The following is a 116,735-nucleotide window of genomic DNA, read 5'->3' on the forward strand; positions in this document are numbered from 1 at the left end:
CAAATCTTTAACTAGCTCTTCTTTCAGTTAGTCCTGACGAAGGGTCTCGGCCCGAAATGTCGACTGTACCTCTTTCTAGAGATGCTAACTGGCCTGCTGCGTTCACCAGCAACTTTGATGTAAGAAGGTACAAAAGCCTGAAAGCAAGTACCAGCGGGATCCAGAACTGCTTCCTCCTCACTGTTATCGGACTCTTAAATGGACCGCTTGTACGATAAAAATGGACCATTGACCTTACAATCTACTTCGTAGACAAGATGCAAGAGAATTTCAAGGGCTGTTACAGATATATTAAGAGCAAAAGGATAGCGAGAGACAGAATTGGTCCACTTGAAGACCAGCAGGGTTATCTATGGATGGAGTCGAAAGAGATGGGGGGAGATCTTAAATAGATTCTTGCATCTGTATTTCCTCAGGAGCCGGACACAGAGTCTACAGCAGTAAGGTCATGGACCCTGTACAGATTACTGAGGGGGAGGTGTTTGCTGATTTGTGACAAATAAGGATGAATAAATCCCCAGGGCCTGATAAGGAGTTCCCACTGACCTTGTGAAAGACAAGTGTAAACGTGTCCCTGACAGACATATTTAAAACGTCCTCAGCAACCAGTGTGATGCAGGAGGACTAATATTGTTCCATTGTTCGAGAAAACCTCTACAAATAAGGGAAGTTACAGGCTGGTAAGACTGACGTCAATTGTAGGTAAATTATTGGAAGGTATCCAATGGACAAGAGATATAAGTATTTGAAAAGACAGGGCTGATTAGGATAGTCAACATGGCTCTGTGCATGGTAAGTCATGTCTAATCAATCTTATAGTTTTTTTTTAAGAAGGTTATGAGGAAGATGGATGAAGAAAAGTCAGTGGACACTGTCTACATAGACTTTAGCAAGGCCTTTGACAAGGTCCCTCACGGGAGGCTGTTCCAGAAGGTTCAGCTGCTTGGGCTTCAGGATGAAGTCATAAACTGGATTCAGCATTGGCTCAGCGGGAAAAGCCAGAGAGTGACTGGTAGAAGATGACCTGGAGGCCTGTGACTTGTGTTGACTAGTAGTCCTTTGCACTGTTCTGCTACCACAAAATTAAAAAGAATCATGTCATTTACGTCAGTAATAATAACTGTGATTCTGAATGCTGATCTTTATTTGTAAGGTTGCCGTGTCCGCAGTCTGACTAGCAAGCTGGGTATGGTGTGGAGCACCTTGGTACTCCAACCCTCAGCTGCATCAGAGTCTGGATTCAGATCTGTGAATGGTGCATGAGCCCATCAACACGACCTCACTACTTTGCCCTCTATTTACTATAAACATTATTATTGTAATTTATAATTTTTCTGTATTGCACTGTATGTACTGCCATTGCAAAATGAAAATTTCAGAATATATATTAGTGATAATAAATCTGATTCTGATATTCAGTTTCCTGCATGGTAGCCACCTACCTTGAACCAATTCACTCGTCATCAATGATCTGAATTGACATGAAAGTAACTCAAAAATGCTGGAGGAACTCAACAGGTCTGGCTGCTGCAGCATTGTGTGTGTGTGTGTTACTTTAGATTTCTAGCATCTACAGAATCTCGTGTTTCTGAATTGACACCAACTTAGTTATGTTTCCACTTTATTGACAACAAAGATTAAAACATAATATTCTGATTACTACAGTTATTACAGTATTACAGTCCTGATGAAGGGTCTTGACCCAAAACATCAGCTGTTCATTCCTCTCCATAGATGCTGTCTGACCGCCTGAGTTCCTCAAGCATTGTGTGTGTGTTGTTTGGGATTTCCTGCATCTGCAGAATCTTATGATTACAATATTCCTGTCTGGGTATCAGAAGAAATGGGTAACAATAATTCCCTTCATCAGAATTTTGATGATAATCATATGCTGGTCAGTGGGTTAACGTAAGATTCCTGTCTTCGGGTGTGTGGGGGGGTTGTAATTACATAGAAACATATAAAACTTACAGCACAACACTCAGGTTCAGGAAGATAAACTTAGTAAATTATCAAGGGATCTATTCTGAGACTGTGTCCTCTGGTGACACTCCCACTATCAGAAACACCCTCTCCACATCCACTCTGTCAAGGCCTTTCACCATTTGATAGGATTCAATTAGGTCACCTCTCATTCTTCTGAATTCTAGTGAATGAAACGCTGTTTAATCCTGGAATCATTTTTGTGAACCTCCTTTGAACCCTCTCCAGTTTCAGCAGTTTCTAAGATAAAGGGCCCAAAACTGCTCACAATACTATAAGTGAGGCCTCAGCAGTGCTTTATAAAGACTCAATACAACATCCTTGCTTTTATATTCTAATCCTCTTGAAATGAATGCTAACACTGCATCTGCCTTCCTTACCACAGACTCAACCTGCAAGTTAACCTTTAGGGAATTTGCACTTCAATTTTTGTATTTCCTCTCCATTTAGAGAATAATCAACCCTTTTATTTCTTCTACCAAATTGCATGACCATACACTTCCCGACACTGTATTCCATCTGCTGCTTCTTTGCCCGTTCTCCTAATCCACCCAAGTCCTTCTGTAGGCTCTCTGTTTCCTCAACAGCACCTGCCCCTCCACATAGCTTCCAATCATGCGCAGACTTTTCAAAAAAGCCATCAATTCCATCATACAAATCACTGACATAGAAAGTAAAAAAAAAACAGTCCCAACAGACCCCTGCGGGACACCACTAGTCACAGGCAGCCAACCAGAAAAAGCTCCCCTTATTCCCACTCTTTGCCTCCTGTCAATCAGCCACTGCTTTATCCATGCTAGGATCTTTCCTGTAATACCACGGGCCCATAGCTTGTTAAGCAGCCTCATGTGTGGCATCTTGTCAAAGGCCTTCTGAAAATCCAAATACACAACTCAACCAATTCTCCTTTGTCTATCCTACTTGCTATTTCTTTAAAGAATTCCAATCTGTCAGGCAAGATTTTCCCTTGAGAAAACCAGGCTGACTACAGCCTATTTTACTGTGCACCTCCAAGTCACTTGAAACCACATCCTCAATAATTGACTCCAACATCTTCCCAACCAGGTCTGTCTAACTGGCCTATAACCTCCTTTCTTCCACCTCTCTTCCTTCTTGAAGAGTGGAGTGACATTTGCAATTTTCCAGTCTTCCGGAACTATTCCAGAATCTAGTGATTCTTGAAAGATCATTACTAATGCCTCCACAATCTCTTCAGCTACATCTTTCAGAACTCTGGGGTGTACACCATCTAGTCCAAGTGACTTATCTACCTTCAGACCTTTCAGTTTCCTAAGAGTCTTCCCCCCTAGTTATGGTAACTTCACACATTTCATGCTCCCTGACAAATGGAACTCAACAACTGGTCTCAAGGAGTCCTACTCTGGATTTTCCCCCCAGGGGGTTAATCCCACAGTCTTCCCCGTGATTGAGCAAGGCAGTGGAGGTTTGAGATCAGTTTTCTTCCTCCTGGACGAACTGCCAACCACGGCTAGGCATCATCTGTCTGAAGCCCCTTCGTCCCTTCTGTCAGTAGATGCTGTTCTGCCGGGCTTAGTAGCTGAGCCATACATGAAGGCCAGAAGCTGGATTTGGTTTCAGGGGCTATTTGAGATACCTGCCATTGGAGGCATTCATTAGGTCGTGGGAGCTTATCCTCACTACCAACCACCACCCCACTCTCCCCTTCCCCCCCACCCCCCAGCTATGACAACCTGAAGGAACCAGTCCTCCTACTAACTGCATGCTAACTGAAGAATTGGGTGGGGGAAGTTTCTAGATCCCTGAACAATCCTGAAAACTCCTCCTTTCTTAAAACCAGCAAAGGAGACTGATGAGTACACTGGACTGTTGCTAAAATGACAAACCATAAGAAATTTCCAGCTTTTAATCACACGGCTACACCAAGCTCCGATAACAGCACTGCCAAGGAAAGTAAACCAGATATAAACCAGTTCTTTACATTCAATCACCATTGCTGATATTTTTAAAATTTTAGCGATACAGTGTCAAGTAGGGCCTTTGAGCCAGGTCGCCTCAGCAACCTCTGACAAACCCGAGTAACCCTAACCTAATCACGGGACAATTTACTGTGATCAGTTAACTTACCCGGTACGTCTTTGGACTGTGGGAAGAAACTGGAGCACCTGGGGAAAACCATGTGGTTCATGGGAGTGGAATTGAAATGCAGAACACCTCCAGCTGTAATAGCGTCACTAGGCTACCGTGCCTCTCATTTTTGCAAGGCTCAATTTAAACAAATGCATACTTCTCCACTGACTGTCCCAGGCAACGTCACTGCCGAGACCTGAGGACACGAGTTATGGGCAAAGGTTGAACAGGTTAGGACTTTATTCTCTGAAGCATAGGAGAATGAGGGGAGATTTAATAGAGGTATTCACAATTATATTGGGTATAAATAGGGTAAATGCAAGCAGGCTTTTTCTAACGAGGTTGGGTGACTCGAACTAGATTGAGGGTGAAAGGTGAAACATTTAAAGGAAACTTCTTCACTCAGAGGGTGGTGAGAATATTGAATAGGCTGCCAGTAGGCGCGGAGGATACAGGTTTGATTTCAACATTGAAGTTGGATAACTACGTAAATGGGAGGGCTATGATCTGGATGCAGGTCATTGGCAGAATAACAGTTCAGTACAGAATAGATGGGCTGAAGGGCCTTATATGACTCTATGACCTCTGAGTCAATCTGAGAAAAGGTAGTTTTACCTAAACATGGTGCCTTGAGTCATGGGTAGCAGCTAATCAGTAACGATGTCACTGTACATAGTATTTATAATACTGAGATCAGATGGTTGATGAAGATTTAGCTTAGGTTCATGCGCATCAGAAGGATTAGCACCCCACTCTCCCACATCGCTGGAGCTGAAGCCTGCAAAACGTGTATTAACGCTGGTGAAATCCCGGTGCTCATGGTTAACCCAGGTCACGGGCCCGGTTGGTTGCAGCTTCTACAGCACTCATGATGGTATTAGCGCTGGTGAAATCCCAGTGCCACGGTGCTCATGGTTAAGCCAGGTCACGGGCCCGGTTGGTTGCAGCTTCTACAGCACTCATGACAGTGCTCCGCAGATTTCCCTTCTCCAGCTCATACAGGCCGTGGATGGTGGTCCCACCCGGGGTGCACACGTCGCTCTTCAACTTTGCCGGGTGTTCCCCGGTCTCCAAGATCATCTTTGCAGCTCCCTGGGAAAAACACACAGCACAAAGAGAGAGAGAAAGTTAACGGACGACAAATTCAGCCCTAATTTTAAAGATTAATTTTGTTTGTCACCTGTACAGCAACACATACAGTGAAATGCGTTGTTTGTGTCAGCGACCAACGTAGATCGAGATGTGCTAGGAGCAGCATGCAAGTGTGTCCATGCCACCAGCACCAACATAGCTTCCCCACAACTTACTAACACTAACCCGTACGGGTCTGGACTGTGGGAGGAAACCAGAGCACCTGGAGGAAACCCATGTGGTCACAGTGAGAACGTACAGACAGCGGCGGCAGTCCGATCCCGATCTGCTGATCGCCACACTATCAGACTGTTCTCGGCCCTAAACATTGATTATTTGTCTCCCTCTAAAGATGCTGCCTGATTTGCTGAGTTCCTTCAGCATTTTGTGTGAAGATTTCTAACGTCTGCAGAATCTTGTGACTTATCACCATCGGATCTGTTACATATATAATCCCACACGGGACAGTGAGTCATAGAGTAACACAAGGCAGTGCGGTAGAGTAGTAGTTAACACAACGCTTTACAGTACAGGCGACCCAGGTTCAATTTCCCACTGCCATCTGTAAGGACTTTGTACGTTCTCCCCGTGACCAAATGGGTTTTCTCCGGATGCTCCTGTTTCCTCCCACAGTCCTTAGACGTACTGGTTGGTAGGTTGTTGGCCATTGTAAATTGATTAGGCCAGGTTTAAAATCGGGGGTTGCTGGTTGGGGTGGCTTGAAGGGCCAGAAGGGCCTATTCTATGCTGTATCTCAATAAATAAATCAATAAATAAATACAGCGAATACAGCAAAGGTTATTGGGGTCTCCCTACCTTCTGTCCAAGACCTCTTTCAGAGTCGATGCCTCCAGAAGACATGGTACATCATTAAAGACCCCTCACACCCTCTCCATGAACTGTTTGTTCTTTTGCCATCAGGCAAACGTTACAGGAGCATCAAAACTAAAACCACAAGGCTACTAAACAGCTTCCTCCCACAGGCAGTCAGACTGCTAAATAACTGCTCCACCTGACTCTGCTTTGGACACTTTTAACTTGCACTGGACACTTATAACTGATTTTAACTGACATGTGGCTGTTGTGTTTTACTATTTATTGTTATGTTTATTATTTAGTGTTGTGTTTGTTACGTTATGATTGCACTGCCCCTGAGGAACGCTGTCTCATTCTGCCCTGCAGAGCTGGTATACGGTTAGAACGACAATAAAGTTTTTTGAATCTTTGAAACAGGCCCTTTGGCCATCTGGTCCATGCTGATCCATGTCCCTCTAAGCTTTCCCATCCACTTATTCATCTACTGAGATACCGCACGGGGCAGGCCCGCCGCCGCTTCAAGCCACGTCGCCCAGCAACCCCCGATTTAACCCTAGCCCAATCACGGGACGATTTACAACGACCTACTAATCATTAAAGCCCTTGGATTGTGGGAGGAAACCAGAATGCCAGGAGAAAACCCATGCATTCCACAGAGTGGACGTACAGGCTCCTCACAGATGATGTCGGAATCGAAATCCCAACGCCCCGTGTTGTGCTAACTGCTACGCCGCCATGGCACCCACCTGCCTTTCAAATCTTGTTACTGTACTTGCCTCAACCTCTTCCTCTGCAATTCTCCTTACGCAGGCCAGTGCCTGCCTCCCTTAGGGGAGAGGCTTTCAATGAGCAGGTTATTCAGGACACTTACAACAAGGGGTTAGAAAGGAAACTAAAAACTAGAGGCATAGGCTTGAGGTGAGGGGGGAATCTTGTACACCTCTATCAAGTCACTTCTCCTCCTCCTTCAGCTCCAAGAGAAAAGCCCTCGCTCATTCAACCGATCCTCATAAGACATGTCCTGAAGTCCAGGTAGTATCCCAGCAAATCTCCTCTGCACCCTCTCTAGAGCTTCCACAAAATCAAAGGGATTTGGGAGTCTTCATGCAGCCTTCCCTAAAGGTTTGCTTGGAGGTTGAGTCAGCGGTAAGGAAGGCAATTGCAACGTTAGTATTAATTTCAGGACGGCTGGAATATAAAAGCCAGGATGTGATGCTGAGGCTTTATAAGGCATTGTGCAGACTGCACGGAAAACAGTGAGCAGTTTTGGGCCTCTTATCCAGGAAAAGGTGTACAGTCACGGGAGAGAGCGGAGGTGGTTCACGGGAATGAAAGGGTTAATGTATGAGGAACGTTTGACGGCTCTGGGCCTGTGCTCACTGCAGTTTAGAAGAATGAGGGGGGTTCTCACTGAAATGTCTTGAATATTGAAAGGCCCAGGCAAAGTGGATGTGGAAAAGGTGTTTCCTATAACGAGGGAGACTAGGACCAGAGGACACAGCCTCAAAATAGAACGATGCCCATTTAGAACACAATAGATGGAGGCCCATTTGGAAAATAGGTGAGGATTTTCTTTAGCCAGAAGGTGGTGAATCTGTAGTGGACAAGCCATTGGGGATTGATAGGTTCTTGATTAGTAAGAACATCAGAGGTTGCAAGGAGAAGGCAGGAGAATGGGGTTGAGAGGGATAATAAATCAATCATGATGGAATGGTGGAGCAGACTCGATGGGTTGAATAATGACTTAATTCTGCTCCTATTTGTTATGGTCACATCCTCCCTATGAGGCAACCAGAACCAAAACAGAATTCCAGAACTGAAGAAATGGCCAAACGTCACCTACCATTAGTGTGTGCGCTACCAGCTTCTTCGACAGCTCGTACGGCATACCCATCTTCACAGCCCCATCTGCCAGAGCCTCAGCAAACATGTAAACCTATGGGAAAGACAGAGCCAGAGAAAGAATTGCATTATAAAGAGAATAATTTATTTTATTTTACTATTTATCTCAGGAACAAAAGGGTTAATGTATGAGGAGCATTAGAATAGGTCTGGGCCTGTACACGCTGGAGGTTAGAAGAATGGGGGGGGGGGGAATCGGCATCAAATTTTGAAAGGCCTAGATAGAATTGATGTGGAGAGGATGATTCCTTTAGTGGGGAGTCCAGGACCAGAGAGCACAGCCTCAGAATAGAGAGGCATCCCTTTTCAGATAGAGATGAGGAGGAATTTCTTTAGCCAGAGAGTGGCGGATTTGCCACAGACATCTGTGGAGGCCAAGTCATTGGGTATATTTAAAGTGGGTGTTGAGAGGTTCTTCATTAGTCAGGGCATCACAGATTACAGGGACAAGGCAGGAGGATGGGGTTGAGAGGGATAATAAATGAACCACGATGGGGGGGGGGCAGACAGACACAACGGGCCAAATGGCCTAATTCAACTCCAATGTCTTACGGTCCTTAATGACCAGAAACTGCAAACGCTGGACCTTTGAAGTGAAAAGAGAAACTGCAGGAAACACGACACGAGCCCCTCTCCGTACGTACATATGCCACGCCGCTCCCGCTGACGCCCGTGTGGATATCGATGTAGGGTTCTGGCGTCTCCTCACACACACCAAGGGGAGATAAGAGGCTCTTCAGGAGAACGGCGTCCTGCTCCCTGGCGCGTGTTCCGCGACAGAACACTATCGTGCCCTGCTGCACCACGCATGGCAAGTTTGGCATCATCCGCACTACCCTGCTGTCCGAAGGCAGGCACTGAGGAGAAAATTACCGCACTGTCACCAAGAAGTCTCTGCAACGCAAGTCCGAAAGGTGACCACCACACCAATGCTTCGTTAATCGCTCCATGTTTACAGCAAACTGAAATGCCGGGATAGAGGGGACGTGGAAAGGACGTCCTCATTAGTAAGGGGAGGCTACGACCCAAGGCAGACAGCTATTGAGGACACCTTAAAAAGGCAGTGCCTGAAATGCACAGCATGTTTCCAATGGTGGGAGAGTCTAGGACCAGAGGATGCACCCTCAGAATAGAAGGATGTTCATTTAGAATAAAGATGAGGAGGAATTTCTTCAGCCAGAGGGTGATGAATCAGTGGAATTCATTGTTGCGGGTGGCTGTGGGGGCCAAGTCATTGGGTATGTTTAAAGTAGAGATTGATAGGTTTGCAATTCACAAGGGTGTCAAAGGTTATGGGGAGAAGGCAGGAGAAACGGGTTGGGGGGAAAATAAATCAGCCATGATGGAATGGCAGAGTAGACTCAATGGGGCAAATGACCTAATTCTGTTCCTGTGTCTCATGGTCTTAAAAGCACGTGTCCACTTATTACAAATCTCCCCCCAGCCCACTCGGCAAAATACTGGGCTAAGTGACAGGAAAACCATTCTTCAGCACACACAGTGATCTACTCACATTTTCCAGTGTTTTGACGGTAATCCCAGCTGCCACGGAGATAACGAGGTGCTCGGGTGTGACGAAATGGGAAACGGTCTCCAGGACACAGGGCAGGATGGCTGGCTTGACGGCCAGGAAAAGGACAGTACAATTTTTCACCACACTGATGTTGTCGTGTGTGGTCTGCATCCCAGCTTCCTACGGGAGCAAGGCACAAAGAGGAAAAGAAGGAAGTCAGGAGAGAGGAAAGGTAGGCCAGCCCACTCATCGAGCCACACAGCTTGGAAACAGGCCATTCAGCCCACCACATCCATGCCAACCATGGCGAAGAGCTTTAATGGACATCGTCATGTTGCTGGCTGTGACGGGAGACAGACAGTGGCTGCAGAGCTCGCTTTGTTTTTGTTTGTTGTGTTCTGTGTCGACCTGCTAAGCATTGTGGAAATACTACGCTGGTGCTGGAAGGTGTGTTTCCAGCACATCCTTAAGTCGTGCTTCACTGTCTGTTTCCATGTACATGCAGTGGCCACTTTATTAGGTAAACCTGTACGTGGTCACCTCACTACAGGAAGGATGTGGAAACCGTAGAAAGAGTGCAGAGGAGATTTACAAGGTTGTTGCCTGGATTGGGGAGCATGCCTTATGAGAATAGGTTGAGTGAACTTTTCTCCTTGGAGCGATGAAGGATGAGAGGTGACATGATAGAGGTGTATAAGACAATGAGAGGCACTGATCGTGTAGATAGTCAGAGGCCTTTTCCCCAGGGCCGAAATGGCCAGCACGAGAGGGCACCGTTGTAAAGTGCTCGAGCGAAGGTACAGAGGAGATGTCAGGGGCAAGTTTTTTATGCAGAGGGTGGTGAATGTGTGGAATGGGTTGCCAGCGACAGTGGTGGAGGCTGATACGATAGGGTCTATTAAGAGACTCCTGGACAGGTACATGGAGCTTAGAAAAATAGAGGGCTATGGGTAACCCTAGGTAATTTCTAAAATGAGTACATGTTCGGCACAGCATCGTGGCTGAAGGGCCTGTATTGTGCTGTAGGTTTTCTATATTTCTATTAATGCAAATATCTAATCAGCCAATCATGTGGCAGGAACTCAATGCATAACAGCATGTAGACAAGGTCAAGAGGTTCAGTTGTTTAAATCAAGCATCAGAATGGGGAAGAAATGTGATCTAAGTGACTTTGACCATGGAATGATTGTTGGTGCCAGATGGGGTGGTTTGAGTATCTCAGAAACCGCTGATCTCTTGGGATTTTCACGCACAACAGTCTCTAGAGTTTATAAAGCATGGTGTGAGGAACCAGAGAGGGTTGTTCTATGGGCAAAAATGCCTTGTCAATGAGTGAAGGAGAATGGCCCAACTGGTTCAAGCTGACAGGAAGTTCAAAGTTAATGTATTATCGAAGTACATATATGGTACCGTGTACAACCCTAAGATTCATTTTCTTGCAGGCAGTCTCAATAGATCCAATAACCATAACGGAATCAATGAAAGACCTCAACAATTGGGTGGACAAACAGTGTACAAAAGACAGTAAACTGCAAATACAAAAATAATTATATACTAATAAAAATAAATAAATGTGCAACAAATATCAAGAACATGAGATGAAGAGTCCTTGAAAATGAGTTCCTAGGTTGTGGAACTTTTCAGGGATGGGTCCAGTGAAGTTAAGTGAAGTTATCCGCTCTGGTTCAAGAGTCTGATGGTTGCAGGGTCAGAACTCTTCCTGAACCTTGTATTTCCATACCAGGCTCTGATGCAGCTGGTCAATATATTCTCCACCAGACGTCTATAAAAGTTTGTCAAAGTTTTCGATGTCATACTGAATCTTCGTAAACTCCCAAGAAAGCAGGCGCGCTGCCAGGCTTTCTTCATAATTGCGCTATGTGCTGGCCCTAGTACAGGTTCTGTGAAATAATAACACCAAGGAACTTAAAGTTGCTGACCCTCTCCACCTCTGATTCACCGATGAGGCCTGGCTCATGGTCTTCTGGTTTCCTCCTCCTGAAGTGAATGGGCTACAGTAACAGAAGGCCACAAACATACACTTAATTAGGTACAGGAGGTGCCTAATAAAGTGACCATTTGAGTATCTGCCAGTGATTCTGATCTGCAAAATCTCTAATGTCGATCACCTCCCAGCCTCTGTTGCTATTCCCACTCACCCCTCCTCTACCTGCCTGTCACCTCTCCTTACCTGGATCCATCACAGTAATGTACCTCTATCAAATCTCCCCTCATTCTCCTACACTCCAGAGAATAAAGCCCTCACCTATTCAGTCTTTCCTGATAACTCAGGTCCCCAAGCCCCAGCAAAATCCTCGTAAACATCCTCTGTACTCAGTATTGTACCTGCCAATCTCCCCAACTTAACTGGCACTTTGGGTTGAGAGCTACAACCCAGAGGCCGCTCACTGAATCTCACCTTGAATTTTTGCAAGTTCTTGTCCGAGGGAGCAGAAGCTATCACTTGTTCAGGCTTCACATTTCCTAAGAAAGAAAAGGACTTTGGTTTTAAATTCTGATCTCTGGACTCCGGACCCTTGGAGCCTGTGGTCACACAGCTCACCCCCCACCTCCCCCCCTCAAAGTTCAAAGTAAATTTATTACCAAAGTACATACATGTAATTTCCTTGCAGGCATTCATTGCAGATACAAAGAAACACAATAGAAACAACAAAAGAACTACACACAAGCGGGGTGCAAAAGGCAAACTTATACAAATACCAGAAAAGTAATATAATTGAGACCATGAGTTGTAGAAGCCTTGAAAGTGGGCTCATAGGCTGTGGATACAAGAGATTCTGCAGATGCTGGAGATCCAGAGCAACTCACACAGAATGCTGGAGGAACTCAACAGGTCAGGCAGCATCTATGGAGGGGAAGAGAGTCGATATTTTGCGCCGACAAGACCCTTCATCAGATGTTAGTTCAGTGTTGAGGTGAGTGAAGTTATCCATGCTGGTACAGGAGCTGGATTACAGATTACAACTGTTCCTGAACCTGGTGGTGGTGGTGGGTGGGGAGTCTTCTTCTCAATGGCAGCAGCAAGGAGAGGGCATGGCCAGCAGGGTGGGGGTACTTGATGATGGATGCTGCTTTCTTGCGACTGCGCTCTTTGGAGGTGTGTTCAATGACAAAACCTCCTTGCATCGCTGGGCACCACACACACAGTGTGGTAGAGGGCACAGACTAATTCAACTCTAAAATACAGGATGGGGGAGGGGGGTGGGATTCAAAGGCTCCCAACGCACTGAGGAAAGGATGAAGTTTAAGATATAATTAGGGGTAAAAGCCACTCTCACTTGGGGTCACGAGTGATTTTGCGACACTGTACCGGAAATATTTATGCAGATTAAACGGTTGGAAAGCAATAAGAAACATTCACAAGGGGTTCCGGAGGCTCCAGGGAGACTGTTTTGCAATAAAGAGTATGGGACTGATAGGATGTGGAGACTCCGACAATCACGGAAAGATGACAAATGTAACATTGCAGACATCAGAAAGATGTCCGAAAGACAGGGCAATGTAGAGGGTTGGCAACCTCCCACTCATCGCCAACACCACTCTCCCCCTGCACCCCCCCAAGTTATCCCTCCCCAACCCGGAGACCATACCTCCGCTATCACCTTCATACCCTGCCATCACCCACTCCCACACCGCACCGTTACCTCCAACTACAGAGAATCATAGAATCATCCTAACCCTCTACCCCTGTACCCCCTGAGTAATCCCTCCCCAACCTGGAGACCATACCTCCGCTATCACCTTCATACCCTGCCATCACCCACTCCCACACCGCATCTTTACCTCCAACTACAGAGAATCATAGAATCATCCTAACCCTAACCCTCTACCCCTGTACCCCCTGAGTTATCCCTCCCCAACCCGGGGACCATACCTCCGCTATCGCCTTCATACCCCGACATCACCCACCAACCCTCACCCACTCCCACACCGCACCTTTACCTCCACCTACATAGAATCATCCTAACCCTCTACCCCTGTACCCTCTGAGTTATCCCTCCCCAACCCGGAGACCATACCTCCGCTATCACCTTCATACCCTGCCATCACCCACTCCCACACCGCACCTTTACCTCCACCTACAGAGAATCATCCTAACCCTCTACCCCTGTGTTATCCCTCCCCAACCCGGAGACCATACCTCCGCTATCGCCTTCATACCCCGACCTCACCCACTCGCACACCGCACCGTTACCTCCACCTATACAGAATCATGGTGCTGGTTGAGTTCCTCCTCAGGGGGCTGTTCCGCCTACCCCCTCACCACAACGACCGGTTACCCTTTACTCCTGCCCAGGCCATCTACCCGAGGCCCGGATCCCATCCACTTCATTTACCCGAAGCCGGGGTCCCGTTTCACCCCATTTACCCGAGGCCGGGATCTCGTTTCACCCCGTCCACTTCATTTACCTGAGGCCGGGGTCCCGTCTGCCCCATTTACCTGAGGCCAGGAGTCCGCCCGCGATGGCCAGCGCCATCTTCCCCGCGCCGATGAAGCCCACTCGCCGCTCTCCCTCCATGACAGCTGCCGCTGGCCCACCAGTCGCTCACCCGGCGGTGCGCAGCCACTGCGGCCAACCGTGACACTCCCGGGGTGAAAGCTGGCTGTCCGACACCAACCCGGGGTGCGGGCAAACTCCAGCTCAGTGCGGGGGCGTTTGCGACCTGGGATGTCCGGGTGCCTCAGCTGTCACCGGATCTCGGGGTTACAAAGGCAAGGAATTCCGCAGAAGCTGCAAATCCAGAGGAACTTGCGCAGGATCAGGGAGGAACTCAGCAGGTCGGGCAGCGTGAAGAGGAATAATCAGTAGCTCCCCGCACCGTGCCCGGGTCGGTGTATCTGTAGACAACCCCCAGCCTGCCCGGGTCGGTGTATCTGTAGACAACCCCCAGCCTGCCCGGGTCGGTGTATCTGTAGAACCCCCAGCCTGCCCGGGTCGGTGTATCTGTACATAACCCCCAGCCTGCCCGGGTCGGTGTATTTGTAGACAACCCCCAGCCTGCCCGGGTCGGTGTATTTGTAGACAACCCCCAGCCTGCCCGGGTCGGTGTATCTGTAGAACCCCCAGCCTGCCCGGGTCGGTGTATTTGTACATAACCCCCAGCCTGCCCGGGTCGGTGTATCTGTAGAACCCCCAGCCTGCCCGGGTCGGTGTATCTGTAGAACCCGCAGCCTGCCCGGGTCGGTGTATCTGTACATAACCCCCAGCCTGCCCGGGTCGGTGTATCTGTAGACAACCCCCAGCCTGCCCGGGTCGGTGTATCTGTATGCAACCCCCAGCCTGCCCGGGTCGGTGTATCTGTACGCAACCCCCAGCCTGCCCGGGTCGGTGTATCTGTAGACAACCCCCAGCCTGCCCGGGTCGGTGTATTTGTACGCAACCCCCAGCCTGCCCGGGTCGGTGTATCTGTACATAACCCCCAGCCTGCCCGGGTCAGTGTATCTGTACGCAACCCCCAGCCTGCCCGGGTCGGTATATCTGTACATAACCCCCAGCCTGCCCGGGTCGGTATATCTGTAGAACCCCCAGCCAGCCCGGGTCGGTGTATCTGTACATAACCCCCAGCCTGCCCGGGTCGGTGTATCTGTACGCAACCCCCAGCCTGCCCGGGTCGGTGTATTTGTACATAAACCCCAGCCTGCCCGGGTCGGTGTATCTGTACATAACCCCCAGCCTGCCCGGGTCGGTGTATCTGTAGAACCCCCAGCCTGCCCGGGTCGGTGTATCTGTACATAACCCCCAGCCTGCCCGGGTCGGTGTATCTGTACATAACCCCCAGCCTGCCCGGGTCGGTATATCTGTAGAACCCCCAGCCAGCCCGGGTCGGTGTATCTGTACATAACCCCCAGCCTGCCCGGGTCGGTGTATCTGTACGCAACCCCCAGCCTGCCCGGGTCAGTGTATTTGTACATAAACCCCAGCCTGCCCGGGTCGGTGTATCTGTACATAACCCCCAGCCTGCCCGGGTCGGTGTATCTGTAGACAACCCCCAGCCTGCCCGGGTCGGTGTATTTGTACATAAACCCCAGCCTGCCCGGGTCGGCGTATCTGTAGACAACCCCCAGCCTGCCTGGGTCGGTGTATCTGTAGACAACCCCCAGCCTGCCCGGGTCGGTGTATTTGTACATAAACCCCAGCCTGCCCGGGTCGGCGTATCTGTAGACAACCCCCAGCCTGCCTGGGTCGGTGTATCTGTAGACAACCCCCAGCCTGCCCGGGTCGGTGTATCTGTACATAAACCCCAGCCTGCCCGGGTCGGTGTATCTGTACATAACCCCCAGCCTGCCCGGGTCGGTATATCTGTAGAACCCCCAGCCTGCCCGGGTCGGTGTATCTGTACGCAACCCCCAGCCTGCCCGGGTCAGTGTATTTGTACATAAACCCCAGCCTGCCCGGGTCGGTGTATCTGTACATAACCCCCAGCCTGCCCGGGTCGGTGTATCTGTAGACAACCCCCAGCCTGCCCGGGTCGGTGTATTTGTACATAAACCCCAGCCTGCCCGGGTCGGCGTATCTGTAGACAACCCCCAGCCTGCCTGGGTCGGTGTATCTGTAGACAACCCCCAGCCTGCCCGGGTCGGTGTATCTGTACATAAACCCCAGCCTGCCCGGGTCTGTGTATCTGTACGCAACCCCAGCCTGCCCGGATCGGCGTATCTATACGCAACCCCCAGCCTGCCCGGGTCGGTGTATTTGTACGCAACCCCCAGCCTGCCCGGGTCGGTGTATTTGTACGCAACCCCCAGCCTGCCCGGGTCGGTGTATCTGTACGCAACCCCCAGCCTGCCCGGGTCTGTGTATCTGTACGCAACCCCCAGCCTGCCCGGGTCGGTGTATCTCTACGCAACCCCCAGCCTGCCCGGGTCGGTGTATTTGTACATAAACCCCAGCCTGCCCGGGTCGGTGTATCTGTAGACAACCCCCAGCCTGCCCGGGTCGGTGTATCTGTACGCAACCCCCAGCCTGCCTGGGTCGGTGTATCTGTAGACAACCCCCAGCCTGCCCGGGTCGGTGTATCTGTACATAAACCCCAGCCTGCCCGGGTCTGTGTATCTGTACGCAACCCCAGCCTGCCCGGATCGGCGTATCTATACGCAACCCCCAGCCTGCCCGGGTCGGTGTATTTGTACGCAACCCCCAGCCTGCCCGGGTCGGTGTATTTGTACGCAACCCCCAGCCTGCCCGGGTCGGTGTATCTGTACGCAACCCCCAGCCTGCCCGGGTCTGTGTATCTGTACGCAACCCCCAGCCTGCCCGGGTCGGTGTATCTGTACGCAACCCCCAGCCTGCCCGGGTCGGTGTATTTGTACATAAACCCCAGCCTGCCCGGGTCGGTGTATCTGTAGACAACCCCCAGCCTGCCCGGGTCGGTGTATCTGTACGCAACCCCCAGCCTGCCTGGGTCGGTGTATTTGTACATAAACCCCCAGCCTGCCCGGGTCGGTGTATCTGTAGACAACCCCCAGCCTGCCCGGGTCGGTGTATCTGTAGACAACCCCCAGCCTGCCCGGGTCGGTGTATTTGTACGCAACCCCCAGCCTGCCCGGGTCGGTGTATTTGTACATAAATCCCAGCCTGCCCGGGTCGGTGTATCTGTAGACAACCCCCAGCCTGCCTGGGTCGGTGTATTTGTACATAAACCCCAGCCTGCCCGGGTCGGTGTATCTGTAGACAACCCCCAGCCTGCTCGGGTCGGTGTATCTGTACGCAACCCCCAGCCTGCCCGGGTCGGTGTATTTGTACATAAACCCCAGCCTGCCCGGGTCGGTGTATCTGTAGACAACCCCCAGCCTGCCCGGGTCGGTGTATCTGTAGACAACCCCCAGCCTGCCCGGGTCGGTGTATTTGTACGCAACCCCCAGCCTGCCCGGGTCGGTGTATCTGTAGACAACCCCAGCCTGCTCGGGTCGGTGTATTTGTACGCAACCCCCAGCCTGCCCGGGTCGGTGTATTTGTACGCAACCCCCAGCCTGCCCGGGTCGGTGTATTTGTACGCAACCCCCAGCCTGCCCGGGTCGGTGTATCTGTAGACAACCCCAGCCTGCCCGGGTCGGTGTATTTGTACGCAACCCCCAGCCTGCCCGGGTCGGTGTATCTGTACGCAACCCCCAGCCTGCCCGGGTCGGTGTATCTGTAGACAACCCCCAGCCTGCCCGGGTCGGTGTATTTGTACGCAACCCCCAGCCTGCCCGGGTCGGTGTATCTGTACGCAACCCCCAGCCTGCCCGGGTCGGTGTATCTGTACGCAACCCCCAGCCTGCCCGGGTCCGTGTATTTGTAGTCAACCCCCAGCCTGCCCGGGTCGGTGTATCTGTAGACAACCCCCAGCCTGCCCGGGTCGGTGTATCTGTAGTCAACCCCCAGCCTGCCCGGGTCGGTGTATCTGTAGACAACCCCCAGCCTGCCCGGGTCGGTGTATTTGTACATAACCCCCAGCCTGCCCGGGTCGGTGTATCTGTAGACAACCCCCAGCCTGCCCGGGTCGGTGTATTTGTACGCAACCCCCAGCCTGCCCGGGTCCGTGTATTTGTAGACAACCCCCAGCCTGCCCGGGTCGGTGTATCTGTAGACAACCCCCAGCCTGCCAGGGTCGGTGTATCTGTAGACAACCCCCAGCCTGCCCGGGTCGGTGTATCTGTAGACAACCCACAGCCTGCCCGGGTCGGTGTATTTGTACGCAACCCCCAGCCTGCCCGGGTCGGTGTATTTGTACGCAACCCCCAGCCTGCCCGGGTCGGTGTATTTGTACGCAACCCCCAGCCTGCCCGGGTCGGTGTATTTGTACGCAACCCCCAGCCTGCCCGGGTCGGTGTATTTGTACGCAACCCCCAGCCTGCCCGGGTCGGTGTATTTGTACGCAACCCCCAGCCTGCCCGGGTCGGTGTATTTGTACGCAACCCCCAGCCTGCCCGGGTCAGTGTATTTGTACATAACCCCCAGCCTGCCCGGGTCGGTATATCTGTAGACAACCCCCAGCCTGCCCGGGTCGGTGTATTTGTACGCAACCCCCAGCCTGCCCGGGTCGGTGTATTTGTACATAACCCCCAGCCTGCCCGGGTCGGTGTATTTGTACATAACCCCCAGCCTGCCCGGGTCGGTGTATTTGTAGACAACCCCCAGCCTGCCCGGGTCGGTGTATCTGTAGACAACCCCCAGCCTGCCCGGGTCGGTGTATTTGTACGCAACCCCCAGCCTGCCCGGGTCGGTATATCTGTAGACAACCCCCAGCCTGCCCGGGTCGGTGTATTTGTACGCAACCCCCAGCCTGCCCGGGTCGGTGTATTTGTAGACAACCCCCAGCCTGCCCGGGTCGGTGTATCTGTAGACAACCCCCAGCCTGCCCGGGTCGGTGTATTTGTACGCAACCCCCAGCCTGCCCGGGTCGGTGTATTTGTACATAACCCCCAGCCTGCCCGGGTCGGTGTATTTGTACATAACCCCCAGCCTGCCCGGGTCGGTATATCTGTAGACAACCCCCAGCCTGCCCGGGTCGGTGTATTTGTACGCAACCCCCAGCCTGCCCGGGTCGGTGTATCTGTACGCAACCCCCAGCCTGCCCGGGTCGGTGTATTTGTACGCAACCCCCAGCCTGCCCGGGTCGGTGTATTTGTACATAAATCCCAGCCTGCCCGGGTCGGTGTATCTGTAGACAACCCCCAGCCTGCCCGGGTCGGTGTATTTGTACGCAACCCCCAGCCTGCCCGGGTCGGTGTATCTGTACATAACCCCCAGCCTGCCCGGGTCGGTGTATCTGTACGCAACCCCCAGCCTGCCCGGGTCCGTGTATTTGTAGACAACCCCCAGCCTGCCCGGGTCGGTGTATCTGTAGACAACCCCCAGCCTGCCCGGGTCGGTGTATCTGTAGACAACCCCCAGCCTGCCCGGGTCGGTGTATCTGTAGACAACCCCCAGCCTGCCCGGGTCGGTGTATTTGTACATAACCCCCAGCCTGCCCGGGTCGGTGTATCTGTAGACAACCCCCAGCCTGCCCGGGTCGGTGTATTTGTACGCAACCCCCAGCCTGCCCGGGTCCGTGTATTTGTAGACAACCCCCAGCCTGCCCGGGTCGGTGTATCTGTACGCAACCCCCAGCCTGCCCGGGTCGGTGTATCTGTAGACAACCCCCAGCCTGCCCGGGTCGGTGTATCTGTAGACAACCCCCAGCCTGCCCGGGTCGGTGTATTTGTACGCAACCCCCAGCCTGCCCGGGTCGGTGTATTTGTACGCAACCCCCAGCCTGCCCGGGTCGGTGTATTTGTACGCAACCCCCAGCCTGCCCGGGTCGGTGTATTTGTACGCAACCCCCAGCCTGCCCGGGTCGGTGTATTTGTACGCAACCCCCAGCCTGCCCGGGTCGGTGTATTTGTACGCAACCCCCAGCCTGCCCGGGTCGGTGTATTTGTACGCAACCCCCAGCCTGCCCGGGTCGGTGTATTTGTACGCAACCCCCAGCCTGCCCGGGTCGGTGTATTTGTACGCAACCCCCAGCCTGCCCGGGTCGGTGTATCTGTAGACAACCCCCAGCCTGCCCGGGTCGGTGTATTTGTACGCAACCCCCAGCCTGCCCGGGTCGGTGTATTTGTAGACAACCCCCAGCCTGCCCGGGTCGGTGTATCTGTAGACAACCCCCAGCCTGCCCGGGTCGGTGTATTTGTACGCAACCCCCAGCCTGCCCGGGTCGGTGTATTTGTACATAACCCCCAGCCTGCCCGGGTCGGTGTATTTGTACATAACCCCCAGCCTGCCCGGGTCGGTATATCTGTAGACAACCCCCAGCCTGCCCGGGTCGGTGTATTTGTACGCAACCCCCAGCCTGCCCGGGTCGGTGTATCTGTACGCAACCCCCAGCCTGCCCGGGTCGGTGTATTTGTACTCAACCCCCAGCCTGCCCGGGTCGGTATATCTGTAGACAACCCCCAGCCTGCCCGGGTCGGTGTATTTGTACGCAACCCCCAGCCTGCCCGGGTCGGTGTATTTGTAGACAACCCCCAGCCTGCCCGGGTCGGTGTATCTGTAGACAACCCCCAGCCTGCCCGGGTCGGTGTATTTGTACGCAACCCCCAGCCTGCCCGGGTCGGTGTATTTGTACATAACCCCCAGCCTGCCCGGGTCGGTGTATTTGTACATAAACCCCAGCCTGCCCGGGTCGGTGTATCTGTAGACAACCCCCAGCCTGCCCGGGTCGGTGTATCTGTACGCAACCCCCAGCCTGCCTGGGTCGGTGTATCTGTAGACAACCCCCAGCCTGCCCGGGTCGGTGTATCTGTACATAAACCCCAGCCTGCCCGGGTCTGTGTATCTGTACGCAACCCCAGCCTGCCCGGATCGGCGTATCTATACGCAACCCCCAGCCTGCCCGGGTCGGTGTATTTGTACGCAACCCCCAGCCTGCCCGGGTCGGTGTATTTGTACGCAACCCCCAGCCTGCCCGGGTCGGTGTATCTGTACGCAACCCCCAGCCTGCCCGGGTCTGTGTATCTGTACGCAACCCCCAGCCTGCCCGGGTCGGTGTATCTGTACGCAACCCCCAGCCTGCCCGGGTCGGTGTATTTGTACATAAACCCCAGCCTGCCCGGGTCGGTGTATCTGTAGACAACCCCCAGCCTGCCCGGGTCGGTGTATCTGTACGCAACCCCCAGCCTGCCTGGGTCGGTGTATTTGTACATAAACCCCCAGCCTGCCCGGGTCGGTGTATCTGTAGACAACCCCCAGCCTGCCCGGGTCGGTGTATCTGTAGACAACCCCCAGCCTGCCCGGGTCGGTGTATTTGTACGCAACCCCCAGCCTGCCCGGGTCGGTGTATTTGTACATAAATCCCAGCCTGCCCGGGTCGGTGTATCTGTAGACAACCCCCAGCCTGCCTGGGTCGGTGTATTTGTACATAAACCCCAGCCTGCCCGGGTCGGTGTATCTGTAGACAACCCCCAGCCTGCTCGGGTCGGTGTATCTGTACGCAACCCCCAGCCTGCCCGGGTCGGTGTATTTGTACATAAACCCCAGCCTGCCCGGGTCGGTGTATCTGTAGACAACCCCCAGCCTGCCCGGGTCGGTGTATCTGTAGACAACCCCCAGCCTGCCCGGGTCGGTGTATTTGTACGCAACCCCCAGCCTGCCCGGGTCGGTGTATCTGTAGACAACCCCAGCCTGCTCGGGTCGGTGTATTTGTACGCAACCCCCAGCCTGCCCGGGTCGGTGTATTTGTACGCAACCCCCAGCCTGCCCGGGTCGGTGTATTTGTACGCAACCCCCAGCCTGCCCGGGTCGGTGTATCTGTAGACAACCCCAGCCTGCCCGGGTCGGTGTATTTGTACGCAACCCCCAGCCTGCCCGGGTCGGTGTATCTGTACGCAACCCCCAGCCTGCCCGGGTCGGTGTATCTGTAGACAACCCCCAGCCTGCCCGGGTCGGTGTATTTGTACGCAACCCCCAGCCTGCCCGGGTCGGTGTATCTGTACGCAACCCCCAGCCTGCCCGGGTCGGTGTATCTGTACGCAACCCCCAGCCTGCCCGGGTCCGTGTATTTGTAGACAACCCCCAGCCTGCCCGGGTCGGTGTATCTGTAGACAACCCCCAGCCTGCCCGGGTCGGTGTATCTGTAGACAACCCCCAGCCTGCCCGGGTCGGTGTATCTGTAGACAACCCCCAGCCTGCCCGGGTCGGTGTATTTGTACATAACCCCCAGCCTGCCCGGGTCGGTGTATCTGTAGACAACCCCCAGCCTGCCCGGGTCGGTGTATTTGTACGCAACCCCCAGCCTGCCCGGGTCCGTGTATTTGTAGACAACCCCCAGCCTGCCCGGGTCGGTGTATCTGTAGACAACCCCCAGCCTGCCCGGGTCGGTGTATCTGTAGACAACCCCCAGCCTGCCCGGGTCGGTGTATCTGTAGACAACCCACAGCCTGCCCGGGTCGGTGTATTTGTACGCAACCCCCAGCCTGCCCGGGTCGGTGTATTTGTACGCAACCCCCAGCCTGCCCGGGTCGGTGTATTTGTACGCAACCCCCAGCCTGCCCGGGTCGGTGTATTTGTACGCAACCCCCAGCCTGCCCGGGTCGGTGTATTTGTACGCAACCCCCAGCCTGCCCGGGTCGGTGTATTTGTACGCAACCCCCAGCCTGCCCGGGTCGGTGTATTTGTACGCAACCCCCAGCCTGCCCGGGTCAGTGTATTTGTACATAACCCCCAGCCTGCCCGGGTCGGTATATCTGTAGACAACCCCCAGCCTGCCCGGGTCGGTGTATTTGTACGCAACCCCCAGCCTGCCCGGGTCGGTGTATTTGTACATAACCCCCAGCCTGCCCGGGTCGGTGTATTTGTACATAACCCCCAGCCTGCCCGGGTCGGTGTATTTGTAGACAACCCCCAGCCTGCCCGGGTCGGTGTATCTGTAGACAACCCCCAGCCTGCCCGGGTCGGTGTATTTGTACGCAACCCCCAGCCTGCCCGGGTCGGTATATCTGTAGACAACCCCCAGCCTGCCCGGGTCGGTGTATTTGTACGCAACCCCCAGCCTGCCCGGGTCGGTGTATTTGTAGACAACCCCCAGCCTGCCCGGGTCGGTGTATCTGTAGACAACCCCCAGCCTGCCCGGGTCGGTGTATTTGTACGCAACCCCCAGCCTGCCCGGGTCGGTGTATTTGTACATAACCCCCAGCCTGCCCGGGTCGGTGTATTTGTACATAACCCCCAGCCTGCCCGGGTCGGTATATCTGTAGACAACCCCCAGCCTGCCCGGGTCGGTGTATTTGTACGCAACCCCCAGCCTGCCCGGGTCGGTGTATCTGTACGCAACCCCCAGCCTGCCCGGGTCGGTGTATTTGTACGCAACCCCCAGCCTGCCCGGGTCGGTGTATTTGTACATAAATCCCAGCCTGCCCGGGTCGGTGTATCTGTAGACAACCCCCAGCCTGCCCGGGTCGGTGTATTTGTACGCAACCCCCAGCCTGCCCGGGTCGGTGTATCTGTACATAACCCCCAGCCTGCCCGGGTCGGTGTATCTGTACGCAACCCCCAGCCTGCCCGGGTCCGTGTATTTGTAGACAACCCCCAGCCTGCCCGGGTCGGTGTATCTGTAGACAACCCCCAGCCTGCCCGGGTCGGTGTATCTGTAGACAACCCCCAGCCTGCCCGGGTCGGTGTATCTGTAGACAACCCCCAGCCTGCCCGGGTCGGTGTATTTGTACATAACCCCCAGCCTGCCCGGGTCGGTGTATCTGTAGACAACCCCCAGCCTGCCCGGGTCGGTGTATTTGTACGCAACCCCCAGCCTGCCCGGGTCCGTGTATTTGTAGACAACCCCCAGCCTGCCCGGGTCGGTGTATCTGTACGCAACCCCCAGCCTGCCCGGGTCGGTGTATCTGTAGACAACCCCCAGCCTGCCCGGGTCGGTGTATCTGTAGACAACCCCCAGCCTGCCCGGGTCGGTGTATTTGTACGCAACCCCCAGCCTGCCCGGGTCGGTGTATTTGTACGCAACCCCCAGCCTGCCCGGGTCGGTGTATTTGTACGCAACCCCCAGCCTGCCCGGGTCGGTGTATTTGTACGCAACCCCCAGCCTGCCCGGGTCGGTGTATTTGTACGCAACCCCCAGCCTGCCCGGGTCGGTGTATTTGTACGCAACCCCCAGCCTGCCCGGGTCGGTGTATTTGTACGCAACCCCCAGCCTGCCCGGGTCGGTGTATTTGTACGCAACCCCCAGCCTGCCCGGGTCGGTGTATTTGTACATAACCCCCAGCCTGCCCGGGTCGGTGTATTTGTACATAACCCCCAGCCTGCCCGGGTCGGTGTATTTGTAGACAACCCCCAGCCTGCCCGGGTCGGTGTATCTGTAGACAACCCCCAGCCTGCCCGGGTCGGTGTATTTGTACGCAACCCCCAGCCTGCCCGGGTCGGTATATCTGTAGACAACCCCCAGCCTGCCCGGGTCGGTGTATTTGTACGCAACCCCCAGCCTGCCCGGGTCGGTGTATTTGTAGACAACCCCCAGCCTGCCCGGGTCGGTGTATCTGTAGACAACCCCCAGCCTGCCCGGGTCGGTGTATTTGTACGCAACCCCCAGCCTGCCCGGGTCGGTGTATTTGTACATAACCCCCAGCCTGCCCGGGTCGGTGTATTTGTACATAACCCCCAGCCTGCCCGGGTCGGTATATCTGTAGACAACCCCCAGCCTGCCCGGGTCGGTGTATTTGTACGCAACCCCCAGCCTGCCCGGGTCGGTGTATCTGTACGCAACCCCCAGCCTGCCCGGGTCGGTGTATTTGTACTCAACCCCCAGCCTGCCCGGGTCGGTATATCTGTAGACAACCCCCAGCCTGCCCGGGTCGGTGTATTTGTACGCAACCCCCAGCCTGCCCGGGTCGGTGTATTTGTAGACAACCCCCAGCCTGCCCGGGTCGGTGTATCTGTAGACAACCCCCAGCCTGCCCGGGTCGGTGTATTTGTACGCAACCCCCAGCCTGCCCGGGTCGGTGTATTTGTACATAACCCCCAGCCTGCCCGGGTCGGTGTATTTGTACATAACCCCCAGCCTGCCCGGGTCGGTATATCTGTAGACAACCCCCAGCCTGCCCGGGTCGGTGTATTTGTACGCAACCCCCAGCCTGCCCGGGTCGGTGTATCTGTACGCAACCCCCAGCCTGCCCGGGTCGGTGTATTTGTACGCAACCCCCAGCCTGCCCGGGTCGGCGTATCGGTCGTGCATTTCCCACGTCACTGTCCGCTGGGATTCCGCGCGGCAGAGCAGAGGGGCGGGTCTCTGGAGAAACTCGCAAATGATTGGCTGTATCCTGGCACGTGAGCACCGGGGTCGCCGCGCGGCCGATTTAAGTGGACGGGGCCCTGAGGCGTCGCCCGGCGCGACCCTCGTCCTTTCGGCTGTCCGCCATGGCGTCCGGCTTTCTGATCCTCGGGCTCTCCTACTTCATCGCCGTCCGTGGCTCCGCTGCCTTCGGCTGGTTCCTGCGCCCGGCCGAGCCCGCCTGTCCCTGTCCCAGCCCCCGGCCGCTCCCTCCCTTCGAGATGAGCGTAACTGACCCAGGGTTCGTGGCCGAGTCGCTCCGGCCGCAGTTGGACAGCTGCCAACAGGCGGTGAGTCGGCGTGGTGACGGAGGGGAGCCCAACCGGGACAGTGGGTATCGACCTAATGGGCTGAATGGCCTCTACCAATAATTTAGAAGGGATGAGATAGTTGGTGGGTAATGTGGCCAGGCGAATGACAAAAGAATAGGGCATTATAGATTTAAATAAGCTTATTGTCACATGTGCTGGAACGTAATCAGTCCCTTACTACCATAGATTGAAAGGCTGGAGAGGTGTCCATAGCTCACTGCAGCTGGCTGTACAAGGAGATGGCATAGCAAGGAAGATGCGCTTGCCTTCAGAGGACACAATCTCACCAGGAGGAATTCCCTTATCCATGTTTTCTGTGGGACTCATTGACATGGATGGCTGTGGAAGCCCAGTCATCCAAAATCAAAGACCCTCACGATCTAGGATATGTCCTCTTCTGTGATTAGGTTCCACAACACCTATCAGTTTCTACAGCCATCTGGCTCCTGAACGGGTGTGGATAACTTCATTCATCATCAATTCTACCATCTAGTGACTCACTTTCAAGGACTCTGTAGCTTGTGTTTGCAGTATTCATTTTATTTGCACAGTTTGTCTTTTGCACGTTGGATCTTGGTTGTCTATTTGTGTAGTTTTTGTAAATTCTGTTGTAAATACCAGACAAAGCTGAATCTCAGGGTAGTATATGGTAACATATTGCTTGTTTGTATGACATGGGCAATCATGATCTTTCCATGGAACAACTTTCCATGTTTGTTCTTGGCAAATTTTTCTACAGTAATGGATTGCCATTACTGCCTTCTGGGCAGTGTCTTTACAATATGGTGGCCCCAGCCGTTATCAATACTCTTCAGGGATTGTCTGCCTGGCATCAGTGGTTGCCTAACCAGGACTTGTGATATGCACCAGTTGCTCACATGACATTCCAGCACCTGCTCTCATGGCTTCACACGACCCTGATCGGGGAACTAGGCAAGTGCTACACCTTGCCCAAGGGTGACCAGCAGGCTAGTGGAGGGAGATGTATCTCCACCCTGCCACCCATATATACCATGATAATAAATCTACTTTGAACTTCCTCTGGCAGCTTGTTCTATGTACTCAGCACCCCCTGTAGGAGGGAAGATGATTTTTTTTCCCCCTGTTCTGTAATGTTATAATATTCCAGATGGTCACCTGTCAGTCTGCTAGATTCCAGTGAGAATAAGCCGTTTATATCCGGTTCCCTGTCATAGCTGCTGTGTTTGCTCCACAAAACATTCTGGGAAAGACTTCTGAAATCTATATTGCTATCACATTGAGGTGGTGTTGTGACCAGAAATGCGCACGATATGTGAACTGTAGTCTAACCAATGTTTGTACAACTACAACCTGAACTTATTCTTGTACTCAGTGCCTTGTCTATGAAGATTATAATACTGCTTTTCACTCCATTCTTTAACTGTATCGTTGCTTTCTGGGAGCTATCCCCCCCTGGGTTTCATTTGTACCTCAGCATTGATGAGGTCCCTGCCAATTACTCTGTTTTGCCAGAATTTGACCTCCAAAGAGCATAAGCTCACATCTGAATTAAATTTTCTGCCACTATTCCACCCGGCTTTCTAGCTGATGTAGTCGCATCATTACTTGAGTTGAGGACGATGTTCTCCTAATGGAGAATGCCTGTGCGTGACTTTGTTTAATGTGAGGAGGCTGATGCATGGGGGGGGCCACCACATGGTCCTTGACAGGTCAGGGTCTCATGCATGGAATGCAAGATGATGCAAGACCCTTTACTGCTGCAGCTTTCCTCTGCCTTCACTGTGGTTGTGATGTGTCATTACCCGCTGCCGAGGTCGTGGGTGGGTCACTGTGTCTGGAACCTCCCCCTTGACCTTGCCACCATGGGTGACCCTACCAGGAGCTCAGCTCCAGACAACATTGCTTTTGGGATCTCAGGAGCTCACAAACCTCTCCACCAGGGCAAGGTGATGATACTTGGTGAAGAAAGCTAATGTATGTCCTGCTTAATCCTGAGACAACGTTCTTTACTATGGATCCAATTTTTGTCTCAGTTGAAACTTACTAATCCTATTCCCTACGTTCCTGTCCAAGTCATGTTGGAAACAAGGTCCCGGCACTAATGCCTGAGGTTCACCATTGCAGATTCCACTCCTGATTTTCGGTTTTATCTGCTCTTGTTCTGGATTCATGCCACGTGGATTTCTTGGTGTGCAGTGGTAACCTCTTGTTTCTCTGGTATTTTATGCCTCCTGAATTTTCATGCAACCATCAAAAATTTTCTGAGAATATTAAGCAACTTAATTATTTTCTTCTTGTCCTGATGAAAGATCTCGGCCCAAAATGTCAATGGTTCCCATTTCCGTAGAATGTCAAAAAAACTTGAACTTGTGCTGTATTGTTGCTGCAAAACAACACATTTCATGAGATATGTCAGTGATTTAAAAAAAAAAACTACTTTCTAATTCTGGGGTATCTGCTCTGTGTAGGTCTAGGCTTGACACACTGAATAACCACTCAGTGGGTGTTCAGGCTCAGTGTTGCTGAGGGGCAGTGCTGCAAACGGATGAATTGTGTCGTCAAATTATTTGGTCCTGATGAAGGGTCTTGGCCAAATCCCCTCCACAGATGCTGCCTGGCCTGCTGAGTTCCTCCAGCATTTTGTGTGTGTGTGTGGCTGGAAATCCAGAGCATCTATAGAATCCCTTGAGTTTGTAAATTAGAATTATTAGTTTGTTTATGTTTCTAGTATTTTAGGACAGTGTGATTGTATGCTGATCAACAGCTGTTTTTTTCTCTAAAGGTTTGGCACCATGTCATGGTGAGCATGATAATTTGATTTAGTATTGCTGTATTTTGCATGATTAAGGTTGGTGTGTAGAATGCTGTTACCTGAGATACAGCAATGTGAAGGCAATTCTCATACTGCATTTGGCAGCTTATATTCCCCATGGATGCCAGATGGCTAAGACAATACTGCATCTACTGAATTTAGTTATTTAAAAAGCTTTGATTAAATCGCATAACATTCTTCCAAGTAATGTTTGAAACTGAGGCTTACTTAGTCCCTCAGAGGAAAAGTTTGCTTAAAATCTCTGGTAGTTTTCAAATTGTCGGTAACCGATCTTCCATAAAGGAAGGAGGAATACTTTCGTGAGGCTTTGTTCTTCCTAATCGCGTTGGCTTTGATCTGTGACACCCCAGAGTGGCGCTGAAGGCAAATGTTCCCCTCTTGTTACAGTACTGCATGCCCACAGAGAGAGTCTGGGTTGTATGTGGGGCATGTGTGTAATCTGATGATAAATTTTACTTTGAACGTTGTTGCTAAATTGTACAAAATTCATAGAACAGTACAGCACATTACAGGCCCTTCGGCCCACAATGTTGTGCCGACCCTCAAACCCTGCTTCCCATATAACACCCCCCCCCACCTTAAATTCCTCCATATACCTGTCTAGTAGTGCCTTAAACTTCATGAGTGTATCTGCCTCTACCACTAACTCAGGCAGTTTGCATGCACCAACCACTCTCTGAGTAAAAAACCTTCCTCTAATATCCCCCTTGAACTTCCCACCCCTTACCTTAAAGCCATGTCCTCTTGTATTGAGCAGTGGTGCCCTGGGGAAGAGGTGCTGGCTATCCACTCTATCTATTCCTCTTATTATCTTGTACACCTCTATCATGTCTCCTCTCATCCTCCTTCTCTCCAAGGAGTAAAGCCCTAGCTCCCTTAATCTCTGATCATAATTCATATTCTCTAAACCAGGCAGCATCCTGGTAAATCTCCTCTGTACCATTTCCAGTGCTTCCACATCCTTCCTATAGTGAGGCGACCAGAACTGGACACAGTACTCCAAGTGTGGCCTAACCAGAGTTTTATAGAGCTGCATCATTACATCGTGACTCTTAAACTCTATCCCTCGACTTATGAAAGCTAACACCCCATAAACTTTAACTACCCTATCTACCTGTGAGGCAACTTTCAGGGATCTGTGGACATGTGTCCCTAGATCCCTCTGCTCCTCCACATTACCAAGTATCCTGCCATTTACTTTGTACTCTGCCTTGGAGTTTATCCTTCCAAAGTGTACCACCTCACACTTCTCCGGGTTGAACTCCATCTGCCACTTCTCAGCTCACTTCTGCATCCTACCAATGTCTCTCTGTAATCTTTGACAATCTTCTACACTATCTACAACACCACCAACCTTTGTGTCACCTGCAGACTTGCCAACCCACCCTTCTACCCCCACATCCAGGTCGTTAATAAACGGACTATCCCTACTACCTTTTTTGAACAATGGGACAACATTCGCCTCCCTCCAATCCTCCGGTACCATTCCCGTGGACAACGAGGACATAAAGATCCTAGCCAGAGGCTCAGTAATCTCTTCCCTCGTCTCATGGAGCAGCCTGGGAAATATTCTGTCAGGCCCCGGGGACTTATCCGTCCTAATGTATTTTAACAACTCCAACACCTCCTCTCCCTTAATATTCAGTCTGAGATCTGTACCTTAGTACAAGGTGTTTGTCACGAGAGAACCACAAAACGTCAAGGAGACTATACAAACCTACTGCATCTCTCACAAAATGCTGGAGGAACTCAGCAGGTCAGGCAGCATCAACAATCGATGCCTTGGACTGATACCCTTCATGAGGCAGCAGTACAGTGTAAAGACAAACAATGATTATAAATTACCAAATGCACAGTGCAAAAGAAAGGAATGATGAGGTGGTGCACGTGGGCCATTCAGAGATCTGATGGTGGAAGGGAAGAAGCTGTTTCTGAATCACTCAGTGTATGTCTTCAGACTCCTGCACCTCCTCCCTGATGGTACTCAAAGTAAATTTATTATCAAAGTACATGTATGTCGCCAGACACTACCTTGAGATCATTTTCTTGCAGATACCTACATAAAAATGAAGAAATACAACAGAATTTATTTAAAAAAAACACTATAATAAAAACTGACAAACAACCAATGTTAAAAAGAAAACAAACTGGAAATAAAGGGTGGGAAGGGGAGAAACTGAGAGCACAAGTTGTACGCAGTCCTTGAAAGTGGGTCCATAGGTTGTGGAGTCAGTTCTGAGTTGTGAATGAAGTTATTCATGCTGGTTCAGGAGCCTGATGATTGTAGGGTGGTAACTAAATCTGTTAGCTTAGAGACTTAAAGCTCCTGGACCTCCTACCCATTACTAGTTGCCAGCAGGCATGCCCAAGATGGTGTGGCTCTTTGATGGATGCTGCTTTCTTGTGGCAGCGCTCCACGTAAATTGTCGATTTATTGAGATACAATGCAAAATATTGTATCCTGGCCCTTTGAGCTTGCCACCCCACAGCCTGTGATTTAACCCTGGCCTGATCATGTGACAATTTACAATGACCAATTAACTTGCTTCTTTGGACTGTAGGAGGAAACTGGAGCACCCAGAGGAAACCTACACAGTCATGGGGAGAATGTACAACCTCCTTACAGTTAGTGCTGGTGAGGGCTTTGCCTGTGACGGGAAGGATTGGTGCTGGAACCCTGTAATGTTTGTGATAATATATTAACAACCTGGATATAAATTTTGTAACTGTGATTAGGAAGTCTGCAGATGTAAAAAAAAATTGGTGACATAAATTATGAGGAGGATTATCTTGGGCTACATTGTGATGCAAATCAGCTGGAGAATTGAATTTATGCTCCTTGTCACCTCTCCAAGGGATTTGTTGTACTCCTTATTTTCCCTGTGCCTACGCTCCTCATTTAGAAAGCAGAGGCCCAGAGGAGATGTAACAAGAGTAAACAGGCAGGGCCTGATTGTTTTCTCTTCATAACTATAATTCTTCAGCCTGGGAGTGTTGCCAATGGAAGCAAATTAAATGTAGCACGTGACAAACCACATCACCACAATTACTTTGCCAATTACCTATATCTCTTGCTCACGGTCAGCTCAAACTCAGAGTCACTGTATAGTACTAAAACTCCATTAACTCTGGTCCAGGTGTATTTCATTGGGACGATTCAGAAAAGGCTTGGTATGGACTAGAAACCATAGAAAAACCACAGCACAGAAACAGGCCTTTTGGCCCTTCTTGGCTGTGCCGAACCATTTTCTGCCTAGTCCCACTGACCTGCACACGGACCATATCCCTCCATACACCTCCCATCCATGTATCTGTCCAATTTATTCTTAAATGTTAAAAAAAAGAACCCGCATTTACCACCTCATCTGGCAGCTCATTCCACACTCCCACCACTCTCTGTGTGAAGAACCCCCCCCCCAATGTTCCCTTTAAACTTTTTCCCCCTCAACCTTAACCCATGTCCTCTGGCTTTTTTCTCCCCTTGCCTCAGTGGAAAAAGCCTGCTTGCATTCACTCTATCTATACCCATCATAATTTTATATACCTCTATCAAATCTCCCCTCATTCTTCTACGCTCCAGGGAATAAAGTCCTAACCTATTCAACCTTTCTCTGTAACTGAGTTTCTCAAGTCCCAGCAACATCCTTGTAAACCTTCTCTGTACTCTTTCAACCTTATTTATATCCTTCCTGTAATTTGATGACCAAAATGGAACACAATACTCCAGAAACAACAGGAATTCTGCAGATGCTGGAAATTCAAGCAACACACATCAAAGTTGCTGGTGAACGCAGCAGGCCAGGCAGCATCTCTAGGAAGAGGTACAGTCGATGTTAGTCCTGACGAAGGGTCTTGGCCCGAAACGTCGACTGTACCTCTTCCTAGAGATGCTGCCTGGCCTGCTGCGTTCACCAGCAACTTTGATGTGTGTTGCTTGAAATTCCAGCATCTGCAGATTTCCTCGTGTTTACATACATAGTAACCTGTCTGTCCATGGCCGCCTCTACTGCTGCAATGAGGCCACACTCAGGTTAGAGGAGCAGCACCTTATATTCTGTCTGGGTAGCCTCCAATCTGACGGCCTGAACATCGATTTCTCGAACTTCCCATAATTGCCCTCCCTCTTGCCCCGCCCCCACCCCCTTCAACATTTCCCATTCCTGTTTCCCTCTCACCTTATCTACTCACCTACCCATCACCTCTCTCTGGTATTCCTCCTCCTTCCCTTTCTTCCATGGTTTACTCTACTACCAGACTCCCCCCTTCTCCAGCCCTTCATTTCTTTTACGAATCAACTTTGCAGCTCTTTACTTCACCCCTTCCCCTCTCCCGGTTTCACCTATCACCCACCACCTTGTACTCCTTCCGCCCGTCCTCCCGCCTACTCTGACTTCTCTTCTTCTCCAGTAGTCCCTATGAAGGGTCTCGGCCAAAACATCAACTGTTTCATCTTTTCCATAGATGCTGCCTGGCCTGCTGAGTTGCTCCAGCATTTGTGTGTGTTGCATTGAAAGGCCTGGATTGAGTGGATGTGGAGAGGATGTTTCTAATAGTGGGAGAGTCTAGGACTAGAGGGCATAGCCTCAGAATATAAGGACATCCTGTTAAAACAGAGATGGAGGAATTTTTTTAGCCAGAGGGAAGTGAACCTGTGGACTTTTTTGCTCCAGGTGGCTGTGGAGGCCAAGTCATTGGGTATATTTAAAGTGGAGGTTGGTAGGTTCTTGATCAGTAATGATGTTAAAAGTTACAGGAGAATATTGTTGAGAGGGAAAGTAAATCAGCCATGGTAGAATGGTGGAGAAGACTCGATGGTTCATAGCTGGTCTGTTCCCATGACTTGTGGACCTGTATGGTGGTACACAGTATGTTAAGATTGCCTGCGTCTTTTGGTATCAGGAATGGTGGGTGGGGAGGGGAGTGGTCGAAGAGAGTGAAACATGTATTATAAAATAGTGCAGGTGGTCTGCAGCTATGTTTCCCATGCTGAAATGAACTCAAATTTCAGTGTGACCCCACTTCAGATCTGCCTTCAGAGTCCCACTGACCAAGATCGTTTTCATTTCTTCCATTTCACTTCCTTCTCTCCTTGACTGTCTACAGACAGTCCTTGTAAGCCGTCAGCACCTTCCCTGTAGTTTGGTGATTAGAACTGTGAACAGTCATCGTAAGTGAGGTCTAGCTAGTGCTTTGTACAGTTCTAGCTTGAACCTTGCTGAATCCTACTGCCAGAAACCTCCAGTCACTTAAAACCCAATCAACCATTGCCTCTCACCCAGTCCATTTATTGTTTCTCTTGGACCCCATGGGTTTTTAACTTTCTTGAGTAACCTGCTGCGTATGTGCTTTACTACATTCCTGAGTAACATACACTTAGGCAATGTAATTCACCACCCTAATCCTGTTATCTCATTGGTTTCATGCAGCTCCTTTGGGTAGCCTTGTTTAGCCAATTGAATTACTGTAACTGCTTGGAGCAAATGATTAGCACTTGCTGGGGGATCCTGGGAATTGTGGTGAATGTTAATAACATAGTTTCATGTATAAATGAACAGTCATTTTGCTTTGTTAGCTTGCATCTTTTTTTTAAAAGGGACCGTGACCAGACGAGTGGGGGAGAAAGATGGGGCACTTAAAGTAAAATCAATTTCGGGTCAGCATCGGGTTTAATACCACTGGCATATGTTGTGAAATTTGTTGACTTTGCGGTGGCAGTATTGTGCAATACATCATAAAAAATCTGTAAATTATGGTAAGAATGTGTGTGTGTATATGTATAAAAAATTGATTAAATTTTGAATTAAATAGGTAGTGCAAAAAGAGTAAAGTGGTTGTGTTCATGGGCTCAATGTCCATTCAGAAATCCGATGGCAGGGGGTGAAGAAACTGTTCCTGAATCATTGACTGTGTGTCTTCAAGCTCCTGTACCTAATCCCTGATGGTAGCAATGAGGAGAAGAGATGTCCAGGGTGATGGGGGTCCCTTAATGTTGGGTGTCGCCTCTTTGAGGCATTGCTCCTTGAAGATGTCCTGGATGCTGTGGAGACTGGCGCCCGTGATGGAGCTGACTGAGTTTACAACTTTCCGCAGCATTTTCTAATTGCATAGTGCCCCTCCCCTTCAGCCAGTTAGAATGCTGTCCGCGATACGCCTGTAGAAATTTGTGAGTGTCTTTGACATACCAAATTTCCTCAACTTCTAATGAAATATAGCCACTGTCATGCCTTCTTTGTTACTGCATCAATACTGACACACTAACATTAGCCCCTACAGCAACACAATCTGGCTTGGCACATTAGTGTGTAAGGTATTTGTACATTATCCCCATGATAACGTGACTTTCCTCTGGGTGCTCCAGTTTCCTCCCACATTCCTAAGATGTATGGGTCAGTAAGTTAGTTGTTCACGTGGGTGTAATTGGATGCTGTGGGCTGATGGGCCAGAAGGGCTTGTTACTGCACTGTATAGAAACCATAGAAAAACTACAGCAGAGAAGCAGGCCTTTTGGCCCTTCTTGGCTGTGCCGAACCATTTTCTGCCTAGTCCCACTGACCTGCACACGGACCATATCCCTCCATACACCTCCCATCCATGTATCTGTCCAATTTATTCTTAAATGTTAAAAAAGAACCCGCATTTACCACCTCATCTGGCAGCTCATTCCATACTCCCACCACTCTCTGTGTGAAGAAGCCCCCCCAATGTTCCCCTTAAACTTTCCCCCCTCACCCTTAACCCATGTCCTCTGGTTTTTTTTCTCCCCTTGCCTCAGTGGAAAAAGCCTGCTTGTATTCACTCTATCTATACCCATCATAATTTTATATACCTCTATCAAATCTCCCCTCATTCTTCCACGCTCCAGGGAATGAAGTTCTAACCTATTCAACCTTTCTCTGTAACTGAGTTTCTCAAGTCCCGGCAACATCCTTGTAAATCTTCTCTGCACTCTTTTAACCTTATTAATATCTTTCCTAAATAAATAATCCTTTATTTATCTCTAAATAAAAATGATATCTGCTGGAGCAGCTCTGGTTGAGCTGAAGATGGTGGGTGGGAAGGAACTGTTGACATAAGACATCAACAATCGCTCTGTTTTCCACCCCTCCTCCCCACTAGCACGACCACGACAGATGCTGTTTGACCCACCGAGTTTCTCCAGCATGTAGTTTGTTGCTTTGGATTCCAGCATTTTCAGTCCCTTGTCTCCATGTGAAGCACCAAACACTTTGGAAGATAGACCTCCTATGGTTTGATCCGAGTCTGTGCTCTTGTAGGGTCTGCTGAGCCAGCCAACATCTGCTTGGGCTCCCTTTGCTGCCCAAGGGCTTGAGCCCGTCTGCTGATGGCATTTCTTTGTCCCTTTCGCTGCAAGTGAGCTGTCAGGGGGAGTTCAGTGAAGTCGGACTGTTTGCAGGGGTCAAATTGCACGTTGTGATGAATCAGAGCTGCAGGTGCAGCTGATCTGTTTGCTTACGATGCCTCCTCGGGAGAAAACCCTGTTGTCCCTGGACCCCTATGGGGCACAGACCAAAGAGTGAATGATTTTACCTGTGTCGGAACTATTTATAAACATTGTGTGGGACTATTCCTGGATGACGCACAAAATGCTGGAGGAACTCAGCAGGTCTGGCAGCCTCTATAAAGGGGAATGAACAGTTGACGTTGAAGGGTCTTTGCCTGAACCATCAACTATTTATCCCTCTCTACAGTTGCTGGCTGACTTGCTGAGTTCTCCAGCATTTCTTGTACTGCTTTGGATTTGCAAAGCTTCTGCAGAATCTCTTGTTTTGACTTGGTATGGGCATATTCCCCTCAGGAAATACTGGATATGCCAGGCTTGTATATGATAGTTTAGAAGGATGAGAGAGAACACAGATCTTTTTTTGGTCAGGGTAAATGCAGAGTGTTCTCTCCTGTGGGAGAAACCAGAACTAGGAGTTGCCTGTTTAAAATCCTGATGAAATAAACTATTTATAAAGAGTTGAGTCTTTGGAGCTCTCTTCGTCAAACGGTGGTGGAAATATTCTTTGAATATTTTAAGGCAAAAGTAATTTTGATAAAGCAACAGGTGCAAAGTTACTGATGTCAGGCAGAAATGTAGGTTAGAGGTTACAATCAGTTTATTTGGTAAGGCAGTTTTAGGGGCTAAATAGCCAATTCCTGCTCCCAATTAATATGTTCCAGAACATTGGTCCCTACACAGGAAGAAAGCTGTCATAGAGATCCTTCAAAGTTGCCCAGCAAACATTGATCAAATTGATTCAAATTTAGGGTTGTGAAGTGTACCACCTTTAGAATTGCGAAGGGCACCATGGTTAAGTGAAAACTCCCAAAAATCTCCTAAAGTTGAGACCTCCCCTTTTGTCTTGGTAACCTGTAATGGTTGTCCTGAATCCTGCCAGATGATTCTGAAAAGAATAACTCCCACTGGCATGTATTTAATTGAGAAATGTGTTGTTTGGTGCCTTGAAGCATGTACCTCTCCAGAGGTATGGTCAACTGTTGCCTGATGAAAACCACTCTCCTTTTGAGAAACAACATCTGTTGTTGGGAACTGAAGTTTTTTACCTTTGCCATATTCTGCTCGATTGTTCAGTGGAGAGAAATACAGCAAGGAACATTTTCATCCAAAATCATTTTACAGTACCATTAAGTAAATAGGACTAGCATATTGAATTTGTTTTCCCCATTAAACATCGGCTTTGAACTTGTTATTGAGAATTAACATCAAAGCAGTATTGAATTTGCCATCTGTATCTGTAGTGGTCAATCTTGGCTCCGGTTTTTTGGAAAATCTTGAGCTGAAATTTGATTTCCAAATTCTCTAACTTTTTAAAGTCATGAACCGCCCCTGCAGTTGGTCAACTTTCTGCAAAAGTTGTCTTGTAATTCTCAAGTTTAATGAGTGATATCTTGTGACATTCTTGTGAATAGCAGGGTTTGCAAATGGCATAAGAGTCACAAGGCTCTGAGACCTGCGGGCTGACTGAATCTCACTGACTCTGCCTTCTTCTTCAGCCCATCAGCCCTGCCGAGGCATAGACCGCTGACAGCAGCTCACTAGAGTCCTCCGTCCTGGGCAGAAGGTTGATCAGCAACTGTAGCTTCTGCTTTCACTGCATGTGTCTTCTAGGCGAAGGTCCTTCCTTTCCCAGGGATGAGGTCTTTGGAGCTTCTGTTGGTGTTTCTGTAGCTCTGGAGTTTTCTGGGATAGGATTGCTGGCCTCGTGTCCTATGCGCCTCCTTTCGCCGGTGGGCTTGGGTCTGTGCATAATGGAGTTCAGACTGATTATTGGTACTGCAATAGATCCCTAGGCAAGTAACATAGGCTGGAGTTCCTGATCCTGATAGAATAAACGGTTGAGTTTTTATTTTATAAATTCATCACAGTAACAGGTCTTTCCAGCCCATGAGCCTGTATTGCTCTTTTACACCCATGTGATCAATTAACCTGCTAACTGGTGTGCCTTTGGACTGTGGGAGGAAAGCAGGGCACCCAGAGGAAACCCACACAGTAATGAGGAGAATGTACAAACTCCACAGAGTAGTGGAAATTGAACTAACCAAACACTACTCACTTTTTCAGGTTAGACTGATGCTGTTTATTTTGGGCCTCCTTCCCTTCCTCTCCCCTGAATACTTAACATCTTCAGGAAGTGTTCAGCTAAATTACTGCTTCTATGCAGCAGACTACTTCCCATGAGTTCTTTATTAATTAATGACCAGATTCTTCACAACTTTATAGATCCACCCCCAACTATGGATGTAGCTTTTCCTCCCCCCCCCCCACCCCCCTCCTTTTTTTTGGGATAAAATCTCGCTCTTGTAAATCTTCCGACTTTAGTAGGTTTTCAGCCTGTGGTGCAAAAGACTACCAGGCTTCAGGAAGGATGCATTTACGCTTGAGCAGGGGTCCCCAATCTTTTTTGCACCGCGGACCAGTTTAATATTGACAATATTCTTGCGGACTGGCCCCCCTCCCCGGTGTTCAAGTGGGGTTAAACTCACCTCAACATGTCTTTTACAGTTGGGGTTGCCAACTTTCTCACTCCCAAATAAGAGACAAAAGTAGCAGTCAAATCCCGGGACACTTGTGTTTAGCCCAGGAAAGACTACTATGACCATGAAGCCTTGCGCAGGCTCCTGTGTGCTCATGCGTGACGTGCGCATGTGTGTACTTGCCGATTTCCCCCCCCCCTTACAAATCGGTTTTTCCTTAATCATCCCGACTGCGCTGCACATACATTATTTCTACTTAATATAGGTTGTGTATTTATCTTATCATTCCTGCTTTCACTATATGTTAATGTTATTTTAGGTTTTTGTGTTATTTGGTGTGATTTGTTAGGTTATTTTTTGGGTCTGGAAACACTGAAAAATGTTTCCCATATAAATTAATGGTAATTGCTTCTTCGCTTCACGCCATTTCGGCACGAAAGGTTTCATAGGAACGCTCTACTTTAGCGGGGGAAATATGGGACAAACCAATTTAGCCCGATATATGGGATGTCCCGGCAAATACGGGACAGTTGGCAACCCTATGTTCAAGTTCAACAGTGCGTGACAGGGAATGAGGAAAGGTGCAGCTGACTCATATCGTTTCCTCACGGCCCGGTGGTTGGGGACCGCTGCACTAGAGAAGATGCAGAGAAGATTTACAAGGATATTGTAAATTGGAGGGCTCGAGTTGTCAGGAGAGATTGGACAAGATGGCCCTGTTTTCCCTGGTGTGAAGGAGGCTTATTGTCGTTATGTGCTGTGTGAGCAGGCAATTATGGAGACCATGATGTTCCTGGCAAATTGTTCTACAGAAGTGATTGAACATTATCTTCTGGGCAGTGTCTTTACAAGTCAGGTGAGCCTAGCCATTATCAATATCCTTCAAAGATTGTCTGCCTGATGTCAGTGGTCGCATAGCCAGGACTTATGATCTGCATCGGCTGCTCAGACGACCATCCACCACCTTCTCCCATGGCCTCACGTGACCCTGATTAAGCAGCTAAGCAGGTGCTATACCTTGCCCAAAAGTGACCTGCAGGCTAGCGGAGGGAAGGAGTGCCTTACACCACCTTTGGTAGAGACGTATCTCCACCTCGCCACCCGCAGAGCTGGCTGAAAGGTGATACAATAGGGGTGTATAATTGAGAGGTAGAGGAGATGGCCAATGTCTGTTTCCTATGTAAGGGTGTCTAAAACTGAAGGACATGGGTTTCAGGCAACAGAGGAGGTTTAAAGCAGATCTGAAGGTCAAGTGGTTTGTATTTGGAGTGAGTTGCCAGGGGAGGAGATGGAGGCAGGAACAGTAACAACATTTAGGGGGATCAGGATAGGTACATGAATGAGCAGAGCATGTGTGGACATGGAGTTCATACATGCAACTAGGGTTAGTATTAAATAGGCATGATGATTGGCGTGGTCACTGTGGGCTAAAGGGCCTGTTTCAACATTGTACAACCCTGATTCTATAAGAGTGTCAAAGTAGAACTGCTGATGTCGAATGGCGGTGGATGGCTCAGGACTGCATCTCCCACTTATTATAGGAAAGCCTGATATTCATAATGCTGAAAGGATAACAACTTGACTGCATGGCATTGCAAATGTTCTGTGCTCATGCTGCTTTACTGGGGTGCTATGAAGATGATAATTGCCTGTAATCCCCTCTAATGAGTCAAATGAATTGACTTTGTTTTTTACATCCTTCACATACATGGGGAGTAAAAATCTTTACGTTACGTCTCTGTCTAAATGTGCAATCATAGTAACTTATAATATATAGAACAGTCAATGTAACGTAGAAATACAGTTGTATCAGTGTGAATTAATCAGTCTGATGGCCTGGTGGAAGAAACTGTCCTGGAGCCTGTTGGTCCTGGCTTTTATGCTGTGGTACTGTTTCCTGGATGGTAGGAGCTGGAATAGATTGTTGGGGTGACTTGGATCCCCAATGATCCTTCGGGCCCTTTTTACACACCTGTCTTGTAAATGTCCTGAATCATGGGAATTTCACAACGACAGATGTGCTGGGCTGTCCGCACCACTCTCTGCAGAATCCTGCGATTAAGGGAGGCATAGTTCCCATACCAGGCAGTGATGCAGCCAGTCAGGATGCTCTCAATTGTGTCCCTGTAGAAAGTCCTTAAGATTTGGGGGTCCATATCAAACTTCCTCAACCATCAGAAGTGAGGGGTGCTGTTGTACCTTTCTCACCACACAGCTGGTGTGTATAGACCACGTTGTGAAATTCTCGGGGATGTGGATGCTGAGGAACTTAAAGCTGTTCACCCTCTCAACCCCAGATCCATTGATGTCAATAACGGTTAGTCTGTCTCCATTCCTCCTGTAGTCCACAACCAGCTCCTTCGTTTTTGTTGCAATGCTGTCGTAACTGCTGTCTGTGTACTCTCCTTGATCAGCACCAATCTCAGACTATATTTGACAAAAGAGAACTGTGCACATTTTTGTTTCCTGCCCATTCCAGCGTTGTGATTATCGGTGGTTCCACACGATGGGTTTGAGCACAGATAAACATTTATTCCATCGTCTCAGTTGCTTGTTTCCAAATTCTTCAGCGTTTTAACTCTTCCACCTAACTCCTCCCAGCTGCTCACTTCATCCCCTCTCCTCCAACACCCACCTTATTCCAGCTTCTTTGTTTCCAGTCCCAATGAAGAGTCTTGGCCCAAAGCATCAATTGGTTATTCGTCAACCTACACACTGCCTGACCTGCTGAGTTCCTCTGACATTGTGCATGTTGCTCACTTGGAGTTAATGTTTTCTTTTAATGTAGGTGATAGCTGAATTAACATCGTCCTGCAGTGATCTCTCAGAAGAGGAGCTTTCCAAACTTGGGGTGTCCTTGTTCAACTGCCAAGCAGCTGCCGAGCATCGTCAAACCTACCTCTGCACAGCAGACATGGTAAAAGTGGCTTCTTTTGATACTGGGGAGAGAGATAATGAGGAAAACCACAGACCATGGAGCTGAGAGTGAGGATGGAAATGGCGCATAAAACACCAAAGCAACACACACAAAATGCTGGAGGAATTCGGCAAGTCCTGCAGCATCTATCGAATGAAGCAGTCGATGTTTTATTCTGGCATCTTCCCCCTTCCTTTCCAGTCCTGAAGCAGAGTCTCTGCCTGAAACGTTGACTGTTTATTCATTTCCATCGGTGTTGGATTCCTCCAGCATTTTGTGTGTGTTACTCTGGATTTCCAGCATCTGCAGACTTTCTCGTGTTTATATTAAAACACCAACCTTTTTGTTACTCAGTTAAACCAAGTAACTTTCAAACTCGCCTTTGTTCTAAATCTAATAGATCATGAGCTGATGGCAACTATTTTACAAATCACAGTAAAGTATGCTTAAAGTTTCAGTTAAATATTTTTGTGTACCTGCTGTTTGCTTATCTGATTATGTATTCACATTGAGATGTGTGTTATCTTTTGTTTTGCTGATCCCTTTTACTTGCACAATTTTTTGTCTTCTGCACAGTGGCTGTTGGTTCGTCTTTATTTGTGTGTAGCTTTTCATAAATTTAATTGGGGTAGCACATAGCATAGTGGCCATGCTAGCACAACACTTTACAGCAATCATCTCCAAGATGCTGTTTGATTCCTGCTGCTATCTGTAAGGAGCCTGTACGCTCTCCCTGTGACTGTGTGGGTTCAAAGGTTCATTTATTATCAAATGATACAACTCTGAAATTCTTTTTCTCCAGATAACCGTGAAACCAAGAAAGAAAAGAACAGCAGCACGATCATTAACCCTCCCTGCACAAAAAACCGAACAGGCACATCAACCCCTAAATCTCCCGCGCACAAAGTAAGGAGAAAGATCGGGCAAAAAGCAGAATATTTAAAAAAAAAAAAAAAACTCTGGGTGAGGGGTGTGGAGGTGTGGATGGAAACCTATAGGCTGAGTCCACGTCCAAAACGCAGGAAACCTGGGCAACATTCTCTGGGCCCAGTGGCAACCTTTCCTTCTCCAGCAGCAGAGCGATCCCACCAGTGAGCAAGAGGTTTCCTTGCATCCCACATTCCAAAACATATGGATAGTCAGTGAGTTGTGGACATGCTGTGTTGGTGCCAGAATCATTACAACACTCGTGGGCTGCCCAGTGTAATCATCACAAATAATGCATTTCACTGTGTTTCAATGTACATGTGACAAATAAAATGCCTCTGCCCAAAACATTTCCTGATTAAAGGTACATTAATGATCAAAGAATGAATAAATTATACAGCCTTGAGATTCATCTGCTTCCAGGCAGCAACAAAGCGAGAAACCCGAAATAACCCAATTTTTAAAAAAGACCAACACCCAATATGCAGAGAAAGACAAATCATGCAACCAATAAAAGCAAGCAACAGCATTCCAAACCAAACTGAGTCCATAGGCCCGGAGTAGGCCCAGAGCCTCATTCTCAGCTCATCACACAGTGGGGCAGATCGCTGTGAAGCTCACAGACACAAAATGCATTGCTTCAATCCTCTCTCTAGATGCTGCCTGACCTGCTGAGTACCTCCAGCACAGGGTGCGTGTGTGAGTCTGCACTGCACTGTAAATCTTCTAGGTTCAAAGACCCAGGCCTTGAAACTGTATGTCTGTATTATTCTTTCTCCCTTTGGTGTCCCCAAGACATTAGCAGAATGCACAAAGGAAATGGACCCCGACACATGGAATGCCTACCACATTGTCAGCAACCGGGCCCTCTCTCTGTGCTATACTGCCCGGCAGCAGGAGTTCAGGAGGAGGACCGAGATGACAGTGAACTCTTTAGTGGCCACAGCTTCCAGTCAGTTGGACGTCATGACAATTCTGAAGGTAAATGTTCTTTTTCTAAATCTTGAACTATAGTTCTCCGGGTCTGAAGCATACAGAATCAATAGCTAATTTTAACTTTCTTCATGGCATGATTATTGGAATTTGATGATTTGAGTTGGACCAGATACATTTGCTTGAAGTTGCAAGGCTCACTTGGTGCTGGAAGAATTGATTAGGTCAGGCAGCACCTATGGAGGGAAATAAACAGTTAACGCTTTGGGCAGAGACCCTTCGTCAGGACTGGAGAGCAAGGACCAACTTTACTCACCATATACATTTTGCATGTACGAAGGGTGATTGATAAGTTCGTGGCCTAAGGTAGAAGGAGTCAATTTTAGAAAACCTAGCACATTTATTTTTCCTACGTTTACACACTTAGTCCAGCAGTCGTGGAGCATACGGATCCCTTCTTTGTAGAAGTCAGCGTCTTGGACCTCCAGAAAGTGGTCCACAGCAGGGGTGATTGATATGTTCGTGGCCTAAGATAGAAGGAGATAAGTTATTAACTTCAAACTTTCTGCATTTTCACTGAGTTAAACTGCACGTGCATGTAACGAGAGCTGTATAACTCATCTCCTTCTACCTTAGAAGGCCACAAACTTATCAATCACCCCTGTTGTGGACCACCTGGAGGTCCAAGACGCTCCTGTTACATGCACGTGCAGTTCAACTCTTTGAGTGAAAATGCAGAAAGTTTGAAGTTAATAGCTCACCTCCTTCTACCTTAGGTCACAAACTTATCAATCACTCCTGCTGTGGACCACTTCTACAAAGAAGGGATCCGTATGCTTCACGACCGCTGGGCTAAGTGTGTGCATGCAGGCGGGGACTATGTTGAAAAATAAATGTGCCAGGTTTTTAAAAATTTATGCCTTCTACCTTAGGCCATGAACTTATCAATCACCCCTCATATTTGAATTTGCTGTTCCGTGTTGGAATGACGTGAAAGAAAAACCAACAACATTCAAAAATAATAAAGAATTGTATGAAAATAAAGACAGAGGTTAAAGTGCAGATATGGAGTAAAATGTGCATTATAAATACAAGCACGTATTAACAATGTAAACAATGAAATCGTTTAAAGTGTTTACAGTGCAGTGATGGAGGTAATAGAGGAGGTAGGGGAGGGCTAACTAGAATGGTTGATCAGATTAAATGCTTGGTGGGGGGGATAAGCTTTTAAGATAGCATGATGGTTTTGTTTAAATAGACCTATAGTGTTTTCTAGAAGGGTGCTTTTGGAAAAGGCAGTGAGCAGGGTGGTGACATCCACAATGATTTTCCTGCCTGCTTTATCCTGGACACGTCCATGTCTGGCAGTGATGGTAGCCAATTACCTTTAGTCTGACTGGACAGTTTGCTCTGGGTTTTGTATATTGTGTGAGGATGCTGCACCAAAGCAGACATCGTGGCAGGAAGGGGATGGGGGAGGGTGGGGAGAAGTCAGGATAAGGTGCATGGCTTATTTGGTTGAACATTTGTACTCTGGGTGAGCAGCGCACTTTGGATTGCTAGAATGTTATTCTTTGGCCTTGCTTCTGTTCCATGGGACTGACTCCAAGTACCAGATCCTCCAAATGACTGGATTCCATCTCTATCTTAAACTGTCCTTCCATGTCTGGAGTGTGTCGTTGGTCTTGCATGCCAAGTGCCTCAAATCTATTACAGGATGGACAAAAGGAGCTGCGAGAGCTGACTGCCTCTTCATTAGAGAAGATTGTTCATGGCCAAAGCACGCTGCTGCTGCAGCAAGAGCAGCTACAAGGCGGACAGCAAGACCTGGAGTCCTCCATTAATGGAAATCTGGAGAGGCTGACCAAAGAAAAGGAGCTGATTGCTAGCGGCCACCAGCAAGTCACAAAGCTGATTGATGGCATCATACTAACCATGGGTAAGTTGAATCATAAGACATGGAAACAGAATTACGACATTCAGCCCATTGAATCTGCTTGCCATTTGATCACAACCAGTTGGTTTTCTCTCCCAACTTCATTGGCCCGTGTTGGTCTCCCAGTGGCCAGGTGAGGAGCTAAATCCCACCACATTCATGCCCACAGGGCTTATAAGAACAGGAGCAAGAGTCTGCCATCTGGCTCATCGAGCCTGTTCTGCCATTCAATAAATCATGGCTGGTCTGGCTGTGGACTTAAACCCTACCTCCACCCCCATAACTCCCCTGCTATGCAAAAATCTGTCTAACTGTGTCAGGAATGTATTTCATAAGGTAGCCTCTACTGCTTCGCCGGGTGAAAAATTCCACTGATTCTCTACACCCTGGGTAAAAGCAGTTCCTTCTCACCTCCATCCTAAATCTATTCTCCCAAATCTTGAGGCTGTCCCATAGTTCAGCGGTCCCCAACCACTGGGGCGCGGACCGGTACTGGGCCGCAAAGCATGTGTTACCAGGCCGTGAGGAAACGATATGAGTCAGCTGCACCTTTCCTCATTCCCTGTCATGCACTGTTGAACTTGAACATAGGGTTGCCAACTGTCCTGTATTTGCTGGGACATCCCATATATTGGGCTAAATTGGTTTGTCCCGTATTTCCCCCGCTAGGGTAGAGCGATTCCATCAAACCTTTCGTGTTGAAATGGCGTGAAGCGAAGAAGCAATTACCATTAATTTATATGGGAAAAATTTTTGAGTGTTCCCAGTCCCAAAAATAACCTAACAAATCATACCAAATAACACATGAAACCGAAAATAAATAACACTAACCTATAGTAAAAGCAGGAATGATATGATAAATACACAGCCTATATAAAGTAGAAATATTGTATGTACTGTATAGTCGGGAAGATGAAGGCAAAATCGATTTGTGGGGGGAAAATAATCACGTACGCGCATGTGTGCATCACACGTGCACCTCACGCATGCCCGCACAGGTGCCTGAACAAGGCTTCATGGTCATGGTAGTCTTTCCTCAGGAAAAGTGTCCCGGGATTTGACTGCTACTTCTGTCCCTTATTTGGGAGTGAGAAAATTGGCAACCCTAACCGTAAAAGACATGTTGAGGTGAGTTTAACCCTACTTGAACACCACCCCACCTTCCTGGTCGGCCGGTCCGCAAGAATATTGTTAATATTAAACCAGTCCGCGGTGCAAAAAAGGTTGGGGACTCCTGCCATAGTTCTAGTCTCGCCTAGCAATGGAAGCAACTTTCCTACCCCTGTTTCATAATTTTGTTTCTTTAAGATCCCCACTCATTCTCCCGAACCCATCCCAGCAGCGCTACTGAGTGGCACCTACTAGATAACCTACTCCTTCAAGCCTGGTTTGGATTTCAACAGGACCACTTGGTTCCAGACCTCATCACAGCCAGGGTTTGCGCACAGGATACAAAAGGTCATTCTTGTACAATCTTCCACCATTGCAGGCGACTTGGGTCAAAGGATTGAGGGAGACCAGGCTAGAGCAATCGGATTCAGAAAATCATGTGAAGATGGGGTTGTGTGTGAGGTAAAGTGTAGAGTCCATAGGCCAAGGACGTTGATGGGAAGGGATTAGATCAAAACTTGTAATGATGCCTCTGGAAAATGATGGAATCTTAAACACTTTGGTAGCAGCCCAGAAAGGGTAAAGATCTTTAAAAGATCTCAACCTCCAACCTCAGGGTTCAGGTGTCATGTCACCCATAGGCCTACTGCAAAGTCAAAAGAGTGTTGTACACTGTTGTAACCCACTAGACGGGAGCAGCAGCCTCTGTGCACTGATGACAACATGCTGTTCCAACCTAAAAATAGCACAATCCCAAAAGTAAGGGTGTCTCTATCCCAAACAGATCCCCGTTAGTGGTTCAAGTCTATATTAAGTCATCAGAGTTGTTTGTTGTTGTTGTTGTTTTTTTTTTTTTGCAGTCTTGACAAACACCTAATATTAACTTCATGGGTAAGGAATGAAAGGGTTAACGTGTGAGGAGCATTTAGACCATAAGACATGGGAGCAGAATTAGGCCATTCAGCCCATCAAATCTGCTCTGCCATTCCATCATGGCTGATCCAAAATCCCACTCAACCCCATACCCCTGCCATCTCATCATATCCTTTCATGTCCTCACAAATCAAGAAGCTATCAACTTCTGCTTTACATATACTTACAGACTTGGCCTCCACTGCAGCCTGTGGCAGAGCATTCCACAGATTCACTACTCTCTGGCTAAAAAATATTCCTCCCTAACACTGTTCTAAAAGATCGCCCCTCAATTTTGAGGCTGTGCCCTCTTGTTCTGGATACCCCCCACCATAGAAACATCCTTTCCGCATCCACCTTATCATTCGGTAGGTGTCAATGAGATCCCCTTGCATTCTTCTAAATTCCAGTGAGTACAGGTCCAAAGCTGCCAAATGATCCTCATATGTTAACCCCTTCATTCCTGGAATCATCCTCTTGAACCTCATCTGGACTCTACAATGACAACACATTCTTTCAGAGACATGGGGCCCAAAAGTGATGACAATACTACAAGTGTGGCCTGACTAGAGTCTGATAAAGGCTCAGCATTATCTCGTTGCTCTATTCCCTTAAATGACAATATTGCATTTGTCGCCTTCACCACAGACTCCACCTGTAAATTAACCTTCAAGGAGTCTTACATGAGTCCATCTGCACCTCTGATGTTTGAACCTTCTCCCCATAGTCTGCACCATTGTTCCTTAACCAAAATGCATTATCATACATTTCACAACACTGTATTCCATCTGCCACATTCTTTCCCTATTTTTCCAATTTGTCTGGGTCCTGCTGCAATCATTGCTTCTTTGGCACTACCTACCCTCCACCTATCTTTGTAACATCTGCAAACTTTGCCACAAAGCCATCAATTCCATTATCTAAATCAATGACAAACAATGTGAAAGGTAGCGGTCCCAATACTGACCCCTGAAGAACACCACTAGTTACTGGCAGCTTTTTTCCTGTTATGTGCCACAGACTTAGTTTTTAATGTTAAACAGCTATTATTTTCAGTATCTACCCAAATACAGACAATTAAACAAATTACTCCCCCCAAACAAAAATTAGTAGTGCTGTGCATTTTAGCTCTCAAACTGCAGAGGTCTAGGAACAGTTCTTCCCAAGTCTTACTCAGAGTCCTAGAATAGCAATCCAGAAGATTCCAGAAATCCACGAGAACAGGTACAGGTGTCTGTGAGGGAGAGCTCATCAATCCACCTTAAGATGACACAAGGTGACAGTCACAGAAGATTCCAGAAGTCGAGTAGTCGTCACTGAAATACTAGAGTCCATGTAGGGGTAACAAAGTGACGCCTAAGTTCCAAAATCCCTGTAGGGATTTCACAAGGGGACAGTCACGGAATATTCCTTAACACAAGTGGTCGCCAAGTAACACACTCTAATCCACGTACAAGTTAACAAAAAAAATGGTCGCCACAGGATACCCCAGAAATCCAAGTATGGATCCTACAAAGTGACAGTCACGTATCCAATATGCACGTGTGCCGTTAATTATCACAATCTTCTGGACATGAAGAAGTATTAGACGCGCCCGTTGCTGTGGCGAACTCTTCAACTAACTCCACCCAGCTCGCTATCCGGCTGGTAGCTTGCAGTCCGCTGTCCCTTGACTGCGGAATGTTCCACTAACCTCTCCGCATTTTGTTAATGACATCATCCACCCACCTCGTCCAGGTGCCTAAAATGACACTTATGGGGTTTAAAAAAAAAGTTGACATCGAACATTCCCCACTCGCTGCTTCCTGCCTGTCAGCCATTCCTTTATCCACGCCAGTATCTTTCCTGTAATGCCATAGGATTTTATCTTGTTAAGCAGCCTCGTGTGTGGCACCTTATCAAATGCCTTATTAAAATTCAAGTAAATGACATTCACTGCCTCTCCTTTGTCCACTCTGCTTGTTACTTCGTTGAAGAACGCTAACAAATTTGTCAGGCAAGATTTCCCTTGAAAGAAACCATGCTGACTTTGACTTATCATTAGTCTGCAAGTACCTCATCCTTAATAACAGACTACAACATTTTCCCAATGACTGAGGAAGGAACACTTTCCTTAACTGACCTATAATTTCCTTTCTTTCGCCTTCCTCCCTTGTTAAAGAGTGGAGTGACATTTCCAGTCCTCAGGGACCATGCTAGAATCAAGTGATTCCTGAAAGATCATGACCAATGCATTTGTTATCTCTTCAGCAACCTCTCTCAGAACTCTGGGATGTAGTCCATCTGGTCCAGGTGACTTATCCACCTTAAGACCTTTGAGTTCGCCTAGCACTATTTCCTTTGTAATAGCAATGGCACTCACTCCTGCTCCCTGACACTCACAGACCTCTGGTACACTGCTAGTGTCTTCCACAGTGAAGACTGATGCAAAATACCCATTTTCATCTGCCATTTCTTTGTCCCCCATTACTACTTCACCAGTATCATTTTCCAGTGGTCCAATATCAACCCTCACCTCCCTTTTATTTTTTTAACTGAAAGATCTTTTAGTGTCTGCTTTATATTATTAGCCAATTTGCCCTTGATTTCCTCTTTTCCCTTCTTATAGCTTTTTTAGTTGCCTTTTGCTGGATTTTAGAAGCTTCCCAATCATCCAACTTCCCACTCACTTTTGCTATATTATATGCCCTTTCCTGGGCTTTTATGCTCTATAACTCAGTCTCCTGACTAATGAAGGCCAACACACCATATGACTTCTTAATCAACATGCCAACTTGCATGGCAGCTCTAGGGATCAATGGATGTGGACCCCAAGATCATTCTGTTCCCCCACACTGGGGAATCCTGTCATTCACCCTGTATGCTGCCACTCACCTGCCTTTGTGTATTTATGCACAAGCTATAAATACACTCGTCATTTATTGAAGGGTTGGTGTTCTCCACAGAAGTTTTCTAATGAACTGTCCCACTTTTTTCTGGTTTTCTTCAGGAAATCTTTGGATAAGAATGGGAAGTGGAAGCAGGGGTAGATTATCTGGCCCTCCTGTTGTGCTAATCTGCAAGCCTAGAGCTCATATTGTACCTCAATTCCACTTTCCTTGTATGGTGCCTGCAATATTTTGATTCTATGTTGCCAAAATTTTCTCACCCATAAACTAAACCTCTGGTTTAAAAAAAATGACACCGGCATTTGCAAAGCAGACTTGATGGGCCAAGTGGCCTAATTCTGCTCCTATGGCTTATGAAAATAACCAAATGATCTGACATGGTAAACCCCCATTCTACTCATCAGCCCTCTACTTTCTCTGCTACCCCAACTTACTTACGCTTTTCCAGTTCCGATGGAGGGTTTCAGATCCCAAACTATAGGATGTATCTTTCCACAGATGCCCCCAACCTCCCCAGTTGATTTTATTTAAACTAACTTTACAAGAATAATCCCACGAGTGGAAGGGGTAACGGATGTGGAGTGTTTGATAGTTCTGAGCCTGTATCAGCTGAAGTTGAGAAGAGTAAGATCTTAAGATGTAGGAGCAGAATTGGGCAATTCCACCCATTGAGTCTGTTCCACCATTCCATCATGGCTGATTTATTATCCCTCCTAAGCCCATTCTCCTGCCTTAACCTTTCACATCACTACTAATCAGATGCTCCTGGTTTAGAGTCCTGTGGTTGTCAAGCTATTGAACTGCCAGTTTGCCTTGATTATTGATCTCAAAATTGGCCTTGTATCCATTACCTTCTTGACCGTGTGACACTATTCTGATAGCAGATTTCTTTCTACTGGTTGTGTGGCTCTGCACCATAAAGCTTCTTCATTCTGTGAGCTATAAATAATTTCCGTAATGGGAGTGATCTTAGTTTTAGGTACAATAATGATCCCACTCCTTTTCTTAGTTTCAAGTATGATTCCAGATCTGAACTATTGGAATTATCAGGAAATATTAAAAAGTTCAAGTGCTGGCATCAGTGACCTGGTGTCCAAATTAGGAAATCTTCAGATCAGGTGTGTTCCAGGTCACAAGTGAGAATCAGCATCCAGTTTATTAACACTGATGTGTATCGTGAAATCTTGTTTTGTGCAATACATGTACAAAAAAAGGCTGAGTTACAATAAGCAATATATTTAAAAATAAGTAGTACAAAAAATGCAGAAAGTGAGGTAGCGTTTATTATCTATTCAGAAATCTGATGGTGAAGGAGAAGAGACTGCTCTAAAAATGTTGAGTGTCTCCTATACCACTGAGAAGAGGCCATGCCCTGGGTGGTGCAGGTTCTTAATGATGGATGCCGCCTTGTTGAGTCATTGCCTGTTGTAGGTGTTTTCAATTGTAGGGGGGGGTTGTGCCTGTGATGGACCTGGCTAGGTCTACAACCCACTGCAGCTTTGTCAAACTCCACGCATCGGAGCCCCCATACCAGATGGTGAGACAGCCAGTCAGAATGCTCTCCACAGTACATCTGCAGACATTTGCTAGAGTCTTTGACATCCTTGGGAAAGGAAGAGATCATAAATACCTGTGGTGGGGCGAAGACTAGGAGAGACCGACTAACCCAATTGGTGCTGCTGTTTCAGAGGGGATGGTGAAAGCAGTCTGTGGAGATTGACCAAGGTCAGCTCTGCCTGAAAGATGATTGCGAGCTTCTGTGGGGCCAGGTGTGGATGGCAAAGCAATGCTGAAAACAAGTCACAAAACATTGTTAGAGAAATTTGAAGAAAGATGAGATAAAGCAAAATACTCAACAGGTCAGGCAGCAACTGCAGAGAGAGATTAAGCAGTGATTCACTTTTGCTTCTGTTTTGGTGTACTGTAGTGCAGGAGAATCATGAATGGCATTTATTGTGCAGAATCTATATGTATCTTATTTTTATTTTTTCCTTAGAAAATGTCAGTAAACAGTTGACTCACCAGGACTTGCAGCTCCAAGGAAGTCACCAAGCAATTCTAACTGACCTCCTGGAGGTCGGAGCACGTGCTCATCAGATCTACACCAAACTGGGTAAGTTTCCTGCATTCTCAGAACTGTCTTCACTGTGATGGGTCTTCTGCCTCTCTGTTCACAAAGTCTCCTGGTTTCAGTCACCTGAGATCAATTCTGATCATCGGTGGAGTTCATGCGTTCTCCCTGAGAACTTGTGTGGTTCCCCAGATGCTCACATTTCCTCTCGTGTGCCTTGGGAGGGCTACTACTGTAAAATATCCCGTTGGGATAAAGTTGATGGACAAGTGAGAGAAAATGTCACAAGGAAATGTGGAAGAATGCTATTGATAGACCAGGTAGCAAAGCTGGCATAGACTCAATGGGTAGAATGGCCTCCTATATTGTAAGGAAATAGTGAATGTCAAAGAAAAATTTATTATCGAAGTACGTGCTGTATATATTTGCATATAGTACCTTGAGATTTATTTTCTTGCAAGCATTTACAGGAGAATAAAGAAATGCAATAGAATTTTACCAAAAAAATTTACGTGCGTAAAATCTGGCAAACAAATAATATGTAAAAGAAGGCAAGTTGTGCAAAAAAAATCCTGAGAAGGAGAGTTATAAAGAGTCTTTGAAAGTGAGTCGAGGTTGTGGAATCAATTTGTGTCTGGGTGAGGGAAGTTATCCACTTTGGTTCGCGAGCCTGATGGTTGATGGGTAAGAATGGTTCAAAAAGCTGATGATATGGGACCCAAGGCTTCTGTGCCTCCTACCTGATGGGGGTAGTGAAGAGACATGGCCTGATGATGCTGCTGTCATGCAGCAGAGCTCCACGTAAGTGTGTCCCTCAGACACCAGTATGTTTATTGTTTCTGCAGCAGAGCTTTATTAGTGGGAGGCACAAGAGATTCTGCAGACGCTGGAAATCTTGAGCAGTAAACAAAATGCCAGAAAAACTTAACAAGTCAGTCAGCATCTCTGGAGAGGAATCAACAGTCAGCAATTCAGTTCAGTTGAGGAAGGTTCTCAACCTGAAACATCAACTATTTATTCCGCTCTATAGATGGGAAATCAGGTTTTTTTTTCACAGGATGTGGAAAATGGCACCTGGTGAGTTTGCAGGAATACAAAAAAGCAAACCTGTTAAGTCAAATGCCAAACCATCAGCATTTCTGAATAATTTATCTGTCTTGTTTAGAGCTAAGCATGGTAACGGGCAAGCACACACCGTTCAATTACACCCTTGCAACCGATTAACTTACTAACCCATATGTCTTTGGAATGTGGGTGGAACCCAGAAGAAAGCCACGCAGTCACAGGAAGAATGTACAAACTCCCAACAGACAGCTGAAGGAATTCAACCCGGGCTGCTGGAAACTCACTGCCTGGATAGTGCACTTTCAGTTTTCCTGTACTTGAAAGGAGTTTAACAGTGCTCCTGGGGCAAGGGGAACGAAAGAGACCAGTACAGCTTGATGAATCCTCCAAGATGCAACAAAACACAAGACAAAAAACTGCCGATAATAGCAACAGATATCCCCACAGAAATGTGAGACCAAAGGAGAACCTCTCACAACCCCCACCTCCCCAGGCTTTTTATTGTTACCACCAGGACAATGTATTCCAAATCCTGATCATAAACATGAGATTCTGCGGATGCTGGAAATCCAGAGCAGCATACACAAAATGCTGGGGGATCTCAGTAGTTCCAGCAGCATCGATGGAGTGGAATAAACTGATTTATTGAGCAGGATAGGTTTTGAAGAGTCACAGCCCAGTACATCAACTGTTTATTCCTCTCCTTAGCTGCTGCCCGACTTGCTGAGTTCCTTCAGCATTTTGTGATGCTCCAAATCCTAATCAGTATTGCTTTAAAAAAAAATCTTGACGGCCTCTTTAAATCTGTACAATCTGGTTATCATTCAAAAGTAAAAATCGTGTTAACTCATCTCTACAACTCAGGTCTTCTTGGTTGTCTTTCTCCATAAGAGATGGACCCATGGATTCTTCAGTTTGTTCACTGAACTCAACCCCTTTATCCCTGAAACCATTCAGTAAATCTCTTCTGCGTCCTTGGGTGTTTTCATACTTTGGTACCCTTTGTTTCATGTGGGCCTGGTAAAGCTTTGCCTCATGCAGGATCCATGTGTTCTATTTATTAAATGTTGCACCAATTTATAAAGGTAACTACTTGGTAATCAGTTGCTGGGAAAAAAAGGGGTGTGCAGGGTAAGAGGCATAGGTGGCAAACAGCCAGCGACTTTTCCCCAGGGCAGCAACGGCTAATACAAGAGGACATATTTTTAGGGTGATCGGAGGAAAGTATGGGGGGGGGATGTCAGAGGAAATTTTTTTCTTAAGCACAGTGCCAGGGGTGTGGAATGTGGTGGTAGAGACAGATACATTAGGGACATTGAAACGATTCTTAGCCACATGGATGATAGAAAAATGGAGGGCTGGGAAGAGTTGGATTGATCTCGGAGTAGGTTAAAACATCGGCACAACATTGTGTGTTGAAGTGCCTGTAATGTGCCATGTTCTAAAGCATTTTTGCACACCATAATTGCAAACAAATCCAATAGCTTAGTGGCCTATTTCTGTTCCTGTCTTATGGTCTTGTAATAAAAGAAATTCAGGGATTCCATGACTCAGACATTTTGGTTCTATGCTCTTGACTCTTGAGTTTTGAACAATTATTGACGTTGAACACATTTGCCTAGAGTCGAACCTGGTCCAGTTTGCTGCCCAGCAGTCCCAGACGGCCGTCTACTATGACCAGTTGATGGATAAGCTGCAGAAGATGAACCAGACAGTTACTGTGGTGATGCACATGCTCACCCACCTGGAGAAAGGAGTGAACCAGAGACTGAACAGCATTCAAAGCTTCTTCAACTGGACAGGTATGCAGCCAAGTGCATTTGTACTAGGGTGCTATCTCTCTCCTTGGATGCAGTTAAATTTTAACATTACAGAGTTAAAACAAAACTGTTGGAAATTTGAAAGACAAGCATAATAACTAAAGTGTGTAGTGGTCCCTGTGGTTGGGGGGGGGGGAGGTGGGAGGGGGGAGAAAGTGAGAAAATGGGTTGCAAAGAACAAAGAAACTGTCTGGGGATAGGGATGGAAGGAAGTGTAGCTTGACGATGTCATAGAGATGGTAATGAAGGCTTGTTAAATATGACTCAGCAAATCAGGCAATATCTATGGAGGGGAATAAACAGTTGATATTTGGAGCTGAAACTCTTCATGTCCTGATACTGCCTCCATAGAAGCTCCTGACTTGCTGAGTTCCTCCAGCATTTCGTGCATGTTGCTAATGATTTCCAGCATCTGAGAAATCTCTTGTTTTTGGTAAACATGACCTTTTTTTTTGGCAAGGTAAAGTAGAGGGAGCTGAGTGAGAATAGGTGAAACTAAGATTTATTTTATTTACTCAAGCTACCGCATGGAACAGGCCCTTCCAGCTGCACCGCCCAGCAATTCCCCAATTTAACCCTTGCCTAAACACAGGTCAGTTTATAATGACCAATTAACCTACCAACTGGCATGTCTTTGGACTGTGGGAGGAAACCAGAGCACCCTGAGGAAATCCGTGTGGCCACAGGGAGGGCGTATAAACTCCTTGCAGACAGCAGAAGCTTAACACAACATGCAAAATCTATATTAAAAAGAAAAATGTGCTTTAAACCACTGGGAAGGGAGGAAGGAGTTGAGGGAACACAAGAACTGTAATGGATTGGAGACCAAAAGAGTCGAGCTGTTCATGGAATTTAATATGGTCTTCAAATTACCCAATTTGTATTGTCTGCTGGATTGGTAGTTGTTGTGAATTGATTAGAATATAGAAGCAAGGATGTAATGTTGGAGCTTTACAAAGCACTGGTGAGACCTCACTTGGAGTACTGTGAGCAGTTTTTGGTCCTTTACCTTTTTTTTAAAAAAAAAAAAAAAAAGACAATGATTCCAGGAATGACAAGGTTTGATCTGAAGAGCGTTTGATGGCTCTGGGCCTGTAGTTGCTGAAATTCAGAAGAATGGTGCTGGGGTGGGGGAGCAGGGGGGAAATCTTATTAAATGCTGAAAGACCTTGAGAGTGGATGCGGAGAAAATGTTTCCTATGGTGGAGGAGTCTATGACCAGAGGGCTCAGCCTCAGAATAGAGGGGTGTCTATGTAAAACAAAGATAAGGAATTTCTTTAGTCAGAGGGTAGTGAATCTCTGGAATCTGTTGCCAAAGGTGGTTGTGTTGGCAAAGTCATGGGGTATATTTAAGGCGGAAGTTGAGAAATTATTGATCAGTCAGGGCATGAAAGCATACAGGGAGAAGGCAGGAGATCAGGGTTGAGAGGAAAATGGATTAACCATGACAAAGTGGTGGAGCAGACTCAATGGGCCAAATGGCCTAATTCTGCTCCTATATCTTATGGTCTATGGAATTATCTGTACTGGGGTAACTCATAACTTGATGTTCACAGGGGGAAACCAGCATGTGATCTACACCTCCATTGTACACGTCAGTTACTTCCTGATCTCTGCCCTCATCATGGCATTTCTGCAAACTCCAGGCTTCTCCAGAGCAGTCTTATTGGTCTTGGTTCTGCTGAATGCCTTGTCCGAGTTCAACTGCTGCATCTCCTTCGACTTCAAGTGTCTCAGTCTGTTCCTGACCTTGACGGTGGTTGGTAAGTGAAGGTTAACGGCCTATTGACAGATGGTGTGAGGACTGAAAATTGACTTGTTTGCTTTTTTTTGTTTGAATTGTTAACTGATCCTGACCTGTTTACTGTGCTCAACTTTTGAAAAAAAAAATCTTTTCTCCCAAATTCATTTCCAAATGTTTCTGACTGTCAAATCAAGGGTGCCACAGCAGTATAGCAGTTAGTATGATGCTATTACAGCTCAGGGCGTTAGAGTTCAGTTCCGGTGTCCTTTAAGAAAGTTTCTACGTCCTTCCTGAGTGCACATGAGTTTCCTCCGGGTGCTCTGGTTTCCTCCCACAGTCCAAAGATGTACTGGTTAGTAGGTTAATTGTAAATTGTCCTGCGATTAGACGGGTTAAATTGGTGGGCTGGAAGGGTGATGTTTCTCTAAATAAGATTTTTTGACTTGTTTAACAGGTGAACTTTGTCAAACTATTTTGTCTAGGTAACTGGCTGCTAGTTAATTGCTTTGGTGCCCAGAAGAGGACGTTTTTACCAGATCGCCCATCTACTCCAGTTATGTCATCTGAGGGGCCAGGGTTTCTCACCTCCACTCCTGAGCAGTATGGATTGCACATTTATACCTTTTTGTAATCTAGTCTGAATAACACAGATGCAAGGCTGAATGAGATCCCTATGGCACTGACCATTGACTTCTGTACTGCGACTTGTCAATGTGACCTTAATCGATCAGGGATTATTATCACTGCCATATCATGAAATCTGATCTGAGGTGAGGTGCTCAATGTTCTGACCACTGGATCTGGGAGAGCAGGCAAGGACTAGTGCTCTTGTTTTCTGTCCAGTACATGTGTATATAGACTGAAGGACAGTGTTTCTTGTTACAAACAAGAGGAAGTCTGCAGATGCTGGAAATCTGAGCAACACAGACAAAATGCTGGAGGAACTCAGCAGGCCAGGCAGCATCAATGGGGGGAAAAGTACAATTGACATTTCGGGCCGAAACCCTTCGGCAGGACTGGAGAAAAAAAGCTGAGGAGTGGATTTGAAAAGTGGGGGAGGGGAGAGAGAAACACCAGGTGACAGGTGAAACTTGGAAGGGGAGGAATGAAGCAAAGTGCTAGGAAGTTGATCAGTGAAAGAGACAAGGCCATGGAAGAAAGAAGGGGAGGGGAGAAATGAGCATTAGAGGGAGGCGATGGGCAGACAAGGAGATAACATGAGAGAAGGACAAAGGGGTGGGAAATGATGAAGGTGGGCAGGTGGAGGCATTACTGGAAGTTTGAGAAATCGTTATCAGGTTGGAGGCTACCCAAACAGAGTACAAGGTGTTACCCCTCCTACCCAAGTGTGGCCTTATTCTGACAGTGGAGGAGGTCATGGATAGAAATATCAGAATGGGTAGTGGAATTAAAATGGGTGGCCACTGGGAGATCCTGCTTGTTCTGGCGGATGGAAACATAGAACCATAGAAAGATAGAAAACCTACAGCACAATACAGGCCCTTTGTGCCGAACATGTCCCTACCTTAGAAATTACTAGGGTTAATCATAGCCCTCTATTTTTCTAAGCTCCATGTACCTATCCAAAAGTCTCTTAAAAGACCCTATCATATCCACCTCCACCACCGTTGCTGGCAGCCCATTCCATGCACTCACCACTCTCTGAGTAAAAAAACTTACCTCTGACATCTCCTCTGTACCTACTCCTAAGCACCTTAAACCTGTGCCCTCTTGTGGCAGCCATTTCAGCCCTGGGAAAAAGCCTCTGACTCCGAACGGTCGGTGCCTCTCATCATCTTATACACCTCTATCAGGTCACCTCTCACCTTCTGTCACTCCAAGGAGAAAAGGCCGAGTTCACTCAACCTGTCTTCATAAGGCATGCTCCCCAATCCAGGCAACATCCTTGTAAATCTCCTTTGCACGCTTTCTATGGGTTCCACATCCTTCCTGTAGTGAGGTGACCAGAACTGAGCACAGTACTCCGAGTGGGGTCTGACCAGGGTCCTATATAGCTGCAACATTACCTCTCAGCTCCTAAATTCAAAACCATGATTGGTGAAGGCCAATACACCGTATGCCTTCTTAACCACAGAGTTAACCTGCGCAGCTGCTTTGAGCGTCCTATGGGCTCAGACCCCAAGATCCCTCTGATCCTCCACACTGCCAAGAGTCTTACCTTTAATACTATATTCTGCCATCATATTTGACCTACCAAAATGAACCACTTCACACTTGGAGCATAGGTGTTTGGCGAGCCCAATCTATGTTGGGTCTCACCGATGTACAAGAGGCCACACTGTGAGAAGCAAGTGCTTCACCTGCCCCTACACCACCTCCCTCACTACCATTCAGGGCCCCAAACAGTCCTTCCAAGTGAGTCTGTTGGGATCATTTGCTGTGTTTAGTGCTCCCGAAATGTCGACTGTACGTTTTTCCATAGGTTTGGCCTGGCCTGCTGAGTTCCTCCAGCATTTTGCGTGTGTGTTGCTAGTCTTTGTAGCTAACTATTCCTGCTGTAGGTGGCAGGATGCATGTTTCTGAAAGTTCCTAAATATGGTAGCATTGTGATTAGCGTAATGCTTTACAGGCCCAGTGAGTCCATGCTGCCTAGTTACACCCATGTAACTAATGAACCTACTAACCTGTACGTCTTCGGAATGTGGGAGGAAACCAGAGCATCTGGAGGAAACGCACGTGGTCACAGGAAGAACATGCAGAGCCCTTATAGACGCTGGTAGGAATCGAACCTGGTTCGCTGGCACTGTACAAGTGCTACACCAACCACTGTGCTACAGTTTAGCGGCCAGCTCACCGTTGTCTGTATGTGACTGCGTGGATTTGAGGTGCCCTGGTTTACTCCCACGTTCCAAACACATGGGCTAGTAAGTTGTGGGATTTCTGTGTTGGTGCTGGAAGTGTGGTGACACTTGTGGGCTGCCCCCAACACATCCTCAGATTATGTTGGTTTCGAAGTACCTGCCACCACTGAAGTCTCATCACTAGTACAGGTAGCTGTTTTCTGTTTACCATTCACCTGTGCTGTGCACGCCAAATGCATTTTGCATTGCATTTTATTAACTTGCCTCTGGTAATATTTTGCTTTATGTGCTGTGTGTGATGTATTTTGTGGGTGCACCATGGTCCAGAGGGTTGTTTTCTTGTTCGGTTGTATATATGTACAGTCAGATAACAATAAACTTGAACTCGACAAAGCTAATCTCTCTATAATAAAGCTAATCTTGATGGTTTTGTGTTTTTCTTTCCCCCCAGCAAGTGTTCATTTTCCAGACTGGGAGAAGAACTGGATAAACTAGATCATGGTGGCTTGCAAGGTAAAAAGTTTGTTGCAAGTAACCCGAGGCAGAAAATTGCAGTACCTGGCAAATGTAATTTTACTTCATGTTCCTAAGCTCCGGAACCTGGGCCTTAGCACTCAGATCTGCAGCTGGATCTTCAACTTCCTCACAGACAGGACCCAGGCTGTAAAAATAGGGGACAAGCTCTCCTCTACAGTCACCCTCCGGGAGAAGGTTCAGGAGCTTGAAGACTCGTATGGCCAGATTTTTGGAACAGCTTCTTTCCAACTGTGATAAGACTGCTGAACGGATCCCGACCCGGATCTGGGCCATACCCTCCAAATATCGGGACCTGCCTCTCGGTTTTTTGCACTACCTTACTTCCCATTTTTCTATTTTTGATTTATGATTTATAATTTAAATTTTTAATATTTGCTAATTTTAACCTTATTAATATTTTTAATATTTGTAATCCAGGGAGTGTGAAGCGCAGAATCAAATATTGCTGTGATGATTGTACGTTCTAGTACCAATTGTTTGGCGACTATAAAGTATAAAAGTATGTTGCTGTAGAGGAATCACTTGGCCGTGGAAATCTGTGGTCTTGCAGCGATTGTCCTATACTCTTGTTGTATTGAGGAGGGAGAAACTCCCAACTGAGGGAGTTCTAGCCAGTGGGCTGGTTCCATTGATGGGTGGTGACGTTACGTTTTCTGCTGCTGAAGGATGAGGGATGCTGGTGACCTTGGCGTGGGTAAGGTGGCTTGTCAGTATGTGGGCATCATGGCGGCAGCCACTGTAACAGTTTACCACACTGCCTGTAGGATCGGGGTTTGTTTCCTGCTGTCTGTCTGTGGACTGTAGGGAGTTGGTACCGCACTGCCTGTAGGATCGGGGTTTGTTTCCTGCTGTCTGTAGAGTGTAGGGAGTTGGTACATTCTTCTGGTTCTGTGGCTTTCCTTTGGATTCTCGAGTTTTCTCCCACAATCCATACAGGTTTGTAAGAGTAAAAAGACTCTGAATGGAGTTGTGCACAGGCCTCTGAACAGTAGCCAGGATGTGGGCTGTAAATTACAATGGAAAATAGAAACATTATATCAAAAGGGCAATTTTTTGGTCATGGAGGATTTCAATATGCGGGTAGAAAGCTACATATTGGTGCTGGATCAGGTGGAAGAAGGCAGCATGCATGAGGTTTAGGAAGCAAGGATCAGATGGGTTGACTGAGGAATATAGGGTAGCAAGAAAGGAGCTTAAGAAGAGGCTGAGGAGAGCAAGAAGGGGGCATGAGAAGGCCTTGGCCAGTAGGGTAAAGGAAAACCCCAAGGCATTCTTCAATTATGTGAAGAACAAAAGGATGACAGGAGTGAAGGTAGGACTGATTAGAGATAAAGGTGGGAAGATGTGCCTGGAGGCTGTGGAAGTGAGTGAGGTCCTCAATGAATACTTCTCTTCAATATTCACCAATGAGAAGGAACTTGATGACAGTGAGGACAATATGAGTGAGGTTGATGTCCTGGAGCATGTTGATATTAAAGGAGAGGAGGTGTTGGAGTTGTTTGTTGGAGTTGTTAAAATACATTAGGATGGATAAGACCCCGGGGCCTGATGGAATATTCCCCAGGCTGCTCCATGAGGCGAGGGAAGAGATTGCTGAGCCTCTGGCTAGGATCTTTATGTCCTCGTTGTCTATGGGAATGGTACCGGAGGATTGGAGGGAGGCGAATGTTGTCCCCTTGTTCAAAAAAGGTAGTAGGGGTAGTCCAGGTAATTATAGACCAGTGAGCCTTGCGTCTGTGGCGGGAAAGCTGTTGGAAAAGGTTCTTAGAGATAGGATCTATGGGCATTCAGAGAATCATGGTCTGATCAGAGACAGTCAGCATGGCTTTGTGAAGGGCAGATCGTGTCTGACAAGCCTGATAGAGTTCTTTGAGGAGGTGACCAGGCATATAGATGAGGGTAGTGCAGATGGTTTTTTTTGAGCAGCTTGTGGTTGAAGCCACTAGGGGATCAGCTATTCTGGGTTAAGTGTTGTGTAATGAACTTCATTTTATTCGGGCGCTTAAGGTAAAGGAACCCTTGAGAGTCAGTGATCATAATATGATAGAACTCGCCTTACAATTTGAGAGGGGAGAAGCAAGTCAGACGTATCAGTGTTACAGTGGAGTAAAGAGAATTACAGAGGCATGAGAGAGGAGCTGGTCAAAGTTAATTGAAAGGGAACACTAGCAAGGATGACAGCAGAACAGCAATGGCTGGAGTTTCTGGGAGCTATTTGTAAGGTGCAGGATAGATGCATCCCAAGGCAGGATAACGAAACAGTGGCTGACAAGGAAAGTCAAAGCCAACATAAAAGCTAAAAAGGGCATATAATAGAGCAAAAATTAGTGGAAAGAGGGAGGACTGGGAAACTTTTAAAAACTAACAAAAGGCAACTTGGGACATAAGGAGAGAAAAGATGAGATATGAAGGTAAGCTAGTGAACAAGATGATACCAAAAGTTTTTCCAATATGTAAAGAATAAGAAGCGAGTAGATATTGGACTACTGGAAAATGACAAGGAAATGGCGGACAAACTGAATAAGTATTTTGTATCAGTCTTCACTGTGAAGACATGAGCAGAATGCCAGAAGTTCGAGAATGTCAGGAGGCAAAAGTGCAGTTGCTGTTACTAGGGAGAAGGTGCTTGGCAAATTGAAAGGTCTGAAGGTAGATGAGTTACCCGGACTAGATGGACAATACCACAAGTTTTTGATAGAGGTAGCTGAAGAAATTGTGCAGGCATTAGTCATTCTCTTTCAAGAATCAAAAGATTCTGGCATTGTTCTAGAAACATAGAAACATAGAAAATAGGTGCAGGAGTAGGCCATTCGGCCCTTCGAGCCTGCACCGCCATTTATTATGATCATGGCTGATCATCCAACTCAGAACCCCGCCCCAGCCTTCCCTCCATACCCCCTGATCCCCGTAGCCACAAGGGCCATATCTAACTCCCTCTTAAATATAGCCAATGAACTGGCCTCAACTGCTTCCTGTGTCAGAGAATTCCACAGATTCACCACTCTCTGAGTGAAGAAGTTTTTCCTAATCTCGGTCCTAAAAGGCTTCCCCTTTATCCTCAAACTGTGACCCCTTGTTCTGGACTTCCCCAACATCGGGAACAATCTCCCTGCATCTAGCCTGTCCAATCCCTTTAGGATTTTATACGTTTCAATCAGATCCCCCCTCAATCTTCTAAATTCCAACGAGTACAAGCCCAATTCATCTTTCTTCATATGAAAGTCCTGCCATCCCAGGAATCAATCTGGTGAACCTTCTTTGTACTCCCTCTATGGCAAGGATGTCTTTCCTCAGATTAGGGGACCAAAACTGCACACAATACTCCAGGTGTGGTCTCACCAAGGCCTTGTACAACTGCAGTAGTACCTCCCTGCTCCTGTACTCAAATCCTCTCGCTATAAATGCCAGCATACCATTCGCCTTTTTCACCGCCTGCTGTACCTGCATGCCCACTTTCAATGACTGGTGTATAATGACACCCAGGTCTCGTTGCACCTCCCCTTTTCCTAATCGGCCACCATTCAGATAATAATCTGTTTTCCTATTTTTGCCACCAAAGTGGATAACTTCACATTTATCCACATTAAATTGCATCTGCCATGAATTTGTCTACTCACCCAACCTATCCAAGTCACTCTGCATCCTCCTAGCATCCTCCTCACAGCTAACACTGCCACCCAGCTTCGTGTCATCCGCAAACTTGGAGATGCTGCATTTAATTCCCTCATCCAAGTCATTAATATGTATTGTAAACAACTGGGGTCCCAGCACTGAGCCTTGTGGTACCCCACTAGTCACTGCCTGCCATTCTGAAAAGGTCCTGTTTATTCCCACTCTTTGCTTCCTGTCTGCTAACCAATTCTCCATCCACATCAATACCTTACCCCCAGTACCATGTGCTTTAAGTTTGCACACTAATCTCCTGTGTGGGACCTTGTCAAAAGCCTTTTGAAAATCCAAATATACCACATCCACTGGTTCTCCCCTATCCACTCTACTAGTTACATCCTCAAAAAATTCTATGAGATTCGTCAGACATGATCTTCCCTTCACAAATCCATGCTGACTTTGTCCGATGATTTCACCACTTTCCAAATGTGCTGTTATCACATCTTTGATAACTGACTCCAGCAGTTTCCCCACCACCGACGTTAGGCTAACCGGTCTATAATTCCCCGGTTTCTGTCTCCCTCCTTTTTTAAAAAGTGGGATTACATTAGCCACCCTCCAATCCTCAGGAACTAGTCGAGAATCTAACGAGTTTTGAAAAATTATCACTAATGCATCCACTATTTCTTGGGCTACTTCCTTAAGCACTCTGGGATGCAGACCATCTGGCCCTGGGGATTTATCTGCCTTCAATTCCTTCAATTTACCTAACACCACTTCCCTACTAACAAGTATTTCGCTCAGTTCCTCCATCTCACTGGACCTCTGTCCCCTACTATTTCTGGAAGATTATTTATGTCCTCCTTAGTGAAGACAGAACCAAAGTAATTATTCAATTGGTCTGCCATGTCCTTGCTCCCCATATCAATTCACCTGTTTCTGTCTGTAGGGGACCTACATTTGTCTTTACCAGTCTTTTCCTTTTTACATACCTATAAAAGCTTTTACAGTCAGTTTTTATGTTCCCTGCCAGTATTCTCTCATAATCTTTTCTCCCTTTCCTAATTAAGCCCTTTGTCCTCCTCTGCTGAACTCTGAATTTCTCTCAGTCCTCAGGTGAGCCACTTTCTCTGGCTAATTTGTATGCTGCTTCTTTGGAATTGATACTATCCCTAATTTCTCTTGTCAGCCACGGGTGCACTACCTTCCTTGATTTATTCTTTTGCCAAACTGGGATGAACAATTGTTGTAGTTCATCCATGCGACCTTTAAATGCTTGCCATTGCATATCCACCGTCAATCCTTTAAGTGTCATTTGCCAGTCTATCTTAGCTAATTCACGTCTCATACCTTCAAAGTTACCCCTCTTTAAGTTCAGAACCTTTGTTTCTGAATTAACTATGTCACTCTCCATCTTAATGAAGAATTCCACCATATTATGGTCACTCTTACCCAAAGGGCCTCTCACGACAAGATTGCTAATTAACCCTTCCTCATTGCTCAAAACCCAGTCCAGAATAGCCTGCTCTCTAGTTGGTTCCTCGACATGTTGGTTCAAAAAACCATCTCGCATACATTCCAAGAAATCCTCTTCCTCAGCACCTTTACCAATTTGGTTCACCCAATCTACATGTAGATTGAAGTCACCCATTATAACTGCTGTTCCTTTATTGCACACATTTCTAATTTCCTGTTTAATACCATCTCCGACCTCACTACTACTGTTAGGTGGCCTGTACACAACTCCCACCAGCGTCTTCTGCCCCTTAGTGTTACGCAGCCCTACCCATATCGATTCCACATCTTCCCGGCTTATGTCCTTCCTTTCTATTGTGTTAGTCTCTTCTTTAACCTTCATGTTTCTGGAGAACTGAAAAATTGCAAATGTCACTTGACTCTTCAAGAAGGGAGAGAGGCAGAAGAAAGGAGATTATAGGCCAGTAGTCGACCTTAGTGGTTGGGGAAAATGTTGGAGTTGATTAAGGATGTGGTTTTCGGATACTTATCCTTTGATGCCCTGACCGATCAGGAAACTATCAACTTCCACCTTAAATATACGCATGGACTTGGCCTCCATCGCAGTCTGTGGTAGAGCACTCTACAGATTCACTACTCTCTGGCTCAAAAAAAATTCCTCCTTCCCTCTGTTCTGAAGGGTTGCCTTTCAACATTCGGTAGGTCTCAATGAGATCTCCCCCACCACATTCTTCTAAATTCCAGTGAGTACAGGCCCAAAGCTGCCAAACACTTCTATTCCCACTTGCTGCCTCCTACCTGCCAGCCATTCTTCTATCCATGCCAGTATCTTTCTGGTAACACTATGGGATTTTATCTTGTTAAGCAGCCTCATGTGTGGCACTTTATCACATGCCTTCTGAAAATCCAAGTAAATGACATCCACTGTCTCTCCTTTGTCCACCCTGCTTGTTACTTCCTTGAAGTACTCTAACAGATTTGTCAGGCAAGATTTCCCTTGACAGAAACCATGCTGACTTTGATTTATTTTATCATTAGTCTCCAAGTACCCCCAAACCACCTCCTTAATAATGGACTCCAACACTTTCCCAAACACTGAGATTAGGCTAACTGGCCTATAATTTCCTTTCTTTTGCCTTCCTCCTTTCTAAAAGAGTTGAGTGACATTTGCAATCTTCCAGGACCATGCCAGAATCAAGTGATTCTTGAAAGATCATGACCAATGCATCCATTATCTCTTCAGCAACCTCTCTCAGGACTCTGGGATGTAGTCCATCTGGTCCAGGTGACTTATCCACCTTAAGAACTTTGAGTTTGCCTAGCACTTTTTCCTTTGTAATAGCAATGGCACTCACTCCTGCTCCCTGACACTCACAGACCTCTGGCACACTGCTAGTGTCTTCCACATGAAGACAGATGCAAAGTACCCATTAAGTTCATCTGCCATTTCTTTGTCCCCCATTACAACCTCACCAGCATTGTTTTCCAGTGGTCCAATAACAGCTTTAACTTTGCGGGGGGGAGGGGGCTTTAGGTATCATACTTTATATTATTGGCTAGTCTGTTCTTGTATTTCATCTTTTCCTTTCTTATAGCTTTTTAGTTGCCTTTTGTTGGATTTTAAAAGCTTCCCACTCACTTTTTCTACTTTATATGTCCTTTCCTTGGCTTTTATGCAGTCTTTAACTTCCCTTGTCAGCCATGGTTGCCCACCCCTGCCACTTGAGAACTTCCTCTGTGGGACATATCTACCCTGTGCCTTGTGAACTATTCCCAGAAACTTCAGCCATTTCTGCCCTGTTGAAAACCTTGCCAGTATCCCCCTCCAATCCACCTGGGCAAGCTCCTCTCTCATGCCTGTGTAACTTCCTTTATTCTACTGCGATACTGATACATCTGACATGCTGCTTCTTAAATTGCAGCATGAATTCAATCATATCATGATCATTTTCTCCTAAAGGGTCCTTTACATTAAGCTGACTAATAAGATCTGGGTTATTACTCAACACCTAATCTAAGAGAGCCTTTCCCCAAGTCGGCTCAAGCACAAGCTGCTCTAAAAAGCCATCTCGTAGGGATTCAACAAATTCCCTCTCTTGTGATCTGACACCAACCTGATTTTTCCAATCCCCTTGCAAATTTAAATCCTCCATTATAAATGCGACACTACCCTTTTCCAGCTCTCTTTGTAATCTCAACCCCACATCTTGGCCACTATTTGGAGGCCTATACAGTATAAGATTCCCATAACTTCACCCACAAAGATTGAACATTCTCTGACCCTATGTCAGCTCTTTCTAAAGGTGTAATTCCATCTCTTGTTAACAGAGCCACACCAGCACCTATGCCTTCCTGCCTGTCCTTTAGATACAAAGTATATCCTTTGATGTTGAGCTCCCAGTTACGGTCTCCTTTCAGCCACGTCCCAGTGATGCCCACAACGTCATGCAGACCAATTTCAAATTGCGCTTCAGTTTCGTCCACCTTATTCCAAATACTACGTGCATTTAAATAGAGCACCTTCAGTCCTGCATTCTTCACCCTTTTGAATTTTGCCTCTGTGATACAATTTAACTCTGCTCTGTCTGCATTTGTATCCAGTCATTGGCTTGTCCTTCCTTACATTCATGTTAAATCCATCATCTCCTTGTAAACCTGCTGGTGCATCGTCAGCTGTATCATCCTGGTTCCCATCCCCCTGCCATATTAATTTAAACCATCCCCAATAGTTCTGGTAAACCTGCCTGCAAGGATATTGGTCCCCCTCAGATTGAAGTGCAACCTGTCCCTTTTGTACTGGACTCACCTGTCCCAGAAGATGTTCCAATTATCCAGAAATCTGCATCACTGCCCCCTGCTCCAATTCTTCAGCCGCGCATTTATCTGCATCTCATTCTATTCTTATCCTCACTGTTGCGGAGCACAGGCAGCCATCTCGAGACTACTACCCTTGAGGTCCTTCTCAACTTCCTTCCTAACTCCCTGTACTGTTTTCAGGACCTCCTTCCTTTTCTTCATATGTTGTTGGTACCAATATGTACCATGACTTCTGGCTCATCACCCTCCCTTTTCAGGGTATTGTGGTCATATTCAGAAACATCTCAGACCCTGGCACTTGGGAGGCAAACTACCATTCATGTTTCCTTTTCGCTTTAACAGAATCACCTATCTGTCCCCTGACTAGAGTCCCCTATAACTGCTGCCATCATCTTCAGTTTCCCACCCTTCTGAGCCACAGGGCTAGACTCAGTGCCAGAGGCACAGCCACTGTTGCTTCCCCCCAGGTAGGCCATTCACCCCCACCCCGAACAGAGGGGGACGGCCACAGGGGTGCTCTCCACTGTCTGAAGTTCCCCCTTCTCTCTCCTGACAGTCACTCATTTATCAGTCTCTTGTGGCCTTGGGGTGGCCAGCTCCCCATAGCTCCTATCACTGCCTCATTCTCCCAAACGAGCTGAAGGTCATTGGGCTGCAGCTCCAGTTCCCTAACTCGGTCTCTAAGGAGCTGCGTTTCGGTGCACCTGGTGCAGATGTGACCATCAGGGAGGCTGAAAGTCTCCTGGAAATCTGACACCTAGAACAGAACACTGGCTCTGTAGACATATCACTATTCTTTCAAGATTTAAATCAGGACTGAACTAACTTTGCCACCGCCTGTTCTCACTGAAGCCCTGTTGAGCCAAAGCCTTGCTACTCTACATCAGACTACTCCGCCAACGACTGGTCTTTTTTATAGACACTGGGTTTCAAAGCTCTTTGTTGGACCTGTGTGGGTTCGCTCTTGTTGCTTCTGCGCAATACTCCAATCGACGACTTGCGTGCTGACATTGAGGGTTTAGAGGAGGTTCATGAGAATGATTCTGGAAAGGAAAGGTTTATCGTATGAGCTGTGATTCATGGCTCTGCATTTTTACTTAGAAGAATGAAGGGGATGTCACTGAATTTTGAAAGGCCGAGATAGAATGAATGTGGAGAGGATGTTTCCTATGGTGGGGGAATCTAGGATCAGAGGGCCCAGCCTCGAACAGAGATGCATCCATTTGGAATGGAGATGAGGAGGGAGTTTCTTTAACCGGGGCTGGTGAATCTGTGGAATTTGTTCCTACAGGTGGCTGTGGAGGGCAGTTCATTGGGTGTATTTAAGGTGGAGGTTGGTAGGTTCTTGATTAGTCAGGGTGTGAAAGGTTACGGGGAGTGAATGGGGTTGAGAGGCAAATGGATCAGCCATGATGAAATGGCATTGACTTGATAGGCCAAATGGTGTAATTCTGGTCCTATGTCTAATGGTCTTATGGGTTAGGGTTAGTAAGTTATGTTGACGGCAGAAACTTAGTGACACTTGTGGGTTGCCCCCAGCTTATCCTTTCAGATTTGATGCAAATAACATATTTTGCTGTCTGTTTCGATATACATGTGACAAACAAACCTTTTGTTCCTCTTATATTAATTGTTGAGTAGGGATTTGGTGTAGGAGGGATTGATGGCTGATTTGAAAGATGGAACAGATTGCTTGATAAGAATAACTGGTGGCTGAGGTGGAAACCAGGGAAAGATGTCCAAAACAGCTGTAAAAGTTTGGTTTATTGAGTCATGTGTACCGAGGTACACTGGGAAACACTTGTCCTGTAGACAGTTTATGCAAATCAATTCATCACAGCAGTGCATTGAGGTGGTACAGTCCAGGTAAATCAATAACAGAATGAAGTGTCACTTACAAAGGAAGTGCAGTGCAGTAGGCAATGAGGTGCAAGGCCATAGTGACGTACGTAGATCGCAAGGTCACGAGGCCATAGTGACGTACGTATGTTGCAAGGTCACGAGGCCATAGTGACGTACGTATGTTGCAAGGTCACGAGGCCATAGTGACGTACGTATGTTGCAAGGTCACGAGGCCATAGTGACGTACGTATGTTGCAAGGTCACGAGGCCATAGTGACGTATGTATGTTGCAAGGTCACGAGGCCATAGTGACGTATGTATGTTGCAAGGTCACGAGGCCATAGTGATATACGTATGTTGCAAGGTCACAAGGCCATAGTGACGTACATAGATTGCAAGGTCATGAGGCCATCCCATTGTATTGGGGAACTATTCAATAGTCTTAGGACAGTGTGGTAGAAGCTGTCCTTGAGCCTGGTGGTAGTGCTTTCAGGTTTTTGTGTCCGATGGGAGGGGGAAGTAGAGAGAATGTCCAGGGTGGGAGGGGTCTTTGATTATGTTGGCTGCTTTACCAAGGCAGCGGGAAGGAGAGGGGGCTGGCTCTGTGACTTGCTGAGTTGTGTCCAAACTCTGCGGTTTCCTATAGTGACGGGCAGAGCAGTTGCTGTACCAAGCTGTGATACATCCAGATAGGACGCTTTCTATGGTGCACCAATTAAAAGTTGGTCGGGATCAAAGGGGGCAGGCTAAATTTCTTTAGCCTCCTGAGGAAGTAGAGGTACTGGTACACTTACTTAGTCATTGCACTTGTCTTATGAATTGAATTACAATGCTCGTAATCAGAGAAGAAAACTAAGATCACTACTCAGATTTCTTGAGGATGCCAGTGAGAATTATTCCCATTCAAGGAAGGAATAGGCTTAGACTGAAGCTTGCAACACTGGGAATGCAGGAATTATTTATTATTTTTATTTGGGGACAAGTGTTGAACAGGCCCTTCGAGCTGCACCACCTGACAACCCATCTATTTAACCCTAGCCTAATCATGGAACAATTTACAATGACCAACTAACCAGTACGTTCTTTGGATCGTGGCAGGAAACCAGAGTGCCCAGAGGAAACCCCACGCTCGTGGGAAGGACGTACAAACTTCTTGCAGTGTCAGAGTTCTGAACTGAACTCTGAGCTCCGCCCTGAGCTGTAATAGCGCATGCTTACTGCTACACTACCAACACACCCCTAGTTAGAGTAATACAGTGCCAAAACAAATCCTCAAACCACCTTAACTCTGCTGACCAAAATGGCCATCCAAGCAAGTCGCACTTGCCTGTGTTTGGTCTATCTATTTGTTTTTGTTATACTGGCGAAGGATAGAGCCTTACTTTCTCCTAGCGACTTGGGAGGAGGAACTCCAAACCAAGGAAAGTCTAGCTACAGGGCTGGAGCCCTGTGAGTTATGAAGGGTGGAGGAGTTATTACAAAGCAATTAAACAGTGACTCCCTCTGGCTGAGGTGTAGCTGATACTGACTTGTCAGCTGTAGTTCACTTAACCCTTTCAATCACCTGGATGAAACGAGGCAACTTGAGTCAATTCAATGTGCTTCCTTAGTCTTGTATCTTTAAAGAAAGTGGAGAGAGTGAAGTTAGTTATTTGATGGGTCCCCTCTGGTTGCATATAGCTGTAGTTCCAGTTCTTTTGGTTTAAAACAGGGATTTCTAACCTGGGGTCTACAGACCCCTTGGTTAATGGTAGGGGTTCACAGCATTTAAAAATAAAAAAAAGTTTGGGAATCCATGGTTTAAATGTTCTTCATTCTAAGACCACAAGCAGAATTAGACTTTTCGTCCCACTGAATCTGCTTTGCCATTCCATCATGGCTGATCCCTCTTAATTCCATTCTCCTACCCTCCCTGTAATCTTTGACATTCTTAGTAGTCAAGAACCTATCAACCTCTGCTTTAAATGTACCCAGTGACTTGGCCTCCACCACTGTGCAGCAATGAATTCCACAGGTTCACTATCCACTCTCTAAAGAAATTAGTCTGCTTCACATGAGTTGTTTTAAACCAGGTTGCGTTTATACAGGCAACACACATCAAAGTTGCTGGTGAATGCAGCATCTCTAGGAGAAGGTACAGTCGTTGTTTCGGGCCGAGACCCTTCGTCAGGACTGACTGAAGGAAGAGTTGGTAAGAGATTTGAAAGTGGGAGGGGGAGATCCAAGATGATAGGAGAAGACAGGAGGGGAAGGGATGGAGCCAAGAGCTGGACAGGTGATTGGCAAAGGGGATATGAGAGGATCATGGGACAGGAGGCCCAGGGAGAAAGACGAGGGGGGTGGGAACCCAGAGGATGGGCAAAGGGTATAGTCAGAGGGAGGAAAAAGGGAGAGAGAGAGAGAGAAAGAAAGTGTGTATATAAATAACGGATGGGGTACGTGGGGGGGGCATTTCTCCCTCCTGTCTTCTCCCTCCTGTCTTCTCCTATCATTTTGGATCTCTTTTCTCCCCCCCCCCCACCACTTTCAAATCTGTTACTAGCTCTTCCTTCAGTTAGTCCTGACAAAGGGTCTCGGCCCGAAACGTTGACTGTACCTCTTCCTAGAGATGCTGCCTGGCCTGCTGCGTTCACCAGCAACTTGGTGTGTTGGTTGAATTTCCAGCATCTGCAGAATTCCTGTTGTTTGCTCTTCACTATCAGGACGAACAGGCAGGAGTTGCTTAATCTATTTCTTCTGTTGCAGGAAACTACGCTTTGGAAAATGGTGACTTTATCAGAAGCAGGACAGTAATAACTGCTCCTAGCAAGGCAGTGCTCCAGCCCACAGGTCAAGTGCAGTACTCCTTCAAAACCCCCGCAAGTTCAGTGCCCACTCTGAGAAAAAGACTGGGGTTGACCAACTCTGCTCGTTGGGAGGCTGCTGAGAGAAACGTATGTTCTTGCTGTTTCATACTTAAACATTAATAAATCTAGACGATAATTGAGAGGAATGATACATAGCTACTACTCACCCCTTCTAGAAACTAGGTTTAAGATCTAATTTAAATTGATGGTAGGGAAACCTGTGATGTTCTCATGAAGGGCCTTGGCCCAAAATGTTGACTATTTATTCCTCTCCATATTGCCTGACTTGCTGGGTTCCTCCGGATTTCCGGCATACGCAGAATCTCTCATATTTCGGGAAACTTCTAACTCTTGTGTTGTTTAGAGCGTAATTGATTTTTGGTTAGTTCATGGACTTGGAGATTATCAGGGGATAAAACGCAATTGGTAACTTTACAGATGACATGAAGGTTGGTGGTATTTTGGATAGTGTCATAGATTACAGCAGACATTAACAGAATGAAGAGCTGGGTTTGGAAATAGATGAAGTTCAATCTGGAAAATCCTTCACTCTGGAAGGTAAACTTGAAGGCAGAATACAAGGTTAATGGCTGGATTCTTAGCAGTGTGGAGGAACAGAGGGATTTTGGTCTCCTGCTCCTTAGATCACTCAAAGGTGCTGCACAATAGGGTAGTGAAGAAAGCATATGGTGCGCTGGCCTTCGTTTGTTTGAGGGATTGTGTTCAAGAGCAATGAGGTAATGTTGCAGCTCTATAAAACTCTGGTTTGATGACACTTGGAATATCGCGTTCACTTCTGGTTGCCCCATTATAGGAAGGATGCAGAAGCTTTAGATAGGGTGCAGAGGAGATTTACTAAGGTTTTGCTTGGATTAGAAAGTGTGCCTTCTGAGGAAAGACTGGACAAACTAGGGTTTTTTTTCTCTTGGGAGTAAGGGAGGATGACTGGCAATTTTACAGAGGGGTATACGATGATAAAAGGTGGCAGTGGCTAGTAGCAGAGGACTCTGTTGGAGGTGAATGGAGAAATGTTTGAGGTGCTAGTAGTGATGGCCTTTTGTGTGGGTGCCGGGTATGCATTGCTGAGGGTGGTGATGGAGGCACCAGCTTAGAGATATTTAACAGACACATGGACGATAGAGAAGTCGGAGGGAAGGATCAGGTGGATCTTGGAGTAGGTTTAAGAGTCAGCACATCATGAGCCGAAGGGTCTGCAATCTAATGTTTGTTCTGTTCTAAACCAGAGCACATGGAGAAAACCCACATTGTCACGGGAGAACGTGCAAACTCCTTGTAAGCACTAGCGGGTTTGAACTTTGATCGGAAATCAATGGCTCTGTAAAGCATGGTGCTAACCGCTATGGTAGTCTAACTGAAATAGGCCAGATTGCAAATCCACCAGACGTAATGGTGAAAAAGTTTAATGTTGAATTTCAAACATCAGGCCATGGGACTTCAGTGTTCATTGTGTGCCTCTGATTCACTACCACTCCGACAGGACCAGCCTCAGGCTGCAGGGGTTGGCTGTGAGCCTAACTGCTCTGAATTATGCCTCTGCATGCGCTTTGATCTTTGGTTTTAGGTTGCAGTTGAAGACCATCGCCTCAGACATCGTGCCCGTATACTTGTAGCTGAAACTTTTAATCACGATGATTCTGCTGCCAGCACAAGGTGAGTACCCGGTGATTACCTGCATATGGCATGGTGCAGGTCAAATCTAGGAATGCCATAAGGGTGACATTTTAATTGCAGTGAATAAATCCTCTCCAATAGTTTGCCCACCACTAATGTAGGATTCATTGGTCTATAATTCTCAGATCATCACTATTTCTTGAACAAATAACATCAGCACATCCTCATTCGTAAAGTCAACATGTTCCAGCATGTCAGTTGCTTTAAGTTGTCCTCACTTTTGTTAAGGTTCCTTTCACTGGTGAACACTGAAGCAAAGTATTCGTTCAGGACCTCCCTCCCACTTCCAACTCCAGACACATTTCTCATTTCCTCCTACCCTCACTTCGAACATCCTCCATTCTTCATGTATGTGTAGAGTGTCTTGGGGTTTTCCTTCATTCAACTCACCAAAACCTTCTCATGCCCACTTCAAGCTCTCCTAAGTACATTCTTAATGGAAGGAGGGAGGATAGGCAGGTGATAGAGAAGAGACGCACTCAGACCTATGGTTTGTGATGTGTCTATTTTAATGCAAGGAGTAATATGAACAAAGCGGATGAGCTTAGAGCATGGATCAGCACTTGGAGCTATGATGTTGTCGCCATGACAGAGACTAGGATGGGTCAGGGACAGGAATGGTTATTTCGAGTGCCAGGCTTTAGATGTTTCAGAAAGGACAGGGAGGGAGGCAAAAGAGGTGGGGGCGTGGCACTGTTGATCAGAATCAGGCATGTGATGTGAAATTTGTTAACCTAGCAGCAGCAGCAGCAGTTCAATGCAATATGTAATCTAGCAGAGAGAGGAAAAAAAAATAAAGTAAAACATAAACAAGTAAATCAATTACGTACGTTGAATAGATTTTTTTAAAATGTGCAAAAACAAATACTGTATATTTAAAAAAAAAAGTGAGGTAGTGTCCAAAGCTTCAATGTCCATTTAGGAATCGGATGGCAGAGGGGAAGAAGCTGTTCCTGAATCGCTGAGTGTGTGCCTTCAGGCTTCTGTAAGTCCTTCCTGTTGGGAACAGTGAGAAAAGGGCATGCTCTGGGTGCTGGAGGTCCTTAATAATGGATGCTGCCTTTCAGAGATAGTGTCACAGCTGCAGAAAAGGAGGAAGACATGGAGGGATTGTCTACGGAGTCTCTGTAGGTATAAGTTAGGAACAGGAAGGGGTCAATAACTCCACTGGGTGTTTTTTGTAGACCACCCAATAGTAACAGGGATATCGAGGAGCAGATAGGGAGACAGATTCTGGAAAAGTGTAATAATAACAGAGTTGTCGTGGTGGGAGATTTTAATTTTCCAAATACTGATTGGCATGTCCCTAGAGTGAGGGGTTTCGATGGGGTGGAGTTTGTTAGGTGTGTTCAAGAAGGTTTCTTGACACAGTATGTAGATATGCCTACAAGAGGAGAGGCTGTACTTGATCTGGTATTGGGAAATGAACCTGGTTAGGTGTCAGATCTCTCTGTGTTCGAGCATTTTGGAGATAGTGATCACAATTCTATTTCCTTTACCATAGTATCGGAGAGGGATAGGAACAGACAAGTTAGGAAAGTGTTTAATTGGAGTAAGGGGAAATATGAGGCTATCAGGCAGGAACTTCGAAGCATAAATTGGGAACAGATGTTCTTGGGGAGATGTACGGAAGAAATGTGGCAAATGTTCAGGGGATATTTGTGTGGGGTTCTGAGTAGGTATGTTCCAATGAGACAGGGAAAGGATGGTAGGGTACAGGAACTGTGGTATACAAAGGCTGTTGTAAATCTAGTCAAGAAGAAAAGAAGAGCTTACGAAAGGTTCAAAAAACTAGGTAATGGTAGAGATCTAGAAAACTATAAGGCTAGCAGAAAGGAGCATAAGAATGAAATTAGGAGAGCAGAAGGGGCCTTGGCAGACAGGATTAAGGAAAACCCAAGGCATTCTACATGTATGTGAAGAACAAGAGGATAAGACGTGAAAGAATAGGACCTATCAAGTGTGACAGTGGAAAAGTGTGTATGGAACCGGAGGCGATAGCAGAGGTATTTAATGAGTACTTTGCTTCATTATTCACTAAGGAAAAGGACTTTGGCGATTATAGGGATGACTTACAGCAGACTGAAAAGCTTGAGCATGTAAATATTAAGAAAGAGGATGTGCTGGAGCTTTTGGAAAGCAGCAAGTTGGATAAGTCACCGGGAACGGACGGGATGTACCCCAGGCTACTGTGGGAGGCGAGGGAGGAGATTGCTGAGCCTCTGGCGATGATCTTTGTATCATCGATAGAGACGGGAGAGGTTCCGGAGGATTGGAGGGTTGCAGATGTTGTTCCCTTATTCAAGAAAGGGAGTAGAGATAGCCCAGGAAATTATAGACCAGTGAGTCTTACTTCAGTGGTTGGTAAGTTGATGGAGAAGATCCTGAGAGGCAGGATTTATGAACATTTGGAGAGTCATAATACGATTAGGAATAGTCAGCATGGCTTTGTCAAGGGCAGGTCGTGCCTTACGAGCCTGATTGAACTTTTTGAGGATGTGACTAAACACATTAAAGGTAGAGCAGTAGATGTAGTGTATATGGATTTCAGCAAAGCATTTGACAAGGTACCCCATGCAAGGCTTATTGAGAAAGTGAGGAGGCATGGGATCCAAGGGATCCAGAACTGGCTTGCCCACAGAAGGCAAAGAGTGGTTGTAGATGGGTCATATTCTGCACGGAGGTCGGTTACCAGTGGTGTGCCTGAGGGATCTGTTCTGAGACCCCTACTCTTTGTGATTTTTATTAATGACTTGGATGAGGAAGTGGATGGATGGGTTAGTAAATTTGCTGATGACACAAAGGTTGGGGGTGTTGTGGATAGCGAGGAGGGCTGTCAGAGGTTACAACGGGACATTGATAGGATACAAAATTGGGCTGAGAAGTGGCAGATGGAGTTCAACCCAGATAAGTGTGAGGTGGTTCATTTTGGTAGGTCAAATATGATGGCAGAATATAGTATTAATGGTAAGACTCTCGGCAATGTGGAGGATCAGAGGATCTTGTGGTCCGAGTCCATAGGACACTCAAAGCTGCGCAGGTTGACTCTGTAGTTAAGAAGGCATACGGTGCATTGGCCTTCATCAATTGTGGGATTGAGTTTAGGAGCCGAGAGGTAATGTTGCAGCTCTATAGGACCCTGGTCAGACCCCACTTGAAGTACTGTGCTCAGTTCTGGTCACCTCACTACAGGAAGGATGTAGGGACCATAGAAAGGGTGAAGGGGAGATTTACAAGGATGTTGCCTAGATTGGAAGCATGCCTTATGAGAATAAGTTGAGTGAACTCCATCTTTTTTCCTTGGAGCAATGGAGGATGAGAGGTGACCTGATAGAGGTGTATAAGATGATGAGAGGCATTGATTGTGTGGATAGTCGGAGGCTTTCTCCTAGGGTTGAAAGGGCTAACATGAGAGGGCACAGTTTTAGGTGCTTGGAAGTAGGTACAGGGGAGATGTCAGGGGTAAGTTTTTTACGCAGAGAGTGGTGAGTGCGTGGAATGGGATGCCGGTGACAGTGGTGGAGGTGGAAACGATAGGGTCTTTTAAGAGACTCCTGGACGGGTACATGGAGCTCAGAAAAAGAGTGCTATGGGTAACTCCAGGTAATTTCTAAGGTAAGGACATGTTCGGCACAACTTTGTGGGCTGAAGGGCCTGTATTGTGCTGTAGGTTTTCTATGTTTAATCTCCTTCCTGGTGACCTTGTAACTCCAGTAGTCGTGCTCAGTTGTAACTGACACTTCTACTCCATGTGAAACACTATCTACTCTATGCCTCTCAGTTTTATTAATTTTTATCAAGTCTCTCCTCAGCACCTGATGCTCCAGAGAAAATAATTCAAGTCTGTCCAACCTCATCTTGTAGCTAGCACATTCCATTACTGGCAGCATCTAATTCTTATTGTGGGCGCTGTCTGTGTGGAGTTTGCCTGCTCCCCCTTCGACCACATGTGTTTCCTCCCATATCTCTGAAATGCATCAGTTGGCCTTGGTGTAAGTGAGGTACAGAATCTAGGAAGGGCTTAACAGGGTGAATAAAATGGATTAGCACAGGATTTAGTGCAAAATTGATCTGGCTGGACTGATTGGACCAAGGTCCCATTTCTATGCTGTATATCTTGTCATCAACTGTGACACTTGAATCTTCAAAGGCACGGAAGGCTGAAGGTCATGTCCTGTAAATGAGATCTGTATAAATGGGCACTAAAAGTTGACAGACATGGGGAGCAAAAGGCTGATTCAGCAGTATCCCACTTAATTCGTATTCTGTGCCAGGAAGGAGCTGGAGGATGGAAAGTATAGGGGGGAATGTCAGAGGTAGTTTTTTTTTCTTTTTGAAGTGGTGGGTGTGTGGAACATGCTGCCAGGGTTGGTGGTAGAGGCAGATACGTTGAGGATATCGGCCAAGCGATGTGGATGAAAGAAAAATGCAGGGCTATGTGGGAGGGAAGGGTTAGATTGATATGGAGCAGGTTAAAAGGTTGTCACAACATTGTGGGCTGAAGACCCTGTACCTTAATGTACTATGTTTAAGGAAAAAACAATTAACCTTTCCTTCCTAATGCCAGATCTATCTCTTGGAGACAACCGTGCAGTGGTGTTACCAGGAATGGGCAACCTTGCCGGAATAAAGCAGCCACAGGTCAGGAATTCTGCAGAGTCCACAATTCGGGACAGACTTCGTACGGTTAAGTACGTCTCCACCTGCATCACGTGGTCATTGAGGTAAAACTGATAAATCCCCATTTCGTGGTTTAAAACTGACCAATTACTCCAGCAGTCCAGGTTCATGAAGTTCATCGATTTACAAAGGTGTATATTGTTCAGACGTCCCTGAATAAACCCACCAGCAGGTTGGGTCTGAACATGACAGCAGAATCGTGGTTACGTGAAACCCAGGCACTGGGGAGACAGTCAACCTCCACTGGAACAAGATAGCTGAGAGTGGACCTCGTCTCAACGCTGTCAAACCTGCAGTACAGGCATTTTATCACTAATTTTTATCCTTGAGTATCAAATTAAAACACGGCTGTTACTGCCCTCAGGTAATCTGCACAGGGCAATGTTTTGTACTTGGGGAAGGTGGAGATTGGGCAGTAGGAACATGTTGGTTGGCTTGTTGCAAAATTACATTTCTCTCCCAGTGAATTAAGAATGTGGCTGTCATCTGTAGAAAATGCTAAATGTACTGGTTTAACCCCATACAGACCAGGACCAGTTGTGTCTTCGACACAGCCAATCGCGTTTGGTCTGTAGAAACATCTTTACCTGTGTGCTCCATCCTTTTTTAATCTTTGAAGACTTGAATCACATATTTGGACTCTCTTCCAATTTAAACTGGTATGTTTCCCTGCTACTTGGCAATTTATCTTTCTATCCAGAATTGTTCTGTTGCTTGGTGAGCTGAAACAGCACTAAGTGCAGGAAATAGGCTGCTGGCATAGTTCCCTACCTGTCTGTCTGAACTTGCTGAGCTGTCACTATCCTGCTGTTCCCCTCTGACACTGCCGTTGGCTGGGTGCTTTGCTGCATTGGAAGAGGCGGGTAACCCCATGGGGTACCCAGGTTTCGATCCAAGGCTCTGTGTTCATCTGTGTAACAGATCACCTCAGGAGAAAATCAGCAAAAACTGTCCTAATAACATCCAGAGCCAAGCTGGTTTCCAACTGATAAATATTTTCCTCTAACGAGGATCAGAAAACCCAAATGTTGGTGTCCAGGCACATGAGCAGGTTGGCCTCGATCGGATTGTGTTTCCTGTGGATGGACATTAAATATTCGGCATTGCCAATCTAACACCAAATTTCAAGACTCAATTTAACAGAGGTTTTTAATCTATCCCCATGAGGTTTTTTAGTCTGGCATCTTGGAAGATCTGTATTTCAAGATTTCTAATCAAAGTATTGCAGCATTCTCACTGTGGATTCATAGAGCAATTAGGTGCAGTTTCTTTGAATAAATATGGGATTGAACACCTACCTGCTGATAGTGTCTGGAATGAGCTGGTGCTTGGGCATAATCTACAGCCAAACCTGTTTGGGTTCTGTGGTCATTAAAGAATATTTAGACAAGTACCACGAATGCTTTGATGCACCTTGTTATCGGCCTGCTTTGTTTAAGTGTACCATGAAATCCCATTTTTTAACACCTAATTGTAAATGTTTCACTTTTTGGTCGAACCCTGGTGATTGTATCTGGCCTTGTGTAAAATGCTGTGTGATGGGGAACTGCAACTTTATACTTTCTGGAGGAATCTTAGTAACTGGTCGGTTTTGGGTCTATTCAAATTGCACAGTACCATTGGGGTACTCGGCTGTGAAGTGTGATTGGAGATCACTTGGTCATGCCAGTTCATAGGCTGCTGTAGATTGTGGTGAAACAGGGGCTACCATCAGGCTAGTCCTGTGTAATGTTTTAATTATGTAATAAATGTATATTTTCTAACACCTTGGTTGTGGATTTAGTTGTTCCATCCCTCAAGCATCTTTCAAAGTGGATGGTGAGTGTGATTCTTCCATTCCTGTATTCTTGCTGAACTTCTCCACAGTGAAGTTGTCAAATGGGGCTTTACTGAAGGTTCGGAATAGGCAAAGTGACAGATGGAATATAGTGCAGGGAAGTGTCATGAACATCAGTAGAAGGAATAAATGTGTAGATTATTTTGGACTAGGAATGAATGCTGACCAGGACTCCTATGGAACTCTTCCACATCCCCTTGTGAATGGGTAGAAGGTGAACTCACTTGAGATGAAGCCTTCAATAATGTCCCATCTGGCAACTTGCCAAACTGCAGAATGCAGGAATGAGAGGGCATCTCCTCCTTCACTTTAGACTCAAAGCATTATGGCACAGAAACAAGCTCTCCAGTCTACCTAGTCTATGCCAAGGTTGGGGCCATCATTCTGCACCTGGACCACAGCCTCCCCATGCATGTATTTTAATAAACTTCCAATGGAAGCTCATTCTACATTTGTACCATTCTGAGTGAAGAAGTTCCTTGTCAGGTTCCCTTAAATATTTCACACCTTTCACCCTTGATCTATGATCTTTACTTCTATTCTCACCCTAACTCGGGGGAAAATGGCCTGCTTGCATTTACCTGATCTTTATCCCTTATGATTTTGTATACCTGTGATATATACCTCTTATGGTCTTTATCAAATCTCCCTCCATTCTCCTACATTACAGGGAATAAAATCCTACCCTATTCCTTAGCCCTCCCCCCTCCCCCCCCAACAGGCTGAAGCCTGTTGAGCCAAAGCCGTCCCACTCTGCTCCCTCTCACAACGCTGCCTGCTGTATATGGTGGTCTGTTTTTAAACCTTGGCGCGCTACGTCATGTGCTTGCGCAGTGCAGACCCTTCTACCTGAGCAGTGTTTTAAAAAAAAACTTTTTGTACCTGATTTCTTCACTCCCTTCTTCTCAGCTGCTTGCTTCGACTGAAACAAGAACCATTGAAAACTTCTCTTTTTTTAAAACCCCCTCTCCCCTGCCAGCTTGTACAAGCTCCCCTCTCCCAATGCTGGGGCTGGCTGAGTTTCCAACCCTCACTGTTTTTTTTCCTGATTCTGTGCATACCAGACAGAGATGCTCTCCATGGTCACTCTGGAAATTTGCCAATGTCTCTGGTGACATACAAAATCTCCTCAAACTCCGAATGCAGTACAGTAGATTCTGGTTAATTGTGCCATCGGATAATCGGGGCAGCTGCTTACTTGACAGCTCTCTTAAAGAACAAAAACTAATCAAGAAAATAGCTGGGATTCCCTTTATTTGGGACAGGAAACTGTTGAACAGTTTCTAACTCGTGTCAGTTGCGTGCACTTACGTGGCTGTTAGATACTACGTGTTTAGAGTGAAGAGTTTTTAAATGTGTTGTGTGTGTGCGCGTTCAAAAAGCAGTGATTTTTGTCACTGATAGTTGGTGAGAAATAAGCAGTAAGACAATTCAGAACCCTTTTGCTCACTGCAGAACTACAAAGAATGTGAAGGTATCGACAATCATCTTGAATGAAGATGAAGATTTGGATGATGCAACTGTTGAAAGCATTGTATGAAGGCAGGCTATTATCTGCACTAGTTGTCCACACTGATTTTCATTTACAGTCAATCAAAAGAACACCAGTGTACTCTGGATGAATTCCTTGGAAGTCCTGTTATTCAGCTTTCTACCTAGCTCTCTAAAATCTCTTTAAGACTCCACATCAGCATACACTGGATGAATTTTTCTGTCAGTAACTATTTGGAACCAATGCAGATTTATTGTACTGTAGAAATATTGGTAATGTTCTAATTTTTTTCTGTACTTCATTTAACCACATACATTGTTGTGGGGGCGGGTGAAGTCTGGGCCTGACATCCCGCTCACCCAGGGAAAGTGAACGCACAATATGTCGCCTCTCCTTTCCCGGTGTAGTGATCGCCGCGTGGTCACAGTCTGGCCTGCTAGGCAGGAGGCCACTGCAAGTCGCCTCTCCTACATTACTGCATCTGTAGCAACGCCTTCTCGTCGATGTGCTGCCCCCCCCCCCCCCCGTTTCCACCGATCTTGCCATGTCATGGCGTGACCGAGTGTCTGGCGGTATAACTGGATGGGTAGGCTGGGCTCGTTAACCTTGGTAGCCAGCCTAAGAGAAGGACAACTCTGAATCCAAACCCAGGCAGGTTGGGCTCATTAGCGTTGTCAGGCCATCCACCTTAGAGAAGGACACTCCGACGTAAATCCTACGACCCGAGGGCCTCACTGTCACCGTCCCAGCTTGCTAGGCTATGGCAGATGAATCCGGGTGTAAAGGGTGGGGCCAGTACCGCGCACACTGCACTCCACCTAAAATACCATTGCGCAGGCTGAAGGACACGCCCACGTCTACGACCATCCTCCCCGACCATTCATCAAGCCCTGCAGTGATGGGAAAGGGGCGAAAACGGCAGGTGGAAGACGACACTGGAAGCCGCAGTTCCGATCCTGCGTGCAGGCGGTTCAGGTATATGGGTCATCTGATGTTGATCCCAGAGATGACGATATCATTCGGCAGCACCCTGAATGACCAAGCAGCCTTCTCTGGGAACAGCACTGCTTGCTCCACACGGAGAGGGGCTAGAAAAGGTGGCCTAACCAAAGCTCATTTCCATTTCCCCCAGTTGGCTAGCCGCGGTCAATGGGCATCCTCAAATGCGGTCGAACAACAACAAAAAAGAAAAGGTACACATCTGCCTCACAAGGAATGCAAGAACTAAAGCTCGCATGCTGGAACATCAGAACCATGCTCGATACAGCAAACAGTGGTCGTCCAGAACGATGATGCGCTCTAGTTGCGCATGAACTTTCGAGACTGAATGTCGACATCGCTGCTCTCAGTGAAGTCCGCTTCCCAGAGGAAGGCAACCTTTCAAGCACATGGCGTCGGGGCTACACCCTCTACTCAGGCAAGCCAGAGACTGAGAGACGCCTTTCTGGCTTTGGCTTTATGGTCAGGATCTCCATTGTCTCCAAACTTGAAAAATTGCCAACGGGTCACTCCGACCGCATCATCTCCACGCACCTCCCACTTCGAGCCAAGCAGCATGCCACACTCTTCAGCGTGTGTCTCTTCAAGCGGATCCTGCAGAAAAGGACAAGTTTTCCACTGATCTGCGCAACCTCATACGGAACGCCCCTGCAGATGACAAGATATTCATCCTTGGCGACTTCAATGCCAGAGTAGGCCACGATTCAGAAGCCTGGAAGGGAGTACTTGGCAAACATGGTGCTGGAAACTGCAACGATAATGGGCGCCTTCTGTTAAGAGTTTTGCGTGGAGCAGCAACTCACCATCACTAACACCATTTTCCAGCAGAAAGACAGTCTGAAGACAACCTAGATGCATCCTTGGTCCAAGCATTGGCACCTCATAGACGACATCTTGGTGTGTCAGAGAGACCTTCGGGATGTCTTACTCACCTGAGTGATGCCCAGTGCAGAGTGTCATACGGACCCCCGGCTTGTCCGCTGCAAATTCAGTCTCCATTCCAAACCCAAGCCAAAGAGAGGAGGTACTCCAAGGAAGAAGTTTCAGGTTGGCAACCTCCAGTCAGCTGAAGTGAAAGCTGACTTTCAGATGAATCTTCAGTCGAGGCTTCAGGATCCCAGTTTCCCTACAGACTCCTCTCCAGAAGTGCTTTGGGAACTCCTAAAAACCACCATCCTGTAAACCTCTGAAGAAGTCCTAGGGGTTTCCACAAAGAAGAACAAGGATTGGTTTGCTTTATATAAAAAAAACAAACAAACAACAACCAGGAGATCCAAGAATTGCTGGCGAAGAAGAGATCGGCCCACCAGGCGCACATTGCTCAGCCGTTTTGTCCTGATAAGAAAGCAGCCTTCTGCCTTGTATGCAGCAACCTTCAGTGCAAGTTTCGAGAGATTCAGAACATGTGGACCAACCTCACAAAGAGAACTCAGCTTTGCGCAGGCATCAGTGACTACAGCGGGTTTTATGAATCCCTGAGAGTGGTGTACGGCCCTTCGCACCAGGTCCAGAGTCCCTTGTGCAGTGCAGACGGTCAGGCGCTCTTCACAGACAAGGTGTCCATCCTGAACCGGTGGTCGGAACATTTCCAGACTCTCTTCAGCGCCAACCACGTGGTCCAAGACTCAGCAATTCATCGCATCCCACAACAGCCAGAGAAAACAGAACTGGACAAGATTCCAACCCTAGAAGAGACAGTCAAGGCCATAGAGCAGCTGAAAAGTGGCAAGGCAGTGGGAATTGATGGAATCCCACCTGAGATTTGGAAGCATGGGGGCTCAGCATTACACACCAAACTCCACAAGTTCTTTGCTGCTGGGAACAAGGTAAACTACCACAGGACCTCCCTGATGCAGTCATCATCGCCCTGTATAAGAACAAGGGGGAAAAGTCCAACTACTCTCAACTACCGGCAGATAACTCTGCTTTTTATAGCAGGAAAAATCCTCACAAGAGTACTCCTGAACAGATTGGTGCCCATCATTGCAGAAGAACACATCCCAGAGAGCCAGTGTGGCTTCAGAGCTAGCAGGAGCACCACCAACATGGTATTTGTTCTCAGGCAGCTCCAGGAGAAATGTAGGGAACAGAACAAGGGATTGTATGTGTCGTTTGTCAACCTTACCAAAGCGTTCGACACCGTGAGCAGGGAAGGTCTGTGGCAAATCATGGAACGACTGGGATGCCCCCTAAAATTCCTCAGCTTGGTCGTGCTGATCTTCATGTAGCTGGATGACCAAGTCAGACACAACAACGACCTCTCAGAACCCTTCCCAATAGGCAACGGAGTAAAGCAAGGTTGCATCCTCGTGCTGACTCTCTTCACCATCTTCTTCAGCATGATGCTCGAAAGAGCCACAGAAGACCTTGATGACGAGGATGGTGTCTACATCCAATACTGCACTGATGGCAGCCTGTTCAACCTGAGGTGATTACAGTCCCACACCAAGACATTGGAGCAACTCACCTGAGAGCTACTCTTCGCTGACGATGCTGCCCTTGTTGCCCACACAGAGACAGCCCTGCAGCGTATAACATCCTGTTTTGCAGAGGCTGCCAAGCTCTTTGGACTGGAAGTCAGCTTAAGAAGACAGAAGTTCTCCATCAGCCCGCACCTCAGGAAGATTACCACCCTCCCTACATCACCATTGGTGAGGTAGAGCCGAAGACAGTCCACCAACCTGGGGTGCACCATCTCATCAGATGCCAAGATCAACAAGGAGATTGACAACAGACTGGCAAAGGCAAACAGCACATTCGGCAGGCTGTACAAAAGAGTCTGGAACAACAAGCATTTGAAGAAAGGCACAAAGATCAGTGTGTACAGAGCCGTTGTACTGACCACCCTCCTGTTTGGCTCAGAGTCCTGGGTCACCTACCGTCACCACCTACGACTCCTTGAGTGTTTCCACCAGTGCTGCCTCCGCACCATCCTCAACATCCACTGAAGAGACTTCGTAACCAACATTGAAGTCCTCGAACAGGCGGAGGTCACCAGCATTGAGGCCATGCTGTTGAAGACACAGCTGCGCTGGGCAGGGCACAACTCCAGGATGGAGGATCATTGCCTGCCCAAGATTGTACTGTATGGCCAACTCTCCACTGGCCACTGTGACAGAGGGGCACCGAAGAAGAGGTACAAGGACTCTCTGAAGAAATCCCTTGGTGCCTGTCACATTGACCATCGCCAGTGCCCAATCTAGCCTCCGATCGCGAGGCCTGCCAACACACCATTTACTGGTCTGTCACCTCCTTCGAGAACGCGCGCAGGGCTGGCATTGAGGACAAAAGGAGGAGGAAGAACCGTGACACAGCAGCACCAAACCCAAAACAGAATTTCCATTGTAGTCAATGTGGCTGGGCCTGCCTGTCCCGTATTGGTCTCGTCAGCCACCAGCGAGTCTGCAGCAGACATGGGCAGCCCCCTTCCTAAGTCTTCACTCATGAAGCCAAGCCATGAATACACTGTTACTCAGTTTGCCTCTTTTTTTCAAAAAAAAAAACCTTTCAACTATTTCCACAAAACTTCAGCTAATTGGGGTGGCTGCTTAATTGGGCCAAAATGTACTGGTCCTGATGTGTCCCAGTTAACTGGAATCTGCTGTATAGCTCCTGGCGTGCTGTCTTTATAATTGCATCAATATGTTGGGCCCAGGATAGATCTTCTGAGAGATTGACACCCAAGAAGTTTTGCCTGGCAACATCCTGGCCCTAGACCTGCATGTGAGAATGGCCTTGCAATTGTTGGATGAATTCCATCCCAAAAGGAAAAGGATGTGGAGGACCAGCAGATCAGTGCTGAGTGTATAAATACATTGGGGGGTTTAGAGGTCAAGGGCAGGAAATGTTGGGCCTCCTAATGAGTATTTAGTGGATAAGTCTCCAGGTTATTGAAGGAGGCAAGAGGATGAGATTGCTGAGACCTTGACCAGTGTCTGTGTCCCCTCTCGCCACAGGTGAGGCTCCAGAAGACTGGCGGGTGGTAATGTTGTACCTCTATTTAAGAAGGGAGAATCCTGGGAACTATAGATTGGTGAGTCTTGTGTCAGTTGCAGAGAAATTGCTGGAGAAAATTCTTGGAAACCCATGGTCTAAGGTGAGCCAGCATAGCTTTGAGAGGGCAGATTGTGTCTTACCAATTTGGTTGAGTTTTTTGACAAGGTGATGGATTTTAGTAATGCGTTTTGACGAAGTCCCTCATGGGAGGCTAATTCAGAAGATTAAGATGCATGGATATCTTGGTGAATTGTGGTGTTCTGCTGGGACTGCTGCAGTTTGTGAGGTATCTAAGTTACCTGGATGAACACCTAGTTGAGTGGGTTAGTACATTTGTGGATGATACCAAGATTGGTAGAGTTATGTAGGTAGGAGGAATTAGTGTTTGGGTGTTTTTGATTTGCTTTTTAGCTGGTTCAGCACAACACTGTGGGCTGAATGGCCTGTTCCCATTGTGTACTGTTCTATGTTCTACTCACAAATGGTTGTGAGGTTAGCTTTCACATTTCAGTAGCAGGGTGCAGACTCTCCATAACAAGTTCTCAGACAGTAGATCCCAGTGAGCAGTCCCCATCACCAAGAAGCAAAGAACTACTAATCCATTCTCATCCCGCCACATCCTCTTCCAGTGCAGCGATCCTTGCCCGTTATACCTGCAGCATCAGAACTTCTCCCCTCGCATCCTCAAGATTGTGATCTTTTGTTCTAGACCAGGGGTTCCCAACTGCTTGGCCACAGATCCCTCAGTTATTACCAGGGGTCCATGGTATAAAAAAGGTTGGGAACCCCCTGTTCTAGGTCCCTTAGAACCTTATTGTGCAAACTGCCAGCAGTGAGGCTGGGATGTTATCATCTGCTGCAGTCAGAGGACATGGTCACTAAACCGGGGGGGAGGGGGGGGTCTCTGGGCAGGTGTCACATGGCCGGAGGTCTCTGGGTGCTCCACTTTCCTCCTGCTTTCCAAAAGATGCAAGTTGTCCTGTGATGAGGGAGGGAGACATTGGTAGGTTGTCGGGCTGGAAATTACACTGCATCTTGAAATAAATAAACTCAGTCACTGGATTGGTAGTATCCAACATTTATTATTTAAATCACTGTACAAAAGTGGAGCATTGTGCTCCACCCTTAAACAGCAACCTCCTGAAGACATGGTGAATATTACCTAACAGCCATAGATTCCACCCCTAGGACTGCAGTGTAGCTCAGAGCAGAGGGATGGGGCAGTGGGGAGACAGACCCTCTGCTGAAGTTCAGTGATAGTGGGCTCCAGCAATAGAATGGAGTCAGTACACAGCCCCATAGTGAAGCCTACAACCAGAATAGAGTGAAACCGAGTCAGCAATACTAAATCAGTGAAAGGGTTAAATGATCCCTTTATTATTGGAGATAGCAGGTAGTAAAATCCTCCTCGGCCACACTCCGCAGGGCCCTCCTGCGGCTACTGCGTCTGACCAGAGTTGTGACTGTTCTGGGGTGCAGCATACACCAGGTGTTTTGGGGGGGCGGGGGGGGGAGGGTTGCACTGGGAGATTCCATACAAGAAAAATCTGGGTTTGCTGTCTTGCTTGCTTCTCAGATTAGACCCGTTACTACAGTGAATTGTATCTCCATCTATTCCCAAACTATCTTATCACCCAGATCCGTGAGAACGAGCAGCCAGCCCCCTCTCTGTCACTTTCTTGCTGCATGGTAATTGGCGACGAACCATTCGCAGGTCTCTTTGATAGCTGCAACAGAACAAGCAACAGCATCTGTTATTGAGCAGAGAAACAGGCCCTTCGCACCAGCCCACCGCTTGTTTCATGAAAACACACGTTACTCTCAGCAGAGCAGCAAGAATTTCCTTAAGTTATTGTTTATTTTGTTTTTCTTTTTGCATTTGCACAGATTGTCCATTGGTTTTAAGTCTTTTGGAATGCTGTTTTGAAACACTATTTATGTACACTTGAATGACAATTGAACTTTTGGCTCTATTACGATTCCATTCTATTTCTTTGCTCTACCGTGGATCTCTGCGTAATTATAGTGACATTAATCATAAATTTATTTTGAACCAAACTAATCCCCTCTACCTACACTGTCTATATCCTTCCATTTTCCTCACAGTCAGGTGCCTATCTAAACATCTCAGTGTATCAGCCTCTATCACTACCCCAACTGTAACACAGATTCTGTAGATGCTGGGGGCAACTCAGCAGGCTAGGCAGCGTCTGTGGAAATGAATAAACAGTCGCTGTTTCAGGCTGAGATCCTTCAGCATTTTGTTTCTCTTTTAACTACTTGGCTATACTTGGGGCAAACAACTAGAAAGTCCGTACTGTATCTTGGTACCTGTCACAATAATAAATTGATAGCTGAGCTCTGGTCAGACTAGAGCAACACAGCTCCTAGAAAAGTGTTGTAAGAGTTGGAATATTGTTCTGCTTAGGGCTCTGCTCTTGAAGGAGGATGAGAGGTGACTTGATAAAGGTATATAAGATAGGAGGCATAGAGTGGATATGGCTAATAAAGGGGGCAGAGTTTTAAGGTGGTTGGAGGAAAGTTTGACGGATGTCACTTTTTTTTTTAAACAGAGTGGTGTATGTATGGAATGTCCTGTCAAAGACTGGAAGAGGCAGCTACATTAGAGATATTTAAGAGGCTTGGACTCTTGGATGCTGGAAAAATGGAGGGCAGTGTGGGAGCAAAGTGTTAGATTGATCTTCATGCAGGTTAAAAACATTGTGGGCCGGAGGGCCAGCTGTAAGCTGTAATTGTTCTATGTTCATCAGATTTCAAAAATATCCATGAACACACCTCCTTTGCACCATTTCATAATTTTTGTATCTTCGCACTTTACAGCTGCCACAAAACAACAAATTTCACATCATACAAGTCAGTGCTGATAAAGCTGATTTTTGAATGGGCTGCTAGAGGTGGGGTAGGGGCTGCTACAATTAAGACAAGTGGACTGGTACATGGATAGGAAAGGTTTAGAAGGCTATGGGACCAACTCAGGTAAGCATTTTGGACAGCAAAAACGAGATAGGAAGTGCAGGGCACTTTAGCTGCTGGTATGCCCCAAAGCAGGTGACTGTGTCCTGTGCTGGGGACACGCCTCATGTTGTGGGGTGGGGTGGACCAGGGTTGGATCCGGCAGTCAGGGGTGGCCAGGTGACCAAGGGAAGGGACAAAGGCGGGGTGACTCACCTTGGCTGAAGGGGGTGAACTGGAAGTTGGGCAGGTACTTCCTCAGCTTGCTGTTACTTGCCGTCTTCTTGAACTGGCCGTCGGACTTGCTCGTGTCAAACTGGAGGCTCAGCATTAAAGAAGCACACAGCTTGGAGTCGGGCCCAGCAGCCCTTTGATCCTGTGCTGACCACCTACTTACACTAATCCCGGTTAATTCTCCCCACATTACTAACAACTCCCCTACCCCCATACACCAGTGACAATTAACCCACCAAACCCGCCTCATTGGGATGGGGGAGGAAACCAGAGCAAGTGCCTTTCTCAAAGGAGATGAGAAGTGTGCACGACTTTCACCAGGGTAGGAACGGTTAATACCACAGGGCAAATGCAGGAAAGTATAGGAGGGATATCAGAGGCAAGTTTGTTTCTTTCTGTTTTAAACACGGTGGGTGAGGAGCTGCCGGGGTGGTGGTAGAGACAGATACATAAGGGACATTTAACAGACTCTTAGATCAGCACATGGATGATAGAAAATTGGAGGCCTCTGTAGGAGGGAAAAGTTAGATTGATCTTGGAACAGGTTAAAAGGCCAGCACAACATTGTGGGCTGAAAGGCCTGTACTGGGATCCAAAACTGAAGCCCCTGGGGAAACCAACATGGCCACAGGGAGAATGAGCAAATTCTACACAGGCAGCCCCGGAGGTTGGTATCGAACCCGGGTCTCCAGGTGTGTGAGGCAACGGCTCTACCCACCGCCACAGACTGGGAGAAGCTGTGAAGCACAAGATTCCCTAATGGACAGGGATGAGCAGCACTATAACGTAGTGGTTTGGGTAACCCTATTACAGTGCCAGTGACCTGGGCTCATTTCCTACTGCTGTCTTGTAAGGAATTTGTCCGTTCTCCCCATGACTGCATGGGTTTCCTCCCACATTCCAGTGACATGTGGGTCAGGATTAGTAAATCGTGGGCATGCTATGTTAGGGCTGGAAACGTAGCAACACTTGTGGGCTGCCCCCAGCACGTCCTCAGAGTCCATCAGTTGTTGACACAAAATGGCGCCTTTCACTGCATGTTCCAATGTCCATTGTCGAAGAAAGTTAATCTCATCTTCAATCATCGATTTCTCCAACTTCCAGTAACCGCTCTCCTCCTTTACCCTTTTAATCCCACCCCTTCTTCCCCCCCAGCAGCTGTTTTCCCATCACACACACATTCCTCCCTCCAGATCTCTTCCTCCCCCCATTCCATGATTTCCTGTCCTCTCCCATCAGATTCAATCTCATTCAGTCCTTTGTCACTTCCACCTATCACAGCCCAGCTTCCATCATTTCATTCCCCTCATCTGCCTATCACATCCCTCCCTTACCTGGATCCACCCGTCACCTGTCCTGTCCCATCCCTCCCCCCACCTCACCTCTTTTGCAATGGCCATGTCTTCCTTTCTTTCCAGTCCAGATGAAGGGTCGCTGACTGTTCATTTCCTTCCACAGATGCTGCCTGGCCTGCTGAGTCCTTCCAGCGTTCTGTGAGTGCATGTGCACGCTGATTCACTGCAACGAACAGTACAGGAGCTGCTGGTGTTGGCGGACCAGTGACGGGCTGAGCAAAGAGTTTGACAGTCAGTGGGTAGGGCTGTACCCTTCCCGTTCAGCAGCCTGACCTTTGTCAGCGGCAGCAACAGAGCCACGGCTCAAATCCATGAGAACATTGAACAAGGGTCGCACCCACAGTGAAGGATACAATCACCTCACCTTTGAACCCCATGGCCGACACAATACTCTCCGCTGCCTCCTTAATGGACACCTCCTCCTCTTCTCCCACTGTGGACAGAAACACACAAACATTATGCTCACTGGCCGGACATTCACCACCCTTGCAACCTGCTTGGGGCTGTTGGGGGGGTGGGGGAACACCGTCCCATCACATGGGTTAAACAGACTGGTGAGCACTGTATTGCACGAAGGAGGACGACGGTTGGCTGGTAATTGGTGAGTGTTGTATTGTACAGAGGGGAGGACAGTAGGCTGATGAGGAGCATGAAGTGACTTTTCAAAGTGTTAAATGGACTCGTCCATTTTAAAATTTTTATTAGCCCATCTAATATCTGAGTCTAATGTAGTGGCTTTAGAACTACAACCCTTAGTTATTTGACTGCACTAATGCAACAACACAGGAAAAAGTCCATCTTCCCAATGAAAGCTACTTATCAATGGATTTTACATGGACTGGTAATCCAAGTTGTCCTATTGCACTGTGCCTAGTCTATGGCAAAAACTTACAAATGTAGCAATGGCTCCAGCAAAATTGAAAAGATACTTAGCTATAAATCATAGCCATATGACATGTAAAAGCACAGATTATTTCACTATTGGAATCTTAAAACAAAGAGTAAAGCTTTTGCTAATAAAGTCAGTAACGAAGTGTTAATGAGTAGAATTTATTATCCAGAAAAGGAAAAGTCACACAGTAGGTGAGAACCTAATAATGCAAGCATGTAAAATTATAGTGGGTAAAATGCTAGGACGAGATGCAGTACGAGAAATTGAAAAGGTTTCACATTCAATGATGATGACGGCTGGTTCTTCGCTTGCGAAGATCAGGAGGGAAGAAGATACGGCACGATCGTTGGTGACTGTAGAGGCCAATTCTGGATCTGCAGGCTCAGTACCGGTAGGGCCACAGGAACAGCTGGGATGTGGGCGCTTGGACAGTCGCATCCTTCCTGCGTCTCCTCTTCTCTTCAGCGGTCTCTCTTCTGGATTCCTCAAAATTCTTGTCTGCGCTGTGGATCAGTGTTCTCCAGCGTCTCTGTCACAAGCTAGCTGCTGCCACTCGTTGACCTCGATATTTGCCTGAGAGAGCTGCTGGTCTCTGCCCCTCTTGCGTGGGGCACCACGATCTCTCCTGCCCTGAGAGAGTTCTCCGTAGAGCAGTGCTTTCGGTAACCTGGAGTTGTCCGTGTGAGACACGTGGCCTGGCCAGCGGAGCTGCCTGAGCAGCAAAGTGGCTTCAATGCCTGGAAGTTGAGCGCTCTCCAGAACCTCGTTGTTGGAGACACGATCCTGCCAGCTGATTCCCGTGATGGAGCGGAGGCAGCGCTGATGGAAGTGCTCGAATGGCCAGATTTGCTCGCGGTACAAGACCCAGGATTCGGAACCGTATAGCAGTGTTGTGACAACGGCAGCCCTGTACACCTGGATATCTGTGGACAGATGCAGCTGGTGGTTCTTTCACACGTTTCTGGAGGCACCTGATGGCACTGCTGGCTCTGGTGAGTCGATTGTCAACGTCCCTCGTTGAAGATGACACTGCCCAATGGTGATCCCAGGTGGGTGGTAAACGCCACAAGGGGGCTTCTGATGGAGGATCATTGTTTACTTCAGACTGACCATTAACCTGAAAGCCCTTGCAGACTTGGCGAACTGTGACTGCAGCCTGTAGCTCGTCCTCTGTGCGTGAGCTGCACATGGTAGCTTGAGAACGGGCTCTTGCATGGTCTTTGGGCAAAATAGCAGCCACTCTCAAACAGTACAATAAGTCGACGTATTGATGACATGACACATAACACTGAAGAGGTTTTGTGTGATACACTGAAAAACAACAGCTTCTCTATCCAGGCTGATGTCAGTAAGTATCATGTTGTAGAATTTGTAAGATTTGTAAATGATGGTGAAATTCAAGAAAACTTTAGAGAACTGCCCGAAACAAGCAAAGGTCAAGATATATTTAATGTTTTGTCTTCATATCTGGGAAACAAAAGATCTGTCTTGGAGCACCTGTATTTTCATCTGTTATGATGGAGCCCCTTCAATGGGTGGCTCTGTGAGAGGTTCATTTCTCTTGTTTAAAAAAAAGAAAATCCTGATGTTGTCACAACACACTGCTTTCTTCACAAAGGTGCTGATGTCAAAAACTCTTGGAGGTGAAATGGAAAATAGTTCTGGATAATGCTACGAAAATGCTTAACTCTAGAATGTTTTTTTAAAAAAAACTGAAAACCTGGACAAAGAGCACACCAATCTCCTGCTACATATGGAAATCCAGTGGCTTAGAAGAGGGAGAGTTCTCAACAGGGTGTTTGAGCAGAAAAGTGAATTGCAGGAGAACTTTCAAGAAAACAGTAGGCCAGATTTTGCTGAGTGCTTTGAAGATGAAGAATGGCTGCAGAAATGATATTTAACAGATATTTTTCATCATATGAACCAGTTGAATAAGTCCCTGCAAGCCCCTGGAGAAAATGTTTTGACTTCAAGTAACAAGATTCTTGGATTTAAAAGGAAACAATGTTTGGAAAAATCATGTTGCAAAAGGAAATCTTGAAATGTTTCCACTGCTGCTTGGGCCTGAGAGTGAGGAAGGAGCAGGAAGTCTTGAATCTTATTAAAAACTGCCTGGAAGAACTGCAGAAAACTGAACAGTATCTTTCCTCCCTTTCAACACCAGTGTATGACTGGGTGAGGGACTTGACTTTGGGAGAAGAGGAAGAACTTTGTGAGCTGCACTCTGATCGTGCACTCAAGATGAGATTTACTGACCTGCCCCTGGACAACTTCTGGATTTCTGTGAAAGAAGAGTATCCTGCCATTCATAGGAAAGCAATGAACATTTTGCTGCAGTTTTCAACTTACATGTATGAGCAAGCTTTTCCTTGTTTAATAACCAAAGGATAGAAATCATCTCATTTCAGTTGAAAGTGAAATCTGTATACACTGATCTCAAGTTCAATCCAGAATTGAGTATTTGTGCAGCAAAAACCAAGCACAGGTTTCACATGCTAGGCCTATATTTGAGCCTGATCATGTCACTTTTTCAAAGTCTTGTATAAAGTTGTCAGACTATATTTTTATTCATATTGCTTTGACTTATTAACTTTACTGTTCAACATCATTAATAAATTTTTATGTTCTAAATAGCATTAATTAAAATAATTTTACAACCTTTATTTAAACTAAATCTATCAAGCCTACATTTAGAAAAATTAAATCCCTTTTTGGCTTAAGTCAGTTATTTAACAGACACTTATTGTTTGCCTTATGAGTTTTTAAAATTTATGGAAGGGAAAGGAAGAGGTTAATTTCAAGAAAAGTAAGGTGAGCTTAACTATCTGTTTTATTTTTCCAAGAAAAGTTGGCTAAAAAATTCATACTCTATTTTTCGATTACAACTTGCTAACGTACCATGAGCTGTAGATACAATAATTTTCACACCTGGCTTCCCTGACACCTGAAAATTATTTTAAGGGTTCCTCCAGGGCAAAAAGGTTGGGAAAGACTGATCTACACTGTGCTGTAACATACATTCGACGCACGGCAAAGAACCCCCTGATGCTGTCCCGACATTCCCCACAGCTCCGAACAAGAGGGCACACTGCAGTACGGAGATGTCCGCTGAATGCGCTGGGAGGGGGATGGGAAGAGGGAACGAGAACAGACCTGGCGTTGTTGCAGGGACCTGCATTTGTACTGTGCATCAGGTACAGAAAGAGGGCTGTACGAGCAGGGCAGGAGTCGTCACCAGGTAGAGCCACTCACCTGACAGTATGATGGGCTCGATCTCCTGGTACTCCCTCAGGACCCAGATGATGAGGCGAGCCAAGTCCTGGAAGGGAAAGGAACCGCCGTGGATGAGCCTTGATAGAGGCGTACAAGTTGATGAGGCATCAATTGAGTGGGCAGCCAGGGACTTTTTCCCAGGGCAGAAATGGCAAATCCGAGTTGGGTTGTTTTCTGCGGAGTGGCAGACACTGAGGGGAGATCTGATAGACGTTTCTAAGATTGAGGGGCATAGATCGAGCAGGCAGACAGTATGTTTTTCCAGGGTTGAAATGTCTAATACCAGAGGGCATACGTTTAAGGAGAGAAGGTAATTTCAAAGATGTGAGGGGCAAGGTCCCCCCACCTCCACAGAGAGTGGTGGGTATTTGGAATGTGCTAAACGAGGCACATGGATGAAAGAAAAATGGAAGGCTATGGCAAGGGAAAGGTTAGTTCTTAAAGTGGGTTGGCACAACATTGTGGGCCGAAGGCCTGATGCACTGCTTTGACTGTATGGCTCGAAATGGCGGCTGTATATTTCCTCTGAGTGGGAGAATGGAGGGTTGGGGGGGTGGGGGAGTAGAATGCTATTCATGGAAATGGACAGTTGGTGGCCAGCATGGGATCAGTGGGCCAAAGGGCTATCTCCACACTGTGATTACCTCTATCTGTTGAGATACAGCACAGAGTAGACCCTTCGAGCCGAAATCACAGGACAGTTTACAGTGACCGATATGTCCCTGGGACTGTGAGAGGAAACCCGGGAGAACAGACAAAATCCTTATGGGCAGCGGTGGGAATCGAACCTGGGTGGCCAGCGTATTGCTGCCTGGCCTCCTCCCCTGGACCGGTCTCGTTCACTTATCAGGGGAGTTCAGTCCCCACACCCTCTGCAAGGAGTCTCCCCAGGGCTGACCAAACTGTGTCTCTGAGTAATAAATGTTGACTCCTGGATTCCCCAGGGAGGGAGGGGACACTGGGACAGGGTTCTGCAGAGAGCCCGAGGAGAGGTTCCAGAGGGCGTGAGAGACCCTTCCCCCATCAGATTTACCGGACCTTGGGAGCCCCAGGAGCTGCCGCCACCAGTGACTCACCAGAGAGTAGATGAACTGTCGCCTGGGCTTCCCCGAGCCCCACACCACCAGGGGGGTGTTGTTCTCTACAAATGAAGCAAACAGAAAAGGGTTAGAGCCAGGCTGGATCAGCCCATGGGGTGGGGCTCATTAATACAGCTCTCCCTCTTCACTCAAACCCAGAACAGACCTTTTCTCCATTGCCGCAGACAGGAAGGAGGAATGGGCAGGGGACGTGACGGAAAACCCTCACACAGAGTTGTCAGCAAACTGCCCCTTTAATTGGCCAGACCGTATATGTCCGAGGCCAGTGGCATTCAGCAGAAGTTAAAATGCCACATTGCCACACATATTTCAACACTTCCCCATTGACCCTCACAAACTTTTAGCAATGCACCACAGGAAGCATCCTATCTGGATTGGTACGGCAATGCTCTGCGTAACTGCAGAGAGCTGTGGACAGCGCTCAGCACAGCACAGAAACCAGCCTCCCCTCTATGGACTCTGTCTACACTTCTCACTGTGTAATCACAGACCCCAGGACATTCTCCCTCTCTCCTCTCCCATTGGGCAGAAGATACAAAAGCCTGAAAGTACATTCCACTGGGCTCAAGGACAGGATCTGTCCCGGTGCTATCAGACTCTTGTATACTAAAGATGAACTCTTGTTAGCTCAGTGTACTTCATCCTGACCCCCAAACTGTACTCTCTGTAACTGCAACACTTTGTTCTGCATTGTTTCCCTTCTGGGCCACCCCACAGTATTTATGCAGGGACTGTTCTGTCTGTGTGGCACACAAATAAAAGATTTTCACCATATCTTGGTGTTGGGTCCATTATTGATTACCATCTCTACTAATACTTTCAATGATGTGGTAAACTGGATCAACAAGTTTGCAATGACACCAAGAGTGGGGGTGTCGTGGACAGTGAGGAAGCTGGATAAATGGGCTAAAACATGGCAGATGGAGATTAACGCAGACAAGTGTGAGGTGCTGTACTTTGGGAGGACCTACCAGGTTGGGTCTTACACGGGAGGCAACAGGGCACTGAGGAGTGAGGTAGGACAAAATGATCTGAGACCACAGGCCCATAATTCATTGAAAGTGGTGTCACAGGTAGATAGGGTCGTAAAGAAGGCTTTTGGCACATTGGCCTTCATAAATCAAAGTACCGAGTACAGGCGATGGGATGTTATGTTGAAATTGCATAAGACATTGGTTAGGTCTAATTCAGAGAATGGTGTGCATTTCTGGTTACCTACCTACAGGACAGACAATGAGATCGAAGGAGTGCAAGAGACATTTACAAGAATGTGGTAAGGACTTAAAGACCAGAGCTATTGGGGAAAGTTGAACAGGTTAGGACTTTACTCCCTGGAGCGCAGGAGAATGGGGGGAAGATTTGATAGGGTGAATGCTTGCAGGCTTTTTCCTCTAAGGTTGGGTGAGATTAGTACTAGAGGTTACAGATTTAGGGTGAAAAGTGGAACGTTTAAGGGGAACCTGGTGGGGAATTTCTTCATTTAGAGGGTGGTGTGAGATTGGAACAAACTGCTAATGCAGATGATGGATGGCTGTTCAGTTGAAACACTTCAGTGAAGTTTGGTTAGGGACATGGCCTGGATGCAGGTAGAAGGGAACAGGCTGTCACTGTTCAGATGGGCAAAGGGATCATTTATGCGCTGTGGTGCTTTAGGTGTGACAACAGTAAACCATTTCTCCCCAAACCGGACAGAAAGTGAAAGGCCAGAAGGCAGTATCAGACAAGAACCAGAGAGGAAAAGGTTACTCTTCACACGAGCACAAACACTAATAGCTACCGCCAACCAAGACTCAACTCTGTGCCAGGTAGGCCTTGTGAATCAGCCCCGGTAAGACGTGGCCCAGCTCTATGTTGAAGTTGTCGTGCGTGCCGAAGACGTTGGTGGGGATCACCGCCGTGAACATGCGGCCATATTGCTCATGGTAGCCCCTGCAAAAGTGGTCAGACAGTTAATGGGACGAAGCAGTGCCACCCAGACGGATGCAGACAGCAGGCATGCACACACGCTGGCGCAGGAACAGCGTCGCCATCCGGGCACTGGGCTGAGGAGGTCAGACACAAACAAGCAATGATTACCGATTCTGAACGTCAATCATGCGCTTGGCATAGGAATATCCAAAATTTGAACTGTGTGGAGGCCCGTTGTGTATCTAAACGAGAGAGAGAGAGAGATAGAGGTCATGGTGGGGAGCTTCCAGTCCCTTGGTGTACATATCTACAACTATTTAGGACATAACTGTACAGGCTCTGCGGCCCACGATGCTGTGCTGCTGGGTCTTTAACACACTAAGATCAAAGATTGTGTAGGCAGGAGGGATCAGTGCTTGGGTGGTTCAGATTTGCTTTTTAGCTGGTTCAGCACAACACTGGGCCGAATGGCCTGTTCTGGAGCTGTATTGTTTTATGTTTTATATGTCCTGATGCGCCCTGCATCACCGTCTGGTATGGGGGCGTGCACAGGATCGAAATAAGCTGCAGAAAGTTGTGAAATCAGTCAGCTCCCCATAGGCACTGGCCTCCGCAGCATCCAAATCATCTTCAAGGAGCCGTGCCTCAAAAAGGCAGCGTCCATCATTAAGGATCCAAACCACCCAGGACATGCCCCCTTCTCCATTGTTACCATCAGGAACAGCTTCTTCCCCTCGGCCTCCTGATTTCTGAATGAACATTGAACCCATGAACACTACCTCGTTACTTGTTTCTTCTCTTTTTGAACTATTTATTTAATTTAACTTTTACTATAACATATTGTAATAATATATTTAAAAAGCTGTAAATTACAGTAAGTGTATATTTACCATAATTTAGTTTTCATTGTGTACATTGTACTGCTGCTGCATAACAAACATCACGACATGTCCCGTGATATTAAACCTCATTCTGATTCAACCATCCTAGTGTCGGGGCCCAGAAAGCTCACCAGTACCTCTACTTCTTCAGGAGCTAAAGAAATACTGTACGTCTCCTTCGTCCTTCACCAGTTATTATTGATACGCCACAGAAAGCTCTGAGCCCTGGGTGAGGAGGGAGGGGTGAGCAGACGCGGGACTCACCATGGTCTCATCGATGGGGTAGGTGGTCTTGTCAGGGAAGATGCAGGTGGAGAGGCAGGAGACGACCTTGGCCACTCCGTGTTCGTGGGCTGTCTGCAGGACGTTGTCGTTTATCTGCATGTTCTGCCGCTGGGGACAGGAATGGGTCCACAGGGAGTCAGTCCTGGGGGCCACGTCTACTGGGTCCACCCGGACCCCTTGCAGCAACCCGATGCACTCACCCCCTCCACCCTCCTCTCTCACCGACCCCTGCATCCGCAAAGTCCCCTCCCACCAACCCCTTCATCTCCAACGCCCCTCCCGCCGACCCCTCATCTTTGCCCTTTCTTGCCAGCTCATCTCCAACGCCCCTCCCGCCAGCCCCCTCATCCCCAACTCCATCCCTATCCCACTGCTTCCTCCACCCACTCCACACCCCTCCTCCAACCAAGCTCCACACCATATTCCTTGATTTCCCCTCTCCAGCTTTACCCCCCACTCACCCATCCACCCAACCCAAACCCATTCTTGAAAGAATGAAGTCACAGGCGAGCTGAAACTCTCCCTTTAACTCAGGCTCTTGAGCCTCACAGTACCTTTGTGAACCCCCTCCATTGCTGGGTTGAAACCCAGAAACTGCACCCCCCCCCAACACACAGCAGGGTATGGAGACACAGCTAGCACCCCCATCGGGGACACTGTCAACAGCCAGTGCCTCAGGAAGGCAGCACCTATCACTCAGGCCCCTCACCACCTGGGACACCCCAGCCTCCCGTTACCTCCATCAAGGAGGCACAGTAGTCTCAGGGACACATCCAACATTTCAGGAACAGCTTCTTCCCCTCTGCCAGAGGATTTCTTTACACAGTGAGTGGTGAATCTGTGAAATTCATTGTCACAGACGGCTGTGCAGGCCATCATTGGGTATGTTTAAAGTAGAGATGAATAGGTTCTTGATCAAAGGTTACGGGGAGAAGACAGGAGAATGGGGTTGAGAGAGATAACAAATCAGCCATGATGGGATGGCAGAACAGACGATGGGCTGAATGGCCTGATTCTACTCCTGTGTTTTCCAAGCGGTCCATGAACACAACCTCACTCTTTTTGCACTATTTATTTTTTATATATTTCTTGCGTCTTGCAGCATACTGCTGCCACAAGACAAATTCCATGATGTATGCCAGTGATTGTGAACCCCATTCTAGGTCTGGAAAACCCTGACGTGATGATAACCTCCTGGATTTGCCGTACACAGAGCTCCCCACTTCACTGGCAATCTCAGTGAAACCCACCGAACATTGACAGGTCTGGACAGGGTGGACATGGAGAGGATGGCGAGGACCAGAGGGCACAGTTTCAGAATAGAGGGACATCCTCTATGAACAGAGATGAGGAGGGATTGCTTTAGCGAGAGGGAGGTGAATCTGGAATTCTTTGCCACACGTGACTGGAGGCCAAGTCATTGGTGTATTGAAAGTGGAGGTTGATTTGTTCTTAATTAGTCAGGGTGTCAAAGGTCACCGGGAGACCTATGACACCTTTATTAATGTGGGGGACGGCAATAATTTTAAGGTGTTAGAGGTAAGTTTTTTTTTAAAATACAGAGTCGTAGGTGTGTGGAACTCATTGCTGGGGGGTGGTAGAGGCAGATACTTTAGCAATATTTAAGAGACTCCGAGGTAGGTACATGGATGATAGAAAAATGGAGGGCTGTGTGGGTTGGAAAGGTTAGATTGATCATGGACGGTAAAAGATTGATACAACACCCTGGACCAAAGGGCCTGTAGCGTGCTCTTCTGCTCTATGTTGTATGGGAAGGCAGGGGAATGGGGGTGGGAGGGATAATAAATCAGCCATGATGGAATGGCACAAACTCAATGGGCTGAATGGCCTCGTTCTACTCCTATGTCTTCTGGTCATCCAAAAGCAGGTTCCTTTATTCTGAGGTTAAACCCTAATCTCCCTATGGATGGAGATCCTCCTGTCGCTCCACCACCCCACCCCCGCAGGATCCATACTCACCCAGAAGTCCAGGTTGTGTGCCATGTTGTGGAAGAGCCCCCCCACCTTGGCAGCAAGGTGGATGACGTGGGTGGGCTGACAGCGCTTGAATACCGCCCTGGTCTCTGCCACGTTCCTGCACCGGGGAGGGGATAGAGAGCAGAACCATTTGCCAGGGTACCCCAACCAGCTATGCCACAGGCAGCACCACCAACTCTCCCACCCAACCACGGACACACTCGTCCTCACCACGGGAAAACCGCCATCCTCCACCGGAAGGGGACACCATCGAACATGCTAAGTTTTTGTGAAGGTGCAAAAGGCTCGATAGCAAGGAGCAGAGAGAGATGGAGAGAGGTTGTTTGGACTGGACTGGTGTTCGTAGTTCAAAGTAATTTTAATATCAAATTATGTATACGTCAGCATATACTACACAGAGATTCATTTCCTTGTGGGCATTCACAGTAAAATAAATTAATATAGAAAGATCTGCAAAAAAACTATCCACAAAAACTGACACAAGCAGAAACCAAACTGTGCAAATATGAATCATCCCGAGAGCACGAGTGGTAAAGAGTCCTTGAAAGTGAGTCTGTAGGTTGTGGAATCAGTTCAGAGGAGGTGATGAAGTTTATCATGCTGGTTCAGGAGCCTGAGAGTTGCAGGGTGATAACTGTTCCTGAACCTGAGCCCACAGTTGTTTGTCATCTATATCAAAGATCGAGACGAGAAGGTATAATTGGAGTTAGTTTATTATCGTCACGAGGCAGTGAAAAGCTTGTCTTGCACACTGAACAATTCATTACGCAGTGCATTGAGGTAGAACGAGATAAAACAGAAACAATGGAGGAACATTAAAGGGTTTGTGGATGACACTAAAATAGGTAGAATCATTGACAGCCAAGTATGAGGAACGTTTGATGGCTCTGGGCCTGTACTCAGCAGAGTTTACAATGAGGGGGGAGCTCCTTGAAACCTCTCGAGTATTGGAAGGCCTAGATAGAGTGGATGTGGAGAGGTTGTTTCCAACACTGGGGGAGCCTATGACCAGAGGGCACAGCCTCAGGATAGAAGGGCGTCCCTTTAGGAGGAGGAATTTTTTTTTAGCTGGAGGATGACAGATCGTTTGAATTAATTGCCACAGGCAGCTGGGGAGGCCACGTCTCGGGTATATTTAAAGTGGAGGTTGATAGGTTGTTGATCAGTCAGGGCATCAAAGGTTATGGGGAGAAGGCAAGAGAATGGGATTGAGAGGGCCTTGATGGAACGGTGCAGCAGGTTCGATGGGCTGAGTGGACTAATTCTGCTCCTGTCTCATGGTCTTAAGCAGGTTGTCAGTGGTTAACGAAATGGTTTCTAGCCCCAGCAATCGGGGTTCAATTCCCCTTGCTGGCTGTAAGGGGGCTTCTACATTTTCCTTATGATCGTGTGGGTTTCCTCCGGGTGCTCCAGTTTCCTCCCAAAGACGTACTGGTTTGGTTAGTAAGTTGTGGGCATGTTATGTTGGTGCTGAAAGCATGGTGACAGTTGCGGGCTGCCCCCAACACAATCTCTAACTGCGATTGTTGACACTACGTACACATTTCACTGTATGCTTTGACATGTGACAAGTAAAGCTAATCTTTATAATTACAGGGAAATCTTGATCAGATGTGTTAGTGGGCCAAGGACTGGACTTTCACAGTGAATGGCTCGACAATGGGTGGTGTTGTAGAACAGAGAATAGACCGAAGAGTAAATGATTCCTTGGAAGTGGAATCACGGGTACAAAGTAAATCAGAATTCAAAGCACATTTATGTCACCATATACAACCCTGAGATTCATTTTCTTGCAGGCATTCACAGTAAATACAATGAAACACAACAGAATTAATGAGCGACCGCACACAAGATGCACAAGAAATGTGCAAAACTGTGCAAATACAGAAAAAGAAAAATAATAAATAAATATACAATAAATATCGAGAACACGAGATTGAGAGACCTTGAAAGTGAGTCCACAGAACGTGGCAAGACACAAAATGCTGGAGGAACTCAGCAGGCCAGGCAGTGTCTATGGAAACGAGTACAGTCGACATTTCGGGCCGAGACCCTTCTGCAGGACTGGCGTGAGTGAGGTTGAGTGGAGTTGTCTTTCTGGTTCAAGAGGCTGATGGTGGGCAGGTCAGTGAAGAGGGTGTTGGGGCTTGCTCACCTTCATCTGCCAGGACACTCTGTGCAGGAGCTGGGACACTACACTGGAAGTTGGGCAGGCCACTCTTAAGACAGTTGTGTGTTGTCTTGGTCACCCCGTTTAAAGGATACCAGTGAGCTGGAGGAATGGCAAGATTTGAAAATGTCACCAGGACTCAAGGGCCTGAGGTCTAGGGAGAGGCTGGGCAAGCGTCGAGCTTAGAAAACTGAGTGGTGACCCTGTAAACACGTAGAAATTGAGGAGAAGCAGAGCACTCAGACTTTTCCCCAGGAAAGGGGAACCAAAAACTGGAGGGCACAGGGTTAAGATGAGAGGGGATAGATTTAAAAGGAATTTGAGGGGCAATTTCTTCACAGAGGGTGGAGGGTTTACAGAATGAGATGCCAAAGGAAGTGGTTTCAAAAGGTACTTCACAGGAGTGTGGATAGGGATGCTTTAGAGGGTTATGCGTCAAACAGGGCAAATGGGACCAGTTTAAATACATCTATACAATGTAGTATAGACATATTGGGCTGAATGGCCTTTTTGCCTGCTGTATCACTCTGTGACCATACCGACCACCACTAAACCCACGACCCAAGGGTTACCACCAAGAAGCCTGGTGCAGCCGGGGGCTGGGATGCAGGCGATAGGCCAAGTGGACTGCTGGAGGTGAATACCTCCTGCACCCCCACCAGGACTGGGCCACCAGGCATTCTTTCTCCCAAAGCATCATCCCACCACCTCTCTCCACGTCTCCGTACCCCTCCCCTACAGTTGCCCTTGGGATGGGTCCCAGCTAGTGCCTCACCCCCGCACGACAAATGCTGTCCCCTCTCCCCACCCAGCTTACGTCAGGTCAGCATCGGCGGAGGACAGGAAGATCCACTTCTCGCCGGGCAGCTCCTTTCCTTCGCTCACCAGCTGCTGGAGGGCGCGGCCCACCAGCCCCGAACCCCCCGTCACCAGCACCCGCCGGGGGTGCGGCCCACTTCCACCGCTCATCCCTGTGGGGAGGGGAGGAGGAGGGTCAGTGACGGGACATTGGAGTCTCCGTGGGGACACTTTCTCAGGGACCCCACACTCCCATCCACTCTCCCCACACACACTCCCCACCCTCCCATCCATTCTCCCCCCCACACACTCCCCACCCTCCCATCCACTCTCCCCCCCACACACTCCCCACCCTCCCATCCACTCTCCCCCCACACACTCCCCACTCTTCCATCAACTCTCCCCCCACACACTCCCCACCCTCCCATCCACTCTCCCCCCACACACTCTCCACCCTCCCATCCACTATCCCCCACCCCCACGTACACCCTTCTGCACCCACTGGTACCCACCACCCTCCCGATCTCCAAAGCCCACCACTGGACTTGCCCTGGTCCCACTGGCGGCTGCACTGGGTCAGGGTGGGTAGCAAGGGGCAGAGACTGGGTGGGGGCGAGGGGGGGCACCAGTGGGTACCAGTGCTGGTCCAGGCGACACTGCGGGCACGGTGGCCAGTGATATTGAATGGAATCATCATCACAGGAAATCCTGCAGACGCTGGCGATGCAGAGCAACACACACAAACACACACCCCGCGCTGGAGGAACTCAGCGGGGCAGGCAGCGGCTGTACAGGGTAATAAACAGTCGAAGTTTCAAGCCGAGACCCTTCATCAGGACTGGAAAGGACGGGGAAGAAGCCAGAATAAGAACGGGGAGGGGGAGGACGGAGGACAAGCTGGCAGGTGACAGGTGAAGCCAGGTAGGTGGGGGAGGGGGTTGAAGTAAGAAACCGGGAGGTAATGGGTTAAAAAGGTAAAGGGCCGGAGAAGGAGGAATCCGGTGTCCGGAGGTCAGCGGCTGGAATAGGAGCACATGCGTGTATGAATGTTGTTGAGGGAAAGTGGGGAAGGAGCGGGAATTGCTGGGGCGGGGCGGGGCGGGGGGGGGGGGTTCACACAGGTCCGGTAATGGTGGACAAGACGAGGGGGGATTGAGGGAAAGAGAGTGGGGAAGGAGTGGGATAGGGATTTGGGATCAGAGGTAGGCAGCCGGGGAGAAATGGATTATTGTGAAGGGAGAAGTAAAGGGAATGAGGAGGTAGTGAGGGGACGGATGAATGAAAACCGAGACAAAGGGAATAAAATAAGAAATGACAGTGGAGAGAACTCTGAAAGTGAGGAAGATGAACAAGTTCAGAGAGAAGGTGTTGTCATAATTAGGTTTAATGAGACGGCTTAGGGACACATGAAGAAAATTAACCCATTTGTGCTAACAACAACTCTGGCAAATAAGATAGGGGGAAATAGTATTTGCAAAAGTCCTTAATGATGGCAGCCTATTGGTGAGATGTGCGAATGAGGAACAACTTGAGAAAGCACTCAAGCTAAAAGAGATAGGAAAATGCAAGGTGGAATACACTGGGAGGGTGGGAGCACAAAATGGTGGTTGTAAAGGAGTGATCACGGGGGTACCAATGAGTATAAATATGGAGGGGAGGCAGTGGTTATAATTAACTACTAGAATCCATATAAAAGGTTGGATTTGGACAGTCCATTAAGGATACAAGGACAAAACAGACATAAAGTAGTGTGGTGTGCAGATGTCAATGCTCACAGCTCAATGTGGGGGGATCCGATTACAGATCCAAATGGAAAGGTAATTGAAGATTTGATGGAAGAAAGGGATTTGGTGTGTATGAATGATGGTAGAGGCACAAGGATAAATATGGAGGAGTTAAAGAGGAAAAGTAATGAATGTTCAAAGACTGAAAACAACAAAGGAGGGAGTGAAAAAAGAAAGTGAATCAGTATTGAGTCAGTCACAAGAATTGCAAATCAGGGAGGTCAAGTAAAATGTCTATGGGTTCCAGCACATGTGAGGGTGAAGGGGAATGAGAGGGTGGATGAGTTGGCAAAGAGGGCGTTAAAGAAAGAAAATACAGAAATGCACATTAGTATCAGTAAAGCAGAGGTTAAGTGTGTAATCTGGGAAGAAAATCAACCAAATGTGGCAAGAAAGTTGGGAAAGGGAGGCATTTATATCAAATACAAAAGAGTGTTGCAGTTACTAGGGTAGGTAATGGAAACAGAAGAGAGGAAACTGTGTGAACTAGATTAAGGCTGGGACACTGTGCATTAAACAAACCATTGAAAATGATAGGGAAACACCAGACAGGATTGTGTGAGGAATGTCAGGAAGAGGAGTCAGTAGAACATGTAGTTCTGAGTTGCAAGAAGTATGGGATACAGAGAGAGATGATGATAATTAATCTAAGGGAATTGGGGGTGCAGGAATTCACATTAAAAGGGTTGCTGGGCATGGGTGAGAGAGCACAGGTCAGGGTATTTTTTTTTTTAGCTTTCTTAAGGGGCACAGGGTTTTTTTAAAAAATAGGATATGACAGATAAGCAGGAATAGGGTACTAGGATGGCCAAAGAGGGGAGGATAAAGTGTGGGTTAGGGTATGTGTGTGTGTGATTGGGTGAGGGGATTTAGAATGTAAGTCTATTGCACACTCCGGAGCAGAAGGTGGTGGTAATGCACCATTAAGCTGGGTGCCAACCGCCGTAAAACAAGATGGAGAAGAAAGAGGAATCTGATAGGAGAGGAGAGTGGACCATGGAAGACAAGGAAGGAGGGGCACCTAGGGGAGGTGATGGCCAGTTGAGAGGGAAGCCAAAACAGGGAATGGAAAAAGAGAGAAGGCGGAGGGTGTAGAAATTTACAGAAGTCAATGTTCATGCCGTCAGGTTGGAAGCTACCCAGATAGAACACGAGGCGTTGAGCCTCCAACTTGAGAGTGACCGCATCACGTCAGAATGGGAAGTCAAAATGAAATGGGTGGTCACCCAGAGATCCTGCTTTTTGCCTACCTAACCCTCCCGGCTGACTTCAACCACCTCCTCCACCCTCCTTCCCCTTCACCTGGTCTCACCTGTGTGCCAGCTTGTTCTCCTTCCCTCCCACAACCTTCTTATTCTGTCTCATTCCCTTTCCCTCAAGCCTCCTTCCCCTCTAACCCCTCGCACCTCCCTCCCCTACAACGCCTCACACCTCCCCCTCTAACCCCTCACACCTCCTTCCCCTACAACGCCTCACACCTCCCCCTCTAACCCCTCACACCTCCCCTACAACCCTTCGCACCTCCCTCCCCTCTGACCCCTCACACCTCCCTCCCCTCTGACCCCTCACACCTCCCTCCCCTCTGACCCCTCACACCTCCCCCTCTAACCCCTCACACCTCCCCCTGCACTCACCCGCTGCAGCACCCGGTCCCGGACCTGCTTCCTGCATCGCCACGTGACGCGGATATATCGCCGGATTCGCCACTCACGCATTTACGTGACGTGCCTCGCGCGGTGTCTCATGGATGTTGTAGTTTTGATGGAGCTGACACTATCCTCCCCTGCGCTGAAGTTCCCACCACTACGGTGCGATATCAGGGACTTCGTTCCGCACCCACCCCCAACCCCAAAAGGACTCTTTTCACAAATGTGTGTATTCCAGCCAATGCATTTTTTAAAATCACAATCGCTGATGATACAGGGATAGCGGAAATCAGTCTGCACAGAAAGATCCCATAAACAGCGACGTGACGGAGCAAGCACTTGTCTCAGAGGGGTAGGGTGAGAGATAAACACCAAGCCTATTGGTCATTAAAATAACACCGGTCTCTGTGGAAAGGTACTCACTTCTCATTTAAATCCAGATTCTCGCTCCTAGAATCAGACCCTCCCGCCTCCTTGTGCCTTTCCCGGAGAGCTAGTCCCATCGTCTGCATTTGGCCGAACGGCCCCCTTAGCCTCTCCTATCCATGAACTTATCCAGGTGGCTTTCAAATGTTGCTAATGCGCTCAGCTCAGCCACTACTTCCGGCATCTCGTTCCCAATTCTTGCATGCAAGGAATTACAGTACTACAAACTTCTAACTGATAAGAGGAGAATTGCTGTTTTCTGTTTTAATTATATGTTATACACTAGCTTAACACTATGATTTTGATGATGTCTATCTCAATCTCGATTTGTATTGTTATTGATATATATATTTGAGATAATTCTTGTATTTATGTTCCTTTTAAATCAATAAAAAGATTAATAAAGAAAGAAGAAAGAAACTTCTAGCCTTTGTTCATTATAGAATTGTAGACCACTGCAGCTCAGAAACAGGCCATTTGGCCCATCTAGTCTATGCCTCACCATTAATCTGCTTTGTCCCATCGACCATAGCCCTCCATATCCCTCCCAACCATGTACTTACCCAAATTCTTCTAAACGTTGAAATCAAATCCACATCCACCACTTGTGTTGGTAACTCATTTCACCTTCTGGGTGAAGAAGTTTCTCCTCATGTTCCCCTTCAACATTTCACCTTTCACCCATGACCTCTTGTCGCAGTCTCACCCAACCTCAGTGGAAAAAGCTTGCTTGCATTTACCCTATCTATACCCCTCATAATTTTGTATACCTCTATCAAATCTCCACTCAGTCTTCTACACTCCCGAGAATAAAGGGAGTTCAAGCTTTCCCTACAAGTCAGGTCCTCAAGTCCCAGCAACATCCTTGTAATTTTTCTCTGTGCTCTTTCACTCTTATTTACATCTTTCCTGGAGGCAGATGACCAAAACTGCACACAATACTCCAAATCGGGCCTCACCAGCGTCTTATACAACTCCAACACAACATCTCATCTCCTGTACTTGGTGCCCTAATTTATGAAGGCCGATGTGCCAAAAGCTCTCTTTATGACCCTATCTCCTTGTGACGCCACTTTCAATGAATTATGTGCTGTACCTGTATTCCCAGATTCATCTGTTCTGCCACACTCCTCAGTGCACTATGTAAGATGCTGTCAGAAAGGGTAGCCTGGTTGGTCTAAAGTGCAAAACCTCACATTTGTCTGCATTAAATTCTATCTGCCATTTTTCAGCCCATTTTTCCAGCTGATGCAGATCCTGCTGAAAGCCTTCCCCGCTGTCCACTCACCCCCAATCTTGGTGTCATCCATAAAGTTGCTGATCCAGTGAACCATATTATCATCCGGATCATTGATATAGATGTCAGACAACGACCCAGCACCGATCCCTGTGGCACTCCACTAGTCACAGGCCTCCAACGCGTCTACCAGGCCAACCTCGTGTCTTCTTTCAGCACTCCTGATTTCCTTCGTAAGTGATCTCTTGCATCTCTCATACTCCTCAAACCTCATTTGTTCCTGTCTTAACCAGGGCCTCAATATCTCTCTTAAACCAGGGTTCCTTTGATCTGTTATCCTTGCTTCTTATTCTGACAGGAACATACAAACTCTACTCTCAATATTTCACTTTTGAAGGCTTCCCACTTTGCAAGTACACCAGAAAACAGCCAGTCCCAGTCCACACTTGCCGGACCCAGATCCTTTCTGACAGCATCAGAATTGGCCTTTCTCCAATTTATTAGAATCTCAACCGAGGACCAGACCTTTCTTTTCCATAATTACATTGAAACAAGTGGCTTTATGATCGCTAGGTGTAAAGTGTTCCCCGACACAAACTCTGTCACCTGCCCTGTCTCATTCCTTAACAGGAGATCCGGTATCGCTCTCTCTCTAGTTGGGACTGCAAAAGATTCAAAGAATGTATAAATTATACAGCCTTGAGATCTGTCTGCTTACAGGCAGCAAGAAACCCAAAAGCAGCCAATTATAAAAAATGAAAGACCAACCTCGAATGCGCAGAGAAAAAGAGAAAAAAAACACAATCATGCAAAGAACAGAAGCAAGCATTGGTATTCCGAACCAAATTGAGTCCCTGGATCCGAATCCCCGGGGTTTTAAAGTCAAATCTGAATAAAACTCGGGAGACCAGCTTCTTATAGTTACAACAGTTTATTGCGCACCCTCCTGCAGGAGTTTGAGACCCAGTTGTCGAAGGGAAGGCACGTAAGTACTGCCACCATCTGACAAGTGGGCTCCTTCTCTCTAGTTACGGCCGTATATTTATACGTAGTAAGCCCCATACATTACTGTTGCAAGATGTCATTAGGACTGGTACACCCACCAAGTCTGCTGGTGCAAAGCTTAATTACTTGGATAAGAGAGTCTGTTAAATCAAGGTTTAACTACAAATGGATGTACTGTCCAGTCCTTATCAGTTATTCCCTTTGGAAGGCCCTGGCTTAATTACAGACAGATGTTCATTCCTATCCTTATCAGTGAGTCCTCCTCCCTCCCTACTCAAACGAGGGTACAATGTATAATGTCTCTCTCTCTCTGCATACCAAAGGCAAACTGGTAGTGAGCCTGTCTTAGCTAACTGCTGAAGACAGAGTTTACTTCAGTTCAAAAATTCCTATTCAGTCCCAATTATTCTTTTAGCCAGAGGTTACATAGGTTCAAAATGATTTTTTTAAAAAAATATCCTCAATTCCTCAGGAGTAGGCCCAAAGCCTCAGTCTCAGTTCATCATATTAGCCAGGCAAATCATCACAAAGCTTGCAGACACGAAACACAGCAGCCGGGGGCAGTCCCACAGTCTCAGCGCCATAGAGAGTGAATATTGCAGGAGGGTGAGTGAAATCGGCCTGACCCTCGCCTCTGGTCCCAGCACCCTGCCTCTCCAGTCTATCTGGGCTGGTGTTAAATCATCCAGACACTGGGTCGTGCCTTGCATGAGGACCTGGGCCCTGGTGCAGCAATACGCTCTGGGTCTAGTTCTCACCGCCCAGCCCGAAGCCATTCTCGACCTCGCCAAACAGGCTTCCATGTACTGATTAAGGAAAGAGTCCCGAACGTGTTTGAAAAGCGCTGTATTCTGCATTCTGTTATTGTTTTACCTCATTCCAGCTCAGTGCTGTGTGTAGTGATCCGATCTGTGTGAACAGTGCGCAAGACAAGCTTTTCACTCTATCTCAGTAAGTTGACTGTGGATGTTGCATCTCACTGTCAAAGCGAGTGCACAAATCAGCACAGTACGATATGGAGAGCAATCTGTAACCCATGTAGCAGGCTGAACACGTCTCCACACGTCTGATGGACCCAAAGGAACGGCAGAGACCGGAACAGTTTGGTACCAGTGGCATCACAACAGTGTGGTACATTCCAGTACATGTGACGATAATGAACCAATTCCAATAAAAGAATCAGCTTTATTATCCCTGACATATGTTGTGAAATTTATTGTTTTGTGGCAACAGTGCATTGCAAGGGCTAAAAATCACTCTAAATTCTGACATATCGAAGTAGTGTAAATAAATGAACCATGAGGGTGTGATCAGGTGTGCGGATGACACGACAGTGGTTGGCCTTATCAAGAATGATGATAAGACGGAGTATAGAGAGGAAGTGGAGGGACTGGTGGATTGGTGTGAGAAGAACAACCTAAGCCTGAATGTGGAGAAGAAAAAGGGAATCTTTATGGAATTCAGGAAGGTGCAGGCGAACGAACCATCCCCTTCTGTTAATACCTGGTTCCTCCATAGGGAGAGTTAACTACACCAGTATCCTTGGCATTCACATCACAAATGACCTCACCTGGTCGCTTAATAGCACTCCCTGAACAAGAAGGCACAGCAGCCACCACTTCATAAGAAGATTCAGGCAAGCAACGTTCCCCTCCACCTCCCCTCCCCCATCTTAACTGTGTTTTACAAGAGAGTTGGTGACTCACCCTGACACGTTGCACCTCCCTGTGGTACGATAGCAGCAAAGCATCGGACCAGAAGACCCAGCAAAGGTGAGGACGGCTGAGAGGATCACAGGGGTCTCCCTACCATCCGCTGTGGACATTAATCAGGAGTGCTGCGTACCCAGGGCCCTTAGTATTAGTAAGATTCCCACCCATCCATCCCACTTTCTCCCATCAGGTAGGAGACTCCGATGCATAAAAACAAGGACAGTCAGGATGAGAAACAGTTTCTTCCCCCAGGCCATTAGGCTTCTGAACTCTCTCATTGTATTCAGTGTGTCACTGGTTAATCTGTTCCATACCTTACAATATTTAATATTAGGGCACTTCAGTTTGTTATTTATGTGTGATTCATCTGTAGATTTTATCCTACCTTCATAAGTTTTCATGTGTTATGTGTGTATTACTGTGCTTTACACCCCAGTTCAAAGAATTACGTCTCATTTATATATACATTATTTGGTTATATACAGTGCCTATAAAAATATGCAGATCCCTTGGAAGTTTTCATGTCTTATTGTTTTACAACATTGAGTCACAGTGGATTTAATTTGGCTTTCTTGATATGACCAACAGAAAAATACTCTTTTGTGTCAAAGTGAAAACAGATCTCTACAAGGTGATTTAAATTAATGACAAATATAAAACACAAAATAATTGATTGCAGAATTACTCACCCCCTTCAAGTCAGTATTTAGTAGATACACCTTTGGCAGCAATTACAGCCTTGAGTCTGTGTGGATAGGTCTCTACCAACTTTTGCACATTTGGACACAGTAATCTTTTCCCCATTCTTCTTTACAAAACTGCTCAAGCTCTGTCAGATTGCATGGGGATCGTGAGTGAACAGCCTTTTTCAACAGCCACAAATTCTCAATTGGATTGAGGTCTGGACTCTGACTTGGCCACTCCAGGACATGAACTTTGTTGTTTTTAAGCCATTCCTGTGTAGCTCTGGCTTTATGCTTGGGTCATTGTCTTGCTTGAAAACAAATCTTCCAAGTCACAGTTCTCTTGCAGACTGCATCCAGGGTTTCCCTGCATTTTACTGCATTCATTTGACCCTCTACCTTTACAAGCCTTCCAGGGCCTGCTGCAGTGAAGCATCCCCACAGCATGATACAGCCACCACCATGCTTCACGGTAGGGATGGTGTGTTTTGATGATGTGCAGTGTTTGGCTTATTGCAAATATAGTGTTTAGTCTGATGGCCAAAAAGTTCAATTTTGGTTTCATCAGACCATAGAACTTTCTTCCAGCTGACTTCAGAGTCCCTCATATGCCTTCTGGCAAACTCAAGCTGAGATTTCAAGTGAGTTTTTTTCAACAGTGGCTTTCTCTTTGCCACTCTCCCATAAAGCTGTGACTGGTGAAGCACCTGGGCAACAGTTGTTGTATGCACAGTCTCTCCTATCTCAGCCACTGAAGCTTGTAACTCCTCCAGAGTTGTCATAGGTCTCCTAGTGGCCTCCCTCACTCGTCCCCTTCTTGCACGGTCACTCAGTTTTTAAGGATGACCTGCTCAAGGCAGGTTTACAACTGTGTCATATTCTTTCCATTCCTTGACGATTGAGAACTGTACTCCAAGGGATATTCAGTGACTTGGAAATCTTCTTGTATCCATCTCCTGACTTGTGCTTTTCAATAACCTTTTTGCGGAGTTGTTTGGAGCGTTGCTTTGTTTTCATGGTGTAGTTTTTGCCAGGATACTGATTCACCATCAGTTGGACCTTCCAGCTACAGGTGTATTGTTACTACAATCAGTTGAAACACCTTGACTGCACACAGTGATCTTCATTTAACTAATTATGTGACTTCTAAAACCAATTGGCTGCACCAGTGATGATTTGGTGTGTCATATTAAATGGAATGCTTATGCAATCAATTATTTTATGTTTTATATTTGGAGTTAATTTAGATCACTTTGTAGGGACCTGTTTTCACTTTGACACAAAAGAATATTTTTCTGTTGATCAGTGTCAAAAGCCAAGTTAAATCCACTGAGGTTCAATGTTGTAAAACAATAAAACATGAACACATCTGGGGAACAACAGCTATTTGCAATATAATGAAAGAAGGAACATTGTTCAGTTTTGAAATGCTCAAAGAGAAACATTTATTAGAAAAACAAGACTTTTATCGGTATTTACAAATGCGACAGTGTGTTAATAGGACGGTTAAAAATGTAACCAAGGCAAGTACATGTCTGATAGAGCTATTTAGAAAAGCATATAATTCAGGCAACAGTAGTAGAATCATTTCAAGCGTGTATAAGGGTTTGTCACATCTTAAAACACGTTCGACTTCATACATTAAAACAAAATGGGAGAAGGAAGGAGGGATAATAATATCTGAGGAAGACTGGACAATAATATGGAGGTATCAATGGATGTGTACCAGTTCACAGAAATGGAATGAGTTTGGGTGGAAAAACCTGATAAGATATTTTATTACACCCTCTCAGAAATCCCATTATGATAGTAACCTCCCTGTTTGCTGGAGAAATTGTGGAAATCAAAATGCAAACCATTATCATATTTTCTGGGAATACCCCGTAATCAAAGACTACTGATACATAATGCCCTACAAGACATCTTTAAATGTGAAATACCCTTAGAGAGTAAGACCATATATTTTGGGTATATACCTCAAGAATGGTTGAAAAGAGATAAATATTTAATGAATTTACTGCTGGTGGCTGGTAAAAGACCCTTACCAGGAAATGGTTATCACAGGAGAGCCCAACTTTAAATGTATGGATGGAAATTACAATGGACATTTACAAAATGGAGAAGATAACAGCATCTGTTAATCATAAATTGGAACAATTTTATTCATACTGGAAAAATGGTTTCACTACATAACACCTCATAGGCCTGATTTTATTCTCACAAGTCAATGAATATGTTGTAAAAAAAAATCACTCCCTACTCTGTACATAGTTTTCTTTTTTCGATTGTTCCTTCTTTCCTCTCCTTTCTGTAAGTGTATACCTCAGATAAATATTGTGTGGAGATCTGTGACAAATATGATTATATGATATATGTAAGACCATAAGACCATAAGACAAAGGAGCAGAAGTCGGCCATTCGGCCCATCAAGTCTGCTCCGCCATTTTATCATGAGCTGATCCATTCTCCCATTTAGTCCCACTCCTCCGCCTTCTCACCATAACCTTTGATGCCCTAGTTACTCAGATACCTATCAATCTCTGCCTTAAATACACCCAATGACTTGGCCTCCACTGCTGCCCATGGCAACAAATTCCATAGATTCACCACCCTCTGACTAAAAAAATTCCTTTGCATCACTGTTCTGAATGGGTGTCCTTCAATCCTTAAGTCATGCCCTCTCGTAACTAGACTCCCCCATCATGGGAAACAACTTTGCCACATCCACTCTGTCCATGCCTTTCAACATTTGAAATGTTTCTATGAGGTCTCCGCTCATTCTTCTAAGCTCCAAGGAATACAGTCCAAGAGCGGACAAACGTTCCTCATATGTTAACCCTCTCATTCCCGGAATCATTCTAGTGAATCTTCTCTGTACCCTCTCCAATGTCAGCACATCCTTTCTTAAATAAGGAGACCAAAACTGCCCACTGTAAGCTTTTAAAAACTTCCCAATCCTCTGTCTTCCCACTAATTTTTGCTTCCTTGTATGCCCTCTCCTTTGCTTT

The 116,735-nt window shown here is 47.3% G+C and overlaps 3 protein-coding genes across 8 annotated transcripts; 1 reads left to right on the forward strand and 2 right to left on the reverse strand.

Moving 5' to 3' along the window:
- Positions 1 to 3,852: 3,852 nt before the first annotated feature.
- pycr3 (pyrroline-5-carboxylate reductase 3) lies at positions 3,853 to 14,189 on the reverse strand. Its single transcript, XM_072254226.1, has 6 exons — positions 13,917 to 14,189; positions 11,874 to 11,938; positions 9,455 to 9,634; positions 8,586 to 8,798; positions 7,883 to 7,975; positions 3,853 to 5,184 (listed from the first exon to the last, which is right to left on the reverse strand). Exons 1-6 carry the CDS (start codon positions 13,993 to 13,995, stop codon positions 5,008 to 5,010), a joined length of 807 nt encoding a protein of 268 aa, XP_072110327.1. The 5' UTR covers positions 13,996 to 14,189; the 3' UTR covers positions 3,853 to 5,007.
- An 11,099-nt stretch (positions 14,190 to 25,288) lies between these two features.
- On the forward strand, positions 25,289 to 96,631 carry bmb (brambleberry). Of its 6 annotated transcripts, XM_072254228.1 has the most exons (13): positions 25,289 to 25,563; positions 41,187 to 41,315; positions 43,038 to 43,223; positions 44,892 to 45,114; positions 52,018 to 52,134; positions 54,780 to 54,959; positions 56,535 to 56,741; positions 57,205 to 57,322; positions 59,996 to 60,057; positions 72,571 to 72,758; positions 74,254 to 74,342; positions 78,931 to 79,087; positions 92,033 to 96,631. In XM_072254228.1, exons 1-12 carry the CDS (start codon positions 25,360 to 25,362, stop codon positions 79,052 to 79,054), a joined length of 1,827 nt encoding a protein of 608 aa, XP_072110329.1. In that variant the 5' UTR covers positions 25,289 to 25,359; the 3' UTR covers positions 79,055 to 79,087; positions 92,033 to 96,631. The 6 variants fall into 6 exon arrangements, with proteins under 6 accessions (XP_072110329.1, XP_072110328.1, XP_072110332.1 ...); XM_072254227.1 differs by lacking the exon at positions 92,033 to 96,631 and having other exon boundaries at positions 78,931 to 80,806; XM_072254232.1 differs by lacking the exons at positions 41,187 to 41,315; positions 92,033 to 96,631 and adding an exon at positions 42,118 to 42,221 and having other exon boundaries at positions 25,490 to 25,563; positions 78,931 to 80,806.
- gfus.1 (GDP-L-fucose synthase, tandem duplicate 1) lies at positions 88,435 to 108,732 on the reverse strand. Its single transcript, XM_072254234.1, has 11 exons — positions 108,653 to 108,732; positions 105,254 to 105,407; positions 102,249 to 102,363; positions 100,248 to 100,376; positions 99,271 to 99,344; positions 98,990 to 99,123; positions 97,171 to 97,235; positions 96,074 to 96,140; positions 92,283 to 92,362; positions 90,557 to 90,656; positions 88,435 to 89,094 (listed from the first exon to the last, which is right to left on the reverse strand). Exons 1-11 carry the CDS (start codon positions 108,687 to 108,689, stop codon positions 89,039 to 89,041), a joined length of 1,011 nt encoding a protein of 336 aa, XP_072110335.1. The 5' UTR covers positions 108,690 to 108,732; the 3' UTR covers positions 88,435 to 89,038.
- Between the last annotated feature and the right edge of the window lie 8,003 nt (positions 108,733 to 116,735).

This window comes from Mobula birostris, chromosome 3 (genome assembly GCF_030028105.1).
Source record: "Mobula birostris isolate sMobBir1 chromosome 3, sMobBir1.hap1, whole genome shotgun sequence".
NCBI classification, from domain to species: domain Eukaryota; kingdom Metazoa; phylum Chordata; class Chondrichthyes; order Myliobatiformes; family Myliobatidae; genus Mobula; species Mobula birostris.

Excerpts from the sequence above, each read along its gene's own strand:
- gfus.1 (XM_072254234.1), bottom strand. The coding sequence starts at position 108,689 with ATGCAGGAAGCAGGTCCGGGACCGGGTGCTGCAGCGG. Across the intron at positions 92,363-96,073 it reads CGAGCCCATCATACTGTCAG|TGGGAGAAGAGGAGGAGGTG; the intron begins GTGAGTGGCTCT and ends TTCTGTCCACAG. Across the intron at positions 90,657-92,282 it reads GGTTCAAAGGTGAGGTGATT|TTTGACACGAGCAAGTCCGA; the intron begins GTATCCTTCACT and ends CTGAGCCTCCAG.
- pycr3 (XM_072254226.1), bottom strand. The coding sequence starts at position 13,995 with ATGGAGGGAGAGCGGCGAGTGGGCTTCATCGGCGCGGGGAAGATGGCG. Across the intron at positions 11,939-13,916 it reads GGGCGGACTCCTGGCCTCAG|GAAATGTGAAGCCTGAACAA; the intron begins GTAAATGGGGCA and ends TTTCTTTCTTAG. Across the intron at positions 7,976-8,585 it reads GCGGGAGCGGCGTGGCATAT|GTTTACATGTTTGCTGAGGC; the intron begins GTACGTACGGAG and ends TCTTTCCCATAG.
- bmb (XM_072254228.1), top strand. The coding sequence starts at position 25,360 with ATGGCGTCCGGCTTTCTGATCCTCGGGCTCTCCTACTTCATCGCCGTC. Across the intron at positions 25,564-41,186 it reads TGGACAGCTGCCAACAGGCG|GTGATAGCTGAATTAACATC; the intron begins GTGAGTCGGCGT and ends CTTTTAATGTAG. Across the intron at positions 60,058-72,570 it reads AGATCATGGTGGCTTGCAAG|GAAACTACGCTTTGGAAAAT; the intron begins GTAAAAAGTTTG and ends CTTCTGTTGCAG.